This window comes from Gadus chalcogrammus, chromosome 2 (genome assembly GCF_026213295.1).
Source record: "Gadus chalcogrammus isolate NIFS_2021 chromosome 2, NIFS_Gcha_1.0, whole genome shotgun sequence".
Taxonomy (NCBI): domain Eukaryota; kingdom Metazoa; phylum Chordata; class Actinopteri; order Gadiformes; family Gadidae; genus Gadus; species Gadus chalcogrammus.
The window spans coordinates 11,012,374-11,132,621 of NC_079413.1; the positions used below are offsets into that span (position 1 = coordinate 11,012,374).

The 120,248-nt window shown below is 42.7% G+C and overlaps 6 protein-coding genes across 8 annotated transcripts; 4 read left to right on the top strand and 2 right to left on the bottom strand.

Annotated features, from left to right (window-relative positions):
- The first annotated feature begins 678 nt into the window (after positions 1-678).
- gjc1 (gap junction protein gamma 1) lies at positions 679-30,425 on the top strand. The gene is made up of 2 exons (XM_056580519.1): positions 679-1,335; positions 28,056-30,425. The coding sequence occupies exon 2, from the start codon at positions 28,110-28,112 to the stop codon at positions 29,574-29,576; it is 1,467 nt and encodes a 488-aa protein (XP_056436494.1). The 5' UTR covers positions 679-1,335; positions 28,056-28,109; the 3' UTR covers positions 29,577-30,425.
- A 20,765-nt stretch (positions 30,426-51,190) lies between these two features.
- Positions 51,191-54,170, bottom strand: LOC130402998 (zona pellucida sperm-binding protein 3-like). The gene is made up of 10 exons (XM_056607094.1): positions 53,736-54,170; positions 53,539-53,654; positions 53,346-53,449; positions 52,908-53,085; positions 52,705-52,822; positions 52,524-52,618; positions 52,286-52,437; positions 52,029-52,202; positions 51,842-51,943; positions 51,191-51,757 (listed from the first exon to the last, which is right to left on the bottom strand). The coding sequence occupies exons 1-10, from the start codon at positions 54,072-54,074 to the stop codon at positions 51,546-51,548; spliced, it is 1,590 nt and encodes a 529-aa protein (XP_056463069.1). The 5' UTR covers positions 54,075-54,170; the 3' UTR covers positions 51,191-51,545.
- A 3,287-nt stretch (positions 54,171-57,457) lies between these two features.
- On the top strand, positions 57,458-65,412 carry c2h17orf75 (chromosome 2 C17orf75 homolog). 2 transcript variants are annotated; one of them, XM_056580530.1, is made up of 10 exons: positions 57,458-57,811; positions 58,101-58,175; positions 58,774-58,899; positions 59,619-59,747; positions 59,908-59,968; positions 60,093-60,212; positions 60,595-60,656; positions 61,690-61,826; positions 62,187-62,290; positions 63,880-65,412. In XM_056580530.1, the coding sequence occupies exons 1-10, from the start codon at positions 57,669-57,671 to the stop codon at positions 64,093-64,095; spliced, it is 1,173 nt and encodes a 390-aa protein (XP_056436505.1). In that variant the 5' UTR covers positions 57,458-57,668; the 3' UTR covers positions 64,096-65,412. The 2 variants fall into 2 exon arrangements, with proteins under 2 accessions (XP_056436505.1, XP_056436512.1); XM_056580537.1 differs by lacking the exon at positions 58,101-58,175.
- Positions 65,413-66,637: 1,225 nt separating this feature from the next.
- rhot1a (ras homolog family member T1a) lies at positions 66,638-92,927 on the bottom strand. 2 transcript variants are annotated; one of them, XM_056580556.1, is made up of 20 exons: positions 92,504-92,882; positions 91,816-91,874; positions 91,405-91,486; positions 91,095-91,138; positions 90,940-90,993; positions 90,777-90,829; positions 89,962-90,070; positions 87,613-87,714; positions 86,997-87,095; positions 86,618-86,726; positions 82,723-82,843; positions 82,438-82,522; positions 82,128-82,273; positions 79,457-79,557; positions 78,949-79,079; positions 78,424-78,507; positions 77,808-77,936; positions 74,403-74,605; positions 72,530-72,652; positions 66,644-67,623 (listed from the first exon to the last, which is right to left on the bottom strand). In XM_056580556.1, the coding sequence occupies exons 1-20, from the start codon at positions 92,538-92,540 to the stop codon at positions 67,506-67,508; spliced, it is 1,989 nt and encodes a 662-aa protein (XP_056436531.1). In that variant the 5' UTR covers positions 92,541-92,882; the 3' UTR covers positions 66,644-67,505. The 2 variants fall into 2 exon arrangements, with proteins under 2 accessions (XP_056436523.1, XP_056436531.1); XM_056580548.1 differs by lacking the exon at positions 72,530-72,652 and having other exon boundaries at positions 66,638-67,623; positions 92,504-92,927.
- A 7,000-nt stretch (positions 92,928-99,927) lies between these two features.
- On the top strand, positions 99,928-101,686 carry LOC130403705 (myeloid-associated differentiation marker homolog). The gene has a single exon (XM_056608133.1). It carries the CDS (start codon positions 100,228-100,230, stop codon positions 101,071-101,073), a length of 846 nt encoding a protein of 281 aa, XP_056464108.1. The 5' UTR covers positions 99,928-100,227; the 3' UTR covers positions 101,074-101,686.
- Positions 101,687-109,142: 7,456 nt separating this feature from the next.
- LOC130374107 (somatostatin receptor type 5-like) lies at positions 109,143-117,474 on the top strand. The gene is made up of 4 exons (XM_056580695.1): positions 109,143-109,371; positions 112,745-113,496; positions 113,855-114,265; positions 115,280-117,474. The coding sequence occupies exons 2-4, from the start codon at positions 112,753-112,755 to the stop codon at positions 115,352-115,354; spliced, it is 1,230 nt and encodes a 409-aa protein (XP_056436670.1). The 5' UTR covers positions 109,143-109,371; positions 112,745-112,752; the 3' UTR covers positions 115,355-117,474.
- The last annotated feature ends 2,774 nt before the right edge of the window (positions 117,475-120,248 follow it).

Genomic DNA, 120,248 nt, shown 5'->3' on the forward strand with positions numbered 1-120,248 from the left:
ATTGTTTCCTTGGAAAAGGTTTGAGGCACTTTGAAATCACTTGGTTATGGGCCGTCTAACTGTGTCACTTGGCTTTCCATCCAACAGCTTGAGCTCATCAAAGTTGCATGGGGATCATAGCTTCTCCCCGGGTGCACAGTAAGTGAAACCCAGTGTGATCCATGTTCCCCCTCATATTTGGGCGTCCTTGCTACCCAGAGATGCAGCAGACCTGACTGCTCATGTCAGATGCATCCTGATGTGACAGCTGCATTCTCAAAGGCAGGGTGCCCAGAGACTAGTCATCTCGAGAGCCGGTTCTTATCGGTGGCCATGCCATTGAGACATAATTATTTAACCGTAACATCCAAACCCGTACAGAGAACCACATTTATGCCGTCAACGCAGCAAAAACGAACCATCACCAAAGAGCCATCAAACTAAGGTAAGAAAAGAGATGTCAGTGGGATCGATAGATAAATATATTCCATAAATCCAGCATATGTATGTTTCTAATCATCTGCGTATATAGTTAATGATAGATTAAATATGAGCAGGGGGCTGGCTGCGTTCTGTGAAATGTTTCGACCGCGTGGTCGCTTACTACTACGAGTTGTAGCCTAACCGCCAGAATCCAGAATCGGTCACCTGTCGGGCACGCGCACAAACAGGAAAATACGCGTACGCGCGAACATTTGCGCTGCTTTCAGTCAGAGGTTTCTGTTGTCATAGGGATTCGCTTACCATGAGCTGCTTCGATCGGTCAGTTCGTCAGACGACGACGAATTGTTCGCAAGTGTTGATACATAGGATGTACGTAGACACAGCTGTATAGCCTACCAGCGGAATCAAATAATCAACTAAAATGTAACTCGAAAACGGAAGGCTGCTCCGAAGATGCTAAACCAAAGGGACATTATCGACGACAAGTGACTAACTTATTTTCATAATTTTTAGAAACAAACAAGTCAGGATAACGACATATACACGAACTTATATGAGAAGATAATTCATTTGTGACGTATGACAGTTCTTTCCAAAATGACAATCCCATTGTGTTGCGTCGCTCTGCTGGAATGGACGCATAGGGATTTTGGCACCGATTTTACGCAGCAGACAACATAGTTGAATCGGCATCCTTTTTTTTTTAATGAGAGAATAGCAAGATGTCGATGTTGGATTTAAAGGCTCAACAACCGTGGTAATGCGATGAGATACATGCAGTGACACACCTTCGATTTCACCGAGTGGAGCAGAAAGCAACGGAATTCAAGTTTGGACCCCAATAAGTCCACAACCACAATATTCACCAGGAACACCCCATATCGTTAATCATCTTCACAGGCTCGCATAGCGGTAAGATTTGTATTACCAAAATGGATTTGTCTATATCTGTTGCTCACGATTTGATAGTAAACGCCTGCCTCAGTATCATACAGCATTTAGCCTACACACCTCACTGCAATAATCAATTCATTTTATTCGCTATTTTTTATTTCATATATACATTATAGGCATTCGAGTATGTTTTTCTCTAAACCATGCCCCGTCAAAACGTCCAATGCTTGCATCTCGCATCTTTGCAAGTGAATATCGGTTTGCCTATCGTGACTAATTGGAAATATGGTTAATTAGTGGCCCATGTGTTCGCCTGAATGCCGATATCTCAATAGCCTTCATTCATTGTTCAAGTAATTGAACAGTGTAAGTAATTGACATTGATTTTTGAAATGCTTTTAAATTAAGTCACAGAATTTCAGCATTGTCTTTTGTTCTCATGGCTGTGATGACGGCTGGGTGTTAGATTATGGTAAACCTAAAACAGCTGCACTTACAACAGTCTGATTGTGGCATTGTTTCATTCATTGATGGCCCGAAAACAGTTTTATTTATCATTTCTGTATATTTATTGGACATAATTTAACATACGCGATGATCAACCGGTGCAATGCCAATAATTTAGGTTTTGATGAATACATTATGTTCAAATAAATTAGCCTATGTTGAAAGGTGGTGTCATATTGCATAATCTTGGAATTATATACCTAATCGAGTGTCATTAGAATGATAAATATTTCAAATATAGGCTCTAAATCTATTTACACTATAGCTTTATTGATTGATTGGCTATATGAGGTTTCTCATATGAGGTTTCTCATATAGCCAATAAACCTGAACCCTGATGGTATCAACCGACGGTGGTTTAGGGGGCATCCTAGAGATTTCTTATTTCGGTTTTTTTTATTCAACGACTTCCATCTTCATTTCAATGCACCTTCCATTGATATCTTAAGGTCAATGCATGCATGATGCATCGTATTTAGGAAATGTTTAACATGCCTAGTGGTTATCCTTGGAAATATCCTGGACTCCCATTCTTCATTCAAAACAGAGACCGTTGTGCTGTTTTTCCGGTATTTGAAACAATCTCGCGGATGTCTCTGTCATCCACGGTCCATGTTAGTACAGGAATGAGGGTTCTCAGAATCAATGAAACACCGGCCCAGCCACCTTGATTTTTTGTAGGTAAAGTAACGGCGGATTAAACTGCAAGTACATTGTAGCTCCATGTATTGTTTTTGATGTACAGCTTCTATATGCCGAATTTAGCATTTTTTTTTTTAGGAATAAGCTAAATCAACGTTATTTTTGCTTGGTGAATATGATGGATCTTCTGCTTATTTCCTGCCGCATTCAATGAAATTAATCTCAAATGAGATTTCAGCTGCCCACTACCCCTTTAAAACACACACACACACACACACACACACACACACACACACACACACACACACACACACACACACACACACACACACACACGCACACAGACACACACACACACACACACACACACACACACACACACACACACACACACACACACACACACACACACACACACACACACACACACACACACACACACCACACAGTTCATTTCCCTTCACCTGCTCCTTGGCAGCACTTTGAGATTGATTATCAGCAGATTCTGTGTGGCAGCAAAGTATTGCTTCATAAAACATTCTATTCAAAGGGCCCGGCATTCCTAGAACTGGTTATCATCAGACTCCAACAACCCCCCATACATATGTCCAATAACGGCAGATAAAAGTAGAAACACAAATTGGAATGCATGCTTTTTGGAGAACCACATTGATGTCTATAGAATGCAGTCTTCTAGGAAAGCCTAGTTTTCTGTATAGATTTCTGTGGCGGATTTGTGTTTTGTGATAGATGAATTTCTTGGGACAGTCAGTATGTTTTCATGCACCACTCAATCCGATTACAGCCATAGTTTGACTATGCTCCTCAATTGGACAACTGCAATTGTCCAAGTATACATGACGAACTAAACATCCAGGGTTTTGGCCGTGGACTCAAAGTTGGTGGATATGGCAGAGTTTTACAGAATCTATTTTTTTTAAGATTTTAGCATATGAAAGCTCTCTGACAAATGGACATCAGAAAGATACTTTTGTGGATAAGAGTCTGATTGGAAGTTACATAACGTAAACATAGTTGGGCTGTATATGATATGACCAATAGAAACATTAGGAATATAACCATATATAATATATATGGAATGGTAAAGGGAATGAAACTTTAGTCAGATTTTCCACTCGGGTTTATGAAACAAACACAATGTATTAATTATGTATATTGATGAAGGCTGTGCTTGCTTACAGCAGCCTTAATCCTAACAATGTATATAGGGACAAAATGTCTTTCTTCCTGCCAACTCTTCTGGGTTCACTGTCCTTGCGACATCCTGTACTAGGGTGTTCTGTCCGTACTCTTTTACTGTTTAATTAAACCACACTATATTAGACTAGTAGCTTGCATAACAATTTCATTATTGGGTTGAGTTACCTGTATTGTTCAAGGTGTATGATATCTTTGTTATGACAAAGATGGAATCTTGGGCAGTAACGCAACAACGCAGTAACTTCAACTTTTCAACCTTTATAATGTTTGGCTCTTTCCAAGAGAAGGGAAATATAAATTTCCCTAAGAGTCTGCAGAATCGCAATTGATGCACAACTCATAACTGGAACTGTGTTTGATTAAACCTTGAGAAGCAGCCTCACCTAGTTGTATTGTGTGGTATGTGTTGGCACGAGTCAGTATATTTGTATCTTAGTAAGAAAGACTCGAGTTGATGGGGAGGAGACCCCAGGCCAGGAGCAAAGGAGGATTATGTCCTCCCCGTGACTCAGAGGGACCCTTGCAGACTGCTTCCAAATAACGTCCCTCATGAGAAATGCCTGAAAAAGGAGTAAATCCCGGTTTTGTGGTTTTGCCATTTTCACCTTTAATTATTTAACCATGTTAGTCTTTTTAGATGAAAGCCCTCCCTTTCAAGAGGGACCTGGCCAAGAAGGGTGTGACATCATTATATTTAGATAAAATATGGGTTTTGTCGAAGCTTCATATTATTATTATTAGACCTTTATTTATCAGGGAAAGGCCATTGAGAGCTCTTTTTCAAAGATTCCCTGATTACAACATATAAAATAAAAACTGAAATCCAAATGCACAACAGATATGAACAGTCGGTCAAACAACCAGAACAAAACAGCAATACATAAAGTAAATAAAACAATACAATGGGATAAGTAAAAAAATACATAAAAAACGCGAGCAATCCTCTTCAAATGCGATTGCAATCATCCCCTTGAACTTCTCAATTGAGACCAATTTCTCCAGTTATAGTTAATCCTGAAGTTTATTCCATCTGTCAGGAGCATAAATGTAAAAAGCAATCTTTCCTGAGTTGCTATTGGTGCGTGGAATGATAAGTCGAATGTGTGAGTGAGAGCGAGTTTGATCTGATTGATTTGTGAAATTAAGCATTGAAGATTGGTACATTGGGATCTGTCCACATACGGCCTTGTAAATAAATAAAAGACAGTGTGGCTCTCTTCTGATTGCGAGAGAGGGCCAGCCCACTTTTTTCTTTAAAACGCAGCGATGGGTAAGATAACCAGCACAGGTGATAAAATGCACAGCGCTGTGATAAGCCGCATCAAGCGTTTTACGGTTGAAGATGAAGCATGCATGTATACCACATCACCATAATCAAAAACATCCAAAATGAATGATTGAACTAAATCTTCCGGATCAAGATTGAAAGAAAATAACTTGTTTCTGTATAGAAATTAAAATTTCTCCTTAAGGATATGGTTAGGTGTTCCACATGTGCCTGAAATGTGAGTTTAGAGTCAATGCAGATGCCGAGATAATTATAAGCGTTAACCATTTGAATTTATTTATGTTTTGAGCGGGGTCAAGGCTAGGTGACCTAGAAAAAACAACATCCACATATTATCTGGGTTCAAGACAAGCTTATGGCTTACAAGATACCGCTGAAATTCATTAAAGGCAGTCTGCAGGCTTGTAGTGGCCCAAGCAGGAGTGGGGCCGAAACTGCACAAAATTGTGTCATCCGTATAGTAAGTGAAATCACAATGTTGAGACGTGTGAAAAATATAGGGCTGGTATTCACATGTGTCTATCTCTGTATGTGTGTGTTTTCATAGAAAAGTGGAAGGAAAGAAACCTGCATGTGCATAAGATTGAATGTGAAATTCAGCCAGCATATCAGCGATCCTGAATGAAGAGAGCGGATTCTAGCTAAATATTGCGTCTCTGAGAAACACGCACGCACAAACACACACACAAAGGCACACACACACACACATATTATATGTATGCATGCAACAGATTTACTGACTCGCAGTGCTACACACACTGCTGGCTTCTGAAACGCTCCTTGGCTGCATATTTGCATACAGGCAAGCATTTGTTGTTGCAGGCCGTAATGCATGCGGACAGGGTCTCCACTCCCTTAGGTCACTGAATGATAGGCATAATGTGACAGGAAGGGGGCACTCACACATATCCACATGCATGCATTCACTCACACAAAAAATAAACGCACTTTGCAAGCACGCATAAGGCTGATCTCCATTATTGGAAGCTGTCTTCGCTTTCTTGCATGTCGTTTATTCTGGTTTGGGCTTTTTTGTTGTCTTTTTCCTGTTTTTAGTTGCTGTTATCCCATGTTGGGTTCTTCAAACTCAGGTTATTGCAGGGGTGCAATAACAGGGGTGTCACATTTGCAGTGTTTTGCCTTTTGTCACTTCCAGTCTGTGTCAGACTTCCCCAAACTCCTCTTGTTAGGTGTATTGGTGTTTTCAAGATGACCAATGCAAACACACATACACACACAACCATTGGCATTCCTGTCCACACTCACTCACTCTCACACAGAGTGGCTCCAGAGAGTGTATCGGACTCCATAAGGTGATCTGTGCCACAGCACTGCACAGGGCACAAGGCAGACGCTGAGCGCTCCAACAGCACTCACGCCTGATTGGCTGAGGCAGTGCGAGCTTGGCTTAGTTTTGTATCTGTATGTTTATGTGTGTGTGGGTTTGTGTGTGTCAGTGCCCACCGCTGCCTGTCACAGGAGAAGCTGTACAACTGCCAGGTTAAGGGGATGTGACGGACAACCTGTCACTGCTGAAGACACGCCCGCACGCACACACACACACAAACAAACGCACACACACACAGAGGCAAATACACACTGGCATATCCTCACATCCACATGAGAAAACATACACACGCATGCACATACATGCACAAACACAGTCACGCACACATGCACATACATACAAACAAACCCACATGTGCACTTACACACTTATACACACACATGCAAATATACACGCATACACACAGCAAAACACAAAAGTGTGTGCATTCAATATTGTTTGCAGGGATGGTTATGATGCTAAGAATGTATGTCTGTAGGAAGGTGACGTTGGTTGGATCCGGCTTGTGGGGATCTTCTGTTAGATAAGCAGGGCTGTTTTATACGATTTGTTTTCCGACCACGTTAGACGTCATAACAACCAGAAAATGTGCATAACGTAATGTCATCAGTGCTGTGTCAGCGGTTGCAGACCACGGTTCGTTCCTGTCGCATTTCAAAAGGCTACAGCTCCATAGCTGGACCGAGTCTTTATGAAACAAGTGCTAAAAGTTGAGCTTGTGATGTGTGTTATTACAAATTTATTATTAAAGAATAGATCGTAGTGTGCTTCAGATTGTGTTTAATTCAAATGATTAACTTCAAATGAGGAACAAGTTGGAAATTTCCAATTTATTTGTAGCATATTGTAGCATACGCTTCTAACAATTTTCTGCCGCCTTCCTTTATTTTTTCTAGCCCTAACCCTAGTAATTGAATTGAATGCAATACTTTCCATTTGCTGTATTTTCCCTCCATGTTTCTAAAGCATGCTTTCCAATATATTTTGGTAATAATTTGTATACTTACAAACTACTAGCAATAGGCCAATTTATGCATAATATATTGACGATGATTTCAATAATAGATGCATATTTTTCTTATGTTGCATGAAAATGTTAAATAAAGGTTTCACTATTTAATAAAACCATCTGCTCAATGTCAATGTCAATTCTCGGGAAAGTAGATTCTCAATGCTCGTGCTAGGTTTGCTTTTGTAAAGAACCCTTGTAAACGTCTAATCGCTGAGACGGGCTCTTCTTCCTACCACCCCCGTTAACTGGTAAATAAATGTGTACACCACCACTTCCTATAATTTTAAACCATATATTTTTAACATTTAACAAATGTGTACAACACCACATTCTTTAAGTTTGAAGGCATCACTTTGGCAATAGAGAAAAAAACAACGGAAAAAAAGAAGCATCGATACAAATTGTTATTTTTAGCTCGAGTTACATATAAACAAGTTACATAGAAACAAATTTGAGCTCGAGTTACGTAGAAACAAATTTGAAACAACAAGTTGCCTCATGCAGACTTGTAGGAGAAGCTGCCCTTTTTTTCTTTTGTCTCTTGGTGTCCATGTAGCAGTGTCTGCAGACCTTGGATGTTATGTAGGGGTATCTCACAAGTACGTGTTTAATTCACACGTGTTTATGACGGTATGTATTCATGTATTTCAGTTGGTAACGCAAAGGAGAATGAAGTGAGAAGCACCAAAGTAACCCTAAAAGTAATGCATTAGAAAAGTCCCCTTTTTTTATTGTAGCATGGTTTACCTAATTAAATACACCTCTTCTCCTGTACATCTCTTAACAATCCTTATCCCATTTTCTGCCTTCCATTTATTTCGGGAGTAATTGCAAATATACAAATGTTCACACAGACTAATGCTAAAGGTTTAGTTCAGTGTTGACGCAGTCTCTCATGGCAACCACATACCTGATATCACATCTGACCAAAGCCCACGGGCCTGAACTAGAAAAACTTAGCTTGTAAAAGACAATACGGTAAAACATACAGAAATGATGGGGTTTAATCTAAAATGAGAGGAAATGGAGGTGACGGAACACTAGTTCAGGTATTACTCCCATCCTAGACCCTCACACTTCTGTCTAAGAAAACTCTACCTACAGATAATATTTAATTCATCATTCCACAATTATTAACCGGTATATTGGGACCAGGCAGTGCAGTGGTGGTTTGATTCTCAGTCAAAAGATACTGGGTTCAACCCTGATTCCTTTTCCTGAGCTGTAGGCATCCTCCAAGCAGAGGCCCAACCTGTACCTGCTCCTCAATGAGCAGATTGGATCTCAGTTTACTTAAAGTGACTTTGGATGAAATATATATGACAGAAAAATAAAACCAGGAACATACCTTCTGCAGAATTTCTTAACTGTAATATAACACCACCCAGGTTAACCCTATACAATTCTCTCCTTCTACTTTCTCTGACTCCCCGTCCTCCATCTTTAAACCGAGTGACGTTCATACATGAGTGGCCCCCATTGCCACGAGGCCTTCCATGCGATTGGACAAGAGAGAGAGAGAGAGAGAGCCGGGGGGTGGGCGAGCACAGATGCTCTCGTGCTACGAGTGAAGCCCGCCCGATAGCCTTCTTGTGTAAAGTGCACCGAGACTCCCAAGACTTCCACAACAACAACAACAGAACCAAGGCTAAAAATTAGATTTATTTGACAGAAATGCTTTGGGCCCCATACTCAGAATATCTCTGGTTATGTCGTTGTACTACTGCCATGTGTATCAATGGTTTTGGGAACTCTTGTGGACTTGCTACCTGGCATTATGCTGAATAATGTCATTAGGAGCTGGGGTAAGCCAGTGATATCTGAGCTGATGGTCTTCATGGAGCAGAGATGAGGAGTGTGTTTGTAGGGGCCGTGATAATGGCTAGTGCCGGAATGTGCGGGCCCCCGTAGGCTAGGCTACAGCAGTGTGTGTGTGTGTGTGTGTGTGTGTGTGTGTGTGTGTGTGTGTGTGTGTGTGTGTGTGTGTGTGTGTGTGTGTGTGTGTGTGTGTGTGCCTGTGCGTGTGCGTGTATGTGGTTGTGTGTGTGTTGGAGTCTGGCTCTCCTCAGCGCTCCTGTCCCAGAGTTGGCATGACGGTACAGGAGCAGTCCGACCCCCACAGCCTCACTCCTCCGCCTCTGTTGGGACTGCTAACCCTCACCCTGCCAGGCTGTCTGAATGTCAGCTGGTCTACCTGTGTGTGTCCAGTGGTGTCTCTGGGTCTGTCCTGCCATGAGCACACTGTCAGCAAAGCTGTCGCACAAAGCCAAAGGTGTGTGTGTTTGTGTGTGTGTGTGTGTGTGTGTGTGTGTGTGTGTGTGTGTGTGTGTGTGTGTGTGTGTGTGTGTGTGTGTGTGTGTGTGTGTGTGTGTGTGTGTGTGTGTGTGTGTTTGTTCGTGTGTGTGTGTGTGTGTGTGTGTGTGTGTGTGTGTGTGTGTGTGTGTGTGTGTGTGTGTGTGTGTGGGTGGGTGGGTGGGGGTGTGTGTGTGTGTGTGTGTGTGTGTGTGTGTGTGTGTGTGTGTGTGTGTGTGTGTGTGTGTGTGTGTGTGTGTGTGTGTGTGTGTGTGTGTGTGTGTGTGTGTGTGTGTGAGAGAAACGAACAGCCCAATGGACAACCCCAATGAAATAAAGAAATAGAATTGAATTGACTGAGCCATCATTACACACTCCTGTGACTCCACGGCTATTTTGGTCCGCAGTGTGTCAAAAAACTAATTTGAAACAACAAGTCGCCTCATGCAGCCTTGGAGGAGAAGCTGCCCTTTTTTTCTTTTGTCTCTTGGAGTCCATGTAGCAGTGTGTGCAGACCTGGGATGTTATGTAGGGGTAAACTCACAAGTACGGTGTTTAATTCACACGTGTTTATGACGGTATGTATTCATGTATTTCAGTTGGTAACGCAAAGGAGAATGAAGTGAGAAGCACCAAAGTAACCCTAAAAGTAATGCATTAGAAAAGTCCCCTTTTTTCTTATCCCATTTTCTGCCTTCCATTTATTTCGGGAGTACGGTAATTGGATTAACTGCAACACTTGCTGTCTGCTGTATTTGGCTGAACTGTTCTTAATCAGATCTCAATAGTGATCAGTGATCATTGACCTTCTCTCCACGTTGTTCTGTGTTGCCATTTGATTTCAATACTCCATCTAGCTTATAGTTACACATTAACACAATTAACTAGAAAAGATTTACAGCACCAATAATGAATTGCCGGTTAAGAACTGACCCTTATTACAAATTAATATTTTAAAATACATGCAACCTCAATTTAACATTGAAATGTGAAATTAAATTCTGGTAAGCACTAATTGTTATAAAAAACCATGGCCCCAAAAAGTTATATATGTAATTTAAAGCAAAAATGTAAAGGATTCATAACAACACATTTTTTGTAATTACGGCTATCCATTAACTGCCTCCAAATCAGTTTGAACTTGGCGCCTTTGTTACAGCAAGCTAGCAAGAAGCTGTGCGATATTTGTGTCATTAATTTAGCTTGTGTGAGTATTACTGGAAGCAGAATGTTCAAAGGAGTAAGAAAACCAGACCGGTCACTGGTTCCTCTGGGTTATGTTCTTTAGGGACCGCCTTCTGACAGCAAGTGCTTTGTAAAAGTCCCATCGACAGCATTTAAAATCATAGACCCAAAAACATATCGCTTTTATCGCAGTGCAAGGGAAACATGAACAGTAAACCCATGCATAGATTAAGCACTGCCTTAAGGGATGAAGACTGGCACCATCAACAACCCCCCCCCGCCTCCCCCCCCGCCTCCACCCCCTTTTCCCTCTGAACAATTTATTCTTTGCTGGCTATGACTTGATACGTCATTTCCAGGCAGTTTCTTGTGCGTGGTGCTCTAATAGATTCAGTCCGCCGTGTGCGTGTGCCTCATCTCTCTCTCTCCTGGTGTTTATGGTTTTATCAACCTTGGCCCCTTCAGAAGACCCTTTGTGAGAGGCCTTGGTCGGCCTCACCGTCATCTTAGCACTGGTGATTGACATGGAAATGAGAGTGAGGGCCTTCTTGGTGTGATGGATGGGTGGATGGGTGGATGGGTGGATGGGTGGATGGGTGGATGGGTGGATGGGTTGATGGGTGGATGGCTGGATGGGTGGATGGATGGATGGATGGATGGATGGGTGGATGGATGGATGGATGGAAGGTTGGGTGGATGTCAGACCACGAGGTGGTGGTCATAAATTCCAAGCAGCTCTTTAGGGCATTATGGTGTCCACAGATCTTTGTTCCCCCTTGACACCTATTGATTAGTCATGGTCAAGATATTAATATGACTTATTCCCCCATTGGGGTACTTTTATTTATTTAAAATAAACAGGGTCAGGGTCAGAAGATGCTAAAACAAATGGGACATTTTGAGCGAGAAAGACTGAACATAGCGGGTCCTTCGTCATACACCTTGTTGGATTGGGATTGTTACTCATTCTGACCATTCTAGCTGGAGGGATGATATTTGTGTGTATACACACTTATATTGTGTACTACAACGTATACACACACACTGTATACACATGGTTTGCGTGTGTGCGTGTGAACATACGTGTGCACGATTTAGGAGCGTGTGACCATGAAGCACCAGGGCGAAGCTACCGTTTGCGCCTGCCTCCCACACACAAAGCCCCCTCCTGATCATCCACTGGGATGTTGGGGACTTCCGTGTGTGTGTGTGTGTGTGTGTGTGTGTGTGTGTGTGTGTGTGTGTGTGTGTGTGTGTGTGTGTGTGTGTGTGTGTGTTTGTGTGTGTGTGTGTGTGTGTGTGTGTGTGTGTGTGTGTGTGTGTGTGTGTGTGTGTGTGTGTGTGTGTGTGTGTGTGTGTGTGTGTGTGTGTGTGTGTTTGTATGTGTGTGTGCCACCAAGGCTAAACATCAGCCTCCTATCTCTGGACGGCAGTGGAGCGTGTGCTCCATCCCCCTGCCAACTCCCATCTGCACGACCACGGCGCCCGCCACGGGAAGACTGGCTGCATGGACCTCTGCAAGCTCCACGCCAACTGTTTGCAGTCAAAAGATGTCAGGTCTGACGGCCTGCGGCCAGAGGGAGTGACTGGACTCATTAAATTAGGCTAATTAATTCCTGTCGGAAGTCATGCGTGTAGCTAGCTGAATTGACTATGTTTCCTTCCTGATGTATCCAATTTGTTTTGCACTGGCTGAAGAGGTTTCAGCCTTGTTGACTGGTTCTGTGCAAAGTGGCAGGTGCTAAAAACGAGGATCTGTGAGAGACTCTCTGTTAATCTCTGCCGCATTAGTGTAGCCGAACCGTATTTTACCCTGCAGAGTTGAACATGATTCCTGATCCATAGCCTTGTGGTTTTAATTAGATCGTCTTTTTTTTTGGGGGACTATTTGAAATGCCCGAGAGATGAAGAAGTTGGAGATTTGGTGAGCTGTTACTATTTTATATAATGAGGATAAAGCGAAAACGTTGAAAGCTGAGCAAAACCAAAAGAGTTGAACCGATGTGGCGTGCAGCCGGTCTGCCCCGGCCCAGAAGATAACCTTGACAATAGGAACGGTCCTCGGCCCAAGACGCCTTCTAATCCTCTTATCCTCGCTCATCTTTGTCTGTCGTTTCTCTTCTCGCACTCTCTTATTTATCTGCTTATATTTAATCTCTGTCCTTCGGTTTGTCTCGATCTTCTATGTTGCCATGTCAACCTATCGTTGTTGTGGTCCCCCCAGCCACATCTTCCTCTTCCTCCCTCGGCGAGGGGGGGGGGGGGGGGGGACAACATATTGTCACGCGGTGGTCGTTGCTCCAAGCTAGTCATAGATCACTGTTCTCTTCAGCTCCTCTACTTCCCCATAGCTCCTACCAAATTAATCCAGAGGGCTTGTAAGTCAATTTAATCAATAAAAGCCGATATATTCTGTGTGGCTGTGTAAGTGTGTGTGTGCCATTGTGGGTGTGTGTGTGTGGGTGGGTGCTTTCATTTATTTTTCGATCCATAGGGTGTGAATGAATCATGGAGTGTAAATCTTATCCTGTTTGCCTGTTTGCCTGTGTGTGTGTGTGTGTGTGTTTGTGTGTGTGTGTGTGTGTGTGTGTGTGTGTGTGTGTGTGTGTGTGTGTGTGTGTGTGTGTGTGTGTGTGTGTGTGTGTGTGTGTGTGTGTGTGTGTGTGTGTGTGTGTGTGTGTGTGTGTGGGGGGGGGCATTTATCAACTGCATCTGTCTATTGTGAACCTCCACAAATGCAAACCAAATCTCAGCTCTGGGAAAACTTGATTTATAGTCGTTCCTGTTTTTAATTTATGAAACAGGCATGTTTGTTTGTATTCATAAGAATAAGAGTATAAACATGAAAAGACAAACTTTAAATATCAGCAGTCTTAACATTCTGGTGAGGTACACCATTCCTTGTCATCAACGTAAACAGAGGAAGTGCCCATTGTTACGAGTGTTTGTCGTGTATGAATAAATAAAGTTACCGTTGTTTAGTCTGAACTGCGACGGCTCTATCTGTTGTATGTCCTCCCAGAGAACAATTGCTTGCCAAAGGTAGCAGAGCATCAGTTGGCTATTTATTCATTCATCGCACGCTCATATCCCAAGCCACGGCATGTTATATAGTTGTCTAGATACATGTCATTCAGGAGCAGGTAGAGCTGAGGCATCTTGCCCCTCACTAGACAGGGAGCCGTCGGTTTTGAACCAAGAAACTTTTGGCTTGGAGAACATATTCTGCCCTACCCCCCTCAGTCTCTGTCCCTTTCATAGGTTTAATATTGTTCACCCGCGAGGAAGGGGGAGGGGGTATCAAGACGGTGTGTGCATGTTCGCGTGCATGAGTCGTATTTTCCAAAAATGCAATGTTGGGTTCACTGGCACTTTAAATGGACCTCTAAAACAGATGAACATGTCAGGCAATTTAAACAGCGATACAGCAATGCATCTCTTACACAAACATGTTGTGATCTGGGACAAATGCCCCAAAAAAATAATGGATGTATGTTGGTCCAAATAGGAGGTTGGTGTACATTGTTCATACTCTATTAAACCTTCTCCATGGATACTGCACACGTTGAACCACAGCTGTACATAGAAAGAGAACATTCATAAGCAGCTGGACGCTGGGTGGATGTGGGGGTGTGGGGGTGGGTGTTGGGGTGTGTCTGTGTGTGTGCCAGAGTGCGCAAGTGTACCCGTGTGTGTGTGACTTGGGAAGGGGGAGGAGGAAGGTCAATGTCTTGGGGTTCTTGAAGGGTGATGATGATGAGGATGCTGGTCGTGATGCTGGGGGGTAGCAACGCGGGCGAAGGGAGCCGAGAGGTTCCAGGGAGGGTGAGTGGTGCTCTGCTATGTGGGGGTGGGGAGCTGGAGAAATAAATACAAGGCCCAGAGGTGGAGATGGGGGAGGGGATGGGAGAGGAACGAGTGGGTTAACCTCCCTCTCTCTCTCGCTCTCTCTCTCTCTCTCTCTCTCTCTCTCTCTCTCTCTCTCTCTCTCTCTCTCTCTCTCGCTCCCTCTCTCTCTCTCTCTCTCTCTCTCTCTCTAGCTCCCTCTCTCTCTCTCTCTCTCTCTCTCTCTCTCTCTCTCTCTCTCTCTCTCTCTCTCTCTCTCTCTGTCTCTGTCTATGTCTCTATCTCTGTCTCTGTCTCTCTCTCAATCTGTCTCTGCCTCTGTCTCTGTGTCTGTGTCCTTCTCTATCTATATAAACCCAGTGTCCTCTGAGGCGCCCCCCAGTAGGTCTGGGTGCTCCCTGCCTCAGTGTGTACAGATGACCACATAGCAGCATTGTATTGGCTTAACGCTGGGTGCCATGGGTTGGGACAGGGGACTCCATTCATACCCTGCCTCCCGATATTACACTAGACACTGTGTGTGTGGGACCATCTCTGTGTATATATTTTACATGTTGTATGTGTTACTGCAGATACTGGATATATATATATATATATATATATATGTATAATGTGTGTGTTTATATGTGCACTGTGTAAGTATTTGTGTGTGTGTGTGTGTGTGTGTGTGTGTGTGTGTGTGTGTGTGTGTGTGTGTGTGTGTGTGTGTGTGTGTGTGTGTGTGTGTGTGTGTGTGTGTGTGTGTGTGTGTGTGTGCGTGTGGCCATGCATTTATGGATCCATTGGGGCGGATCTGCCTTTCTACAGGGAACTGATTGCGTGTCTTGCAGGGTCAGCCTTTGTTCGAATGTGCATCGCTCATCTGTGGCGTCGGCATTGTGGGCCAACATCAGCCCGTGCGTGGGTCTATGACTAGAAGGGGGGCTGGGGTATGAATGGATCAACGTATTGTCATTTATATCAGGGCATGGGTGGAACCCAGGTGGGTTTTGACAAGCAAAGAAGCCTATTTTATTGTTTAATATAAATAAAAAATCAATGGAAAATGGTTGTCAGGATGGCCCTATTGAACCATTTATTATATACACAAATAATATCAAAGTCGATGTGTCCTCCAGACGACAGAGCGGTATAAGATAAGCTGTGGTTGGGAGGCTGCAGCTGCTGCTCATGCTGTGAAGAGTCAAGGGACACACACACACTCACACACACACACACACACACACACACACACACACACACACACACACACACACACACACACACACACACACACACACACACACACACACACACACACACACACACACACACAAACAGTCACATGCTACACATACACGCAGGCATGTATAAACACCCGTATGCACACACCCATGCGCACACACACACATGCAATACAAATGCATATACATGCATATACAAATACATGCACACAAATACTACATATCCACATACACACTCACACCCATACACACACTATATGCAGTGGGGAGGACACGCACTGTCACCCACACACTAATGCGCTGCTGCTGTTTGCTTTGCCTTAGCAGAACCGCTGATGCCATTTAAATCTCTCGCTTGGATTCACCCTATGAAAACTCTGTTTGGTAACTGGGTTAGCGAGGCCCTCAGACTGAAACATGGCAGGAAGACATTGAAGTCGGTCAGACTGTAGAGTCAACCCCACATTATCCATCACAGTCCTCCCGGAGGGCAGGTTTACCAACACAACAATGTAGTAAGGGTGCCTGGAGGGGACATTGCAAGGATTCTGTTTGTTTTGTTTCAAAAGGGATTTGGTTTATTTTTATTCTTTTTTTTCATATGTGATGAATTTGAAATTTACAGGGCATGAATTATGCCCTGTAAATTATTATTTTTTCCAGATCCTTTTGTCAGGAATTAAATTCATTGTTTAGGTTTTCTCCCTTTTGTTATGATTTCTCTGGATTTATTATGTTTTAAACAATGTTCCCATAAATAAATATACACGTAATAGTAGTATAATAATATTATATTATTTATAATATTATAACATATTATACAAAACATCACGCCGAATTAGGTGCAAATCTAAATGCAAATGTACAAAGCAAGTATGGCGGCATTACAGTAATGAATAATATTCATAACAAGCAACACAACATGCAAACAGAACTGATGCACACTCACAATTACACACACAAAAAAACATCTCACAACCACTACACACAAACACACACACACACACGTCACACACACACACACACACACACATACACACACACGCGCAGAGGACACCTCATCATTCCTAAGCTCCCTGGCTGTGTTGCTCTCCGCCATAATTGCATGAGTGTGTTTTCTTAGCTTCCCAGTGTTTACCTTCTCTCTGGCTGTGCCTCCCTCCCTGCTCTTTATCTTCCCTGCATTGCCTCGCCGGCTTTATGAGGCGTCGCTCGGATATTTATGGGAATTTTGCACCAAACAAATTCAACGTTAATCCTCAAATGTGCAGGAACCAAAGCAGCATGTTGTCAAAGCATCCGCTTAGCACAGTGACGCGACACGGCGGCGGCGGTTCTGTGCTAAGATATTATTAGCATTGTACCATGGCTCTTGGAGGAGCCCAGGGGGAGCTAGGAGGAGTGGGACATGCTGCACATCCAGGTGTGTTCTGTTAGGCAGCGGCCGACGCCTCAGGACGGGATCTGACACGCAAACACCCCATAAGGAAAGACGCTTCCCTGGAGAAAGTGAATCGTTTTAATAGGATAGGAATCACACACAAAAACACACGCACACACACGTACAGTAGCTCACGCGGACTCGTGGACACGCAAGCAGATACGCATTCTCTCCCCATTGACCCCTGCTCGCCAAAAGCACAGGGTTGCAGTGTGCATGCACCCCAAAGCGCATGCATAAACACGATCGCAGACGCACAAAAAACACACGCTCACTCCATGTGCAGACGAGCGCACACGCACGCACACATGTCTCATACACTCTATGCGTGCCTCAAGACACAACCAGAAACATCAAATCCTGAGTCACCTCCAGCCTGACTCTCACAAACACATTTTCCCTTGATGGCACATGGCTTCCCCCGTGGTCCTGTGTGGTTAGACTGAGAGGGCTTCCATCTCATGCTTCATTTTCAGGAACATAAGCAGTGCTTTAGTCACAGCCTCTAACCCACTTGACTTTCACCCTTATCTCCTCCTCCGTTACCATTTATCCTCCACCTTCCTCCCCATCCGTTCCCCTCCTCAACCCTCCCCCTCCCAGTCTCTTCCCCTCCTGCACCCCCCCCCACCCCATCCTTATTTTACTCCATCTGTCTCCTCCTCACACCTACTAATGAGCTCCAAGGTAATCAGAGGGGCTGCAGAAGTAGTGTGTGTGTGTGTGTGTGTGTGTGTGTGTGTGTGTGTGTGTGTGTGTGTGTGTGTGTGTGTGTGAGAGAGCAATAAGTGAACCTTGTGTGAGCATATTCTTCTCCCTACTTTGTCGATATGAAGGTCATGTACACACATACACACACACGCACACACTGTGTGTAAGTATGAATGTTAGACTTAACAACTCTGTACGTCACGCACACTTCTGCATATTTTCTGTGTGTACTGTCTGAACATCTGGACGGAAGGTGGAGGAAAATGGGTGATTATTACCCAAGCTGAACTCATTGCTTCCACGGTAATTACAGACAAGAATCTCCAAATGCACTTTAGTAGTGAAGGTTTAGGCAAATATAATGGAAGTCGATGTGACCAGACACCTATGTGACCAGACACCACCTACATTCCATGATGCGTCATGCTGGTGAAGAACAGCAGTTTGGCCAGAGCCAAGCCGAAGTCAATCAGAGTAGTACAGGGGGCGTGGCACCCAGAATCAAACCATCGAGATTTGGATCTGCAGGTGAAGGCCCTCCTCGTGACCTACGTACAACATGTATTTAAGGAAGTCTGTGTCCATGTGTGATTTATATAGCATAGTTACGGAATGAGATACATTTTCAATGTAAATTGCAGGATTTCGGTGTGTCGATGCTTCATTTTACAGAATTCTTTCATTTTGCCAAAATAAAAGGTAGTAGTCATTTTATCATCATCACACTTCATAAAGAAGTTTAAATTAACATGACAGCAATTCAAATGACGGTCAAATAAAATCCATATCCCAACCAGCAGTTGGTGTGCTTGAAATGATTTGAATATAAATAGGATTTACATCCCTTGACTCCTTGGCAGAGCGATAGCAATCCGTTTGCCCAACAGCCGGATAAGAAGAGAGCGGAGATAGCAGCCCCAGCCCTCGTCTCAGCTGCCGTTGACGCCGGGTGGATTTACATCATTTGAACTTCTCCTTCACTTCCTCAGCTTTGCATGTCACTGTGCTATGGGGCAGGACCAGGGTAATGCGGGGTTAAAGAGATGAGAAGCAAGTTTTGTGGCCAAACTATATTAGCATATTCTAAAACAAAAAAGAGCATTATTAGTTGGACTCATTAAAGTCTAACATTGTAACGTGTTTGCCCTCGCTCCTAAGAAGTGAAGCTTATTTGACCCCAAAAACACAACCACTCCTCCTCTTCGTCCTACCCTATCACTGGCTGCCCCCCCCCCCCCCCCCCGCTTCCTTGATACACCTCAGCAGGTGTATTACCCCCAACTCATACTCTCATGCAAACACTCATCCCCACCCCCAACCATCATGACCCAGTTTGTCAGGGGATGAGGGGTGAGAGAGAGAGAGAGAGAGAGAGAGAGAGAGAGAGAGAGAGAGAGATCCTCACGCTTGAATAAACAAACCCACACATACTGCACATGAGTGTGTGTGTGTGGTCGAGTGTTTTCTTGTTTAAATGCTGCGGGTAGTTTTAGGTCAAGGCTCTTTAAAGTTATAGGAGGTTAAGGCCCCGTCCACACGGGCGAAAACTGTCCTTTCCCCTCGGCTTTCCTTTGAGGCGTTTCAGGAATATCTCGGTAAAGACAGACTCATTGCGAAAACGCATCGAGCTGTAGAAACGCTGTAGTACATATTCAAGGCGCTGGTTCTCCACAAAAAAAAGTGGAGCGCATCAAGCCTACGCGCATCAAGCCTACGCGCATCTAGCCTACGCGCATCCAGCCTGCGAGCTGTATCCAAACATTCAGTCGAGTCAACTTTGTCATAAAATCCTCCCCATGCATCCTTGCAACTGTTGTAATACTTATAGAGAAAGTGACCCCACAATTTCAGCTGGAATTTGAAACTATAGCCGTTTTCACACGTCCTCTGTCTTTTCTCCGCATTTGTACATCAGGAGGTTCGACCGTGAGGGTCATTCACACTTATTCACACTTCATGCCCGATATGCGGACATCGGTGTCGCTCAGACATCATTAGAATCAACGTGGGGTGGCTAGGGTGGTTAGGGTTAGGGTTAGGGTTAGGGCCGTGTGTTAGGGTTAGGGTTGTGTGTTAGGGTTAGGGCCGTGTGTTATGGTTAGGGTTAGGGCCGTGTGTTAGGGTTAGGGCCGTGTGTTAGGGTTAGGGTCGTGTGTTAGGGTTAGGGTCGTGTGTTAGGGTTAGGGTCGTGTGTTAGGGTTAGGGCCGTGTGTTAGGGTTAGGGTCGTGTGTTAGGGTTAGGGTCGTGTGTTAGGGTTAGGGCCGTGTGTTATGGTTAGGGTTAGGGCCGTGTGTTAGGGTTAGGGTCGTTTTGGGTCTTTCTTTTCATAGTGATGTATGAGGTCACCAAGTTCCGTTCAGTCTTCTAAAATCCAACTAAATTCAGTTTTGTGACGGATAGTGTTTTGTCAAAACTTAACTGCTCCATGAAATCCTTTTTGACAAAGCTGTAGTATCAGAGTCAGAACAAGACAAGAAGAGACGTCCCTCATTCAGATTTTTGCGCATCTCAAATATATCTGCTAAGTTCTAAACCAAGAGGCTTACACAGCCCCAAGGCAAAGCAGAGATTGGGAAATGCACTTTGAAAACCGTTTCACTCTGGTTTGTCTTCGCTCAACGAGTTCCCTTTCTGTCTAGTGGGAGATGCTGGCACTGCACTAGCACCCAAATCCCAATCGTCATCGTCAAGGTATGAGCTGACAGCTTCAGAAGCCCCTCCATGCTCAGTGCCATGCTTGTTTTTGCCATATTCGCAGAAGGTAAAAAATACTTTAAATATATAACCAAGCTTCAGGGAAGGGGGGAAGGGTGACTTTCCCTGTCTGATTACTGGGAGTTTCAACTGCCTGCTCTCTAACCACTGCCGTACAGTTGAAGTCAAGTTCAAGTTAGCATCAGTGACCCTAGAACTTAGGTCCCCCCAGCCAAGGCAAAGGCCAATAAGCTTTGTGGAGCTCTTCAGGTACTGTGTGTGTGTGTGTGTGTGTGTGTGTGTGTGTGTGTGTGTGTGTGTGTGTGTGTGTGTGTGTGTGTGTGTGTGTGTGTGTGTGTGTGTGTGTGTGTGTGTGTGTGTGTGTGTGTGTGTGTGTGTGTGTGTGTGTGTGTGTGTGTACTTGTGCATATTTCTTTAGTCTGAACTGGGGGACTGATGGAGTATACCATTGGAATATCTGTTATAGTTTTACTTGAGAACAATAGCTGGCCAAGTCCAAAGTGTCATTATTTAGTAGGGCTGGCCCCATTACTTAGTTTCAAGCTTCGGATATTCTTTTTCGAACGCATTCTCCTTCGAAAAAAAGAAAGAAAAAGTTTGTTCATAGTGAGTATTGCGTATGCAATCAAGATCCACAAATACACCTTTTTTACTTTCAACTAAAATACATCCACAGCACTTACTTACAGTTGAAGAACAGAACAGTTCACACGACATGTGAACTCGTCTACACGCATCTGTGGATCTCTTTGAGTTTTGTCCAATGTGTACTGCAGCAGATCCGTTCAATAAAAAGGTCTGCAAAATCTGGACGCATACATAGCATAAACCTGTTGATGGTGACATGCATGTTAAAGGAAGTGAGGTGTAACTCGCAGAAGACAATTCATATTACGTGAATTGACATGATCATTTTGAAAGTGGCTCGCAAGCCGAAAAAGTGTGGGCACCCCTGGTTTAGATGTCGTGGCAACACGCACCCAGGGGGTATATATATATTTATGCATCGTGACATATTCGTGTAGATTTCCACTTGAATATGTCACGATGCATAAATATCTATAGTTTACTTGTGTTTTGTAAAATGCTATCCACACTCACTTTCAGAACAGCTTACGAGATGTGAAATTTTCTGTACGCATTTGTGGATCATTGAGTCTTTGTCCAATGTGTACCATAGCCGAGCTGCAAAATCTGGCCCAAAAAATAATACTTTGAAGCCACAAGTAAAAAATGTGGATCCTGATTACAAAGCAAGAGTGAATATTTTTTGTGGATTGCGGTACACGCAAGGTGCATCGTCTTCTGTAGGTTATGCATATTAAAGTCTTGCGCATTCACATTTTACAGCTCTACAGTGGAACATATTGGACAAATAGCCACAAAGAAAATGACAAGAGCCAATGCATCCACAAATGAGTCAGATTTAGTGTGGATTTAAATTTACAAGACACAGGTGGGCATTATGCATTTGTGGATCATGTAATATCCGTGTGAATAACATTTTACGACTCACAAGCAAAAAATGCACTTGTGGATCGCTATATCCGTGTGGATATGATTTTACGAGGCACAACTTGCAAATATTTGTGGATCGTGGTACATAAAAGGCAGGGAAAGTAGGAAAACTCTCTGAAAAGTTTAACCATTGACATAATTGGTCCGAAAGCAATATCCCTGACCGAGGAGATCAATGGTTGAACTTTTTTGTTTTAGACTGAGATTTCATAGCACCAGTAAGAAGCGTTACTCTAATATTAGAAATAAAGAACCAAGCTTGACGATTCCCCTATTCACAGTTCTATCGGGCAACGTGGTATACTTTATATGTCATAGGTGTGGCTGGATTTGTGTTGCTCACCAAGCCTTCTACTGAGCAGTCATCTGTGGATACTAGTTATATCATTTTTATTTAAAAATGTTTTTTAAAAAAAAGCTTTTTACTTGAGGAGACATCCCCTGCAAGCAAATTAGGCTAATTATCACTTATACAGCCCGGTTTGTATCCATTTGTATGCTCATTATCTATTATATTATATATTATTATGTGTGTGTTTGTGTGTGTGTGTGTGTGTGTGTGTGTGTGTGTGTGTGTGTGTGTGTGTGTGTGTGTGTGTGTGTGTGTGTGTGCGCGCGCGCGCGTGCGTGCGTGCGTGCGTGCGTGCGTGCGTGCGTGTGTGTGTGTGTGTGCTTTTTTGTTTGTGCAAGTGTGTGTTTACCTACACAAAGACACTCCAGAATAAATTTGTAGATACAACTTGTCTTTTGTTCGCTTTGAACTCATAAAGTGGTAAAAATCCAAACCGAACACAAGCAGGGAGCCAGCTGGGGATGTGGAGGGAGACCGGGAGGCAGCTTTTATTTTTTTATTCATCTCATTATCTTATAGTCTGAATTAATTGCAGGGTTATGTAATGTTTTGAATGTAGTTGTTTTTCAATCTTCTTTTTCAAAAATCCCTTTTTTTATTATTTTTTTCAACCGGACAAAGATGATTTTGGATGATTAATACGAACAGGTCATGAACGGATTTCAAAAGTGTGCTTTATAAGGAGTTCTTGGTTTTCCATGGTCAGCATAATTTTGACATTAGTAGCTAACACATTCTTTCTGGGGTTTATGGCTGGGGTTTATGGTTAGTGTTAGGGGGATTGTAAAAATTGATTAATGTATTGTGATGTATCGAGGGTAAACTGACCATTGAACTCCATTTGGAATTGAGCTGAAGGTGCTTGGTGCATTGGTTCTATTGTATAAATTCAAATAGAATAAAAAAGAAAATCGAATTAATATGATTTTTTCCCATCCTTTGGTATTGATGGATTCAAACCTATCTGAATTAACTATTTATTACATTATAAATATATTCAACTATTCGTCATTCATAGGGTTAGGTTTGTTTGTGTGTGTGTGTGTGTGTGTGTGTGTGTGTGTGTGTGTGTGTGTGTGTGTGTGTGTGTGTGTGTGTGTGTGTGTGTGTGTTTGTGTGTGTGTGTGTGTGTGTGTGTGTGTGTGTGTGTGTGTGTGTGTGTGTGTGTGTGTGTGTGTGTGTGTGTGTGTGTGTGTGTGTGTGTGTGTGTGTGTGTCTGTGTGTGTGTGTGTGTGGTTGAGGAGGGATGCTAGCTGTTGATGGGAGAAGGGGATCCCTCCAGTGATGCAGCATAGAGTTGTGATTACTGTCTGTTAGTGTTAGCGTTAGCTTTCGCCCCTTGGATCCAGCCCGGGTGACTCTGTGTCCTTGTCTCTTGGTTCTCCTGGGGTCTGGTTTGGCCCGTGAGTTAAGCTTGCCAGCCAGACCCATCATATGTGACGATAACAATCAAACAGCGACAGTGGCCACCGTTAGCTCATGCTAAACCAATCGCTAATCTCCAAAATGCTTCCTGAGCCACGTTCTGTAGCCTGTCTCCTGTTGTGTAACACAGACAATCACACTGTCTCTGTCTAACTGATGTTGTGTAACACTGACCACCACACTGTCTTATTGATGTTGTGTAACACTGACCACCACACTGTCGTATTGATGTTGTGTAATACCAGCCACAACACTGTCTGTCTTATTGATGTTGTGTAATACCAGCCACAACACTGTCTGTCTTATTGATGTTGTGTAACACTGACCACCACACTGTCGTATTGATGTTGTGTAATACCAGCCACAACACTGTCTGTCTTATTGATGTTGTGTAACACTGACCACCACACTGTCGTATTGATGTTGTGTAATACCAGCCACAACACTGTCTGTCTTATTGATGTTGTGTAACACTGACCACCACACTGTCGTATTGATGTTGTGTAATACCAGCCACAACACTGTCTGTCTTATTGATGTTGTGTAACACTGACCACCACACTGTCTTATTGATTTTGTGTAATACCAGCCACAACACTGTCTGTCTTAGTGATGGTGAAAAATATTCTGCTAATCTTACGTTCTTGCTTAATATTTGGATTATATGTTGGTGTGTGTGTGTGTTTCAATGTGTGTGTTTGAAGGTGTGTGTTTAATTTTGTGTATGTGTGTGCATGTGTAAATGTGTATTTACACATGCATGTGTATGTATTTGTGTTTAAATCTGTGTGTTTGTGTGTGTGTGTGTGTGTGTGTGTGTGTGTGTGTGTGTGTGTGTGTGTGTGTGTGTGTGTGTGTGTGTGTGTGTGTGTGTGTGTGTGTGTGTGTGTGTGTGTGTGTGTGTGTGTGTGTGTGTGTGTTGAGGCAGGGTGACTCAGCCAGTTAACTTTAATTCACTGAGTCAGCTCCTTACCTCTAACCTCCCCACCGGGTCCCACTGACATCGCTCGGACCAGAAAGCTAGATTTCAGGTTAGAGTGAGTGACCACAGGTAGTGGCTCCCGCTGCAGCGCAGGAAGCCAGGCCTCTAGGAGCCCTCTGATTGGAGGAGCCAAAGACATGGCTAATGCTGCCTTCAAGTCTCGATCAGGATGGATGAATGGATGTAGCAGAGAGCATTGCATGACCCTTTGAATATACCCAGAACAGTTTTTTTGTAATTATTTAAGGAATTGTACAAGTAATTGTTTGCACGCAAATATATTGGTTATTATTGATTAATATATTTATATTATTATTACTATTATTATTATAAGTTATTATCAGTGAGTCTTATGGGAAAGTATTAATAAATGGAAAAGAAAACAGAAATAATAGAAAACGGTTACACAAAGTGAAGTAACTGTACCGAAACAAGATAACTGCAGTGTTTCCCAAACTTTCTATCTGGGGCACCATTTTTTTTGAATGACAAACCATCGCGACCCAATTCATAATAGGCCTTATCAATAACTCGTGAGAAGAACGAATTTGTGCATAATTTAACATTGCTGACCATTTTTACTGCCATTTCCGCATCACCTTATACATGATCTTTGTTTTGTGAACCTGTTATTTAAAACATAATGCACGTTTCAAATACTCATTGTTGTTATTTCCCCTCATTAGTAAAACAAACACTATGTACGCTAGCCTTTCAAACTATTTTCAATATATAAGTATAATTATTAAAACAATACGAACATTCAGTACTATCAAAAACATACTTCTTGTTGAATGTTTTTTAAATGCTCATGCCAAACATGTAGGATTGTGTTTAAGTGCAGCTATTGTTATCAAACCGGCCTTGTTGTTATCAACAATCAACTCCCATACCTCCCTGTCTTACTCTACATTAAAAATTAAAAACCTTTGTTCATGAGATGACGCTGGACTGGCCAGAGAGGGCAACAAAACACTGTCCTCCACTGTTTTCTGTGATGTGAACGTACACGGCATGTTCCTAAGCACACTGTATTACACACAATGGTGCACACACGCTCACTCGCACATGCACTTGCACACTCACTCATTCACAAAAGCACACACACACACAAACACATGCTTACACAGAGACACCCACAAACCTGCACAGATTAAACAAAGAAGACTTGAGATCTCTTCATCCTCCGAGCCGAGGGATGTCATGTCCTAATACGGTCAGAAACTTCCTTACTAGACATGTTTTATGGCAAGCAGCGTAGCATTCCTTGTCCTTCCTCCTTGTCCTCCTTCTGTCTGGGACAAAGAGCAGGAGGGGCGAAGGCCCCTTGCTTCTACTTCTACGAGCCCCCCCTCTCCGTCTGAAATAAGCCTTTAACCACTGCAGCTAGGGGAGGAGGAAGGCAACACACACACACACACACACACACACACACACACGCATACATACACACAAACTATCAAATGCATTTGAGAACAAATTACACTATGCATGTACATATATTTTAAATCTACACACATGCATACACACGCACATTTGCGCACACATACTAGCACAAGTACAAGCAAACATAACATACCCACGTGCACATATAATCACACCAACACACATATCCTATGATAAGGTCCACAATGAAGGCCCCTTCCATCCATGTATCCAACATTTTGGCTGGGTGAGGAAGGAAAGTTTGGAGTCATCTTAGTATCTCCAATGACTATCTCCTGGTTCGGCTCTGCTGTGACTTCTGGCTCCAGCGGTCCGTGCACAGCCACCTGTTGTTCCTTCTGGTGGAACTGGACCGCCCAGCGCTGGCCCACATAGTCATGTTCCATCCTCAGATACACTTGTGAGCATACATGCATTGACACCGACAGGCAAGAGCACACGCAGACACACACACATTTCCATGTATGCGAGTCACACAAGCATGGACACACACCGACACACAGCCGCCCACATACATACACAAACACAAACACACACACGTGTTTATTCACATACATGTGCACAGATATGTAAGCACACACAAAAGGCATACAGTATAGTGTGCTATACAGTCACCTTCCACCCATAGAACATCCACAAAACTTTACTTAATACAATCCTGAAAAAGGCATCGCATCCAGAAGAAGGCTCAGTAAGAGGATTTATTTCTTCCCAAGAAAAAGAAAGAGGGTGTGAAATAAAACTGGGTGCGTGTTTGATGATAGCTCACTTCCTTGCGGGATTATGTCGCTCTTCTGTGCCGTGTGATGGCATTTTTACACTGATCCTCATCCCTTCATGCCCTAATGCCTAAACCTTAAAGCTGTTGGATGGGTTTAGACAAAGTTACACTTTTATGGAGTCATGGGGGAATGAAGGCACAAATGTTCAGGATAAATGAAAAATGTATGCTATTGGAGAGCCCAAATACCGATGAATCTACTTGCTTGTTTTATATCCCCATTGCTGACTTTACCCATGTTCATGACCAAACTGCGATTTATTCCATCTCAGGTTGAAAACCAAGGAAAAGCTATTTTTGCCTTTATGTATGTAAGATATTCTGGAGTTCTCATTAACCTTTTCTTTCTTTCTCTCTCTCTCTCCTCCCCCCCCCTCTCTCTCTCTCTCCCCCCCCCCCCCCCTCTCTCTCTCTCTCTCTCTCTCTCCCCCCCCCCCCCCCTCTCTCTCTCTCTCTCTCTCTCTCTCTCTCTCCTCCCCCCCCCCCCCCTCTCTCTCTCTCTCTCTCTCTCCTCCCCCCCCCCCTCTCTCTCTCTCTCTCTCCTCCCCCCCCCCCCCTCTCTCTCTCTCTCTCTCTCTCTCTCTCCTCCCCCCCCCTCTCTCTCTCTCTCTCTCTCTCTCTCTCTCTCTCTCTCTCCTCCCCCCCCCTCTCTCTCTCTCTCCCCCCCCCCCCCCCTCTCTCTCTCTCTCTCTCCTCTCCCCCCCCCCCCCTCTCTCTCTCTCTCTCTCTCTCTCTCTCTCTCTCTCTCTCTCTCTCTCTCCATCTCCCTCTCTCCCTCCATCTCCCTTCTCCCTGTGGGCAGAGTCTGTGAGCAGGCCAGAGAGGGACCCTGTCTGCCCCACTGTCCAGCGACACCATGAGCTGGAGCTTCCTCACGCGGCTGCTGGAGGAGATCCACAACCACTCCACCTTCGTGGGGAAGCTGTGGCTCACCGTGCTCATCGTCTTCCGCATTGTGCTCACGGCCGTCGGAGGCGAGTCCATCTACTACGACGAGCAGAGCAAGTTCATCTGCAACTCGGGCCAGCCGGGCTGCGAGAACGTCTGCTACGACGCCTTTGCCCCGCTCTCTCATGTGCGCTTCTGGGTCTTCCAGATCATCCTGGTGGCCATGCCCTCCCTCATGTACATGGGCTACGCCGTCAACAAGATCGCCCGCGCGGACGAGGCCAAGGGAGGCACCGGCGCCGCGGCTGTCAGGACCGCCGTCGGGGCGTCCGGGGGCTACACCCACCGGAAGCCCCGCAAGATCTGTTTCGGGGCACGGCAGCACCGGGGCATTGAAGAGGCAGAGGAGGACCACGAGGACGACCCCATGATCTACGAGGTTCCCGAAATTGAGCCGCCACATCGGCCGCGGGACCCTTTGCAGCCCACTCCCAGGCCCAAGATCCGCCACGACGGCCGCACACGCATCCGGGACGAGGGGCTGATGCGCATCTATGTGTTGCAGCTGGTGACCCGTACCGTCCTGGAGGCAGGCTTCCTGGCGGGGCAGTACCTGCTGTACGGGTTTCGCGTGGCGCCCGTGTTTGTGTGCTCGGGCGAGCCCTGCCCCCATAGCGTGGACTGCTTTGTGTCGCGTCCGACCGAGAAAACCATCTTCCTGCGCATCATGTACGGCGTCACCGTGCTCTGCCTCACGCTCAACATCTGGGAAATGCTGCACCTCGGCGTCGGATCCATCTGCGACATCCTGCGACGCCGGCGCTGCCCGCCCCCGGAGGACGAGTACCAGCTGGGTCTGCTCGGCACCATTGGAGCCAGCGAGGGGTCTGTGGGCGTCTCGGGTCCCGAGGCCGGCGAGGGCGAAGGACCGGTTGGGGAGGGCGGTGCGGACTACATCGGATACCCATTCTCCTGGAACACCCCGTCGGCACCCCCGGGATATAACATCGTAGTGAAGCCGGAGCAGATCCCGTACACGGATCTCAGCAACGCTAAGATGGCGTGCAAGCAGAACCGGGAGAACATCGCCCAGGAGGAGCAGCAGCAGTTCGGCAGCAACGAGGACAACTTCCCCACCGGAGGGGAGGCTCGCGTGGCGCTGAACAAGGACATGATCCAGCAGGCTCACGATCAGCTGGAGGCCGCCATCCAGGCCTACAGTCAGCAGCACTGTGTGGAGGATCTGCCTGGAGAACACAGGGACGATAAGCCTCGCAGTAACATTATTCAGACCCAGCCCCCGCCCCCGATGCAGCCCCAGAAGGAGCGGAAACAACGGTCCAAACACGGCAAGGGAGGCAGCACCGGCGGATGTAGCAGCAGCAACAGTAGCAGCAGTAAGTCAGCAGAGGGGAAGCCCTCTGTGTGGATTTAAGGCTAGAATACTCGATACACATTAACAGAACTAGAACTAGCAATGTCTGTACTGGATGGGATGCCGAATGAGTTTAAGACTTCTTTGGATAGTAAAATGCTGTAGTGCCTTAGAGAATCCTGCCAGCTGGAGAATCTTTGTCCTGCCACTTACTAACTTGAAACATTGCACCAAACACAAACTATCTGTTGTTTACATGTCTCTTGTTCTTCTGGTGTTAGTACAGATTCTGGGCATCTGTTCAGTTGTTGTCCCTGTGTTCTTGGGAACTTACCCTTATATGTGCAATTTGGATAAAGGCTTTGGCTCAGCCCAATTCCTGGCTGGCTCGTCTTGGGCCTAAATGACACATTTAGAATCTCACCGCATTATAACTTGGGTATATCATCATAATCATCCAAATACATTGAAATGCTATATCATTGCAATGCCCTGGTTTGATGAATTGCCGGTGATAGTGCATCGACTTGAAATTGGAACCTTATTACAGTGCAAAGGCAATAAAGGGCAGTGTGAACACAATGCAATGAGAAGGCCCAAAGCGAAGACCTCATGATAGAAGGGTTGTCACGCCCCCTGAAGGCTCTTCCGTCCTTCTTCTGTCACTCTCTTGCTCCAATGTCCAGTCTGCAATGATATTATTATGTGGTCACTTTGATTTTGATTGTGTTTTTGTGAATGTTAAGTGCATATTTACACAAAACTTTGCTATACCAGCCTGCCACTCAGGATCAGTTGAGTTGGTGGAGCGAGACAGAAATACTAGCTTCTGTTTTCTTTTCAGAGAACATGGTGCAATCCCTGTTAAATGATTTAAAGAAGTTCAACTTCACTGTATTTGTAATTGTGTTTCTGGATTTATATAAAAATACAAATCCAAATACAGTGAAGTTGAACTTCTTTAAATCAGAAGTTCAACTTCACTGTATTTGTAAATGTGTTTTACAAATAGAGTGAAGTTGAACTTCCCTCAATATATATATATATATATATATATATATATATATATATATTTTTTTTATTTTATTTTTTTTGGCTCTATGCTGAATTATGCAAGGTTTCTCATGCTCGACCAGTGTTTCATCTGCCTTGTACTTCACTGTCCCCTGCTGGCGCATTTTATAGAGTATCCACTCCAAGAGAAGCCAGTTGCAAATATTTAGACTACCTGAATCCAACTACATATTCGCAGTTTGAGCATTACTTTGAATTGACGAGCCTTATGTCTTTCAAGGTCTCCAAAGTGACGTTAGTGCTCATTGTACATGACAGCAAAAGTAAAACATTTGTATTTTGTTCTTAAAGCCATGGCAACAATATCAGTGAGACGAAACAGTCAGTGCCAAGATATTGCTCTGGGTTACTCTGTAGCCTGGTTGGGTGTAGCTTTGGAATATTGTGGCCATACGTATCCACTTGTGAAAAGTAATGCCTATATGAAAGACCTTTAATTTTAAAGCAACCGAATGGTTTTCGTGCAATGTGTTGTCATTTGTATTGGAATTTTGTAAGAAAAAAATATTTGGGATTCAAATTTCCTTCCCGAATTTCTTTACAGGTTTGTGTTCGACTGGCATCTAGTGGGGATATGCAGATTGCCACCAGCTGAATACCCCCCACTCACTTTTCCAAAAGACCTCTGAAGAATAGGCCTAAGTGCCGCCTCTGAGGCACCCAGTTCCCTCGGTCAAATGTCTATGGGAAATAACACAGGGTTTTTGAATGATCGTACATAACAAACTCTGTAGGTAGCAAAGAAGAAAAAGCTGCATCACGTTTTGAACTTCATACTTTTACCATCTCGTTTTCCACCAGGGTTTTTGGTTTGTCCGTGCCATTAAAGTAGTAAACGATTATTAATGCTACTTTAATTGCACCAACAATCTAAAAACGCAGTCGAAACTAGATGGAAAAAGTGTGTAGTTCAAAACGTGACGCAGCTTATACTTCTTCGCCACGTACAGAGTTTGTTGTTGATGTACGATCATTCGAAAAACCCATGTTATTTCCCATAGACATTTGACAGAGGGAACCGCAGCCTCGGAGGCAGGACTTATTCTTCAGAGGTCTAAAGACTAGAGCACCAATTATTTCGGAAAGAATGTGCAGTGTACGGTAGTCAATGGCAAGGGAAAAATCGTATTTTGATTGTTTGAATTGTGCCGCGAACTATAACCTAGGTTATTGACTTAAAAAATGATATTGCCGTTCAAGAAAGTCGCACTTCGTCATAACACTATTGCGTTATATTTTTTGACGTCATTAGAAAGACTACACACCCAAAGTCGCATAAATGCAGTCATAACTTTCTGAAGCTAAAGTTTTTTCTGCTGAATTTAGGCGTTTGGGGAAGCCTGTACTGTACTAGTTTCTAAGGAGCCGGTAGGTATTAAATAATGATCGTCTACAACAATATCGAGTAGCATAGTGTCAAGCGATGAGGTTCCTTGATCGATTCATTATTTGTATTTAGTTATTAAGTAAAACTATAGGTCATATATCGATTTTGAAAACGAGAAGACTAAAAACCGACTCCTGTGTATGGGTTTCTCTGTTCTTGGCTACTGTAGAAACAATGCGGTGCAACATGGCTGGCTCTGTGGGGGGCCGCTTCCTAGGTAGCTATAAAGGGCTCATTCAGAGGTCATGTAAACGCAACGATTATTAATTTCATGGGATTATACGCTAACTTAAAACCTACTTATGAATATTATATTTAATTTCTCTCCGAGTCCGTTCCACTAGATGCCACTACATTCTACACACCGCACCTCCAAGTAAACAAAAAAAATAATTATTGAAAGCATTTCTTTAAAAGGTAATTTGGGTATTGAGTATTGTGTTTTCAATTGCCTTTTGATTGTATAAAATATGACATATTATATTTTTCTAATCAGTAGTCTACATGAAATTAATGATATCCACGTTACTTGCTGAACTTTCCTCCCAGTGTGTTTTAACAGTATTTACCTGCCTGGGGCTGTCCTTCTGTAAACCCTGTACAATGTTTCTAACTATTTTATGTGGGGACAAATACATAATAAAATAGTTTGTAGAAATGATGGGAATATTACAAAATAAAGCCATTTAAACCCATTTTAACGTATATGCGGGGAGAGGTTTCAGAATGCTGAACAGTGTCAAATCGAAGGAGAAAGAAGGTATTTACCATTTCACATTGAAGAGTTAAAAACGTCTTCAGCTAAGGGCTGCCAATTCTGCAATCTACTCTTGCTCAAAGCAGTCATTGATGACATTGACTCACTGTACTTTAAACTCAATCCAAGAGATTTCTTGACACAGAACCGCCCCCACTTTGTGGGGTATTACTACCTTTGGAATATGATGGGGGTGTTACTACCTTTGGAATAAACTCTGCATCCGGCTGGCAAGAGACAGCTGGGCGATACGAGGAGGGCAAGCTGTTTCTGTGGTGATACCAGGGATGCATACTTAGGTGAAGGGCCAATTGAGGAGGATAACTCAAAGTCCAATCTGCTCTCCACCTCTTATGGGTACAAAACAGTGTGGTCTATATGGACCGCATTATAGCCAACACCATTATAGGTTGTGAAGTTTGGGTGGCTGGATGGATGGTGGGGGATGGTAGGTCAGTTTAACCGAGTCAGCCTTGTTTTTCTGTTGTGTGAAGTTGTTGTGTAATTCTCCTATTTTTCTCCCCCCTGAGTGACAGTGCTAAAACTGAAGAGCAAGTCAACTATTGACTATGCACACACCCAATTAGGGGTAAGTGGAATAGTGGGAAAGTTTATCCTGAAATAAAATGCATGTCTTTCACCAGTACGGATCTAGAGGCAAGATCTATCTGATTTTGAATATCAGGGATTAGACTTTACCCATAACCAGCATGTGTTGTCAGTGTCAATGTAAATATTATTCAAAAGGAGAGATACTCGTTCTGGTGTAGGCCTATGCTCTCAACTTTCCAGATGTCATTTATCAGCGATGTAAAAAATCAATAAACTGTATAATACGTGCTTAGGTGTTTTTATATGACATTATTTTTTACTATTTAAGATTAATTTCGGTTCTGAGAATACCGCTGAAATGTTGCAAAAATAGCTTACGTTTAGTGTTTTCATATTTGTATACATTATGTGCCAATTATGTTGCTGAATTTTGGATGCATGCTAAAGAACAACTTTCCTATGAAAAATAATAAATTGATAAAAAAAAAACGATTGACCTATTTATATTTTGTCGGTTCTTGGTACTTAGCCTGGAGAATGAGGAGTGTAAATGGAACTCGTTATGCCTCACACACGACCAGACGGCAACGTTGCCTATAAGTCGCCATTTGGACATGGCAAAATTACCTTCTGGCAACATTGCCGCGACGCAGTGGCTTGGTAATTTTGCTAACATTGCCACTTGGGAGAGTGAGTGGCGTTGCCACAACCTAGCCTTTAGGAAGTTGCCATCAAGTGAAATAAATACGTTGCTGCAAAGTAGTGGTGAGTCATTTCCATAAACTCTGACACAGTTGAAAAATAGCAATGAAATATATTCAGATACTGAATTGATGAATCATTGATTTTAGATGCATATACAGGGACAATTTGAAGTAAAATTCATGCCTTTCACGGATTCAAGTGAACAAACCACATTGAAGGTATACATTGGTCAACCAGGAGAGAGCATAAAGGCCTTGGAGAAGCTGAGGTGGAGAGTATAGCTAAAACAGTGACTGCTAATCAGAATCCAATCCAAACTAATATTAATGCTGTCTAGTGCAATTTTAAGTTACAAGAAAATAACAGCAGTGCACATGACCCACAGGATAAGACTGATAACTGACAATCAACCTGAGTTAATCTTAATATTCGGTAACCAAGGCTGAAATAAGGTCAAGCAATTTGAACTTGTGGGAGTGGGGTTGGGCAATGATATAATCACGGGTGTTTTGTTGAGGCTGCAACCTTGAGGTTCTGAGGTCGAGTGGCACAGTTAGCAAACCCACGATCACAAGTGCTGTGTTGCTTTGATACATTTATTTCACGTCTTGATACATGACCGCCGACTAATAAACCTTAAAACACCAGATTATCCTATTATCTTCCATTATTATATTCTTGTCCAATCACAAAACAATAATTCCACAGAACAAAAATGTTGCATGGAATTACATGAGAAAATAACCATACATTACAACACCAGCTTAGATTTTATAATTCAATTATTATTGTATTTAACAAATTATTTAATCAGAAAGTCATTAAGTGGTGCCCAAGCCATCAGTTCATGTGTCAATTAAGTGTTGCAGGGAAAATCCTCAAACATCAAGAGTAATGTCCATCACAATTTGAATGCCGTAAATTAGATATGCAACTGTCTGAACTTCCATGTGCTGGCTGCACCCAAACACAATACAGCCAAATGAGAATATGACTAGTTTACCTCAGGAATACATTGATCCCCTGGTCAAAGCACAATTACAGTGAAAACACAGCTTTCAATTAAGTTGAAACAAGAGTCAAGCAATTTAACATGAACCAATTGTCTTCACACAGACAAAAAACAAGCACGATAACCCCTTGAGATTGCTTCAAGCCCGCCAACAATAGCCAGCATTAGCCAAAATGCCTACCCCCTCACAAACATGCTTATATCAAGCCACACCAAATAGCTATTCAAGGGCTGCTTGACCTTCCTAGGCCAAACAAATTATTTCACAAAGGACCAAGAACACCAAAAGAAGATGAATACACAGCATAAACTCACATGCACACCCTAAAACTCTCCAAGGTCCAAACTCGCCTACCGTCCTTGATCAAGACCTACCACCAAAACACACAGAGAAATACTACGTAGAAAGTAAGTTAACCTATCCGAATGATTCCACTTGTACAGGTAGGCAAAGGAATAAATGCCATGACAGGAGATACGTTGAAACAACTTGGTGGCCGTATGTACAAGGCTTAAGGTGCAGCACAAATTAAATAGATTGGATTGTATACTGGTATACCATTTACTAATCTCTATCCCACTATTGACATTTTGCCTCATTAGAAGAACTATGTAAGGGGCTATTTCAAAAAATTCAAACGACAAACAAAGACTAGTCGTCATCTCCCATTTAAAACAGTGATTCACAAGGTATACAATGGACAGGGAAACACAAGTAGACCCTAAAGGTAATTGCCCCCCAGTTTTTGATCAAGCTGAAGTTGTCCTTAAGCTGCAGAGGCTGGCTCAACTGCCGCTGCTGAGTCAGGGTTGTGAAGATGTCCTGTTGCTTCAGGATGTCTCCTAAATGCTAGATCCCAGCGTCTTCAGTTTGGTCCCTTGAAAAAGAAAAAAGGTATGAATTTAATACTTTCTGTTCACACACACATATCTTATGCTGAGGAACAGTTGAATAACATATCAAGCGAAACGTAAAAGTGTGCGAGGACAGCTATACAAGAACAACTGAGTTTGACCAAATCTGTCTTGATTTTATGCCTGTAGCTCACAGCTGCACCAGATGTGAGGAGGGACCAATTAATCTCCATGCTGCCCTCTGCAGCCTGCGCAATACTTGGCAAAGAGGAGACCTAACATTGGTAATGCAGGCTTTCCTTTTTGATATAACATTTGATTAAGAGTCGATTGTCTATGCTCACCTAAATCTTATTTGGTTTTAAAGAATGCACGTGCATGGACAAACAAAGTCGATGGCACCATTTCCACAATTTGTTTTACAGTTTGTTGTTTTGTTGTAATTATATTGTTATAATTTATGACACCATTAAAAACACATGAAAAAATAATATCCCTAAAACGTGAACTGTGGTAATCGAAAATTACAGAAAGCTGCCTTTAATATTATTTTTATACAGTACGACACATGAAATAAGAATCTCAATGTCAACGTTTTATTTTATTTTAATATTTGTATTTACGCATGGTCTATTCTGTGTGGTTGAATGGAACGAAAATGAAATAGAATAACAGAAAGCTTTTTCTTACCCTTTTTTACAACCAATTAATCAACAGATGGGCACATGTTGGTAGGGCTGTGCGATGTGGGGAAAAAAACAATTTCACAATATATCATATATCTCTCGATACTTTTAAATCTCATCTGAAGGACCCCATTGAATCTCACGTTCACCCCTGGCCTTTATCGTTACAATCCCTGCAGATAGGCCTAGTATTCTTGGTGATTTCCATCAAAACATTTTACATTGTCATGCAATTGATACCCAGTACTTCCAAAGTTAGAGGTCTCGTGCAATAAAGACGGTTAAATACCCAGTACTTCCAAATTTGCCTTTGTGGGTTTTGAGACAGGAGAGAAAAGAGAGAATATACAGAAGAATTTTGAAAAAATATTATTACTAGAATAATTAGTTATAAGGTATGGTAGGTTAATTTTAATTAGCTATTTATTTTCAATGTTTGTATTTTTAATTTAAGTAGTATAGACTATTCTGATAATGATAACATTCGTGAAATCTTAAATTAGCTATAGTAGCCTACTACCATGACAACGATATCCTGGCGTTAGCTCATGTGCTAATAGCTAATGAACTAGCTAGTTAAACACTAATGTTACTCAAATGATATGTGCTTATAAGAGGACAATTACACATAATACTCAAGTCTAGTAATTGATTAAGTCAACACGAAGTATGATGAAGACAGCAAGAATAGTGTAAACTTTAGCAGGCTACTTGGCTAACTCGCCGATGGGGCTATCGGCATTGCTATAAAATGCCATTGTGAGCCAGCTGTAGCCTCTGTAACGTGATGTCACATTCATCCTGTCATCCAGAGTGAATTATGATTTAATGGGCTCCAACAGTTTTAAGATGGCATTCATTTCGCTTGCCTTTTGGATGTGCAATGACCGCAACTGTCTAATATCTACGAAATCGGACGGGAATCAACAAAGATTCCCGCCTCTGTCGCGTGCAGTCTAACGTTGCATGTATTTGTTTTAACTATAATGCTGTTGCACAAGCTTGCAATCGTAGTGCTATCACTATAAGACACGAAAAAACAACTTTGTCTAAGCAAAGGATGGCTACATACCGTAGTTTTCCGTTCCTTGCCATGTCTTCTTTTACTCCGTCAAGCAGAGTGAGTAGTGGTGTACAATAATGTGATTCTGTAATGGGAGCATCGTTTGATAGAGACAGTTGGTCTATAGATTAAATTCGCTATCTGACACACAAGAATATGGGGAGCATAATTTGATGCTTTATTATAACGTCTTTATTGGAGATCTCAGGGGTACAGAATGTGTATTTACACATGTCATCATGCGAATGCACAGAAGCACTAGGTAGCTAAATCTGATAGCAGTTGGAAGAAGGTGTTGTACCAAACTGCAAGAAGTTCATAAGCATTTGGTTAGCTATCTGTCCCTCTGTCTGCAGACAAAATTCCATTAACGGTAATCTTAACTTACCTTATTGAGGATTTCAAGCGAAAACGACCACGTATCAGTAGGTCTGGGTCTCCACCGTGAATTTGCGGGAATGGGAGTAAATAGCCTAGCTATTGGCAGCTCAATCGTAGATTGCACCTTGGTCTGGGGAGGCTGCTGTCAAGGCGTGATCAACTGCCGTAGTTAAAATGACTGTACGCAATTGGACAGTCCTTCAACCAATCAGACCAACGATGGTCTGATTGCCGTCTGCTTTCCGTCACTTCCCTGTCCTTATTGGGTTAAACCAGCCAATAGCGCAGCATGGGAAAAAGCCAGCTTGGTGATTGGCTCCAGTAAAACTGCATCGAAATCTGAAAGAAATGTATTGCTCCTCATGTATTGCTCCTCTCCATCCCCTGCTGCAGTGCAGACTGAGAATTCAATTCGACGGCAGAACGGTACCCAGTGTGAGTCTGCGATTTCTTTTTTCGTAGGATAATATTCTCGCCTCTGGTTGGAATGGCTCTCCTCCGATTGGTTATGGTTAAGGTTTGGGTTTGGGTTAACCCTAGTCTTGCAAAGCCAGACCAAACTACAGCAAGTAGACTGGAACCACGCTACCTCGAGACGTCTATCCGTGGGGAAAACTGGGCGGGCCTGTTTTTATTTCTTTGAACCAATCACAATCGTCTAGGGCGGGGCTAAGCCCGGGAAGCAGCAGCGGTGTCCATGCAAAATAGTGCCGGGGGAAATGCCAGCAACCGGAAGGGGAGGAGTAGCGGTGAAATCTAGGCAATAGACGCTGTCCACTTCCGTTCAGCCAGACTAGGTTGACCCTAACGCCTCGTGCCCACTACCTCCGTCCGTTGACTGATCCCCATTGACTTTGAATGGGGACGGACGCGCAATGCATTGTGAATCCGTGCGCTGAAGGCTCCGTCATAAAGTTGAAAAATTAAACTTTTTCGGCAGTGATGGATCCGTCATCCAATCAGATCACGTATGCAAATTAAAACACTGCGACACTACTCGGGCTGTTTCCCAATGTCAAGGAAGCATGCTCAACGGCCACCTTTTTAAGGACGCTACGTCATAGAACGCCGACAAGCACTGTTCCAATGTTGAGGACACTCGAAATTCGCGCCATTTTCACGTCTTATGTTTTTGAGAATTCAGAGATTTTTCAAGGATGCATCGCTGGATCCGAGACGAGCCAAAACTACCCACAATCCTCTGCGTTCACACGCTGCACGGGATATAAAAAATGGCAGAGGGAAAGCAGGGCATGTTCAAATGTAAGTGAAGTTATATCAAAGTTTTCAGACATATTTTGGGCCGTATCGGTTTTTATAGATTCATCATGTTAATGCAAACGATCAAGCTTAAAGACCTGTGCCACTTTTCAAACGTTTTTGCAACTTAATGATACGTTGCTATATTTTGCATGGACGTAGCTGGTGTTAAACACCACTGTCACCAATGTAAATTTACTCGCTCACAAGATTACATTATTTATGTATAGGCCTACCTATTTATGTTTGTGTTTAATCTTTTCTTTTAGGGTCAGCTCAGCAAACGGAGGCTTTTATGCACCTTAAGGTGCCCCACACCAGACGCGTATCTCGCGTACTTCGCGTATAAAATCGCAATTTTTTCCATAGGGAACCATTGGTTTACGCGCGTATTACGCGTTTCACGCGTTTCAAGCGTATAAGCAACATTTTACGCGCGTAACGCGCGTATGAGGCACGTATATTTACGCGCTATACGCGCGTATATCGCGTACATTTCAAGGGTTCAAAAAATTGAACTTTTTACGCTCATACGCATGACGATTAGCCGCGTTGCCCAATCAGCGTTGAGCTTGACCCGACGTCACTGGCAGAGAGTAGTGAGCTTGGACAGAAGCATACGGCCGACAACTTTCTTTATTCTGGGTGGAAATAGTAACATAGTTACGCCATTAACTGCATTTATGGAAACATTTTTAGCGAGAAATGTGCATTTTACTTTCCTAATGTTCGCGCGGTGAATGTGAAGGATGTTTGGTTTGATAGTTATGACGAAGAGGGAACGCTCCGTTCACTTGCATGGACATGGACTCATCTAGGCGAGTGACGTAGGCGCGTATGGCGCGTATGGCGCGTATGCAACCATTTTTGACACAAAATGGTCAAGCAACATTTTACGCGCGTATCTCGCGTAAAAATTACGCGAGATACGCGTCTGGTGTGGCCGCACCTTTAGGGTGGCGCACAAACATGTTGTCAAATAAATGCACCACCAATCATTTGCAATGTCTGAAATTTGTAAAGAACGTATAGAATTGTATTTTATATAATATACTTATGTGTTCAAAGCACTGGTAGATTGTAGGTATATATGAATGAATGAATCAGATCAGTTAAATAATATATCCAAATAAATACTTGTTTATCATCACTTTCTTTGTCTTTTTCCCCCTGCATAATAGTAATCAACCATACTGTAAATGTGATGCATGAATTAAGTTCTCAGACAATTTTACTTAAAATTGAATGGATTTTTTTTTTAATAAAGACGATTCGATCAACCGTAACAAAGCTTTTGTGACTTACTCAAACAGGCTCCATGCGAAGGAGACATGACCGCATTCATAACAGACAAAAGGCAAATAAATATCGATCAGCTTGATTGCTGCCATGTTTTATTCATAAGCGCACATGTATTTACAAGCGGAAACGCAGTATTAAAAAGTGGTAGCATAACCTTGGCATAACATCTAGGCTATTTAAGTTTTGGCTAAATGTAAAATGAATATAAATGAACTCACATGTTCTCTTTTATTTGTTCTTCACAGGGTCAGATGGAACGGCAGGCGTAAGAACGCCAAAATTAAATTCAAAATGATTTGAAAAAATATACATCATAAATTGATATTTGTTAGCGTACAGCTTTCTTGTCTTTTGAATGGGCTTGGGGTCAACATTAGCAACAGCCACCAGCCAAAATGAAGGTAAAATATGAATGTGGCTTGTAGATTTCAGACTAGATTTTGTGGGTTCTATAAAGGGCAAATGAGGACTGCACCATGCAGAATCGACCTAACGTCCTTGCAACGCTAGCATTTTTTTTGAAGAAGGTTGCTACAATGTGGCCAGTATGTCTTTGGGTTGCCACGACTTCGCCAGCACGTGGTGGTCGAGCAACGTCGCCAAGATATTTTGCGGCAACGTGATCGCGTCTTTCAGCCGCACGTATCGGCAACGATAAAAATTACGTGGGGGCAACGTATGTTTGGTCACAAAGTAACGTAACAACTACGTAGCGGCGACGTAACTGCGTTAGCTGGGTTGATTCTCCAAGTAGGAGGAAGATTGGCCAATTGGGACACCGTAAAGTGATGCAGCTGGCCTGGGACCACTTCAACAATGTGGATATCTGACATGTGCCTCTTGAGCTTTTGTTTTGCAAGAGGAACTGGTCGGGCAGTCTTCCCAGAAAGACACAGAAATGCCATTAATGGCCTTATTGGCCATAGTTCACTGACACACAACCAGCGCATAGACATTTAACAAACATTAGGAATTAATCATTCAAAATAATACGTAGGCCTACATCAATGTAGCAATAATACGTACGTCAATGTAGTGCTGTTTGACACTGAATGTAGCAGCCTTGCAAAAAGGTATCTTCTGTTTGGCTTGGTAACACTGACTCCCAGTGGTATATACTGGCAGTTGCTAGAATAGATCCATTTAGCTAAATGCTAAATATTGTTTAAATATTGCCTTACAGAAATCTTTAATGTATTTGTGGAGTAAAAAAAGTAGGCTACTCAATAGCTTTTTCTTTTTATCTTACATGTCTGGAAAAATGTGGTTCATAATCATTGACACTCTGTTAAGGTTGGCAAAGCAAACATCTTCGTATCACTATTAAAATCAGTTTTTGACTCACCCAAAACCCAATTTGAGCAAATCTTTAAAAAATAACATACCCGGATTGTTTCAGGACATTTTATATTATGATGATATAATATAATATATTTAGGCTTACTGTATATGGTCAAGTCAAGTCGGTTTCAGGGTAGCATACATTTGAAAAGACACAACACAGTGTAGCAACACTGTGAGGCACACAGATAACAAATAAACTATTTTCCCACGTATACAACAGATAAACCCTCTTCACACATATACCACAGAAAATCATGTAGACAGAAATAAACGTAGAAATAGAATAGACGTAGACAATATATAGTGATGAAAGATCTACATATTTTTGTTCAGTGCTATGATAGCTGAGGGGACATATCCAGTCTAGTACCCTCAGTCTAGTACCAGTCTAGTACCCTATATCTGTATGCAAACTGCTGAGGGTCCAGTTGTGGTCCGACGGTTGGCGGGATGAGGTGAAGCATTATCTTTTCAATGCATTTCATTATTATGGGCGTGAGTGCAACGGGGCGGAGGTTGTTGGGCTCTGACGGGCGAGTTTTTGGGGTATTGGTGCAATGGTTGAGGTATTTCATAGAGTGGGAACTTTAGCTGTTCTGAATTAATCCCAGAAGATGGAGTGGAAGACTGGGGAGAGCTCCATGGAACAGAGCTTTAGCACCCTTGCCAGGATGCCATCCGGCCCCGGTGCCTTGCCAATTTTGCACCAGGCCAGCTGTTGCCTACATCCTCCTGAGTGAAGGGTGGGTGCTGGGGTTCTTCCAGGGGGAGCACCTTGGGTAGCTCTTCACAGGAGGCGGTGTAGTCCTGGGTGTCTATTGAAGAACCTGTTCAGGGAGTCTACAAAAAAAGATATATATCAGGCTGATCATTTCCCTAACACCAAAAAGGAGGACATTATGCGCCATATCGTGAGGCAAGAATAACGACATAGGGCTCTGGTCTGCTCCCATCTACAATACAATTTTGTGTGGTTTATAGATGATGTTTGTGTAACTGAATAGGAAAAAATATGAAAAGTCAAAAAGCGTGTGTTCACTGTATTTGTATTAATTTTGTTCAATATATTGTGGTGTTCAAAAACTGTCCGCTGAGATTTATCTGTGTGGACCACAAAAGTGCCACAAGCACGTGGACTTAAATGTAAAATACCACAGGTAACATAAATAATAAATAATAAACCAATAAAGTTTTTGTAGCATAAATAACGTTTTTTGTAAACAACAAAGGAGATTGTAAATAGAAAACGTGGTTAAGATTCAACTGCTCAAAAAGTAAAGCATTTCTAAAGTGATACAGTCTATTGGGGACTTGTCTTCAGTGTCTTCATCTGATTGTGTGTGTGTGTGTGTGACTTGTCTTCAGTGTCTTCATCTGATTGTGTGTGTGTGTGTGTGTGTGTGTGTGTGTGTGTGTGTGTGTGTGTGTGTGTGTGTGTGTGTGTGTGTGTGTGTGTGTGTGTGTGTGTGTGTGTGTGTGTGTGTGTGTGTGTGTGTGTGTGTGTCTTTGTGTGCATGTGTGTGTGTGTGTGTGTGTGTGTGTGTGTGTGTGTGTGTGTGTGTGTGTGTGTGTGTGTGTGTGTGTGTGTGTGTGTGTGTGTGTGTGTGTGTGTGTGTGTGTGTGTGTGTGTGTGTGTGTGTGTATGCGCGCAGCAGTCCACCTGTAGCAAACTCCCCCTTCGCCCTCTGCAGCAGCTCAGTGATCATGGCTTCCAAGCAACTGCGCCTGGGCCTCTTCGTCTACTTCAGTGAGTTCTTCAAATAACACTGCAGCAACAATACTGCATTAACATCCAGCAGAAATCGTATGGTTTTCAACCCAATAAATATAAGTACTTCATGTAGCCCATCTGTAAAATCAAAATGCTGCATTACATATCAATTTAGCTGAAGAGCTTCCTACAGTAAATTTGTAGCCTATATTTGCTCAATTAAAAACACAAACATCATATCAAGTGGATGCCAGAGACACAACCTTATATGTATTTCTGATATGTGAAATAACACATAAGACTATACCAAAATAGATTTTTGTTTCCAATGAACTTCTTGTACACCTCTGTATAGGGATAAGTGACATTGGCACACACTTGCAGCTCAGCCTTGACACTGTCCACATCCAGACGATTCCTCTCGTTTCTCCATGCAGTTGTAATCATTGAAAAGACACGTTCTTGTGTGTGCTTTACTGCAAGGGATGGAGAAAATATAAGTGCTGACCTTCCTGAGATTCAGAAGTGGTACATGTTCTTTGGAAGACAGATTAAAATATCGTTCATCACTGTGGTGACCTTCCATTTCTAGCGAACTGAAGGAACCTTCCACCATGGCATTTTCCTCCTACAGTCCATCCATATCATTGTCCAGATTGCAGGCATGGACAGCATCACTGTAGTCGTAAAATGGCACAGCAGTTGTGAGGCCAAGCTAGATAAATTTGTTATGAAAGCTTGTGTCAGAGAAGTCATGTCTTGAGGAGGGTGATCATCAAGCTTCCAAGATGGACAAGTGCTAGCTCTTTGTTTGTGACTGGTAATGTCCCCACCTTTCATGCTGTGTTAAGGAATTTTATGTACAAATTTATGTGTCGACTTCTAGATTCAAAAAACAAACTAATAATTGCACTCGCTGACACTAAACAGAGTGATACAAGGTACTCCTCTGGGTTGTGGAAATATTGGAATCGTATATGTATTTTAATCTGTGTGACCTCGTATTTGTATTGTCATGTAATTTGTAAATGGAACTTCGAGTCCGGAATAAAGTATTCATTCATTCATTCATACATCAAGGAGAACAGCATCTTCTTGTGGTTCTCTTTCTTCTCTATTCTTCTGGGAGTTACAACTCTCCCCTGCTCTTCAACATGATTTTCCGTCTCTCTCTTTCTCCCCTGAGTCCAGCGAATATCCCCGTCAGTTCTTAACCCATATGCTCAGATAGTAACCCTTCTCTGTTCTTATTTTTACTCAAATAAAATGTACAGATTGCCTGTTTCTCTATTAAATGAAGTATGTGTAAAGGTAGCAACATTACTTCACCATGAACTGTAACATATTGCTTATAATAGGCCACAACCTTAACTTGCCCAAAAAATTACTTAGTGTCTGTGCCTCATTTTTTTATTCAGTACAAGGATACATAGAAGATGATCTAGAAGAGACGGCCTCAACGGTTCTTGGAGTTGTTGAGGTGCTAACAGTGCTGATTTTCGGTTGACCTAGTTGGTCATACGTGTATATACGCCTGGGCTGTTTGGCTCTAATTGGTCTTTCAGTCCATGTTTCAGTATCTGCCTGTTCGTCCTCAGATCCAGCAGGAGAAGTTTCTGCCTGTTCTTCCATCTGGTTTTCGTCTTGTCCTTGCTCCTCTTCAGTGTTTACCTCAGGTATGAGCAGCTCCACGGCTCTCTCTCCCGGTGTCGCTCTCTGAGGGCAGAATTGCTGTGCCTCTGGATTAACTGGAAGTTCAGTTAATTTTGCTGCAGCCCAAACATTATATTCCTCCTCATCAGAGCTGTCTGTTTCTGATGGGTAACAGTCATATTTGGCTTTCTTATATTTCTTAACCTTTTGCTTTCCTCTGTTCTCCCTCTCTTTCTCCTTTGGGTTGGGGTCACTGACCTTTTGCTCTTCAACCAAGGAGGGACACGGCAAGATTAGGTTACGATGCAACACTCGTTTTCTCCCTGTTCCTTGTAATGGCTCGACTGAATATACAGGGCTGTCAGGGCCCTTCTTCCCACTGACCACATGGATCGCATCCTCCTAGTTACTATGCAGCTTTCCTGCCCCCCCCCCCCCCCCCCCCCATATGTATAGTATGATATTATTTAGATATAGAGCTACAAGACTCCCGCCGGAGCACCCGGAGTGTTCTAGAATATTTACAGAATACGGCTGTGTAGTGTGTACAAAGGCTGTGCGCTCCTCGCCATTGCGATACATCCACTGTAAACAGAGCACATGGTACCGTGGCAGAGCACATGGTACCGTGGCTTTAAGCTGCTCAGGGCAACACCCCCACCCTCCACCTTGACCCGCATCTCTCCTCCTCATTTGCATCAAAGCTAGAGACACCTAAACAGCACGTTTGGGGAAAGCTCAATGTGCGACTGGCTCGTAGTGGCTGTAATTCTGCACCACGGCTGAATTTCGGTAATGTCTTCAAATACTGTGTTAAGGGGCCCTCTAATGTCTATATTAAAGCATCCATAAAGTAGCATGCCATGGGACCTTTAAGGTTTTAAAGAAAAATATCAAAATAATAAATTTTTCTACGTTTAAAAAAGTACTTGGTGACATTATGGTGATTTGCCAACATTTAAAATAGCACATATGAGTTCCAGAAAACATGTTTCTGAAGCTGTTTGCTGGAAATATCTTTTAGGAAAAATCTTGCCTACCGCTAATCTCCTCTGTTTAAGACCCTTCAGAATGTGCTGTTTCTGTCTGTTGCTTTAATGCAAATGAGCTGCTGCCCATTGCATACAAATGAGCTGTCAGAGTGAACCGCAGCATGATTGAGGAAAAGTGATTGTTCCAGTTTGCGGACTCCCGGAGCTCTATATCTATATAATATAGTATATAATACCATATAATAATAATAATAATAATAATAATAATAATAATATAATATACAATATTAGATAATATATAGGTATCTATATATTATAATATCTAATATCATGGCCAAAAGCTATGTGCGCCTCCGGAGGACATAATGAATCATAAAGACTGCGTCTGACGTCTCTGGTACTTCCACAACAAGTAAAGACTCGTAGTGGGAGTTATCTCGGGCATGGTTGAGAAGAATTGGGGGAAGGAACTTTGGCTTTGACTCTCTGAAGTCCATATTGACTGCCAGTCCGGCAGCTCCGGCGGGGGAGCTCTATGGAGCCAGAACAGTCTCATTATTAATGAATGCACAGAGAAGGATTCACAAATGTATTTTGTGATTTATATATAAATTACTCTCTTCTCACAAATACATTTCAATGCACACACAAATGGATATCGGCATGTATAAATGTAAAATAAATCCATAAACAAAAATAAGTTTCACAAACATATTTCTGATCCACACACAAATATGTCTTGTTTTAAATAAAGGTAATATAAATCCATAAATATATTAATTTAAAAAAGATTTGCAATTTTCATCAAAAATGTATTTGGATGTTGTTACATTTATGTACAAACTGTTAAACTTGAATTTACAAGACGCTTTTCATTTGTGAGCTTGTTTGCATTTGTGTGTGAAACTGTCTGCATTTATGTGTGGATTTTTGAGACTCTCCTGACGTCGCTAGATTCACAAATGCATTTTTTTCAACAAGGAACTCTCTGTAGCCAATCAGATGCCTCCCTCGTTTTCAGCCAATCACATGGCTGCAGTTCCGACCTCTGAGTCCAGCCTTTTGAATGATCGTACATAACAATCTCTAGGTGGTGAAGAAGTAAATGCTGCGTCACGACACTTTTTCCATCTAATTTCGACTGGGTTTTGGGATTATCGGTGCCGTTAAAGTAGTAAACGGCACCGACGTAAAAACCCAGTCACAGCAGTCATGTGGTTAACTTTTTTGATGCATGTAGATCTGGAAAAAGAGGTGGAGGGGTTGCTGCTATATTTAAAAATGTATTTCAGGGGAAACAGATGTTATTTGGTGATTTTCCATCGTTCGAATACCTTAGTGCAGTATTGAAATGCTCCCCCAGAGTTCTCCTATTAATTATTTACAGGCCACCCACATATTCTGCAAATTTTTTCGATGACTTCACAGAATTATTGTCTAGCATCTCCACAGAATTTGACTGTCTAGTTATAACTGGTGACTTCAATTTTCATACTGATGATTTGAATGACAAGTGTGCAAAAAAACTTTTTACCATTTTGGACACATTTGAACTGTCTCAACATGTGAAAGAGGCTACTCATTGTAAGGGGCACACTCTAGACCTGGTTATCACAAAGGGCCTCAATGTTTCTGATCTCTTTGCATTGCACCTTATAAGGTTAAAACGATTTCTGGAAAAGCAAAAGGCACCCTGGAGAAAAGCTGCTTCTGTAACAGCACAGAAAAAAGAATGCAGGAAGGTTGAACGCATCTGGCGTAAAACAAAACTTCATATTCACCATGATATATATAAAGAGAGCCTCCGTGCCTACAATTTAGACTTAAAAAATGCTAGAGAAACATTTTTCTCCAATATCATTAAAACCAACACTAATAATGCAAAAACCCTATTTGCAACTGTTGACAGACTGACCAACCCCCCAACAGAAATTCCACCTGATCTCCATTCCACGCAGAAATGCAATGAGTTTGCAGCTTTTTATATTGATAAAATTGAAGGTATCAGACGCGCCATCAATATCTCCACGTCAAACAAAAATGTTGGACTACCACCCTGTTCAGGCAAAAATTACGTGGCAAGGATGGCATGCTTTGATGTTATAGACTCTCAAAATCTTGTGGAAACTGTGACACAACTAAAGCCATCCACCTGTTGCCTTGATACTATACCTACCAACCTCTTTAAGAATGTTTTCGACTGCCTAGCAGTAGACATATTGCAGATAGTTAACAACTCTCTCCAGTCAGGCAAGTTCCCAAAAGCTTTGAAAACTGCAGTTATTAAACCCCTTTTAAAAAAGCGGAGCCTAGATGCCTCTATTATTAACAACTACAGACCAATATCAAATCTACCCTTCATAAGTAAAATCATTGAGAAAGTTGTCCTCCAGCAACTAAATCAATTCCTGGCATCAACTGGTTGCTATGACACCTTCCAATCAGAAAATTGGTTCAGGTCCTACCTACAAAATAGGAACTACTTTGTTTCCATTGGCGACTTTGTATCAGAATCAACCAACGTGACATGTGGAGTCCCACAAGGTTCGATCTTAGGACCCTCTTTATTCAACATCTACATGCTCCCACTAGGGCAAATCATGCAAAATAACAATATTGACCATCATTGCTATGCTGATGACACGCAAATCTATGTATCGCTATCACCAAATGACTATCGGCCCATAGATCTGCTGTGCCAGTGCATTGAGCAAGTGAAGGAATGGATGTGCCGAAATTTCCTTCAACTAAATGAGGACAAAACAGAGATAATTGTATTTGGTTCTAAAACGGAAAGGCTTAAAGTAACCCAACACCTTCACTCTCTGTCCCTGAAAACCTCAATCAAAGCCAGAAATCTAGGGGTTATCATGGATTCAGATTTACATTTTGACAGTCACATCAAATCAGTTACAAAATCGGCATATTATCACCTTAAAAATGTAGCAAGACTTAGAGGGCTCATGTCCACCGAAGACTTACAAAAACTTGTACATGCCTTTATCACTAGTAAGCTTGATTACTGCAATGGTCTCCTCACAGGTCTCCCAAAACAAACTCTGAGGAAGCTTCAGCTTGTTCAGAATGCTGCTGCTAGAGTTCTAACAAAGACCAAAAAATTTGATCATATTACACCAATTCTGAAATCGTTACATTGGCTTCCTGTAGGTCAGAGAATTGATTTTAAAATCATGTTGCTAACCTATAAATCCCTACATGGTTTAGGCCCAAAATATTTAACTGATATGCTTCCACTACATTAGCCTTCTAGACCACTAAGATCCTCTGAGACCAATTTGTTAATTATCCCCAGAGTAAACACAAAACATGGGAAAGCAGGATTTAGTTACTATGCAACAAATAGCTGGAATAAACTCCCAGAGGATTTAAGACTTGCCCCAACTCTGAGCACCTTTAAAACAAGACTGAAGACTTTTATGTTTGCTATAGCCTTCTGCTAAAATCTTAAATACAATGCACTTTCTAAAAAGCTTTTTAACTTTGCCTCTATTTTCTATTTTAATACTAAAATGCCTTTTTCTATTTTACCCATTTCTTTGCATATGTTTTTCTTTTACTTATCTATTATTTTATTTTATTGTATGACAATGTTTATATGTGAAGCACTTTGAGTCTGCCTTGTGTATGAAAAGTGCTATATAAATAAAGTTGCCTTGCCTTAGTCGCGAACTGATTTGAATGGTGAACCGTTGAGATTATGTACTTTGATTTTTATGAATTACAAGTAATGTTAAATAATTTGTCTTAAAAGTCTTTCAGAGCCAACCTTGAAATGTTGTCAATGATTATGAACCACCTTTTCCCAAACATTTTTGATACGATTAAAGAGCTATTGAGTGCATTGCTTATGTTATTAAGCTGCTACTGCCCCACCAGCAGAACCTGGTGGGGGCCCCGATGGAGGTGGTCCCTGCCCCACCCCCAGGGCTCGGACTGACTCCGGGGTTTGGCAGAGGAGAGCCTATGCCGCCCGCTGAATCTGCGCTGCAACGGGTGCCGTAGCATCATTGCATCTGCCCAGTTTAACTCCACCTCGGTGACGGTTGAGGTGGAGAGCTTTTAACGTCATTGAAACGTTCATGTTGATGGTTTATCGATGTTGTGATTTCGAATGAAGGATTCGATGTCCGCTCTGGCAGACATCTGAACATCATAACATGGGCTGTCAAGTTGTTTATATAGTAAGCTTCTTTCCATCTGACTCAATGCCAACTTTGGCCTTTAGAGAATCTAATGATCCTCCACACCTACAGGTGTGCCTTCATACCAATAACTCTTACGTTTTATTTTAAACCAATTTTCCACAACCATCATCTTTTAATGAACATGTTTACTGCTCACTTTTCAACTAATTGTTAGACTGTACCGAGATACATAACGATTAATCTTCATCCGTATGTCAGTTTGATTTTATCACATTAAGAAAGACAAGTGTTAAGGTTCTGTAGTTGAAAGCTTTAAAAACCACGAAGTTTAAATACTAGCCAATGACATGCACTGTGCTACCTTGTTTCAAAAGCAGTCTAAAAACATGAAGCCACCAAGAACCGGTAGTGAATTATTATTTTTTAAATGTAAATAGGGTGGTTGACTTTGTCAGGAGCACAATCATGATAAAGCCATTACAAATTGGGCAATCCTCATCTCCTGGGACTGTGGGCACCGTCCTGGGATTGAGGTACTCCTGGGGTAGTATTAGAGGAATCTGGACCCTGTTCTGGCCTCATTCTAGGTCTGTCGCCCATCAAAAGTAACCCTAGGCTCACATCTGGAGAGCTCTGACCAAAGGTGGCTCTTGGCTTGTATTGAGAATAAGGACCCCAAAAGTAAAAGGAGATCCTAACTCTAGAACCAAACTTTAGTGCAGTTTACGTCCAATTAGTTTAGTTCAGGATTAACATGAGCATTTAAATATAGTACCCAAGCATCCATTTTGTTTGTACACACTTTAGAGCCATTCCGAATACATTTTGGATTAAATGTCAATACACCTGCCGGTACTTTAAGGAGCAGCAGCAAAGGTACCACTCGGAGCAGTCAGGGCTCCTACCAACATCCATGACCGTAAAACCCACCTATAAATGACTCACTTGCAACAGTTGTCAAAATAGTCTGCAACCAACCAAACATAAAAGTGCCCTTAAAATGACCCATCTCGGCTTGTCTAGTTGACTGTAGTGATACAACAGAAATATATATAAAGACCTGGTGAAAGGCAAGTGCAGCAGAAACTGGACAGAAAAATATAAATCATGAATGGAGTCAATTTAATGTTTATTTTTTGGGTTTCTTTTCCTCTAGAAGTTTCTGCTCTTCGGTTTGCTGGGCCATCATTGTCATATTCTTGTACTCAGCCCGGCCTTCAGGCTGGGGGACTTGTGTTTCAGGCTTTGGCAGGTCCGAGGGCACGCTAGGTAGAGTAGTCGCCTTCTGTGCCACATCAGCTGTAGTCACAGCTTCATCATCACCACTGGTCTTATCCTCTTCTGCCATAAAGAAGAAGATTACAACTCATTATAGCAAAAATATTGCTAATTCCAAAACCTCAATCAGCCCTTTATTTACTGTACCTTGTTTAGTAGTGACATATTTCTCTGTTTTGTTCAACTCCTTGTGGACTCTCTGTTCAAATGACGGCAGCAAACGCTCAGGTACCAGTCCTTCGTCTAGATCTGCAACAGAAAAATAGATGCAAGGCAATTTGTAGGGCCGAGTTCAAGATACAACCTCTGTTCATTTGATCTTTCGGATTCTTACCCTTTTTAGACCCCATGCCCATCTTTGGGGCCATGCCACTCCTCCACTGGCTTCCGTGGAAAACAGAGCTTCCCATTTTGGAGATGATGGTAGGGACATCCTCTTTAGGGATGTAGCCACTTTTCTTGGTTGGCAACACCAGGATGGGACCCACACGTTCTTCATCGTCATACACTGGACAAATACCCCAATGAATAGTTTCAGAACCATATGTAAAGTTTAATCAGAAGCTTTTTGTAGAAAAGCATGTTTTATACCTTGTTCTTTCAAGCCACTCTTCCAGGAGCTGGACGCTGCAGAGTTTGCATGAATAAGAGGACGAAAAGCACCATAGCTCCGGGGTTGACCGATCTCATTCTGCCCACCACAAGCGCCGCATAAGTAGTCATTGCCATCAGCAGAGCGCCATCTTAAAAAAAAGCAAAACATTTTACAATCTTTTCACTTTTTTAAGTGCACAGTATACAGCGGGCAACGGGATCAGATTAGGCTTGCCTTCCGTTCATGTAAGTGCACGCCTTGGTTTGCAGCATTGGTTTCTCAGCATCAACAGTTACGGGTGTAGCAGTTAGCTGGCATGTAATGTAGAGCTGTGGAGAGTAGTCAATTACTGTAGAGATTAACATTTGCAAACTACCAAGACTTAATTTAGCATGCTAAATGTTTGACGTCTTACTTCTCCCTGTTCTTCCTGGTGAAATCTGAAGGCATCGATGACCATGCGAAGCTTGTTATCCTGGGTCCTGGGGAGGAACTGGGAGTGGGCACCCTGCAGCTGAGAGTCCATCAGGCACCTAAGACCGACCACGATCTCCAGTCACGAGTTGAATCTCTGGGTGTCGTTTTAAAGTTCAAGATTGAAAGTTCTCAGGCACTCACCCGTTGTTTTCAATGAAGTCGTATCGGGGAGTGGAGTCCCTGGCGGGGTACAGCGTGGCCACACAGCTGCTCATGAACACCCTGAGGTCCATGTGATTGCCCACCCTGATGGATGCCTCCAGGCAGATGGGCTCGCTGAGGTGGAACACGTTGGAGCTCCTCTCATGCAGCCAGTCACCTACAAACACAAGTAAACTTGCAAGGGCTGACAAAGACCAAGTGGGATAGGATAATGTAGGGGCTAGGCTGTTTGCCTCCTAATGAAATTAGTACTGGTGAGATATCCCCGAGCAATGGTACTTGAGGAAGCCTGAACTAACGACTAAAGCGTTCCTTAATGACATGGATCTCAAGTCAAGTCTTTTTGTAAAAGACTACAGAATAGTAAACAGCAGCCAACCATGACATTTATATAAAATGACACCCAAAAGAACACACTTGTCATGACCCTGAGGTTGAAGTCAAGGGTTTCCACAGCTGATTGAGTGGCGATGAACGGGATCCAGGTAGGTTGGAGAGGTGAACTGGACAAGCTGTACTTCCTGGGGAATCAGAACAAAGAAATGCCTTTACAGGGTAGGCCTACAACATGTTAGCTAATGAGTCATGGTAGAGGAGCAGAGATGTAGACCTTTTATAATGGCACTCAATTGGAATAACTGCCTCCTCCATTCGGATCAGACCGTCTTCAGACGTCGCAGGAGTGTAGATGAGAAGGTTTGTGTAGACCAGGGCACTCTCAGTCATCTGTGGAAAGCCAAGAAAGTTATTCATTGTATGTGCCCATTACAAAAACAAACACATACATACATTTAAGTTTATGCTAACCCAGTGCTTGGTTCCGCAGTCTGAAAGTCCAACGACAATTTTGTACTCTTCCTTGGATGACTCCAGAGCGCTGCAGGCATGGCCATAGACCACGCCGAGACGCAGCTCAGCCGGCTGAATTGGAGCTCCGATTTCAAACATGTCAGCTTTCACGGTGATTTCCATTAAGTCCGGATAGCACGACACTGCAACAGTTTCAACGTGTTCACCTTTTCCGTTGAACGTTTCTTGCTGGGTGAACGTTTGTTTGCCCTCCAGAGGATGAAGGGCAAGAGACGGTGGTATGCAGATTGCAGAGGACAGTAAAGTAAGGAGCAAGAAAGGTGTGGAGGTCTTCATCCTGTAAATCAAACTTAACACTTAAGTTAACAGTTAAGCTGCTTGAAGTTGGGGACCAGACACTCTTCTGCAACCTACTTGATTTAAGTATCCGCTGCTCAGGCTATTTATACTGAACAATCAGACAAGATGACAAGCAGGCTTTCAATTGCACACCTGAACTTACTTAGCATTAATCAGTCACACACACACACACACACACACACACACACACACACACACACACACACACACACACACACACACACACACACACACACACACACACACACACACACACACACACACACACACACACACACACACACACACACACACATTATGTAAAGCGCTTGGGCTGTCTTGGAAAGCGCAAAATTATTAATATTTGGCCTATATCAACCTAGAACCGTATAAATATTGTGCCACTGGCATGGAATATAAACGTTTACAAAGAAAGAAAATGAATGAATCAATGTTTATTTAATGTTTAATTCAGTAAATCAATGTTCAATAAAAACAATGGTTTCAATCAATTGGAATATAAACATTGGAAGTGCAATCAACAGCCTCTGAAGAGCACCCCTACAAGCTGACCAACGGTTGATTGCTGGATCCTACGTTACTCTAGACTTGGTAGCCCGGCACATTCGGCCGGCGATTTGAGTTCGCCCTACAGAAGGGTCTGGAGAAGAGCAATACATTTCTTTCTGCTTCTGATACGTTTTTGACGCAGCCAATCACCAAGCTGGCTTTTCCCCCTGGCGCGGTATTGGCTTGTTTAACAAAATGACGACAGGGAAGACATTTCCCTTAAATAGAACCTGTAGAAAAGCTGTAACTTATTGAGAAAACTAATATATTCACATCCAGTGTTGGGAACGTTACTTTAAAAAACTAATTAGTTATAGTTACTCACTACTTGTTCCAAAAAGTAACTGAGTTAGTAACTATATTGCTATATAAATAAAGTAACTAGTTACCAGGGAAAGTAACTATTTGCGTTACTGTAAAAAGAAAAGTTGCTATATATAGCAACTTTTTTTTTACACAAATTCTTTGACATATATGTCAAAGAATTTGTGGTGGTAGGTATCGGTGTTTTTGGCCACTAGCTTTGTAGATGCGTGTGTCATTGTGAGATGCTTCATTAAATTAGAGTTGTTTACATCCACGTTCTTGCCTTTGACCTCAATGAATTTGAAGTAGTGCTTATATCTCCACCTTGAAAATGCCAACTTTTCGTCAGACTCGCCATTTCTGCTGCTTCATCGAAGCGTGTGTGTGTGTGTGTGTGTGTGTGTGTGTGTGTGTGTGTGTGTGTGTGTGTGTGTGTGTGTGTGTGTGTGTGTGTGTGTGTGTGTGTGTGTGTGTGTGTGTGTGTGTTTGAAGCGCGCGTGTCCTGGCTTGTGTGTAAAAACACTGGCTCCGATAATTGGACAATCATAATTGCTTATCTCGTGTGCGGAGCCAGGGTTGGTGTTTTTATTCAATCAATTCATAGTAATGCACCGCATTAACATTCAGTAACGGTAACGGCGTTGTGATGACGGAAACAGTAATTTGTTAGATTACCCGTTACTGAAAAAATAACAGCGTTACCTAACGCTGTTCTTTTAAACAGCGTTATTACAAACACTGTCTATATCAGATCACAAGGCGTCAAAAGGATACCAGCACCAAGGCTTAATTTACTTCTTGTTCTTTCATTTTCGTGACATCGGAAAGTTCTCGTGAACGACACCTCATGACGCTGTTATGATTCTACTACCGTTCTGCAACTGGGGCCAGATTTTGATAACAGAGTTGCCCAGTTGGTGACGTGTGGTTTACTAGTGACGCGCATGAACATGGTGATGAAAAACTATATTGAACCTTTGTGGTATGGTCTCGGGCAAGGCATGACTCGGAGAGTGGTAAATGTTAAAAACGTGGTTTATTCTAACAGAGACACAAGGTAAACAAGCTTGCCTTCTGGACGTGGTTCATGAAGCATCTCTCGAACACAGGTAAACAAACTGTTTATATCGGGAGTGGGCGGAATGCTAAATAATAATAATAATAATAATACATTTAATTTAGAGGCGCCTTTCAAGACACCCAAGGTCACCTTACAGAGCATATAGTCATCATTCAAAACTATGTAAAACAGACTAGGAATAAAAGGAAAACAGAGGTTAAACATGAAAAATAATAATAATTAATAACACTCAAAGACGCCTAAAGTGAAGGGGGGACCTCACTAACCACCACCAATATGTAGCCCCCAGTTGGGTGATGCACGGCAGCCAATTGGCGCCAGAACGCTCACTACACACCAGCTTGAGGTGGAGAGTTAGGGATGAGGTGGAGAGTGAGGGAAAAGAACATTTAAACACTATCTACCATATTTAAACACTGTCGATCACATTTAAGCAATATCGACCACATGTAAACACTATCGACCACGTTTAAACACTATGGACCATATTTAAACACTATGGACCACATGTAAACACTATCGACCACATGTAAACACTATCGACCACATGTAAACACTATCGCCCACATTTAAACACTATCGCCCACATTTAAACACTATGGACCACATTTAAACACTATGGACCACATTTAAACATGTAAACCCTATCGACCACATTTAAACACTATCAACCACAATTAAACACTATCGACCACATTTAAACATGTAAACCCTATCGACCACATTTAAACACTATCGACCACATTTAAACACTATCGACCACATTTAAACACTCTCGCCCACATTTACACACTCTCGACCACATTTAAACACTATCGATCCACCCCCTATCAAATAAGCCCCACCTACATGTTCTAATTTACCAAGGTTAACCTATTGTCTTGGCTTTAGCGAAAATTGCAAAGTGGCCATGTTTGTAGTCTTCAACTTATCTACAAAATCATAAAACCTTATATGGTGTTGTTCATTATGTGGAGAAGAAACCATTCATAACTGTGAAACATGTCATCAGAAATAGCATAGACTAAAATAATTAACATCAATGGCGGAACATGAAAGTTTTACTTAATATAAAAGAATCAACCATCATATAACATACTTTACTATTGATTGACGTTGTAACCGTTTGCATATATTCCCAAAGCAGTGCACATGAACGGTCGCTGTCGGGAACAAGCGTGAGCGTCATCACTGACGAGGCGTCTCGTTATCACCAGGACCATGAACGCGCCTTTACTGAAGACTGAAATTGAAATATTGCATGAGATAAGAACCAGACAATAATTATCTATACTTTTCTGCACATCTTGGAGTTGATAAGAATTAAAAGAGCATATTTAAGTGTATTTCAATTCCTAAAACATTGCGCTTCACGAATGTAAATTATCCATGCAAATGTTTGTGGTGGAACCAATGACTACAGTCAATATTACAGTCGGACACTGTGATCGAGACATTAAGACGCATGCGCGGACCGCATCTTCTGCAAAACATCACAGTCTATTTACTAAGAGATGCACTAGTGTCGTAATTATATCTACAAAACTCACGTAGACAGCTCATTCATAATTGAGCACGTTTCACCTGTCAGTTAACACGTAATTTAACAGCGTACCTGTTAGCCAAATCCAGCCATGTTTACGTCTCAGACCTCTTCCTTCCAAGATTCAATTGATGTAGAGGAGCGAGATGACTTTGACAGCGATGACATTGCAGGCTATAACCAGAAGACACAGCTGAACTGTTACTATGCCATCTATCTATATCAAGGCACCAGGTAACCGTTAAAATTCAAGATTTTTTTTTACATAAGCATAATGCAGATTTTGTGCTCGAATGCATTCCAACAACATAGTGGATGTCTTTGATCACGTCGTTTAGCTGTACAATACTATCCAAGGCAGTGTTTGCCTTGCTTTTCTGCTTGCTGTTAGTGAGGAGCACATGTGCACACACGTTTTACATGTTTTGGGCCTACATTTCAACATATTTGACCCACAGAACAATCCACACATTGCAATCTCCAATGTTATTCCATCGACTGTGAAATAACTGAATTGTCTTAGATCTGAGACATCTGAGGAAAGTGTTGCATGGAACAAGAGAAGAGCAGACTCCACCACCAGTCAGGACGACTTTAGGTAACCAAGGAAACCGCCGACCGGTTTTCCTCGCTGTCCATGGTCGTTCCGTGGTCTATACATGCTGCTACCACAGGAAACCAATCAAGATTGGAATCATCCATTCTGTTTGTCAAGCTGATTGTTTTGCCTCCTAATTTGACGTCATGGCTGTGCTTGTTGTTTTTTCTACACTACTATGCTACCACGCTCTCATAATATTTCCAAGAGCTCGTCCAGTCTGTGTGACTTCTCCATTAGATTCCATAATGTGTGACTTGTGAAAACGATGCCTTTGTGTCTGTGCCTTGCAGCAAAAATGAACATCCAATCACACACACATCTTAATGATGATGTCATAATTAGGAACACATTGGGGACACAAGGGCTGTGCGGGTCTCAGTCATCACATGTGTTATCGTTCCGTGTGTAATCGTTCCGTGTTATGGTATCGTGACCTTGGTGTGCTTGTGAATTGGTCTTCCATTCTCGTCCGCCTCGTCGTTTGACTTGACTGGCTGCGAAAATTCCTCATACTGCTCCCGGTTCGTCACCAAGCGCTGGCTTGCCGTAACCATAGTAACATAATACCGTCTTGTGTCCCTCCCCAAACACACAGCTTGAGCCTGGTGGACAGCAGCCTGCCGCCGGAGGCGGAGCCTGAGCTCCGCTGCTACATCTCCAGGAGGCTGAGCAAGGGGGCCCTGCTGGAGGGCATGGGCAACATAGCCACTGTGGATATCAGGTGACCTCGATTGCTTTCTTGGTTTGTTTATTAGAGGATCCCCATTGGCTGAAAATGCTCTTGAGGGCTAATCCCATTTATACCCCTTTCCCCTTCCCCTTCCCCTTCCCCTTACCCCTCCCCCTTACCCCTTCAAAACAAGGGGGAGGGGTAAGGGTAAGGGGTTAGGGGTTGAAATGGGATTGGGCCTTAGTCTTTCTGCCCGGGATCCACATGTAACAGAAGAAGAAAAGATTGTTCACTGAATTCAATATCATCCAATGAAAGGAAGTGCGCACAAAGGCGAAATAGAATAGGTTGCGCAATAAAAAAAGATGAGCATGGTTTGAATGGCGTCACATAACACAGGACAAAGGCCAACAATCCCAGCCTTAATTATTTCATTCCACAGTCCTCTCATATCATCTCTTTTACTTAAAAGTGTAAGAACTGGGCTTACTATCTAGTCGAATATAGTTAGCTATTTGGTCCGATAGAGTCTGAAGGAGGAAAAATTCCATTCCACATTCAGATCTTAGATCAGAACAAAGATTACATCTGAATGCGATCGAAATTATGAAATTGTTTTGAGTGCTGAAAATAAATACCCTGTGCACAATCTACAGACTGTGGACTCTGCTGTTCAATCATGTTTTATTGCCTCACTTGCCTCACACCGGCCCCTGCGTAACACTAGATGTGTGTGTAATATCTCCTTCTTTCTCTGTTTTTATGGCCAGCGTCCCAGAGCAGAACGTGGGCTGCTATTGCTGTCTCCTGGAGCAGGAGCACTCCCCAGATCAGCCTGACGCCGAAGGCAATGGCTATGTCATCTGCTTCATGGGGGGCTCGGAGAAGGGGCTCAATCTATATCCTTGCCCCATTGTTGTGTGTCTGCTCGTGCATGATCCCGTGTAATATTAGCGTTCACATGCTTGTAACTACTGTGAGACGTCTTGTCTTGCCTTGCATGTATTAAGTATTGACTTGTCAAACACACGTACGCTTCCTTTTCTTGACTTAACACACATTTAGACAAGAGCTGGATAAGTATGTCCAAGGCCTACAAAGCTGCCTACAAACCCCTGAGGTATGGAAACGCATCAGATTGGTAAAAAAAAGGCTGCACGGCGCACTGTAAATAATCTGAACCTCCCAAGTGACGATTTATGGTTGATGATTGTTATTTCTCCTTATTTCTCTGCTGGGAACAGCTCACTAACCTGGAGACAGAGATCCGTCCGTATCTCAGTAAGTGGTACGAAGAGTCGGTGCTGCACATCCATCGTGTGGTCCAGCTGGTCCAGAGCAGTATCAGCTTCCTGCTTCACGCTGTGAGTCCCCAGGCCTCCCTCTACAATATTCCATCACGACCCACAACCACGGTCTTTTCTTTCTCGCTATTCCAATTGGGTTCCCAGAATGTAACTGTCAATCATGGATAGCCGCATCACTCTGACTCGTGTAGAGAAGGTCAGAATGTTGGCCGTTGCTTTGGATGGGATTAAAACAATCGATTCTCATTGACGGTTTTTAGGGGATACCTCAGAGTTGGGCCCCGTAACGTCGAAAAGATACAACTTTTAGAATGTATCACAGTAAGAGGGATTTCTGAGATTATCACGGGAATGCATTTTATATTGTACCATACCTTCGCCCACTCCTACTTATCATTGCATAATATTCGTTGCATTCAAATGTTCCTGCTGTATTCAGGCTTTGAGTCACACCCATGTTGAGGTCAAATCAGATGAAAGGACGAAGAAGGACATCGCCAGGTGAGTTAGTTGACACTTAACACTTTAAATTATTATACATTCAGTTATATTTATGTGAGTTTCTGAGTATTATAATATATTCAATAACCATACAGGGTAAGCTATATCAGGTGAAGTTAGAAAAGTTAATTCATTTTGTTAGTTACAGTAATAGTCAAAGAAACTAAATCACCATTGCAAAATATCAAAAAACAAAGGATAACAACATTATAATGATAAACCAAGCAGTAAAATAGTACTACTATACTAGAGTAATAACTACAACCAGAATGTTAATGGGAGGCATAAGGGGTCCAGTAGTGATGTCATCTTAAATATTTAATGAACAAATAAGTGTTCCTAGTCAATTATGAAGGACCAATATCAAACATTTGCTGCTTATATTATAACACTTATTATTAATTGATTTTTTGGCGGCCAGTCGTATAAAGCAAGCACATTTAAGACATAAAGTTTTCAGACCTTCGAAAAATACCAGTCAATTCTTCGTTCAACAGACTCCTAACACGTACCCAAAATAATCACGATAATCAAGAGTCCTTCCCTTTTCTCTTTCTGCGTTTTAAACCTGCGTGCTCTCAAATTATTCTCCCATGATGGGCCCCCGACCTGTTGGTCTGTGGTGGATCTGTTGTTGGGCCGTAAGACAGAAGAAGGGACATTTGAGGTTGGAGACAGAGGTCTGGCAGGGACGAGGATGAGAACAGGATGAAGTGCACATAAATTGTTCGATGAACTCCTCGTGAGCAGTGGATAGATAGAGACCTATGTTTGGCAGGGAGGGGTTGATAACAGGATGAATGTGAATACACATAATCAACTAAAAGGGGGGGTCAGAGACAGGGCTCTGGCAGGGTAACAGCATGAGGCGAAAACATATCTAACTGTTTGACAATTTATGCAATTTTTATTAATGCTATTTATTTTGGGGGGGGGGTTAATGTGGAAAAAAAAGAATGGTTGTATATAATCAACTATGAAGATAATGGTTAGTGGCAGTCCAACCTTGGTTCCTCTCTGCCTTCCCCCTCAGGTTCATTAAGGCGGCCAGCTTGCAGGGGCTCTCCCAGCAAGAGGCCACAACGTCCCTGTGTAAGGCCATGTCTGAGGAGCCCCCGGCCGACCTGGTCATCGACTGCTCCACCACCCCCCCCACACTATCCAACACGGGTAGGCAGCAGCAGCCCTCAGATCACCTCCACAAGCATCCTCATCCATTGCTCTGACTCAGAGGGAAATAGCCTTTTGTTCCTTTGTTGAAAAGCATTCAAAGCAGATTTTGTGTAGTGATAATTATTAATGCTGGAAGTATTGTTTGAACTATTTTGGTATTTTTTGATCAATGTATCAAAACTGTACCATGACAGAATCATACTGTGAACTGTTTCACACCTAGCACCTACCACACATTTTGCATACATCTATTCCAATCACAACGATATATATTTTACTGTTTGAGTGCACTATGAATAATTGTAACTATTTTTAATGTCCAGGATTTATATCTCAGATTGTTGCTCTCTTCTCCAGTTAGTAACCGCTTCTGTGATGACTGGATCCAGGCATTCCTTAACGCTGCGGAGACTTGTAATCCCTTCCTTCTCAGACAGATACTTGAGAACTTCAAACTCAAGGTGGGATCACTTTAATTTTGAGTTCATTTTTGTGAATTATAAAGTTAAAAAAGTTACTTCATAAATGTTTCACTTAAATACATTTCTTAATAATAACTTCTAACATTATCGTGCCAAATCTTCTGCAAGGTATCAGAGCTAACGGGGAGGGTTGGTTTGAATCCTTCTGGTTGATGTCCTTAGACCTTCAGCTCTGTTGAGGCTAGCCAGTCCAGTGTCCTATGATCAAGGAAAATTAGACCACATTCGCCGTTCGGGCACGGTGTTTAGAGAACTTTTTTTAATATGTTCCACAGTTTGTTGTTGGTCTCCGGACTGGTATTTGGCGCTGTCCGCGATACCCCACTTCAGCATTGCTTCCCCGAAGCGTCCCACATCTGGCCTCAGGCGGTATACTGCTTTCGGGGCAGGTGCTGGCCAGAAACGTCTGTGAGGGGAGATGGTTCCGCTGCCTTCCAATGGTCCCTCCATTTCGCCTTGACCCGGGCAGCCTTGGAGGTGTCGGCTGGTGTTGTGCGGAGCAGTTCTTGGGCGTGTGAAGGAAAGGGGTGCCGGGACTTGAGGCGCATGTGCCAAAATCTCTGTTGCGATTTTGTGTGGGAGCTTGGATTCACTCGCCTGCGCTTTCGAGCGAGGGCCAGCATTGCTCCTTCTCGCCTGACCTCTGCAGGAGCGATTCCTCAGAGAAGGGCAGTTGGTTGGTTGGAGTGGCTCGTAGGCATCTGGAGACAGTCTGTAGGGCGGTGTTAAGGGCAGTTTCCAGCTTGTTGACGTGACGGCTACAGCACCAGACCGGAGCACAGTATTCAACGCACGGGAGGTTGTCTATGCCTCGGCCGTATCCAGGTATCCAGGTTTTGTCTGAATGACTGTGTTCTGTCAAGCTTTATGCCAAGTATTGTGAGGAAGGGCTGGTACTGTAGCGGGGTTTTGTCAACCATGATGTTCATTTTGCTGGTAGGTCGTGGATGTAGATGTTGAACCGCATAGATGCCAGCATTGAGCCTTGTGGGACACCGTTCTTGAGCTTTCTCACCCTCCTGCTTAGGCCATTGCAGGTGTGTAGCTGAAAGCTGCGGTTACTCAGCATCTCCATTAGGAAGCTCACAATGTGCTTGTCTGGGATGGTTTCAAGCTTCATATGTAGTCCGCGCAGCCAGACAGTTATGCCGCGTTTCCACTGCAGGGTGCGGCAAGGTTCGGTTCGCCTCAGTCCGGTAGGGAGGTATAGCCCAGCTCAGTTCCGAGGTCGCGTTTCCACCGCCGACAGTACCCTTTATGGTAGGCCGGATGTCGATCGCCGCGGCAGCTACGTAAACATCGTGACATCATAGAATGCAGAGGAACGTCTCCACCTCATTGTTTGCCCAAGCAAGCGTTGTTGCTTGCTTGGGCGTTCATTAGTAGAAAGTTCCAGAGTAGAAGGCTCCTTCGGATCTCATAGGACTGTTGGAGCTCTTACATACTTGTAGGGGAGGCCACATAGACGCTGAATCCTTCGACGTGGATCTACATTCAACTGTTCAGACTGAGCACAAGGTCCCTGTGTAAAGCTGTACTCCCCCCCCCCCCCCTTTACACCTCTGCAGGCCATTCAAGACATGAACAGCCTGAAGCGCTTCATCCGGCAAGCAGAGATGAGCCATTATGCCCTTTTCCGTTGCTGCCAGTTCCTCCAGGGCTGCGGCAACGGTGACGTGCTGCTGCAGAACGCCAAGGCGGAACACAGCGACCTGCCTGAAGCCTGCAGGATCATCGCTGTCCTGGAGGAGTTCCTCATGGAACCGTCCCAGGCCCACACCTAGTTTCCTCCCAGTGCAGGTGGAGACAGCTGCAGACAAAATGGGCAGTGTACGATGATACATTTTGAATATGAAGATAGAGTCCACTCTGTTGGCAAAGCCATCATCTTTTACATTTTACACTAATAAGCTAACATGTATGTTAATTTTTTGTAAGGATTTGAGTATTATATGGATGAAAAACTATATTGTTCTGGTGAAATGAGCACTCTGTCATTATATACTTCATATTATGACCAAAATTGTATATATGTTATGTATGTATGTATGGTAAATATTAGAGTTCCTTCCTGGATCTTGCACAATCCCAATTCCCCTCCCTCCTCAATGCTAATGTTTTGATGTTGACAGAATTTTGTTAATTTTTTTCAGATTTTATTAATTACTTACACTACAAACCAAAAAGCTGTTATTCTTCAACTATTAGGTTGCTAAACTGACCAAGCTTTAAGTTATCGCAATGATTAATTAAATCTAAACACAAGAAATGAAATTGTAAAATGTTATGCATTTTAGTTTTTTTGTTATTTAATTGGGAATGCACAATTACGTTTTTGCTCATTTGTTATGCATTTTAGTTATTTTTTTTGTTTAATTGGGAATGCACAATTACATTTTTGCTAATTTCAAATATCACTACAGATATGTGGACTATATGTGTAAATTTTTTTTTCTAATTCTAATGGCAATATTGTGTAAGTGAAGTGTCTAGAAAGTATTCTAAGTTTCACCATTCCAGTAGCTCTCTGTTGTGACATGAGAAACATTTTGCATAGCGTCTGTGCTAGGATATATTTAATAACATGGGTGAGGATCTGTTAACTGTTATAATTGTAAATATGTTTAAACCACAAGATGACAAGATGACCATTGCCACGATCCCCCAATAGCCATCTTGGTTCTTATTATTGGGAACTGCATTCAGGTCCCCGAACACAGCTGCTGTTTGGAACCAAGTTGGCCACTAGCAGGATTAAGGCCCATGATGTCTAGGGTCATCTGTTTCAAGTATCCAACGCTGAAGAGGGACAGTACAAGATTTCCTACCAAGCCTTGTTCAAGACTTGGTGGCAGCAATTTTGCCCTTTTAACCAGTCGTAATGGTGTGTAGTCTATTTCAGATCTGTGACATGTGAGCTAAGTATAATATGTGTGTTAGTATGTGCTTGTGTGAATCATAATATTTCACATATGGACACACAAAGTATGTGATATTCCCCTTCTCTATATGATGTGCAAGTGGTAATTGTTGGTCTTATGCATTGTGGTTGAATAAATAAAGAACTTATTACAGCCATTACAGCAACAGATATTTTTGTGAAATACGATAGGAAGATTGAGATTGTCATGGCCACACACAAACACCCCCCACCCAATGGTCTGTGAATCTGGTGAGAATGATGTAAACATAAAAAGTAGCCGTACCCTGGTGCATAAAAGTAGTAGAACCATAATTGATGTAATGAGTCTGGGTTTGTCCTAGAATGACAACTCTTTGAAATGTATCTATTCTTACTATGTACCAAGCCATTCCACCCTTAAAACATCTGTCTCTGCCGCCTACAGGGGGAGATAAAGTGACAACAAGAAAGCAAATGACTGCTGCAACAAGGCACAGATTGGTCCGTTGGGGGCCCGTGGTTGGGTGTTGAATCCGACCAGCACATACTGTAGATGACTATAGTTGGGCTCATCATTCCCGTTGGGCATGATGAGCTCAAATATCAAGCGATGGGCGTCATCTCTCCATACCTCTCTCACGGAATGCAGCTCATCCCGGTACAGGAGTTATTAGAATGATACGAGTATGATCATATGGGTATTTAAGGTATAACGTTTTTTGTCTTTCCTTTTCTTAAGAAAGCTCTCAAAAAATCACTTTTTTGTCAACATAATCCAATTCAAAGACAAGCACTGCTGCCTGTTCAGTTTCGATAAATCAGTGTTGGGGGAACTTTGTTTGAGATTTTTGAACATTTATTAAAAATATAAAGAGAACAATCACTTGCAAGTAATCATAGCCTTTGCGATCAAGGTCAAAATGGAGCTCAAATACATTCTGTTTCCACTGATAAGCCTTGAGTTGTCTCTGCTCCAAAGCACTCTTGACCTCAGACTGGGGCGACAGTTCATCTTTCATGCGACGACCCTAAGAATACCACCAAGATATTGAAGGAGTGGCTTCGGGACAACTCTGAATGTCCTAGAGTGGCCCAGCCAGAGCCCAGACTTCAATCCCATTGAAAATCTTTGGAGGGATCTGAAAATTGCTGTGCACCGACACTCCCCTCCAGCCTGATGGAGCTCGAGAGGTTCTGTAAAGAGGAATGGGCAAAACTGGCCATAGATAGATGTGCCAGGCTTGTGGCTTCAAATCCCAAAATAATTGAGGCTGTAATTGCTGCCAAAGGTGCCACAAAAAGTTTTGAGCAAAGGCTGTGAATACCTGTGTACATATTATATTCTTTATTTCTATTAGTAAACTTAAGGTTTATCAATCAGCACCCATTTTAAGACTCAGAATAAAATACACAAGGCAGTATCAGATCAAACTCACATATTTATTGTACCTATATTGTAAGTGCTGGAAAAGTCCATACGAATAAACAGTTCCATAGCTCTATGGGAGGGGGGGGGGGGTATTAGATCATTGTGTAGAATAAAATAATTTTAGTTAAGTTAATGAGAACAGAACAGAAAAAAGTTGTATTTTAGAAGCAGAAAAGGCGCACGAGATTCTCAATATAAACAATCATTGATAATACTTAACATACACCGAAATGTAATTCCCTCCATCTTTTCCATGTGGCACTGAGCAAAACACTCTTTACAGACCCCAAATAAACGGAACCAAAAATAAAGTAAATGGAAAGAAAATAATTTAATATAAACAAGAAAGGTGCATTACACAATTTTCTGAAGATAGAAATTGCTTTGTTTGGATGACAGTCACATCAACCTTGCCATTTTCTTCTGGGTTAAATTCTCTGGGGAGGTGCTCAATCCTAAAATGTATATGTTGATATGCGTGCATGTGTAATTAAAAGTTTAAAACATGACTACCTTATGTATAGCCTGGAATAGAATAGGATGATCCTAGATTGGCTGCAGCTAAACTGCGCACAAATCTCTAAAGATTTCTAAAATAAACCATTTCCAATTCCACTCAACAAAATAAGAAAAAAAACACCCTTTATTTTCAAATATATATATTTATAAAATGCATCAATCTGGCCATCCACTTGTTCTTCTTGAGACACGTACACAGGGTTGGTGATGATGATGCAGCGAGGCCCGGGTGGTTTGGCGGGAGTAGTCTTTAGTCTGTCAGGAATAAGGCGGCCATTATGGCATGAGAAGGAGCAGGGGGACGGGGGATTTGATGTCTCATGCATGCACCCGGTGACGGTGAATCATCGCTGCTTCAGCAGTGCTCTGTACATGGCGAAGCCCAGCACGGCGAATACGGTGGCCCCCAGACTCGCCCGGAGCCAGAACGTGGAGTTCTTTGAGTCCACCTGCGCCAGGTGCCTGGAAGAGGAAAAACAAGGGAGCTTAGATGGCAATGTGGAGGGTATGAGTCGGGTTGCGTGTGTGTGGGTGTTTGTGTGGGTGTGTTTGTGTGGGTGTGTGGGTGGTTGATTCTGGTCCACCAACATCTATATCCTCTGGCCAAATGACGAAACAAAGGATCTCTTTTCCTGGGAACTTCTTGTACTTATCGTTTATGTGTAGGTTTATATTTGCACAAACCACATTCGTTTTCCTCATGCAAAAATGTACCTCTTGAGATTTTTGTCGTTTTGATATTTGTCGGAACACCAACTGGGACCCAGAAAATGTACCTAGAAGAAGACTTACAGCAAGCCTGGATAAATACAGTTAATCTAATAAATTTGTTTTTTCTGGTTTCTATCCCATGGATATTGAGCTGGTATCAAAATCAAACAATGTACTGTTCACAACAGACAGGCTTCATTTCGTCATTTGGCTCCAGAGAGGGACTGAAAGACAGTAATGGAGAAAGATAGAGTACTAGTTTTAAGAGTTATTTTAGAAAACGAAACAGCTAGGTTAGGACACCAACATTGCTGCTGACACTGAAAAAGGTAGAATGAGGAATAAATCAAGTACTGCTTGTGGAAAATACTTCCTGCCATGTAGTGGCAAAACATACAAACAGCTGCTTTAGCGTGAGGCAAAAGCATTCTAGACTATACCTGGAGGCTCATTAAGGGAGCATTGATGGGAAGCTGAGGGGGAAAAAAAGGAATTAAGAGGGTTAAACGCTCAGACCAAAGTAACCAAATCAACCTATAGACACACACCTCCACCATTCAATCTCCAGTGAACGCCAGTCACCAAAATACCCCCAAAACCTTCTACCCCTCTATAGCATTGGCCCCGGGCCGAGCTATAGACCCTCCTCCTGGCAGCAGGAAGTTAAAGGAAAGACTCGTTCAGTTGGAATGCATTGGAGTCATAATATAAACGAATAAAACCGAAAACTGCAAGGGTTGTGGTTGTGGAACTCATCCCCATGCATGGAACAGAACCATTTTACCTTCCTCCCCTGATGCGACCATCGAGTGTTTCCATGAAACGTGAGGAGGCGAGTGTGTGTACAACGGTGACTCACGAAGAAGAGCGCATACGCCCGCACGCACCTTTCTGGCTGCAGTCTCCAGCCTTTGCACGTCTGTGTAGATTTCAACAGTGGGGTCCTCCACGGTGAAGAGGGATCACATGACTGCCCTCTTCATTACAAGCACACATACACACACCGACACACCCAACCAGAACCACAACCTTAACTCCACCTACACAAAGTGCAAGCAAAACCCCAAAGTTTTACGCAGAGTGCAATCAACACACACAATGCATGAGTTTACACACACACACACATACCACATGAAAGCCGGGTTTGGTAGTTTAGTGTAAAGGTGGAGTGAATACACATTTGCACAACCTATTGACCGGATACTATTATATAATATTTATATAGCAATATTATCAATTTACGTCAAATGTAGAGACCTTAAATCACAGTTAAAATATCAAAGGGCTTCACAAGACCACATTATACTACATCCCCTGACCCAAATAGGATAAACAAATTCAACAAAACAAACGTATTACTATCTGTTGCTCACTATTTCAGATAGGATCTTACACAACAGCAAAAAAGGTTTGTCCTTAAAGTAAACTTGATAGCCAAAAGTCTTGGTAGGACTTTTAAGCATGAGATATAAACAACCAAGCCCAGGTTGCAGGGAATATACAGCTGAAAATCTAAAGATTAGAATATCGTGCATAAGTTAATTTATTTCAGTAATTCAACTTAAAAAGGTGAAACTAATATATTATATAGACTCAATACATGGAAAGTGAGATATTTCAAGCCTTTATTTGTTATCATTTTGATGATTATACCTTACAGCTTATTAAAACCCCAAATTCAAAATCTCAGATAATTAGAATATTGTGAAAGGGCTTAATGTTGCAGGCTCAAAGTGTCACATTCTAATCAGCTAATTAATCCAAAACACCGGCAAAGGGTTCCTAAGCCTTTTAATGGTCTATCAAAAGAAAGATTGTCCTCCCCCCGTTTTCCTTGGCATGTGGCAGGAATTTTCCGTAATGATGGACTCGTATCTAAACGCATCTAGCTGTATAAAACGCTGTAGTACATATGCCAGGTCGTAGTAGAATTCACAACCTTTTTCTTTTATTGATTTCATGTGTTATTCAAATTTTGCAGAGATTTTGAATTTGGGGTTTTCGTAAGCTGTAATTCATAATCATATAAATTATAACAAATAAAGGCTTGAAATATCTCACTATCCATGTAATGAGTCAATATAATATATTAGTTTCACCTAGAATTACTGAAATAAATGAACTTTTGCACGATATTCAAGTTCACCTGTACTGTACTCCAATACCTTTAATAATTTGGTATGCTCAATTCCATATAGTCCATGAAGTATAGGCACATAAACTGAGTGCCAGGGTACACAAATTACATTTAAGCAGGCAATCTAGCCAAGTCCTCTGATGGGGTCCAACAAAACGCCATTCCACTCTTTCAGCATCCGAATTCAGCCAACACAAACCCTGTAACATGCTTTTAACAACAAATGTGCAGTGCAACAGAGACCCCTTAAAACCATACGGTATTAACTAACCATACAGGAGCGAACCACATGGGCATTATGACAACCGAATGTGCTAGATGCAGTAATTGTTCCCTGCCACCACTAGAGGGAGATGTTGTGCTTATTGACCAGGGCAGGCATTAGCAGCTCAGGGCAGATAAAGGCAGGGTAGGGTTATTAGGGTTAGGGCAAATAAATCAGCAAAGAGTGAAGACGTGCAAGAGGAAGAGGAACAACGGGAGCCAGAGATATGTAGATAAAGACCTAGAGGATGTGGAAGAGAGAGAGATAGAGGGGCCAGAGGGAGAGGACAGGACAGTAGCATGAAATAATAAACTACATTGGTAGTAATCACTTGACAAACTGAAAATAATTTCATTTGATTAGATCCCCTCAGCATACTGTTTGGTATTAGTGAATAACAAAAATATAGAAAACCAATACATTAAAAAATCTGTTTCAATCTTCCACACTTCATTAGGTTATCAATCGAGGGTATATGGGTGACATGAACATGGGTTACATCCGTCACACTCATGCAAATAACAAACAACCAAACCAACTCTACGTTCCACTTTGCATATCCACTACATGAGAACAAATATAGGAGGGCATGCTATGGTTAAATCCTTAAATCCTAAATCAAGAATTTCAGCCGTGTAGAATCTAGAATCTCAACTGCTCAGTTTCCGGCAAAAGTTGATCATTATGAAATAATTACGAATCAATTATTATAACAATGGAGGCATAAATCACTTATCTGCCACTACTTAGTCTGCTATGTCATATGTATACTATATTAAAAAAAAATCACCAGAGATGTAGCAATATGTTAAGGATGAAGAGATATGCATTCAATTTAACGCTTTAGCATATCTAGACTGACTTTGCTATACCACCGGAATTAGTCACACCTCCATCCTATTTCAGCTACAGTACACACCCTGGTTATACCTTATATCTTCGCATCGCAGTGGGGAACAAATGCAATGTTAAAGGTTGGGTATGGAATTCTCTTTTTTGGCCATTTTTGCAAAATTACTTGAAATCCTTATCATAACCCACAAGACACTGAGTTAGAAGTACTGACATGGAAATTAAACAAGTCAATCATCTCTGAAACAGGCAGGGCTTGAATAACTCGAGCCAATGATTTCCAGAACCACCGAGTAGCATTGGACAGTAAATACGTCAATCAAACGGTCGTACTGCACTCCCCCTTCCCCTGCGCGTGACCCCTTCATGCACGTACTCAAAGCTCGTGACCCAGAGCAAGCTTCTGTTTGTTGTTATCCTGCGGTAGCTACTGGAGCTAGCTATCTAGCTAATGGCTATCTCTCGCGCATTTGTGTTCGCACTCGTGCATGATTGCGCGTCCATGTACTTGGAATGGGTGGAGTCAGAGTCAGCGTTGAAGGAGAGGGGGTAGGACCATTTGAGTTGTGCATTTTCAAAATCTGCTGGCGTTTCGCAAATCCCATACCCAACCTTTAAATAGAAATGCCCCCAAAAGATGCAAATTCATGCTAATGAATTGTGTCCCTGTTTTTAATCTTATGTGGAAAGTCATGCAGGTCCGACTGGTATCCAACACAAGAGGAACCTCCAACTTGCTCCACTTTACAACACGTCATTCAAGCAGCCATGGTAGGCAGCATCACCCACAGTGGTGCTAGGTCCCTGGCCTGGCTGCTGGACGCTAGCTGGCCCAGCAGGCCAGAGAGAGAGAGTCCAAGCAGCGGCCACTGAGGCCGGCCAGGGAACTAGAGGTTATGATGTGGCTAGAGCACATACATGCCAACACGGTAACCACCACCATAGCTCAACTGTGTGAGCTATCCTTCCAACTGTAAACCCGGTTGGAAGGACCACAGTGCTTTATTTCCGGGTCATGAGCGGGTGTGACAGGACATTAACTCGTGGTACTCGACACCTTTAAAAGTTTCTCTGCACATGCAATACATAGTTCTATGCTGGCCATTGTAAACTGTTAAAATAAGTTATGACAGATTACAAACAGTGCTACATATACAGGGAACTTTAACTCGTATCACCCACACACACACCTACATTTGCTCTCCTTGCGGTGAATATGCAAGGTTGATTGGGTAGCTGGGAAATGGGAAAAGGTCACTATAGACAGTACTTGAGGGTTAGTGTTAAAGAGGGTTTCCCCTGCCCACCCTACCACATACTAGCTAGTGAGGAGGAGGATATTGGAGGTAAAGGAGCGGACGATAATGTTAATAGCCACCAGAGTTGATCTACTGTTTATGGACCTGTGGAGCGCCACCCGGCGGAGCTGAGCCTTAACACTGCGCAGGAGTCCCAGCGTCAAGAGCTTCTGACACAGGCAATACGCGCACCTTTTGCTGGCACACGTGCAGCGGAGACGGGCGTGGCTGCGGAGAGATACACAACAGTGTGGAGGGAGACACAAATGGAAAATGTTGCTCACAACACATACACTGAGGCCCCGCCAACATAGCTGCACTACACATGGGGCGGTGGGAAGGATGGTGTAGAGGTAGCTTTGGTGGAGGGTTTGACTCCCAGTCAGATAGATATGGAAAGTATTTGGCTCGGGTACACACGGACACACAGAGAGAGGGAGACACACACACACAGGGTTTGCAAAATAAGACCTGTGTATTGATTCCTAGGCCATGTTGGAAAAGGAATTGGGGAAGAAACGTTGGCTTTGACTCTCTGAAGTCCAGATTGAACTGCAACTTCAGATTGATGTGGAAGGACCAGAGACATCGGAGAACCCGACGCAGTCGTTTATTCATAAAATCATCCAGACTCGCACACAGCTTTTGGCAGTGATATTATATATTAGTATATGCTAGACGTGAACCTCCTAAGATGGCGCAATTGGATTGGTTCGCTATCTCGGGATATAGGGCAATATCCCGAGATTGAGATCTCAAACTCGGGATATTGTTTAATCCAAAACGTAGTCTCGTCACGCATTAAAAACAAATAAATCCCAGCAAAAAGTATCATCCTGTTTATTTTATGAGTCAAATGGGTGAAGTGTCCCTTTAAGATAAGTCCCTAACACTGGCAAGAGAAGAGCTTCATTGGTCCACTCTATTAAATAGCAAAACACTAGCCTGATTCAGACTTTCTTTTGTATCTTAAGATCTATATTGTGCTTCCCCCATCATCTAAATCCTTGAAGCCACAATTTTTATAAGTACCTCTTGAGGGCTAAAACCAATTGTTTCAGTCACGGACTAAAGGATCTTCTTAAATGGAGATTTAGCAGTGAAGGGGATTACTAGGATTTTTATCTTCTTGAAAGGCTTATCTGAATACTGAAAGATCCACTTTACATTAACAGGTCAATTAAGTTGCAGAAAGTAAAGTCCCTTAAATTCAGATCAGAGATTTTCGATGAAACTGAGCAAGCCGAAACATAAGCCGTCTTTTGCTTCTAAATCAGCAAAGACAGGCTGCTCACGCCAATGTTATGCCAGGTGGGGGAAGTTGGCGAGGCACTGGTTCATCCAAAAAGACAACACAAACTTCAGCGACTGAAGACATGGATGCTGCAGTTCTCGGCAACTGATGGGATACTTAATATCAGCCCGGTGATATTTCCACTAATTCCATTGTTATAATTTCCACTGTTAAAATAAGTCACTCTGATTTAAAGGTGCTAAACAGTCTACACCGCTTCAACTTTAAGACCAATGCAACTCTCTCTGCCGCGTTCTAGAAATCGCTCGTCACAAATCTTTGATCTGAACTTATTTTTTACAGACCAATAATAGGGTAGAGTACACGCTGTGATTGATCGATTACAATACTTGGACAACCCTAGTACAGTCAATTTACATTGTCGACAATGTTCAAAATAAGCAAAACATTTTTAATAAAAAGCTTAACTTCCTAAATTCATCCCCACATTACAATCCACACAAAGCAGCCCTATAGCCAGACAAACTCTGGAAGGGCAAAGGGATCTGAACAGTTTGGTATGAAGGCAAGGAGCATCAGCAGGAAAGAGGAGGTGAAGGCAAAGGGAAGATCTCTGGAGGTGGAGGAGGGGATGGGGGGGGGGGGGGGGGACACCGAGTCAAATACTCTGAGAGGAGCAGAAAGGAGGGTAGAGGAGAGGAAGGAGGCCAGAGTTGTACTCACGGGTACATAGCCATGGTGGTGAGTTTGGTGTAGAGGTCTTTGATGGGCACGTCACTGGTGTTGCAGGTGAAGGGCTGGGGCGGGTGGAGCTTGTGTCGGCGGCAGAACTCAAGCGGGGTTAGGCTGTAGTGCTGTCGGATCTCGTGCAGGTCCGACTTGGCTGCAATCAGCATGCAGGGCGTCTTGCTGTCCATGAAGTGTTTCTGCCAGAAGAAAATGTTGCAGTTGCTCACCAAGCTATTTCTTTTTACAATGGAAGACAATGGGGAGCTGACTTCATCCGTTACAAAGGCAAACAACTGAGGGTCGTTAAAGTTGGTACACGTATAGAAGCAGTCCACCGAAAAGTAAAGGACCTCTTTTGCAACAGGGGGCGCCATAACTCACATCCAATCAAAAAACTTTTTTTTTTTTTCTTCCTCCAGTGTACACAATGTAGTGCATGTCAACTCACTCATTTAGGCCAGCAGATATTTTAGATTTAATAAGAAAAAAAAAGTACAGAAAAGTCGATTAAGGAAATCGTACATTTCAGTCAAGATGAGAAGCAGAGTATCTGTAGATGGAATTCACAGGCAAACTCATGTGTCTAGTTTGCTAAGAAACAATATCAGTCATGAAAGATTTAAACTTAACTCGGCACTTCAACTACGTTTAACAGGAGTATAATCATGGAATGCAATGGAAAATTTGAAATTAATGTATATATATATATATATATATATATATATATATATATATATATATATATACTTTGTTCTTATATGCAATTATTTTGTAGCTCCTCTCATATCTGATTAGTTGCACGTAAGAAAAATAGCTTCCCGTCTTCCACTTAATAGTTGAAACAATGGCATTGGTTGCTAAACATGATTTCTGATTTAGACCTGATGAGAGTGGACAGCCAAGGGACACGACTGACGATGTGTGCAAGATCTGCTCATGTGTGATCCGCGCACCAGATGGCCAGACGACAAATATTCATAACCACTTGTGTGTGCACCATCCAGCAGAATATGCCACCTTGCCTGCCCGTGCTGGGTCAGTAAAAAAGCTAGCCAGGGTCAACAGACGATAACTGTGGCTTTTTCTAAAGACACTAAATGTAAAACTGACAGTGAAAGATGGAAGCAGTTGACAGATGTGGTAACTCGCTACCTTGCCAAAGAAATGGTAAATACAGTGGCGAAGCCTGCGTTCAAGGTCATGCTGCATACCTTTGATAAACAATACGAGCTGCCAGGTCGGAAATATTTCTCCAAGACGGCTATCCAAAATCTTTTCAACAAGGTCAGAAGTAACATCTCGATAGAGCTGGGTGATATAGAATATTTGGACAAGTGGTCCAGCTGTAATATGATGCCGTACATGTAAGTTAACATGTAAGTGCATTATCTGAATAAAGAGTGGATACTGCAGTCCAAATGCTTACAAACTAGCCTCATGCCCTAAAGACATACAGCAGATCATTTAGAAGAAGCACTGCACAATAAAATGAATGACTGGAAACTACAGGAGAAAAAAATTGCCTGTATAACTTCCGACAATGGGGCGAATATTGTTTCAGCCATCCGGCAGTAGAAATGGCCATGGTTAAGTTGCTTTGGGCACAACTTGAACCTGGCAATGAACAACTCGCTTGCGCAACAGAGGGCCAGCACAGACCGAGCTTTCGGGCTTTAACGCACAGTCAACACTGCGTTTTCGCACAGCTGGCTAAAGCAACATGAGCTGCGGAAAGTGGAAAGGAGGGGGAAGTTTAAACTCCCTGAGCACTCATTGATCATGGTAAGTTTGCGAAACACACAACTTGAATAACTTATTTTTTCCAGTTTAGGCTACGGGCTTCATTATCTAGGCAACAACTTAAAGGTCATAATTAATAGCCCCGTCTCTCACAGGACTGTGCAACACGATGGGGTTCATAACAGCACATGGTGGAGAGAATTCTGGAGCAGGCGCAAGCCATCAAACATGTGTTTGCTAAAGACAAAAGCCGCCGACACCCCCAGCTGACATGCTAGGACATAAGTGTTCAAGAATCTGTGAACAATGCGCTAAAACCAGTATTGGACTTCACAGCCATTCTCTCTGGAGAAAACTACGTAATGGTGTCCTCCATGCTGCCCATGTTGGCCCATTTAGAAGGTGTGCTGGAGGAGTCAGATGATGATTCCGAAATGAAAGCCCAACTGAAGCGTGTCATCCTGGAGCAGATGGCAGCAGGAAGATATGGTGAGGACACCATCCAGAGGATGACGTGTTGAGCGATGTTTTCTTTCCCATGCAAGTTTTGTACTTTATTAATGCATATTAATTCATTAAAAAAAAAATATATATATATATATATATATATATCTTTTCTTTTTTTCAATACATTGGTATTCAAGGCGGGGCCCTATTGTTGTTAAGGCCTTAACCATACAGTGCTGGGGAAGCACTGTTTTTTTAATTAGGATATTGATGCTCTGCGCCTCCTCGTTGCAACAGAATTAGTTTAAGATATAAAACCATTTAATTTAACATACAAACTAAAACAGATATTTTAGTTTTTAAATAAGTATTTGGAAACAAAAGTTCATGTTTTCCACAGTGTGCCTCGCTGGTATTGAGCAGGTATGCAGGATCGCACCCTGCACAACCCAGTCCGTAAAAAAGTAAACGTCAGGGTCACATTTACGACTCCGTAGTCGTGGCATCACGACAAGCAATTAATCATCCGATAGTATGACCAACACAACATTAGAAACAGTCAACATATAAACTGCTCTTTCCTTTAGGCCAGGCCTATGTGTTGAGATGAATTGATGCATGAATTGATATAAGATCTTTATTTAACTATTGAATTGTAAACTAAAAATAGAGTTAGGGTTAGCTAACCCTTTACTAAAAATAATAAACAGTCTTGGCGATTTGCAACTCGTGTTCCATTATATCGCGATGTCGGTTTGAATTTGATTAATCGATCACCCCTAGCAAATACCCTGCTCTTTCGGACAACACTTTGTGCTTTCTCCTGCGACCATATACATGCGAGAAAGGCTTCTCTTTACTTAATAAAAATAATAAGTAATAAAAATCAAAAACAGAAGCAGGATGGATGATGAGCCGCACCCGAGACTGAAGCTGACCTTGATTGATCCAGACATCGCAGGACTGTGTTTGTAGAGGCAGGCGCACCCTTCTCATTAGGCTTATGGAAGTTCAGTTATCAACACGCTGGCCAACTTTTAATATTATTTGCATTTAGCCTTCCATTTTCCAACAGGTTGTTGGTATATATTTTTATTTTTAATGTCACTTGCTGTGTGTATGTGTGAGCCTAAAGTAATAAAATCAAGTGAAATTACACACACACACACACACACACACACACACACACACACACACACACACACAACACACCTTGTAGACCTTGGCACAGTATTCAAATGACTGTGGATTGTTGACATCGTACACCAGGCAGACAACGTCGCATGATAGGTCGGCCTCATCGGGACCGAGGAAGTCAAACTCTGGCATCACCTCATGCAGCTGAGAGGATTAGAGGCAAAGAAGACACATTAGAAATCATCACCGTCCATCAATAGTGACAAATAGTACAATAGCTAGTTAGGAACTAAATTAAACGCTAAATGTGGGATTGTCTTATTTTGTTGAAGAGGTTTTTCGAGGCCATGAGAATTTGTAACGGTGACCTATGTAACAAGTTTGCCCTCAGTTGTGTAGGGGGTGAGCTAGGTCATGTCTTGTGGATAGATCTTTACTTTCAATGGGAAAAGTCGTACTCTATGAATTGATAGGATGACTAATCCTGCTGGCTAACAATAGTTTAATGTCATTGCAATAACAGACAACATTTACATAAATAAAGAGAGCAAGATATTTAGAGAGGGAGAAATAACAGACACAGATGGAATAAGGATGAGTGGTACCCATATTTTATAACGGGGAGATTACGTAACACTAATCCAGACTACACGCGACCTGGTTCCCGTGGAACCAGGAAAGCCATGCTTACCAGAAGGTATTTCTCCTGTCCATAGACGTACGTAGTGCTGATGGCATACAGGGACTTGTGGTCCTCCCTGATCGTCCTCTGTCGCTGAGATGGAACGACAACACCATCATATAAATGCAGTGATGCCTAGCCATGCCAGGCAGTCAATTTGCATCAAGACTGTACATTTCTCATGAATTTGAATTTAAATTTAAATGAACCAAGTGAAAACGCATAATAACTTATTTCAATGTCATTTTTGCCCAATTATATTTTTGTGAAAGGTTGATGCAGCATGTGTATCAGCGCCTTGAGGCACAGCAACACAATGGTCATGTGTAGCATCACTGATTGGCAAATCTCTTGTACTAACCCTAGGAAATGACCCTTAATTGGACATTAGGTGTAATGGTATGTTGTGTAGATTGTGTAGGCATGTACAACTTTATGCAACATTGTGGCTTTGCGTGTGTGCGAAGGATAAGCCAGGCAGAGACATGTTAAGGTGAAAGAGGCTGCTTATGGGAGTGGGTATCCTCAACTCACCTGCAGACTGCGGCCCAGGAAGGCCTGCAGGAAGCCGCTCTTGCCGCTCCCCTGCGACCCAACCACGTTGCAGCGGAAAACGCTGCGCTGCGTCTGCTTCTTCTGCAGGTCGATGCGCTTGTTCCGCGTCACTGAGGAGATGACATGCATTTTCAGATTAAATGCTACCTCATTAACATTGATTGTCATTTTGCAGATATTTGTATCAAGAGATGAGATAGAGATAGAGATATATCTATATATCTCTCTATCTATATCTATATCTATATCTATATATATATATGCGAAGTCGGGAACGATCAAAGCATATCATCGAAACCTTGGACAGTGGAAAGTGCAAAGTATAAATAGTATATAAATAGAGGACAAGATAAGTAGAATTATATTACAATGTCTGTGTATTGTTTCTAGTGCAAAAAGTTGCATTTTCTTAATGATTATGTTATCATGTCCTTTCATGTAAACGGTAATGGGAAAAGTGTCATTTCCGGAGCACTTGTCCTCTCACCTGTCATGGCGGCAGCTTGAGACTCCTGCTCGTAGATGATGGAGTAGCCCAGGTATCCCAGGTACTCCAGACTGCGTTGCACGTCCAGGTACGTTGTTAACCTGACAGCAAGAGCAGCCATGAGCAACGTAAAGAGTGACATGTGGGAGTGGAACAACCGGTTTCTATTTAGTCATCTAGCAGATGTTTTAATCCAATGCAATTAACAGTAAAACATTTTAATACATATCCTTAATTAGGTGGTGGTTTGTTGATCAAATTATACGTACAGATAGACTGCGGATATTCGGGTCTATGTTTGTCGTGGAACTATTATTCATAAATATGATAGACAATTATATAAATATATGAACCTTGTCTAAACCTAACTAGTACATTTAAAAGGAACTGTTTACATTCTCCTTGGACCTAGAGACGCCTCCCTTCCTCTCTCGGACTAAGAGGTGTTCAGAGAGTTGACATTTGCATTCCCGCTGGAGCCACGCAGTCTGATGCTAAGGCCCTGTCCACATGGCTCAGAGTTGTGTGTAAAAACACGTAAATCGTGCACGTTTGGGCCGATTTCTGCGGGCCATTTTCGGTACCTGCAGACGCACTCTTTCGAAACCAGGTCCCAGGGTGAAAAAGAGAAAAACTCCCCCCTTCTTTCTTTTAGGATTCACGAGAACCCCAGATACGCAAATAACGTATATGCACCACCCACCAGCAATGTTAGATTTCCGTCAATTTTTTTTTTTTTGGGATTTGTTTGGCATAATTTCTGTAGCTATATACAGTCCCTTGGTAAATATAAAAACTAATTGTACAGTCAAGTCATTGTACAGACTTGCAGACATACCCACTTCCCCCATAGTGACCCCCCACACGAGTTGCAAAGTGGGAAATATCCCAGCTTTCTTGCGACATTACACCAAGTCCACCGAGTTTAGGGAGGATAACTGTACAACACGACAAACATAATGTGGTGTATTTTCTTTTTTATTTGTACTACGTTGGTCATTTAAATGTCGATTTCAAATGCTCTTACACACATGAATACATTGCTGCCTTAAACCGGTCACCAATTTATGAATTGCATGGTCTTTCTGTGCGTGCAATACAATGTTAAGTTTGGTTGTTTGTTTCCGAGCTGCTTTGCTAAAGTGGCAAATGTAGCTGACAATAACAATGACTAGCCAATAACATACTCCTCATGTAGCGATGCCCACATAGACAAACGGGAATGCTATAAGTGCTACAAGCCAGGAAATAACGTCACAAGAGCAACTTGTGCGGGTGGTTTACGATGCATCTCGAACACACCATGTATTCCAGTTTAACTTGGCCTCTATCGCCATGGCTAACTTCAGCCATGACCAATCATATACTCTCCACGATGGCCACTCCCACTAACCTTTGTTACCTTTGCATTAACTACCCAAAATTAGGGCTGCACGATTATGGCAAAAATAATTATCACGATTATTTTGATCAATTTTGATATCTTGATTATTTACCACGATTATTCAATTGATTGACGAATATATTTTTATTGAACGGTCACGTAAACATAACCGTGCTTTAACATCCGTGATCCATTATGCTACATTCCTGCTAATGTACAAATCTTTGCATTCATAAGACCAACTTAAATCAACAGGGGACAGATTTTACAATGTTTAAATCGTAAAAGATTTGTTAAACTTGTAAATTTGATGTTTATAATAAAATAAAGGATTAAAAAAATAAATATGCCATAACAGAATGCAACTGATTCAGAACAATTCAATGCAGGACTGCAGAAAAGGCATCTCCTTGGTGCCCAAGTCCCAGACGTTTTACATACAGCACAGGTAATGCCAATATGGAAAATAATTGTGCGAGTGGATAACATACTTTTTGTCAAGTAGGCTTTGTTAACCCTTTCCTTGAAGCCTTCATTACTGACAGTGTTTATTGGACACATATCTTTGGCCAAATGGAATGTGATTGCATTGGTGATTTCGGGGTGTCTTTGTGACCTGGATGGATACGGTGCCGCAATGTACGGGCTTGCTTTTATGGATGTCTGAGTTGACGTGAGACAACTCGCGTCAATAGCCGATGCAACACTTTTAGCCTTCATGCATTCCTCATACTCCATTTGTGTTGTGTTTTCAGGTGACTAAATAAGTTGTGTTGCGGCGCTGACACCTCTCTATGGCACTATTTGCATATTGTTTGTTGCTGGTTAATATTGCTTGAGCTAAATCCAAAGTAATTCCACATAACAGACGATGATCCGTGACGAACACGCACACACAGAGACAAGCATGCATTCATTCAAGTGTTGCGCGGGTACAGTTATAAACAGCAGATTCGCCCGCTCCTCCTCTCAACGCGCCTATCAAAGGAAAACCCGAAGCAGCGGTATTTTTGGCACAGAGAAGACGGTCGGCGACCGTTTTACCAGAGTCGAGCATGATAAACTGTGCTGAAAAGCACCTTGCCAAAATTATTGTTGATTCAGAAAAAAATAGGATGCGCACCCACACACACACACACGCCCCGTCAGGACTACTCGTCACAACACTGTCTACCGGTCACACCGGTCTCACGCTAACGTCAAAATCCATACTGTAGCGCAAATTCCCACCGTTGTACTTTCTATACCGTACACCCCTATGAGAGAGTGAGTGAGTTTTTAACGTACGTCCACTGAGAGAGGTATCCCTGGTAGGTGATCCAGCCCTTGTCGTTGGTGCAGACAGTGTTGTTGACATCAGGGCCCCAGGGCATGTAGGGGAACACCTTGAACAGGTCCTTAACCTCTTCTGGCGACAGGGCACAGTCTCTGTCCTGGGGATACAATGGGACCAATCAACAATAATCCTAATCCTATTTTTTTTTTTTTCTTTGGAAGCGACACAAACGGCAAGACCAATCAAGACCACTTCCTTAACCACAAGACTATTTAAGCCTTTGTTTGAAAGAAATATAGATTTTTTATCCATTCCACTCACTTTGTCGTGCTTGTCGAAGACGCTCTGGAGGAACAGGTAAGCGTTGTGGTTCAGCTCGGTGGTGCAGTCTGGGGGGATCTTTATCCTGGACAGACAAATAAAAGGTTTTAAAATAACAGCAGAAGAACAGCCTTAGTGGGGTAAACATTAACACAGCTGCGGACAAGAGTTTGTGATTAACTACAGAGCCAAGAAAAGTGAATTAAATACAATATGCTTCCAGACTTCGCTATAGTTCCCATTCTCCTCGTTCTGTGTGTTAAATAGCAGCAGGCGAGCACTCACAAGGGGAACAGGTACTCCTGAGTGAGCTCCAAATCGTCGTCATAGCCGAACCTCCGGAGAACCGTCCAGGTGGTCTCGTGCCGCCCCCTCTGGATGAAGAGTGTGTGCAGGAACAGGAAGCCTGCAGCCATGGACAAATCAGAGTTGAGTCAAGTAAGCAGGTGAGAGAGCTGCTATAGCCAATATTTATACGTTTGTGGATATAGAAATAGTTGATACTCCAAATTAACGTGGTTGTAAAGCAACCAAACTTTTATTCTTCAGCCTGATTTTCAGGAATTATCACCTACAGTTTGAGGGATCAACACAAAACCAATACCAGTACCTTATTTTATTTAAAAAAAGACTGTTTTCCAAGTCTGTACCTTACCGGTAGGTCCATGTTTCCAGGAATTCAGCATAAGTCGGTTACCGGCTACCGTAAATAATATAAGAGGCGACAACCAATTGAAAACAGCCAAGTATCAAGAGGGGTGATTTTTTTAGTTCAATTAGTTGGCGCTTCTATTATATTATTTACGGTAGCCAGTAATCGACTTGTTTTTAATAAACTCCCGGTACGCTAACTAAGTTGTTGAGGATTTGTTTTATGTGTAGGGACCCTAATCATGCTACTGCCGAGGTTTGGTGCTATTTTGGGCAATATTAGTGGTTAAAAAATGCCGATTGAAAGCGTTCCCTGTGAAAAAAAGTGTCTGGAGGGCTTATTTTATGTGTTTTCATGCCGAAAAAGACCCTGGGTTCAATTTTCGCCGGAATTACACTTTAAGATTTTTAATTTAAAAAGTTGATTGAGTAAAAACATTTTTTTTCCTCAGTTACCGTTTCATTTACAAAATGCCAAATAAAAACACGACAGGAATGGTACTTCGCTACGATACTTGATTAGGTACATCACCGAACACCACTAACCACTCGATGAGTTTCACATTTCTGAAAACAAAAGTTTAGGGGTGTTTTTGAATACACATACCCAGCCATTGTGAAGCAGGCAGGGGCGATTAGAAATGAATTAAATACTCGAGACAGGAACAATACTAAAATATTTAAAATGTCGGTGTTAACCACTGTATATCATCCTAAACAAACCAGAAAGGGGACTCAATGTTCAGAATACCAGAATTGTCCTTTATTGCTAGCAATGCTCATAAGCTAAATTACGACCTGGGCTAAGGAGGTCCTTTAAAGGTCCCATGACATGCTATTTTATGTATTCTTTAATATAGGTATTAGTGGGCAACTAACACAGTATTCAAAGACGTTCCCGAAATTCAGCCGTGGTGCAGAGTTACAGCCACTCCGAGCCAGTCGCACATTGAGCTTCCCCCAAATGCGCTGTTTTGGTGTCTGTAGCTATAATGCAAATGAGGAGGAGCGAGGTGGGTCAAGGAGGAGGGTGGGGGTGTGGCCCTGAGCAGCTTGCAGCCACGGTACCATGCGCTCTGTTTACAGTGGATGTATCGCAATGGCGAGGCGCACACAGCCTTTAGCCGTGTTCTGTAAATATTCTAGAACACACGGGAGTCCTGGAGCTCTACATCTAAATATTATCATATAGCGTACATAGATATATATCATATAATATATATTATAACGGCCAAAAGCTGTGTGAGCCGATATTATGAATCTCAAACGACCGCGTTGGGTTCTCCGACGTTCCTGGTTCTTCAACGTCCTCATCAATGTGAAGTAGACTGAACCGCGACAAGGAGGAGAAAGGGATCGTTGCCGGGCAGCGCATAGGCTTCTCCGCCTCCGGCAGTGGTCCCTCAGCGGGTCTCAAGCGGGAGACATTCGCCGCCAACAATCCCTTTCTCCTCCATGTCGTGGTTCATGTTCTTGAGGGAGTCAAAGCCAAAGTTCCTTCCCCCCAATTCATTCTCAACCTTGGCTGAGATAACCCCCAATACGAGTCTCGTTGTAGAAATACCAGAGACGAGAGTCCGACAGAACGGTTATCCAAATAACAAGGAAGTGTACAACACTTGCATTACAGTCCTGGAGCTCTATATCTAAATAATATCATATAATACATAGAAATCTATATAATTTGATACATATTATCACGGCCAAAAGCTGTGTGCACCTCCAGACGATATGATGAATCACAAACGACTTTGTCGGGTTCTGCAACGTCTCTGGTTCTTCCACTTTCACATCAACCTGAAGTCGACTGAACCGCGCGCTGCCTGCTGCCGGCTGCCGGCTGCCCGCTGCCGGGCGATGGTGCCTCGCGGCAACCGGCGGCATGACGCAGTTCATGTACTTCAGCCAGTCAAAGCCAAAGTTCCTTTCCCCCAATTCCTTCTCAACCATGGCTGAGATTAGGGCTGAACGATTTTAAGAAAAAATTGAAATTGCGATTTTTCTGGTAGAGATTGCGGTTTCGATTTCAACCACGATTTATTTTCTTTAAATCAAGTTTCAGTATAAATTAATATAACCAATGAATTCCATTAAGGTAATGCAATAATGAAAACTGCTGGCAACAGATTTCAAATGCAAGACTGTTTATTCAAGTACCTAAGAAACAACAACCAAAAGTCAAATAAAAAGGGAGCCCTCTTTCTTAAGTAAACTTGCTTCAATGGCTCATCAGCATCAAAATAATTGCACTTTTGTAAAAAAAAAATTATATAAAAAAAAAAAAAAAAACGCAGCTTTGACGATCCCAAAAAGTAATGCTTGAGATCGCGATTTTCGGTCGAAAACGATAGATCGTTCAGCCCTAGCTGAGATAACCCCCAATACGAGTCTCGTTGTAGAAATACCAGAGACGAGAGTCCGACGTGTTATGCGCCATAACACCAAAAGCAGAACGGTTATCCAAATAATAAGGAAGTGTACAACACTTGCGTTACAGTCCTGGAGCTCTATATCTAAATAATATCATATAATACATAGAAATCTATATCATTTAATACATATTATCACGGCCAAAAGCTGTGTGCGCCTCCAGACGATATTATGAATCACAAACGACTTTGTCGGGTTCTGCGACGTCTCTGGTTCTTCCACTTTCACATCAACCTGAAGTCGACTGAACCGCGCGCTGCCTGCTGCCGGCTGCCCGCTGCCGGGCGATGGTGCCTCACGGCAACCGGCGGCATGACGCAGTTCATGTACTTCAGCGAGTCAAAGCCAAAGTTCCTTTCCCCCAATTCCTTCTCAACCATGGCTCAGATAACCCCCACAACAGTCTCGTTGTGGAAATACAAGACACGTCAAAGAACCGACAAGAAACACTTGCGTTAAAGTGTGTGTATTCACACACACACACACACACACACACACACACACACACACACACACGTGTGGCGCTCGCACGGTCGAGTCTCATTGGCGGGCCAACGTCTCTGGGCGGGCCAGTCAGAGTAAGGGGAGGAGCTGAGATTCCTGATGACGTCATGAATACAGACATTCCAAATCAGCGCGCTTGAGCCTCTGTTTTTTCAAAGGCGAGCAGAACAGCTAGTGCTCGTTTTAAACCAAACGCAAGTTTTAGCCCCTGGGGGACCATAGGCAGGCTAGGGGAACTCATATTTATGTTAGAAAACCTCATAAAGTGAGATTTTCATGTCATGGGACCTTTAAGCATCGCTCAAGGAAAAATGGTCGAATAATCGATGGGTGGTAGGAACGAATAATCGATTATTCGATGTGTGAATGGTCTTCATTTACTTTCTATGGCAAGTGACCATGGTATAAGCGGGATAATGCCCTTGGACACCTGTCCAACATTAGTTCATTCCGTTAATTCTTGTTTATTTGAATGGGAAAAAATGTTAACTGTCCAAATGTTAAAAATCAACTTTGACCCTCGGAAACGAATAATCTAATAATCTAATATTCTGTCTCATCCCTAGAGAGAACCGGAGGGAAAAGGTTGACTGACCTTTCAGTGTCAGTCCGTTGTCCTGGACGCCATCTGTCATGTTCCTCCTCACAACGTTCTTCACGTCCTCCAATGCCTGGGGCGCCAGCGGTGTGTTGAAGCATGTCCTCTACAAAAACACACACACACACACACACACGTTACATCTGAGGCAACATAAAATAAAGTATAATACAGATCAAATACATTACTTCTAAAGCGAGTTTGTGATCGGCAAACAACCTTGGATTCGTTAGGCTCTTAACAAAAGCAATTAACCCTATTATTTACCAATAGCGAAACGTTACGTCGCAGAAACTCGCTAAATAATGTTTTTATTTCAGACATACTATTGATTCATGTTTCAAATTTAATTTGTGAGAAATGTAGAACGGAGTACCTGAAAGAAATTGAGTTCATTGTCGTTGAGGATGCCGTCGTTGTCCAGGTCAGACACTTTAAATATACGTGTTAAGGCCTTTACACAGGAAGGCTTCATCTGAAACAAAGGAAGGCATTTGTTTAGTCAAACAGAGAAACCTTAAATGTTCTGATGTAAAAGTGAAGCAACTAGAAGGAAAGGTAAAACATTTTTAAGAAACTTATGTTAATGTACACCTAAGTGTACATTAAATAATCTGACACATGTTTAATCAAGTATCTCTCCCGTTTCTAGATATACCAATGTTATATGGCCAGTATCTGAACAACTTCTGAGTGTTCCTATGCCAAATGTCAAAGTAACCGTAATTACCAACTTCTAAGTGGAAGAAGGTGTTCATGTCACCCTCCGAGTTCTATTTCTGTGTCCGATTTTATGGAACTTTCAGAACGATCTGATAACTGACTCCACAGAACTGATCGTAACAAGATGGTGTCAAATTAAAACATTTTACACAACAGGGTTAATGCGGAACCTGTTTGTTCCCGCACCAAGATAGTGTTAAAAACCAAGATGGCCACTACCCGGTGCATAAGGCCCATAGGTACACGCTGGATCCACCACCTCCTCTCACCTCCTTCTCCTCTGGACAGTAGAGGGGTCCGGTAGGGTGGAGCACAGCCTTCTGGGCGTAGTAGAATAGCTCAGAGATGTTCTTCAGGTTCTTAGCAGAACACTGACGGAAAGAGAAGCACAGGAAAGTGTAAATGCTGTGTATAAAGACAAAAAGATTATACACTTGTTATTAGTGTTCACTGTGTCAATAATCTGCAATAAACCTCAGCAAAATATGGAAAACTCTGTGTGTGTGTGTGTGTGTGTGTGTGTGTGTGTGTGTGTGTGTGTGTGTGTGTGTGTGTGTGTGTGTGTGTGTGTGTGTGTGTGTGTGTGTGTGTGTGTGTGTGTGTGTGAGAGAGAGATATACCACTTGGAAACTGATCCGGCTGGCTAGTGGTCGGGACCGCTTTGAACAGAACAAATGTTGGACCTTATAGTGGGTCAGGTGGTGTACTGCTGGGACAGTCCATTAACTACTCTGATGGGTCAGTCCACGCAGCAGACCACTGAAGTGGGCCCAGATTAGGGCTTTGACTCCATACTTCTTTATTCGAATATCATTTGAATATCAAAAAATAAATCAAAATTCGAACTAATGTGCAGCCCTTAATATTCAAACCTGTTATGGGCAGGCCAAGAGGGAGAGACGTCGGAAAACCCGACGCAGTCTATTCATAATATTGTAATGACCACGGAAGAGGCAGTGAATGAAGTATTGATTAGACAGCGATTTATTAGAAACCTAATAAACCATTGGAACTCGCAATCCGGTAACCATAGCAACGACGGTAAACAAACCTCGCGAAGCCCAATCCAGGTCTTACTGAAGGCATTTAATGGTCAAAATATTTTTAATAAATATTCGAATATATTCAAATATTAATAAACAAACGAACTTCGAAGATGATTTTTGGGCAAAAGTCAAAGCCCTAGCCCAGACCCAAGAACAACCTTGACTTGCCAGTTAAACGTTCACTAATGCCATTTCAGACATATCACAGATCTATATTTTAAGTGATAAGTTGGATATCATAGATCTATAATCAAAGTGATCATCTTGACCATTTGACCCATTGATCATTGATGAGATGTCAAGCCATACAAATATAATAGTCATCAAAACGGTTACATTACTAATGGTGGATGTTTCTAGGGTTGGTCAAAGTCTGCTCTCATATTTATGAGACTTATACAGAACATGTTCATCCTAGATGTTTGAATGAGATGAAATAATAGAAAATTCAGCCTTGCTTTTTGACTTTCTTTGAGCATGTACTGTACATTATGGATGAAGACGCATAGAGACGCATCTAGTCTGATTGGTGCAACTCTTACATGACTAATATTTGTAGCGTCATGGACTGGCAATGACACTAGAAATCTTTCAGCACAGGCTAAGGGAGGGAAACCCTCCCTTCTTTGGCTATCTTTAAATGCTAATGAGGAGGAGAGAGGCCAGTAAAGGAGGAGGGTGGGGGTATGGCCCTGGGCAGCTTGCAGCCATGGAGGAGAAAGGGATTGTTGCCCGGGATTGTCTCCTGCCGGAGCACCGGTGTGGGGGCACCGGCGCAGGCGCACCACGTCCACCGGGGTCTGAGACAATCACGGGCAACAACCCCAGGCAATAGCAATCGTGATTCAGCCTCGACTTCAGGGAGTCAAAGCCAAAGTTCCTTTCCCCCCCAATTCCTTCTCAACCTTGGCCGAGATGACCCCCACTACGAGTCTCGTTGTTGAAGCACCCGAGACGTCAGAGAACCCGACGCACTCTAGACCTTTCACCAAATGGGAGCATTACGCAAGTTTGTGTTATTGTGTTGCGTGTTATGCGCCATAACAACAACAGCAGAACGGTTCTCCAAATAACAAAGAAGTGTAGAACACTTGCGTTATAGTTGGTGTATTCACACACACATTTGACACTCGCATGTTCGTAGCTCTCGGTTCGGGCAAAGCAGAGGAAGGGGAGGTAACCTGGCCCGTCTGAGCTTTCGTTTTTTCAAAGGCGGAGCAGGATACAGAGTTCTCATTTTACACCTAACGCCATTTCTAGCTACTGGGGGACCATAGGCAGCCTAGGGGGACTCATATTATTGTTAGAAAACCTCATAAAGTGCAATTTCCTTTAATATAACACAGCAGTCCCCCAATGAATTGACTCTGAGGCAACTATGGCATGTAGATGGATGTCTACATTGCTGGAAAGTGTGTGTGTGCGTGTGGATAGACTCCTTTCAAGCAACTAGACTCCTTTCATATTTGGTACCACATAATTGAATGAGCTGTTGGGCTCCATAGTGCTTTGATCTCAATATAACCTCCAAGGATAAATTCGAATACATATATAATAATATAAATGCATCACCTCGACACAGGTCTCGATGTCCTGGTACTGGTTCATGATGGGCAGGATGGTCTCCATACTGCTGTGTTCCACCAGGTCAGACTTGTTGCCAACCAGGATCAATGGAACCCTGATCAATAAAAAAACAATGAGCACATTGGTATTACCAAGTCAAAAAAGTGATTTATATTGTTCATCAATACAGAATTGCTATTTTTCTCTTCTATCCTCGTTTTGTATGTTTAAAAAAAGAAAAGTATAAATGAATATTGTTTGTGTTCATCCCCTTCAACCCGATACACAATATTGTGTTTGAAGATTCGATATTATAATGATATTTTGAACAAAACTTGGATGAAGAAAAAGTATGACTGAAAAAATATTGTTTATTTTAAAGACACAATATTTGCAAACAATGCCATTTGCCCTATATATTTCCAATGTTATGAAATTGTAAAAAAAAAAAAAGTATCTACACATTATATCGCAAACCATTTTTTCGTCTTAACAACGCATTTCGTCACGTTACATCGTGGCACAAAATATCGTCACACCCCTAGTCACATACATTCCTAGCCCGGAGGGTCTAATATACGCAAACTGATAAAATGTCTTTGGCGGATATTACATTGGTACAAATTATATCCCATATTAGTTCAGCTCAGGGATTGAGTGCTAGCTACTATGCTTGACCAGTTAACAGGACAGACTGGAAGACTGAAGAACGATTATATAATTTGGAATATGCCACTACTGACCCTTAGTATGCTGGTTCCAAATAGGTAACACTATCGGTTGGGAGGGAGGCTCTCACACAGACACACTATAAAACACACCTGCTGTCCTTGTCTGTTCTGTCATTTATGAGGGGAATCCAATGGCTCGTCACCTAGGCAGGGGGGACATATATAACAAAAATCAAACGAAACAGCCAGGAACATACGTGCATGTCACCCCAAACCGACAGAACACAGTGAAAGGCCTTCTCAAAACACTCACCTTCTCTATGGACTTCTTGTTGTTGACGGAATACACTATGCAGATAACATTTGCCTAAAAAGACAAATTATTAAAGTTTGCCGGACAAGTTAAATACTAGGTGTAGTAATAAGAACCATGAAGAGGGAATTTAATTTTAGTCGTAACAATCAAACCTTTGATATTTCTTGATAGAGCTGTTCATCTGACTGCTCAGCCTCTAAAGGATTAAACATGTATGCAAGGAGTGAGAGGTTGCAGTATCATAATTTATTGTTTTATTCACCAATATTGTATTAAACAGTTTAGAAGCGATGTGGATCCTATTTAAATTACAATACGTGTATTCATTATTACACAAAATTATACAATGACGCCTGATGCGGATATTATGGAACTTTCAACGATTTTGAAAAATGTGTACATAATCAAGACAACTTGTCAATCTGTTAAAAGCACTGCCGGGAAGTCAGAATCAAGGCTTACCTGAGTAGTCCACTATGTGTGTGGGGACCCTCTCCGGCGTGACGTCGGCTGGAATGGTTATCTCCTCGGCTCGAAGGGGAACCTGGACCATGATGGACAATAAGAGTGATCCACCAATTCCAGAGCAGTTAGTCCTTGCTAGGGCCAGGTGTTGCATTGTATGTTTTTTAGCTAGCCACATACAGATCTGATGCACAATTGATTTGTATGGCATCACATAAGGTTAACAAGTGCTATATTAGATGATGATTTTGAGAAACGACAACGTGCGGTTATATAATATAATAGTTTGCATGTGAATGATTCAGCAAAACTTTTTGGCCGTATCTTCATTCAATAGGCTTCAGTTAAGTCATTCATGATGAAAGTGGGTCTTTTATTATGCATTTGTCATGGTCTGGAGATGCATACCTCATCAGGAAACTCCTCGCTGACCAGGGACATAATCAGCGACGTCTTCCCTACCTTGGCTGTATGGACACATGGAAGAAAATAAAGGTGTAGGATATTGGATTATGACCTCGACTTGGTGTCACAATGTTGGTCTGCTGAACAACAGGGCAAAGATAAGGGTGGCAACAGCCATGTAGGAATATCAAGTGTTGGAATTCCTGCACTTTATTAAGGCCACAACAGTACAGAGCCGCAGAAAAGGGCTTTCCTTTAACATTGTAGACACAACATAACCAATAGGCCAGACAGTGTAAATCACCTTTGCCCCTTATAACATTGGTTTCTTATATATGAACACCACCAAAAGAAACGAGAAAAACAACCAAAATCACGACAAATTATATTCACAACATTGATTCAATATGCATAACATTAACTATATATATATATATATATATATATATATATATATATATATATATATATATATATATATATATATATATATATATATATATATATAAGGCATTCAGTACATATCAAATGGGTGATTTGCAAAAGATGCAATGTAAATTATCCAACATGTCAAATCACTGTTTCCTTTTCTGCAGTGGTATAAACCTGCTAGGCAGGACTGTTAGCATCTTGCTAGCAAGCTAGGATATCAGTCCAACAACCTAGGGATTTGGGAAGATTTGCCACTTACGTTCCCCGACGAGTAGTATCCGCACGTCCTTCCTCATATTCGAGTTGTCTTTATTTGACGAGCGAGAAAAGAAGAGTCTTAATTTGTCATAGATTGTTTAAGATGCAAGTGATTTGCCTAACGTCAGGCCTGCGAAGTGCACTCCTATCGCTGTCAAACTATCCGCGCCTTTGTAGGACAAAACGGTCGTACAAATTATGTATTCAGTTTTGTTCTCTATGTCGTTTATTTTGGCTTCGGCGAATTATCTGCCCATTAGCCAGACCGTTTTTGAACCTAGTCATGGGACTTCATCCTATTTTACCCGGTTATTTACTCTTCTTGTAACATTTCTCTATAATGTTACGAACACGCCTGACCTCCGATACCCGGCAAATACAGCAAGCCCTGGAGGACAAACTTCAATTCAAATATAAAACGCACTCCAGCACTCTCTGGAGTCAGAATCAGTTACTGCAGGTTGAAAAAATGTGCTATGAACTGCCTATTGAAAAATATAAACCATAATAATCGGTATAATATATAATGAATTAATCAGGCATAAGACATATATCTTCATTTAAAAAATAACTTTTATAATTGTAATTGCATACTAATTCTACTCAAATACGCTGGTATTAAACATGAAATAACAAGACAGTTGCATAGTATTATTGGGCATCAGCAATTGAGACAGAAAGCCATTTTAATTGAGAGGTTTCCTGATATAGCCATTGTCACTTAGAGGTAGTGCAGTCTAAACTTGCCTACAATGTAGTTGGATTCTTTTGGAGGGTTTTTGTGTCTGTTCATTGACTATACGGCTTTCATTGGGTGTCATTGTCGCTCCCCAACATTTTGGCCAACCATTTGCCATTTCATTGCCAGCCTCTTTAAAATATGCTTTTGCCGTAGAGTTCCATATTTTGCTTTGTCTTATTACCAGCACCATGTTTCGATGTGGTAACACAACTAAACCACAGCATGGAAAGCTTCAGCAGTGTGTTGTTGTTTCTGTTGTTGTTGTGTGTTAAGTAGGTCAACTTTCATGGAAATCCTGAGCATGAGCTGTTATCACTTCTGCACACTCCAGAGAATTGATGACAGTAGAGCCAGGTACATTTGCAGTGATGCAGTCAGCAGCTAAATGTCTGCCAGCTGTCACTTAACTGTGGCTTAGACCTCGTACAGCTCATCTTTGCCTTCTTTGAATGTTCACAACTAAAACAAGAATTGCACTATCACACGTTTAACATTTGACATCATACCAGCATTAACAATTTACAAAATCAACAACAGAATGTCATTCTTTTTTATAGTTTAATTGTATATAGGCTATAATATAGTCCTTAGTCATTATTAAACCTTTTACCCACGTAAGTAACTTGACTCAGTAAAATAAAACCCTTTGCTCTTTATAAATCATTTCTTGATACACCTGCCCGCGACACGCTCATTTTAGTCACTGATACGGATGTGGAAACCCATTTCAAAATATTCCTTGATGTTTTGCAAACCCATAGAAGTGTATATTCTGTACATATTTAAACTAGGAGTTGGGGAGAAAAAAAGGTCCCCGCCCCTACATTCCAATTAAACCATCAGCTGCACAACTCAACTGAACTCTATAAAATACAGCTCATCTCTTGTGGTTTACCGGTGTAATCCTGGGGGTCCATGGGCCTGGATTATACCTCTCTGAAGGCCTCCAGCCACTGCTTTTGCTTCCGCTCCCGCTCACACATGAACAAAAACACCCTCTGAGGCGTCTCCGGCAGAATACTGCACTTCCACTTATACCCACAAGGGCTCTTCGGAGTGATCTCCTTTGCAGTGTAGCCATTCCTTGCTATTCCAATGAAAATGTTGCCTTGTTCCTCTGAGTTCTGCCATCAGATTAAAATGGAAAGCACAACAGGGATGGATGAGAATGAAGGGGTGGAGCAAGGTGTGTATGTGGGTTTCTGGGGGTCGGTCCTCACCAAGCGGCCTATGTAGTAAAGCTGCTTCGTGTCCTGGGTGTCCAAGCAGAACCACCTCTTCTTGAACGGTTCCAGTTGCTGTTCAGAATAGATGTGTTGGGTTTTGTGTTTTTTTTTGTGTAGGCCTATTTTCAACATTAGGGACATAACGTTTATGGCTATAGGCCAATTGTTCATATTTTGACATTTGGGCAGGCTTCTTTCTTTTTACAGAATTTCTCAATTATACCTGTTTCATGAAGTAGAAATTTCAGTTTTGTCTATTCTCAACTAATGGCCAGGGACGAATATTACACCACTACAAAGGGAGCCATGGGCATTATCGAAGCAGTGCAGGCCTCATCTGTATTCACAAAGATTATTTTGAAAACTTTTCAAACCCAAGCAGAATCCTCTGAAAGAACATTTAAAAGAACATTTAAAGTTCAATAGTTGTGACCATAAAACATTTGATTCAAGGCAAAAAATAATATGGAAAACAGAAGAAAAGGCAAAGGTACAAGACTGTGTACATTATATTTCATCCCATACTACAACCCAATAGTTTAGCCCATTTCTTGCAATATCCTTTGTCGTTATTATATTGTTTATTGATAAAAGTTGTGTCATATATTATGTGTGTGTGTGTGTGTGTGTGTGTGTGTGTGTGTGTGTGTGTGTGTGTGTGTGTGTGTGTGTGTGTGTGTGTGTGTGTGTGTGTGTGTGTGTGTGTGTGTGTGTGTGTGTGTGTGTGTGTGTGTGTGTGTGTGTGTGTGTGCTTGTGTAAGGTTTATAGCATTGTCATCAACATGACTGCCATCACCGCATAATAACGTTACTTGTTTATAATACCTGTGAATTCAGTCTCGTATTCCAGTTACGTATTCATTCAACATTTTGTATTCCTAGCTTTAATACCACCAAAATTACTCAAAAGTGTGCTATACTTTTATAGCACTACTGCTAGTGCTATATCTTATATTTTTACTTTTATTTTTTATCATATATTCTATGTCAACATATTTTCAACATGCACAGCTAATTAGTTGAGTGCTGCATGCAGCGCTCATCTATTGTTCTTCTTAAAGGAGAAATCCGGTGTAAAATGGATTTGGGATATGTTTGGTATGATAACGAGTTGGAATGTTCGTTTTGGAGCAAAAAAGCACAGATTGACGCATTCTTAAGTTGGCGGTTTTTAGGCAATTCTATCAAAACGCTATAAACTTGGAACGATAGGGGCATGTCTCGTGGTTAAAACTAAATCACTATTTTAAACCACTTACAAGGCTAGAAGTAGACCGACACTTATTTGGTGGTATAATAAGGGTCTTAACATATAAAACAAGGCATTGATAACTTTGTAAGTGTACAGATTGTTTATTAAAAAGGACATTTCATACACACGATACCATCAGTAGTTCACCCGTCGAAGCCATCTTGTTTTTAATACTCGATAGGTAGATTGACGAACACAGAGATTGTGACATCCGTCAACAACACGCAAGCTCTGTGTACTGATGTTATGGCTTGCATCGAGAAATCAGGGCATGTGTCGAGTATGTCGGCTCCTCCCACAGCCAAGCTCCGCTTCGAGTAGGATTCCCATTGGCGAAATAACGTAGCATGTGTCGTTCGAGGCTTTGCCTCGGACTACTGCTTCGAAATATGGGTTCAGTATCGGCGGGACATTTAGACTATAAAGATGTCCCGTATACGAATACAAACTCATTGCATTTGCGGTTGTATCAAGCAACATATCAAGTTCATAAGTCATCATGGAGTTTGCTAAAAAAATAAGGTTTTCCCCTGTTTCGGAGCACTTTGATCTAATTTCTCCCAATATGGTTTGCCTATTCATACTGCTATTCATTTTGAAGCATGGTTTGGCAAGTAGCAGCATAATGTTCTTTAATGTTGTCTTTTGCATTGGTTGTTTTCATTTTTATAGGTGAAATGCCTTAACTGCAACAAGCTTCTTGGTTATAATAACAATAACAATACATCTTCCATGTTGAGGCATTACCGTGCCCTTCATGAGAAAGCGGAGACACCCACAGCACCTGCTGGGACATGCACAGGTGCGGTGCGTTTTTTTTATGGATGATGCATTATAAGAGGGCTATAGCATTAGGTTACTGCTTGTTCACTTGTTTTGTCTCTTTTGCCCAGCTTCCAGGAACGGGGTACTGGACGAGGCCTTGGTGGACATGGTGGTGAAGGATTGCCAGCCTTTTACTGTGGTCAAAGACCAGGGATTCAGAGGGCTGGTAAAATTACTTGACACTTCATATGTCCTGCCCACCAGACAGGTATATAATATATTATTATGTTATCGTTCATTAACCTACATCATATATATCTTTAAAAGTCATGCTCAAAAGCGTTCTTGTTTTCTCCGGTTTTAAAGGCCACGGTGGAGGACCGCTATACCACCAAGGCAAAAGGGAGGCCAAGGCCCTTGTTCGGCAGGCTACTGCATTCAGTCTTACATCTGATATGTGGACATCCATGAAAATGGAGGCCTATCTTGCTGTCACCTGCCACTTTTTTGCAGATGGTGTGCTGAAGACCACACTGCTTGGGGTTCAGCATTTCCCCCCTACAGCCCATAACTTGGCTGAAGCTAAGGGTACCATTATGGAGAAGTGGGGCATCAGGGACAAGGTGACTTGTCCTGTTACTGATACAACTTCGTACATGCTTGCATGTGGCAGGGAGCTGCATTTAAAACAAGCTGTCTGCATTGCTCATGCCATCAACCTGATGGTAAAGAAATCCTTGGATGACACCCCTGGACTTGAGCATCTGCATACAAGTGCCAGAAGAATTGTAAGACTCTTTCGGTCCATATTCTTTGTTTGGAACATCACTTCTCTTTACTATATCATTATCCTGCCGTGACTGTTCTAGCGCTGTCCAACTAATACGTTATTTTCTGTGTAAAGGAAAGTCTAGCCCAGGATCAGCAACGCATGGGAAGACCAATGCGTAAGCTGCTGAAGGAGGTTGAGACGAGGTGGAACAGCACCTACATAATGTTGGAGAGGCTGCATTCAGAGAGAGAAGCTGTAAGTGCAGCTAAGGCTTCTCACCCTTCTGAAGTCGACATGTTGACGCCAATGGAGTTTACCATAATTAAGGAGTGACTTGGTGTGCTTGGCCAATTTAATGAGGCTACAATTGAATTGTCAGAGGAAAAGAGGGTGTCAGCCTCTAAGATTCATCAATTATTGAAAATGGTCTCAATAACCCTCGGTGAACTGCTTGGGTCCATCCACACTGACATGGCCAAACGTCTCAACAAATCAACACAACTGAAGTTAATGGAATCCCTTAAACACTGGCAAAAGACCAGTATCCTGACCCTCCCTACTCTCCTGGACCCACGTTTTAAAACTCTCGGCTTCCTCACTCCATCCAAGGCTGATGAAGCTGTGAAAAGGCTCACCACTGAGTGTGGTCAAGTGATAAGTGATATACAGGTACAATCATCTCCACTTGCATCAGCAGCGATCCATGAAGATGAAGTCCCTTCCACCTCCTGTTGTGTTTATTTTGTTATGATATTTAATCAAGTTTCTGTCTATTGGGCCCCCCTAAGCCTGTCCACCTTACACCCCCAATCCGTCTGCCCTGATTATTAGTACTGTAGCTGATAAGACATTCTCTTTTGCCAAATGATTTATTTTCTAGCAGGAGCTCTGGAGATATTTATGAATGGCACACCCACACACATGTATCACGGAAATGACTTCAATTCTCAAATGGTTTATGTTGTATTGGCACATTAATCAAAAATCACATTTTGGGTATGGAATGACTGGAAACGCGTTCATCATAATTTCTTCCACCACTAGGTGTCCCTAGAGTGCTCCGCTGCGCGTCGGGGCCGGACAACGCCCCTTAACAGTGGTATAATGAGCACATACCACAGCCTGGCGTGATCTATTGCTTAACTCAGTCACCTAATTCCGTCTAGGTTCCATACAATCACTGAATCGAATTCAATGCTAACCACTCAGCTCTCTGTATATATTAGGTGCTGGCTGCCTCAATCATCTGCTCTTACTTCTTCGCCTGCTCTTTGTGCAGTAGGCAGATCAGTGACACCGTCACCTCCTGCCTGGCCTTCATCCTGTCATCCTGTACACCACGAGGTGGGCCTTACCCGCACCAAGCCCGGCCAGATCAGTGGCTTCCTGTCCACCGTGCCAGACCTCTTTAAGGTTTTTCGTGGCAAGCATCAACCTCATATCCCTTGTGACGATCCAGTCGGGTCTTTGACCCCGGCCCTGCTGTGTGTATGCCCTTGTTTCTCTCCCTCCTAATTAGGAGATTGTGGGCAGGTGTGGGATTGATTGACCTGTACTGCAGTGTATAGAGCTCGTATGTCCGCCCCTTCCCCCCATGGGAGAGCAGCAAAGAGCTTATAGTTCACAAAGCAGCCTCGCACAAAAACTAACATTATCAAACTTCTTCACGGAAATGTTTAGTTTTCTTTGCATGAAAAATTATCATTTGAATCCACAAACAAGATATGTGTAATCCAGGGCATATAAAGACTGGGACCAGAAAATAATTACTTTCTCTCCATTGAAACCCATTCATATTTTTCCCATGGGCTCTACCGGAATGGGCTGACTTCGCCACTCTATAGAGCCTGCCGAGACAACAAACAGGGCTTCTCCCTCCCAGCATTTGATTGCCTCCGTTCCTTTGTTTGTAACACATGGACTGATATTCACATGACCTTTGTGGCACATACAATGAAGATATGCCGATGACATGATGATCTGATATTGAATTTTTAATAAGGTGTGCTCAGTGTGGCTTGTACAATAAAAATGGCTTCTTTACGCACCTATTTCCTTATAGACTGACTCAACCTGATTCGCGCTCCGTTTTCTCTGCATTGTTTACCAATGTGTGTTTAGGTGCAGAAACCCTGAAGGGTGGAATGCATGTTCTCAGGTTCTCCTGTCTAACCCGTTATAAATATGGGTTAATTAAAGCAATACTGTGTCGAGTTATGCATTGATAGCAAACCCAACGAAAGCAAAAGCAAAAAGAGATTTTACTACATCTTGAGTATATCAAATGCAGCTATAAACTTTAGTCAATCATTTGTGTAAATCATTCTGTGTATTTGTGTTTCTGAGGGAGAAACACAAATACATTCACATCCTCCTCATCTTTATCGTCCATTTTTTCCTTCTCCCTTCCACCATCAACCCGGCACTCTCCAATCCTTCATACCTAATCCAGAAAAGCACTACAAGTAATACTGAACAGTAGGGATGCACTGGCGTTATTTTTATTTAGTTAGGTTTATTTGGCGACTGTGCCTTAGCTACTATGCAGATAAGCATCTCAACATGTCTAAAGCTCGGGGACCAGAGTCCATCATGTACTGTTACGTAGCCATAAAAGGAGGGGCGACCATAAATGACACAGATAAGAACACACAGAGGCTATCTTTGTTCGGGATGAGTACACGCCATCAGGTTTCCATTCCGGCACACCTTTCCTCAACACGACGAGTCTTAAGAAAGAACTAAGAAAAGTAATCGATGTTTTAAGGCAATTCCCAAGAAAGAAGAAGAGGACAGGACAGGAGCTGGATGAGTACCCGCAGGGATATGAGGAGTTTGGAGTTCCATGTGGAATGAAGATATGTTAGAAGACACCTGAGGGAGAGACTAGATCTACAGAGACAGTGTAGAGGGGAGAGCTCAATACAAGGTCAGCGCATTCGCTTGGGACATCAACGAGCAGCTGACGATGAACGTGTCGGTGCGGTCGCTCACTGATCCGGTGGGTATTTTGCGCATTGTGGCGCTCGTCCTGACCTGCATGTCCTTTGGACTCGTGGCATCAGTTGGGGTCACTGCGTCGGAGTCTTCCTACTGGGCCTGGTGCATGTTTACCTGGTCCTTTTGTTGCTTTTTCACCCTCGCCATCCTCATCTTAGAGTTCACTACGCTCAGTGACAAGGTGCCGGTGTCCTGGGAGGACTTCACCACCGCCTTCGCCATGCTGGCCGCCCTGATGTGCCTGGCAGCGTCTGCCATCTACCCCGCCTTCTTCACCTGCAGCACCTGCCCCCGGCAGATAGGCGCCACAGTCACCTCGTGGTTCTGTTTCTTAACATACGGCGCCGAGGTGGTGCTGACCCGCTTGCGGCCCCGCGGGCAGATCAGCGGCTTCCTGTCCACCGTTTCAGGTCTCCTGAAGATCCTGGAGACCTTTGTGGCCTGCATAATCTTCACCTCTCTGGACCCCGCAAAGTTCTCCGGGTCTCCGGGCCTGCAGTGGTGCGTGGCGGTCTACTGTATGTGCTTCATATGGTCTCTGCTCATCATCCTGCTGACGATTGGACGGCTGCTCTCGTACTTCCCGGTGTCCTTCGAGATGGTGGTGACTGTGTCCAACGTGCTGGCGGCGATGATGTACATGACTGCCATGGTGATCTGGCCCTTGTACGGCTTTCAAGGGAATCTCAACGACAGTGCCCTGTGGAACAAGCTGCTCGTGGTCACCTTTATGTCCATTTTTAACTTCATTGTCTACACCGTCGACAGTGTTTTCTCCATACGCATGGTGTTCTGGCCTCAAGCCTCAAGTTAGGACGGAATACACCATTCATCAAACACATGGGGGACACCTGACATGGTACACAACCTTTGAAGGTAGTCCTCGGGCCATGGACATTTCTCGTTATTTATTCCTAATACTATAATTCAAAATACTACACAAAAATATTAGATTCCTTTAGCTATTTTATGAAGTTGGAGCACTTTTATTTTGAAATGATGCAGACAATAGAGACACTTCGACAATGATTCTTTCTGCGAATTTATTATCAATATACCAATTAACCTTTGAATTGATGCAGACGACATACCGACCGATGAAGGTGTATCCCAAGAACGCTGAGTGCATTGTTATGTTAGAACCTGATACACCAGAACTGTTCCATTCTGATGCCTTGATTTAGTTAATACAGCTCGTCCTAATCCAGGGTGACCAAATCATATGAATTACTTCCTGTGTGTCTTGAAAAGGATCCATTTAAAACCCATTTAGTATCAAATATTAACATTTGTATAGAAATAGCTTGCTTGTAAAAGTTGGTAGCTATCTACATGCCGGTATTCTATTCGTTCCTTTAATCATAGCTTGTCTCAGTGCTTTTCAAACACTGTGATTGAATACATTTGACCAATAAATAAATAATGAATTGAACGCATTCCATCCCTCATTTTATTTGGCCAGGGCAGCAGATTATAGAATGGTGACAAGCATTAAAACTGTACCGTGTGAGAGAAAAACCTAAATAAAAAAATTTAAAAAACGAAATAATGAAGGGGGGGGGGGGGGGGGACACCCTCTGCTGCCATAGATCAGAGTTTTAATGTCACAAAAATGGGAGTGTATGACAGTGTGCTCGAAATGAAAAGGCTTCAATATCTTTTGTCTGTCAAAATTATTTATAAATTCATTCGATGTAAAATTATAATTAACCATCGCAATTTCTTTCTCTGCAACGTTGCCAAAAGTGGCAAAATTGCATTTGAATAATTTGTATTTGTATGAAAAGTGATTGCACACATCCAAGATAAGCACTGATGAACCCTGGTTACTTGTCCTGACAGAAGTATGTTAAAGGCACCCAGTGCAACTTTCGAGGCTTAAAAATAAACATTACATTTCTAGTCTTTTTTACACGTAGTAAGTTTCAATAACTCCATACCATTACATACCGACATTCAAGCAGCAAAGATGAGACGTCGTTGTGTGGTGAGAACTGATAGAAAATCGATAACAACAACAATATCGCCATTTTCTTTATTTTTTGTAACCTACAATAAATAAAGCAGGCTTCCAGTCAATGGAAAAATGGCTTCTCCCCACCGGCGATTGTTGTTGTTTACGATTTTCTATAAGTTCTCACCACACAGCGACGCCTCATCTTTGCTCCTTGAATGTCGATATGTAATGGTATGGAGTTATTGAAACTTACTACGTGTAAAAAAGACTAGAAATTGAATGTTTATTTTTCATTATATGTTTACATAAAGTTGCACTGGGTGCCTTTAAAGGTGAAACCAAGCACCTCCAAGTGGAGGATTTAATTTAATTTGCGTTGTTGTTGGTGGCCGAAGAGGGAAACAAATTCCACAAACCTTGCAACATCATGGTCGTTGGTAGATGTAAAAAGCTCTTCTCATCTCGCTCTGTACACCTCATCATGACAAATATTGTCAAACCATGGATACAGTTGGATAAGACAGCTGTGGCTTGTAACATTAACTACCTACCACAATGCAGTATTGTAAAACCGGATGGATGTGATGGCTCAATAAACTGATGGATGGATGATGGATGGCTGGATGAATGGTAAGCCAGGAAAATACATGGATGGTTTAAAGATTATAGGATGGATGGGTGGATGGATGAAGTGATAGATGGAGGAATGGATCGATGGAAGGAAGAACGGATGGATGAACTAATGGAAGGATGGATGGATGGATGGATGGATGGTGAGACAGGTAGACAGATTGATGGAAGGATGAATGGAACCATTGATTGGTGGTAGGATGGATGGATGAATGGTGAGACAGTTAGACAGAAAGATGAATGGATGATATATGAAAGTCTTGTTCAATTTATGAATTAATTGATGGATGGGTGAAGATAAATGTCCCACGGTGACACAAAGTCTTGAGGACTTTGTGTCACTGGGCCCCCAGATAATTTAATCTGCCGGCTTTTACAATAAACTGTAACACACTAATTGCCAAAACGACATTACAGGTGACAGCTAAGCTGCCGTCAATTGTTTTGTTTTTGGTGTAAACTTTGGTCTGCTAGCTAGGAAATAGACACTTATTCTAAGGTGAGCCAGACAGAACAGTGCCTCACCAAGTACCGCCGAGGCAATAAACCCCTCATGTGTGAGGTTATTCCTAATGCCCAGTGTGTATTGACTATTGACTTCTGTTGTTGAGTGCAATGATCATGACAAGTTGCATATTTATAGGAATCAGGAATAGAGAACCAGATTATTAGTTTTAAATTCCAGTTACCACGGCCCACAGCCAGGTCACCCGTTTTGGTCGAGTGGGGCCTGTTGTACTTAGCCTTGTCCTGCCAGACTCTCGTACTTCATTTCATTTGCACAGAGAGTCTGGACCCACTCAATTGACAAACGTTAACTCACTTGAAGGCGGGTGTCTGTTGAAGTTTAAAACTATTGGATCTGCTCAGTGCCACTCTGGATCTGCCATTACCAATCGCTATCGTTTGGCCGGGAATCATGTTACGCACAGGCTGTAAACAAAGAAAACACTGTGCGTGAAGATGTCCGTCAACGAGAGAGTCAAAAATCGGTCAAAATTTGGATGGAGAAAACCCAATAATATACCGCAGACCCAGACGTAGTACTGAAGGGAAATTAAAATTGAGCGGAAGTAGTTAGGCGGGCGGAGCCAGGCTATGTTGTACTCCTATTTATCACTTTTATATGAATGAGGGGATTCAAATCTACTAGAATGATATTGTGGGGGGACGTGCGGCGTCTGGCCTGCAGGGGGAGTATGGGCAGGTTGGGAGCACACCGGATCGGCTGGGGGTATTGGGCCTGATTGCGGGCACCTGCTCGCAATCAGGCCAATCAGGGAGTGTGTATTTATGTGCCTGCTTTATTTTGTTGGGAGGAACCGGGAGCAGAGAGAGAGAGGGAGAGATCCAACGCGATCCCCAGCAGAGATTGCAGATCGCGGAGCGCTGAACGCGAAGACTCTCCCGGACATTGTTGATTTATAGTTTCAAGCCTCTGTTCTGTTTTGCTTTTCATTTAAATAAACAAGCTCCCAGTGAGGGACGACGAACTTGGTCTCCGCACGCTCACTGATCCTGCTACAGTGGAGCCCAATGTGGGGCGAGCGCAGACATGGACCAGTCACCGCTGGGAAGCGTGCTCGGGCATCTGGCCCAGATGGCGGAACGGCAGGGCCAGCTCCAGCAGGCCCAGAGCGAGGTGCTCACAGAGCTGGCCCAGTCCTTGGCGGCCGATCGGGCCGTCTTACGGGAGCTCCTCGCCTCCGGGGGACGCGGCAAGGGACCCAGGGGAGCGGGGTCCGTGGCCATCATCCACGTCCCAAAGTTTGGGGAGGCGGACGATGCGGAGGCCTTCCTGGAGACTTTTCAGGGGGTGGCCAAGGTCTCCGGGTGGCCTCGTCAGGAGTGGGCTCACCGTCTCCTGCTGCTCCTGACGGGGGAGGCCCAGCTTGCGGCCCACAGTCTGCCGGCCGGGGCCCAGCGGGACTATACCCGGAAGAACATCGGCCCCGGTTCCGGACGCTGGCTTTCACCGAGGGGGACCGTCTCTTCGCCTTTGCCCAGCAACTGCGGGACCAGGCGAGGAGGTGGCTGGTTCCGGACCAGAACTCGGCGGAAGACGTGGTGGAGCAGGTGGCCCTGGAGAGGTTCGATGAGGGGCTTCCGGCCAGGGCCTCCGCCTGGGTCAGGTACCACCAGCGCGAGAGCCTCTCTGCTGTGGTCGACCTGGCGGAGAGCCACCTGCAGCCCCCACCGATGGCCCAACACCGGTCCCACGCACCTGTGCAGCTGCCCTACGGCGGGATAGGCCAAGTCCGGCGCCGAGGGCGAGAGGGGGGTTCCCCGTTCCGGAGCGGGCACATGAATCACCTCCAACCCCCACTCTGCAGACGGGCGCTCAGACGGCAGGGGAGGGATGTTGGCGGTGCGGGCGGCCTGGTCACTTCCGGCGGGATTGCCCTCTAATGAAGGTGGGCCAGGTCGTCCGCGTCACCGGTGCCCCGTCTCCTCCCCACGGTCCCAGTGAGGCGTACTCTATCCCGGTGAGGATACAGCGGGGTACGTACCAGGCACTTTTGGACTCGGGCTGCATACAGACCATGATCCTTCAGCGCCTGGTGCGGTCCGAGGCATTGGTGGTGGCGTCAAGCGTTTCGGTGAGGTGTATACACGGCGATGTGCACGAGTATCCTTTTGTCCCCATCGAAATTCGTTATGGGGGGAGAAAATCTAGTGTCAAGGCGGCGGTTAGCTCGAGCCTCACGCATCCCCTGATTCTTGGGTTAGATTGGGCAGGGTTTCCACAGGCTGTTAGGGGGACTACGGGGATGCAGAAACGACAGGTAGGGACATGTAAGGCGTTTGCTGTGTTCTGCGCCAAGGCGGGGGCGTCCGACGCTGCTCAGAGATCGGGGGAGGCGGGGGATCCTCAACCCGAGGTCCCAGCACCGAGGTTCCCACCTGTGGAGGATTTCCCCCTCGAGCAGTCTCGTGATGCTACCCTAAGCTCAGCCTACGACCAGGTGATAGTAATTGATGGGAGTCGGGTCCGGCCAGACGCATTGCTGACTTACCCACACTTTATGGTGGTTAGGGATAGGCTTTATCGGGTGAGTCGTGACACCCAGAGTGAGGAGGTTATCACCCAGAGGCTGGTACCCAGGAGCAGCCGGGAAATAGTTTTCCAGGTGGCGCATTATAACCCAATGGCGGGCCATTTGGGGTACGATAAATCACTTAACCGGATAATGGCCCGGTTCCATTGGCCAGGGATTCGGGCGGAGGTGCGCAGGTGGTGCGCATCCTGCCCCGAGTACCAGTTGGTGAATCCCCCGGCCGTCCCCAGGGCTCCCTTGCGGCCCCTTCCCCTGGTGAAAGCACCCTTCGACCGCATTGGCATGGACATTATCAGGCCATTAGAACGTTCCGCACACGGGTATCGATTTGTGTTAGTCCTGATCGACGCAACCCGATACCCGGAAGCAATTCCGTTGCACAACATCTCCGCGAAGAGTGTTGCGCAGGCGTTGTTTCATGCCATATCGGCCTCGGCGGCACTCTGGGAGGTGCTGCTTTATTTACGGCAACAACACAATTTACGACAGCTCAACTGCCACAAAGCTATAGAGCGTAGCAGTGTCCACCTTTTTTAACAGCTCTGGTTTCGGAATTAAATTTCCCCATAATTTTCAGCGTTTACTTTTTCGTAAAATCGTTATATAAAGAGTTTTAAGCCTGGAACCAAGCCTTCGTCATGGTAGTCGTGACAATTAAAAGTTTGATTCAGGGCAAACAATTATTTGGGAAACTGAAGAAAAGGCAAAGATACAAAACTGTGTATTCATGTGAATTCAGGCTCATTAATTAATTTAAATGCATTATGTATTCCTAGCATCTTTTTTTCAATCATATATTATATATCAACATATTTTTCAACATGTAGAGCTCATTTCCTCTACAGCTTTTAGAACCAACTCTCTAACTTCAAAATCAAAACCTGTATGGTGAAAATGAATGGAATTTTTACTCTTGTGCTCTTTTGTTTGGAGTAAATGCCGGCTAAATCATTTATATTTAAATTAGAAATGACTGAAGTGCACTATATAGGTAATACTTCTTCTTCTAGATTTGTGTAAATTACACTTCACAAGGAACTCATAAACTCGTTTGCATTGTGCACTGTGCTTAGACTCAATTTTTCTAAATTTTGACTCCCACCATGATCAAAGCATGTCGCCCAGTGTCAATCGGGCCGCTGATCAACTGGTTTTTATTGATTTTATGTTTTTTACGACGGTATGCTTCGGCCAACCAGGAAAATGCCCGGTATGCCCGATGGCCAGTCCGTCCCTGGGCCCCAGACTTCCCTTTCCTGGGCGGCATTGATCAGCTCTGACGGGGGGATCCCGAGGCGCTCTCAGGCCAGTGTTGAGATATAATCACTCCATCTAGTGCTGGGTATTCCCGGAGGCCTCCTTCCTGCTGGACGTGCCTGGAACACCTCCCTAGGGAAGCACCCACTGGGCATTCCAAGCAGATGCTGGAACCATCTCAACCTACTCCTTTCTAAACAGAGGAGCAGCGGCTCTACCCCAAGTTCCTCACGGATGGCTGAGGTTCTCACCCTATCTATAAGGGAGACGCCAGCCACCCTCCTGAGAAAACCCGCTACTCGTTCTTTCGACCTTCACCCATCCTTCAAGACCATAGGTGAGGATAGGAGCGACAATCGATCAGTAGATCGAGAGCTTTGTCTTCCGGCTCAGCTCTCTTTTCATCACAACGGTGCGACAAAGCGAATGCAATACCACCCCCGCTTCTCAGATTCTCTGGCCAATCTCTCGCTCCATCGTCCCCTCACTAGTGAACAAGACCCTTAGGTACTTGAACTCCTTAATTTGGGGTAAGGACTCATTCCCTACCCGGAGTAGGTAATCCACCGGTTTCCTGCTGAGAGTCATGGCCTTAGATTCAGCGGTGCTGATCCTTATCCCAGCCGATCCAGTGAGTGCTGAAGGTCACAGGCCAATGATGCCATCAGGACCCTATCATCGGCAAAAAGCAGTGATGAGATCCCCAGCCCACCGAACCAAAGAACCTCCAGAACCAAAAAACACATGTAGACCGGAAGGGCATACTCCCATCCTTTCAAGAGTGGAGAGCAGGTTCGTGGTTCCACATCCGGGGCTGAAACCTTATTGTTCCTGTTCAATCTGAGGTTCTACAATGGGCCAAACCCTCCTTTCCAGCACCTTAGAGTAGACTTTTCCAGGGAGGCTGAAGAGTGTGATTGTAATTTATTGTAATTGGCACACATTCTCTGGTCCCCCTTTTGGAACAGGGGAACCACCATCCCGTTTTTTTACTCCTTTGGCACTGTCCCAGACTCAAATGCAATGTTGAATAGGTGTGTCAGCCAAGATAGCCCCTTCACACCCAGAGTTTTCAGCATTTCTGGCCGAATCTCATCAATCCCTGGGGCTTTGCCACTTTGAAGTTGTTTGACTACCTCAGTGACTTCCACAAGGGAAATTGACATAGAACCCCCATCGGCCTCAAGCTCTGCCTCCCCCATAGAGGGCATGTTAGTCGGATTCAGGAGTTCCTCAAAGTGCTCATTCCACCGACGACTACCACCTAATTTGAGGTCAACAAAGTCCAATTCTTAATGTACACAGCTTGTACGGTTCCCCGTTTCCCCCTCCTGTGGGGGCCTGACAGTTGTATCGGTCAATTTATTTGATGAAAATCTTTGTTAAAATTATGAATAATGTAGATCAGACACTACATTGAAGGTGTACTTGTAAACAGTTTAGATCACTGTGATGGACCATCTTTTAGTTTTATGAAGGCTGTGTGTGTGTGTGTGTGTGTGTGTGTGTGTGTGTGTGTGTGTGTGTGTGTGTGTGTGTGTGTGTGTGTGTGTGTGTGTGTGTGTGTGTGTGTGTGTGTGTGTGTGTGTGTGTGTGTGTGTGTTTGTGTGTGGTATTATCAAACGAACTGAATCGAGGAGCAAGACTAATAAAGTAATACTGCCATAAATCGTTGCTTATTCTTTTCATATATTTATTGTTGTTTACATGTCTATCTAACTCAGATATTTTCCCCAATTGAATGTTTTGTTGTTTGATGCTTCAAAGGAATGCAATTAGTCTGAATAACTATTTGCGTCCCTATTATTGTTAGAAAAATAAACATCCCAATTTAAATAACGAGGATGGTTTTTTCTTCCTACCTACGTATTCTGATGGCAATCATGCAACAATAGGAAACTGGAAATAATGGGAGTGTCTCGTTGGTCCAAAGGAGTGGTAACGTGTTTTTTGCCCCAAATACATAAATAGCCTACCAGCAGACCACTGTGGTCGACAGCATCAGACTTCGCCAGAGTTCAACCATAACTAAAAAAACTGCTGTTTGGGGCATCGTCGTTTGTTTTAGTTGGGCTATTTTATGTTTGCATAACATGGTCGGGATTTTAGATGTAATCCATAATGTCAGTTCAGGCGACAGGATATTTTGTCTTGTGGATTTTTGGGAAGGAATACATAGAAAAAAGACGCAGAACACAGAGATCTTCATGTAAGTATGAAAGAGAGGATTTTGTTAAAATATTTTTCTAAGTATTCGCTGAAATAACAAACAGCCTGCTACCAAAGCCAAACGTGGAGTGAGTTGCGTGCCATAGATAGTGAATGAGACAGACAGTATCTTACAGTTACACCCCTCATGCTGTGAAATTGCTGTTTCAGTTATTTTCATGCTAAAAATTAAAACAGTTTTAGTTATTGTTGCCAATGTCATGCAGGAATAACCTCTTATTTATTTTTAAATAATGTGTTTTATGATCTCAATTACTTTAATGTTAGGATATGATTCTAGAATACGCGCATTCATGAGGCCTATTCGGGAGAAACTAGCAAATGAAAAACTGAATGTCGTAAGTCACACGATATCTTTATGTCGCATAATTTGTTATTATACTTCGCATCCTTTTCAACAACCGTTGTCATATCAGAATAAAACAAAGGAAGTGTTCATTTCGTCGTTTGGGCCTATGCCTATAATTTATTATGGTCTAATTAAACTTGAGTTAATATTAGGCCAACATCGAGCATGTCTCTGGCTTATTATGAAGCACTTGTTGATAGAAATGTGTCAACAAGCGATCGGAGTCGCACGGGGACCAACTTTTGTGTTCGTCAACACACATCGCTGCGGGACGCGCGTCATCCCTGTGTTTTGTAGAGCGGTTCAATGCATCTGGACGTCATGTCAATATTATTTGTGGAACAAGCAGGCCTCCACCAACTACCATAAGGTCACCCTTTCGTAACAAACTGACTACTCCATTGTCCTAAATGAACTGGGCTCTGAGTTAATACTATTAACTCCAAAAACATTTTGTAGTTTACTTTAGTTTTAGTTGTAATTTATTTATGCGCACAATGAAAGAATACTCTAAAAGAAGACTTACATATTTAAAAATAGCATTCACATACAAGTGCAGGAGAATGTCAAAACCCCCAGCGCAAACCCCTAACGCAACTACCTACGATCTAGATTAAAAGAAAATATAAACGATTAATTTCTACTTAAGTGCCACAAAGGTGCATTACGATAGGTAGTAGTGTGTGTGTGTGTGTGTGTGTGTGTGTGTGTGTGTGTGTGTGTGTGTGTGTGTGTGTGTGTGTGTGTGTGCGTGCGAGCGTGTGCGCGCGCGCGTGTGCGTGTGTGTGTGCGTGCGAGCGTGTGCGCGCGCGCGTGTGCGTGTGTGTGTGTGTGCTTGCGCTTGCGTGCGTGCCTGCATAATTGCCCGTGTGTTTTGTGAGGGGCTTGGTGGATTAGGCTGGTCTTCAATCTTTTTAATTTATTAATTAAGGAATAGTTGATTTTTGTGAGTGGTTAATCAAATTGAACTAAGTTCCCTGAAGTTCAAAAAGTCAGTGTGAGGACCACAGTTGGTGATTGTTGACTCACCTGACAAGCCTCTATCGTCACCAAAAGAACTCACCGTAATAAGTCATTCAAATAAACAATCATGACAGACAACAAATAAGAAAGACACAATTGAGGCTCAACAAAAGTAGTGAGTTTGAAAGAAGGCCAAAGCAAAAAAGTTAAACTTGTTGTGTCAGTTTGACTAGAAACAGAGAGGGCGGGGGTGTTGAGGTCATTCTCCCCTATTGTGGAGCTGGCCACATCCCAAGCGAATGCACTTTACAGGACAAATTTCTCTTTGTCGGACAATAAAGTTGATCTTATCTTATCTTATCTTATCTTAGTCTGACCTTAACCACACCAGACCATTGAGCAATACGTCAAGCCAAAACGGCTTTGGATTAGAATTTTAAATGGTCTGTAACCTCCGTCATTTGGAGGAACTGCTATGCAGAATTTCTTAATTTCTTAGGGTTCAAGAAGTTAAGGGGTTTTAATCAAAAGGTTGTGGGTCCAAACCCCAATGTCTACTATCTACCTGTAGGAATACCAGAGTAGGATCCCTAACCCCTACCTGCTAAATGAAATGTTAAAAGAAAATTGCATTGGATAAGATTGTTTGCATAACAATTAAATCTATGTTGTTTATGTTTGTCCCAAAGATATCCTTGCACAGGATAGGATTGCCACTTCAATAAAGTTGTCAATCTTAGTCTTTTTCTTGCTGGTGCTGTCGTTACCCCATGGCCAGGTTTCTGAGAAATGTTGAACTGGTTCTCCTTGATTGTTCCAATGTTTGTTGTCAACAAGGAGTAAATTAGGAGAAACGGCAGGTTGGCTGAATGCCCAGAGCCTTCAATGGAATCATTTTCTCTTAGAAGATATATAGGGAGCTTGTTGCCCATGCCAGTAGATTCATTCATACTTAGGGATGGGAATTGATAAGAATTTCACGATTCCGATTCCGATTCCGATTCTGCTTATCGATCCGATTCCTTATCGATTCTCTTATCGATTCTCATTGGGTGAGAAAATAAGTATTAGTATTATTATTATATATAAGTATTATATTTGTATTATATATTGTATTATATATTGTATATATATATTGTATTATATATAAGTATTATTATTGATTAGACAGAGATTTATTAGATGGGCCTACCTAATAAACCGTTGTAACACACAAGATCGGAAACTATAGCAACGCCGGTAAACAAACCCCGAGAAGCCCAATCCCTATGAGAGCTCCCCACGCTACGGCCATCCGGAGGGACACAGAGCTGTTGGCCGTGATATCATACAAATATATTATATTATATATAGAGCTCCGGGAGTCGCAAACGGCAACAATCACTTTCTCCTCCATGCTGCAGTTCACCCCGGACTGCACTGCACTGAGTTCGACAGTTGAACGCTGATTGGCTCTTACGTTACACATGGCACTCAGTTGTCAGGCTGATTGGCTGTCATCATGCGAAATTTGCGTCAAAGTTGAAATATTTCAACTTCAGCGAATTTGTCGCGGCACAAATCCTCGTGAACGCGCTTGCCTGTGCACGGCGAAAGTGTGGCACGACAAATTAAAACTTGTCGCCGGTTTTCTCTCGTGAAAAATTCGCCCGATCTCTACGTTCACTTTGTATGGGATCTCATCGCTCCGTCTTGTTTGGTGTGAAAGCACAATACGCTTCTTCCTCGGCAGCGGCATGTTTGCTGCGTTCTTAAGCAAAACAAAGCAGCGTGTTTGTGACTTCATAACGCATTTGCCATGACCGGAACCGATAAGCGGAATCGTTAAGCAGGCTTGCTAATGATTCCAAGGAATCGGTTGACTCGGCACCGGTTCTCAATTCCCATCCCTATTCATACTGTGAATGCCTCAAATTACACTTGTACACTCACATAAGATCCTACAGAATTGCATTTAAGTTTCGGCCATCCATGCAAAGCCCCAAACAAAATTGAAGAAAGCAAAGTTAATCATTCCTTGCATCTTTCCTGTGTTTCAAAGGTCCCTGAATGGAAACCTTCACAATGAATGAATACAGTTGGATGTCAGAGGCCGAGGACATGACATACAGGTCTCCGTCCTCCACGCCTCAATTGGACTACTTCTCCAACTCCAACGCCATGAACACTTCTTATCTCCCCACCAACGACACCAATGATAAAGCCTCACCCTTCTTCGGCAGCTGGTCGGTGGCCACAGCCATAATCTACATCACTGTCTTCATTGTGGGACTGCTGGGCAACACACTGGTAATCTACGTGGTGGTGCGCTATGCCAAGATGAAAACAGTGACTAACATGTATATTCTCAACTTGGCTGTGGCCGATGAACTCTACATCCTAGGCATCCCCATCCTTGGCACCCAAAGTGTACTGTCCTATTGGCTGTACGGGGAGTTCCTCTGCAAAGTGTACATGACTGCCGATGCCATGAGCCAGTTTACGTCCATCTTCTGTCTGACGGCGATGAGCATTGACCGCTATCTGGCAGTGGTGCACCCTATTCGTAGTGCCAAGTGGCGAAGGCCACAGGTGGCCAAGGTCTTCATGTGTTTGGTGTGGGTAATGTCCTTCCTGGTTGTGCTGCCAGTCACCATATACTCAGATGTCCAGGACCGGTTCAACTCCTGCAACATGAGCTGGCCTGAACCCCAAGACCTGTGGTCCACAGTCTTCATTCTCTACACGGCCATTCTGGGCTTCTTTGCTCCCCTGCTGGTCATATGTCTCTGTTACCTGCTCATTGTAATTAAGGTACGCCGTTAAATTGTATTGTGATGCTCCTCTTTCATACTACTGGCATTTATCTGTTAATACAATATGATCTTAAATGTAAAGTGTTTCTATTAAATTTTTAGCTTTTCGTTTAACAGATTGACGCCAAACTCAGAACCACTTGGCTGAGCATTGAACACCCTAGCCTATCCTGTTGAGCTGCATTATTTTGGATGAACTGTTTAAAATACTATAAAAATCCTGGTTAATCTAAAGGGGGGCATGGTCGAAGAGAGACAGTCATATGAGGGCAGTCTATCGTAGTTCCTGCTCTACAGATTTTCTCTTTTGCCAATGTATGAAGATAATCCATTCCCACTTAAATTTCTAAATTCAGGTGAGGTCGTCAAGCATGCGGGCAGGCTTGACCACACGGCGCCAGTCAGAGCGCAAGGTGACACGCATGGTGGTGATCATCGTGGTGGTGTTTGTGATGTGCTGGCTGCCGTTCTTCATCACCAACATTGTCAACCTGGTACACATCATCCCCGAGAATAGCGTCAGCGCTGTCTTCTACTTCTTCAGTGTGATCCTCACCTATGTCAACTCCTGCGCAAATCCCTTCCTCTACGGCTTCCTGTCCGACAACTTCAAGCAGAGCTTCCGGAAGGTGCTGTGTCTCCAAAAGGGGAACGGGTTGGACACCACCATTCAATCAGGGGGCACTCAGGCAGCGATCAAGAAGAATCCATCTGGAAAGCCTGGTGGTCGTCATAGCACGAATGGAAACAACATGCTAAACACAGAGGTAATATGAAGCTAGGGGCATGTAGCTCATGTCACCTAACTATTCAAAGTCAGGTCCCTTTATCACAATCACATGCCCCTTTTCCACCGACAGTACCAGCTGAACTCGCCTTGGCACAGCTTGGTTTGGTTCCAGGCATGTCGTTTTTCTATCTAGAAAGGACCACGCGACACATAGACAGACAGGGTTACGTACATGAGCGTCTGCACCTCTGTCCCGGTCCACGTGAGTTCTTGCGCGCGGATCATGCATGTTCAATAATCAATCACTATTGTTGACTGAACGCTGATGATAGCATTTAAAGATGCCGGGTATCGGGTGCTGGGTGTTGGGTGTCAGGCTTCGACATTGCGCTAATCATTATTCGTCCAGTGGCGTCACTCTGGCCAATCAGTGGCCAGAAGCCTATTAACGTCACACAAAAGTATCAGTTCAGCTCTCGGAACCGCGACGGAGGTGAGACTAAAAAAGTACCAGGTACCAGATAGGCTACCTAATTTTGGCGATCAAAACACAAAAAAAGGCGGGCAGAGTCGAAGCGTGTTGAGTTGGTACTGTCGCTTGCAAAAGGTTTTGCAAGACCAAATTCCAATTAAACGATACCCCATTTCCATACATTGTGAAGCCCTCGAATAGGCAAAACATTTAACAAAAACCTGATTGGAAAGGACTCTTTGAAATTCGCTCTATTAGAAGATCATCACTTGAATAGAATATCACCTTGCTATAAGAGCTAGGGTATAAAGCTAGAGAATAAAGCAAGCAAAGTTGTGTGCTATCCACACAATACCAGCCTCCTCAATTCTATAACAGCTAAACAGACAATTGTCTTTCATATCATATTGTAAATGATACAATATGATTGTGTACAGTCAGTGAGTGAAAAGCAGATGTTATTACTGCAGTCTCTGTCTATCTAGCACTGCTTACCCATCCCTTCTTCATTTAGTCATATTGCTTACATTTACTATTGTTGCCCTAAACCTAACCCTGTCTTTGTCATTGTCCTACCAGGCAGACGTAAGTGCAACCGTCAAGGACGAGCTTTTGCCGCAGCATGAAGCAGTGGTTGATCAGACAACGTTATGAGCACGCAATCTTCAATGTTGATGGTCCTGCTATTCTGAGGTCCAAAGCCCAAGTTCAATTTTAAATTACTCCAATAACCCTAGTTCTTCCCAGCAAATCCCAAAAGTTGAAATGGGAAGCTGAAATCATGTCGAAGATTTTTCCATGGTAATTGCAAATATTATATTGAAATACTAACCTTCTCTTAAAAGGTTCCTGATGCAATTGTGTAAACGCAAAAAATAATTGTTGAACATTGTTGAACATTTTTAAACAATCAAATTCAGTTCATATTTGAATTAGGCTATTCAACCTGCAATTAAGTGATTGTTTAGCTTTAAGAATGTTTCAAATAAGCATACATGTTTTTTGAATTTGTGTTAAAGTTCTTATTTGGCCAGTAAATGTGTTCACTAAGGCACTTATTTAAAGTGTATTTTCTTCTTTTTTTCAGGCAAGAATTTTTCCATAATTAGTTAACGTTTCACAGAAAAATTTCAAGATATGTTAATTATATGCTAAATTTCATTTTCAATCTCAATCTCAGGTATTTAATAATAATGCCCTTAATATACAGTATATTCCTAAAATTAAGAAATGTATTATAAGATTTATATGTTAAGGGCATTTAGGATTAAAATTATAATGGAGATTTTAAATATATTAAAAAATCTGATTTCATATTTAAGATTTAAGACACAGGTGTTGCTATACAATGATTAGGTCTACATATAAAATATGAAAAATATTTCCTGTGAAAAGGTTATTTAAAGATTGTAATTTTAAAACAGGGAGTATTATAGAACGTCAAAATTAAATTCAAGACCAAGCAGTGGCAACTTTAATGTTTCACGTCCATAATCCTTTTGTTTGTTTCAGTTTAGTAGTTTCTGGGGGGGGGGAGGGAAATCAACTTTCAATAAATGAATATTAAAAATAATATTAAGAAATTTTAGGTTGTATCAATGCTGCGCTACAAACAATGAAAGTACTATACACACCTGTTTTTGATACTACCAATAACATTATCCCTTCTTGATTTAACAGATTGCTTGTTACACGGGTTAAATCTTAAAGCATCGTCTTACATTAAATCATAACAAAATATTTCCTCTGGTTAGTTCCCTTTATTATATATTTTTTTTCTTTTTTCCTCATGTTAACTGCTCAGGAGTTGACAGCGTGTTTTTTTGACAGCCAATTTTTTGGATCTTTGCCACACTCTTTTTGCTAAAAATGACTCAACAGTGTGGATAACATGATGCTGAAAAACGCTGCTTTAGATGTGTCCCTAGCTCAGTGAGAAGAATGCATACGTTATGTTGTGGGAAACCACAGTTTGATCTGACAACACCTCTCTCTCTCTTTCTCTCTCTCTGGTCCTCTGCCCCCTATCCACGCTTTATTTACTGACAACCTGGTTATATGGCAGCCTGTTGCGGGGACAAACAGGCCAACTGCAACCCCTGCTCAAAACATTTATCCCCTCCATTATTTGTGGCCAACTTATTTTTCTTTGCATGTGCAGGAAAAAAAGTTATGATGTAGGTGAGTTATGACAGTAAGACCTGCTTCCTGTTCCTGTAACACAAACATTTTGCCTATTTGTTCGTGCCTCAGAAGGTTGTATTTTTCTCAGAGCTGTGATTGAGCTATGGATTGTCAGGGTGGGCAAATTAATCTGTCATATTTGTAAGGATGAAACAAATCAACAGCTGAACCCAAACTAATTATAGTGAACATATTTGTTAAATTTCCAATCCGATTGTACTTTATTTGCTTGATATCATTCATGGATGTCGGTTCTTCTGCATTTTACATTTGCATTTCCTGTATCACCTCCTAGATACTTGTACGTACCACAAGGCTTCTCACAACTAGTCATATGTACCATGTGATGTTCTCCTGAGGAAAAATGTGTCTACCAATGGTAGATGTCATTTGGGGTAATTTTTTTTCCAGAAACCTCTTAGAGTAACATTGTGGCGCAAGCATTGGAACATTTGGGTTCAATATGCTATGGATATATGTGTGTATTTGTATGGATGTTGAAATATATATATATATACATATATATATATATATATATATATAATAAATGTTTGGTAAATAAAATACATACAAACATAATTCTCCCCGTTGATAAAAAAACAACAACACAAGAAACCCATGGAGCGGGGCCAAATCATCGGTCAAGAAAAGCAGCGTGATTTGCTCCAAAACCTCTATAAGTGAGGTTGTAGACTTACATTGTACAGGAGACATCGTTCTACAGCTGGAGTCATAATTCTAGTTGAGAGGCTTGGTTCACGATTTGGGAACGAAAAACTAATCTTGAATCGTTTAGCCATGCTGAAAATATGCTTTTTCTTTTTTTGGTAAAAATGGGTCCAAGTCACTATGCTAAGGATGGATTGTTCCACCTGTACAATTTAATTGTATTGCCTTATTGACCTTGCTAGATAGCATCTATCATTAAATCAATAAGCTTGAGCAGCATCAACCATGTGACAAGAGGTAAACAAAGACATGCAAGATAACAGCATAGCACTCCACAAAGTGCTATTTTGATCCTCCAGACAAAGTCCATTTATCTCGCTAATTGTTTTTTTCAAAAAAGAATTAACATGGTATGATCGATTACAACAACCACCAAGCAAACAAACAGGATTATCTGTTATCAAAAAAAGTAGTTCAGTGAATATCCATTGTTTTCAATGTCATCAAAAACAGCTAAACAACAAAACTCTGTGTAACCTTGTCAATCTCTTCCAAATAATCATCTAAGTCACCAGGTCTACTGTTTAGATGTCTGGAAACATAAATCGAATCCACCTCAAACATTAAAGGGGACATATTATGAACACTTTTTCCTGGGGTTTGGGATGTTGTTTTGGGTCTCTGGTGCTTCCACACTCATCCAAACTTTAAAATAAGTACGTACATGATTTTTTGAGTGAGATATTTCTGAAAGTACAGTTACCGAACTAGCGAGTAAGTTTCATTGCCCCCTCCTATGTAGGAAGGGGGCACATTTGAATATTACCTCCCACTTCCCCAGCCGGCGGCAGCCCGGCAGCTCCGGCGGGAGGAGCTCGGCGGTAGTCCGTCCGCTCAGCTCCTGGAGTGCAATCCCTTTCTCCTCCATGTCGCAGTTCAATCTGGACTTCAGAGAGTCAAAGCCAAAGTTCCTTTCCCTCAATTCTTCTCAACCATGGCCGGGATAACCCCCACTACGTGTCTTTCTTATTTTGGAAGTACCAGAGACGTCAGACTCAGTCTTTATGATTCATAATATCATCCGAGGCGCACATAGCATTTTGTGATATTAGATATTAGATTAAATAGATACCTATATATTACATTAATATATAATAATATAGTATAATACTTTATTTCACGATAACTTCTCAATGCCGTGAAACACTCCGTTCACTTGCATGGGCCCTTCACAACTTCCGGCGGTGAATTATATTTGATAATTCACCGTTGCTAAGTATAATTGACCGCTGTTAAGGAAAACAAAGGATTTTTGCCTCTAATGACATCTTTGGTATCTCTCTGCAAGAAGTCCGGTAACTTGTCAAGCCCAGCGTCTTTGGTTGCTAAGCGACGTCAAAGTCTTTGGCGGACTATTTCTCTGCTGATCAGCACTACGAATGCTGGTAACAAAAAGGCACACCATGTGAAGTTATTTTTTCGTTTTGGCAAGTAGCTGTGTAATAAGCGGGATAATGTATAGAACGTCGCCGGTCATTATCGAAAATAAGCCCCTTCAGGGATGTATTGCATGGAATTCCGTCTGCACCTTTCATTGAAACGAACACTGATTATTGATTTTTGTGTATTAGTAAGTGTGGAAGATGTAATGTGCCCCCTTCATTCGCTGAGCAGTTTAAATCTTTGAGGGCCCATCATTTTGCTGTGACAAGACATTCATTCCTTCTATTCTCTGGAAACAAGTGAGGCGTATCAATATTTCACTGATGAGACGAAACTTTCAGCTGACGGAGGGGATTTTTCTTTTTTATGAGCTATTATTTTATGAAGTACTACCAAGCATTATCAACGAACCGATTTAGCATGTCAAATTAAACTAATAAGCCCCAATCAGTTTGCTAGCTCGTTTACCAGAACCCCAATATATACTGCGTGTGTGTGTGTGTGTGTGTGTGTGTGTGTGTGTGCGTGTGTGTGGTGTGTGTGTGTGTGTGTGTGTGTGTGTGTGTGTGTGTGTGTGTGTGTGTGTGTGTGTGTGTGTGTGTGTGTGTGTGTGTGTGTGTGTGTGTGTGTGTGCGTGGGCAAGATGCTATCCTTCAGGCAATTACGGATCTAAGGATTGAACTACTCATCAGAGCCGAGGCACAGGCCATCGAAATTCGCAATCAGTTCGACCAGCTCAGAACAGAACTTAAAGGTGTCATTCCCCGAGAAACCGTTTAATCTTATTCCTTTTGAAATACGATAGGTCACTCTGAGTTGCATATGCATGATGAAAGTGAAAATGTTCTTCTACCTCGATTGCCTGCATTAGCAAATGAAAGAAAATAGACGCATAAACGAGCGAATCTGAAAAGCCTCACCAACTGACGTAATTTGGTGAATTAGTATTCATGGCCTGGCCCACCTTGGCTTGCGCGGCCCACGGGAAGACAGGATTGACTTTGCAGCCAGGTGACACAGCAATGTGCTTACATTGCGGAACAAGTTTGTACCTGTGCTATTTGTGGCGACAACAATTCAACGATGCATCTCTTGGCCAAGAAAGAAGACTTGAGGGAAGTCCCGGGCACTCCCACAACTCCTGCCGCTGTGCCCCGGCTCGGGCATCGTGGCCTTGGCACCACCATCGGGGTACTACGGCCGGGGCACGGGGGTAGTCGTGGCAGCCGGGAGTCGCGGGAGTGCCCGGGCC

Coding starts and splice junctions, on each gene's coding strand:
- gjc1 (XM_056580519.1), top strand. CDS start 28,110: ATGAGCTGGAGCTTCCTCACGCGGCTGCTGGAGGAGATCCACAACCAC.
- LOC130402998 (XM_056607094.1), bottom strand. CDS start 54,074: ATGAAGACCTCCACACCTTTCTTGCTCCTTACTTTACTGTCCTCTGCA. Junction 53,086..53,345: donor CAACCTCAGGGTCATGACAA/GTGTGTTCTTTT, acceptor TTGTGTTTGTAG/GTGACTGGCTGCATGAGAGG. Junction 52,203..52,285: donor GAGTGGCTTGAAAGAACAAG/GTATAAAACATG, acceptor GTATTTGTCCAG/TGTATGACGATGAAGAACGT.
- c2h17orf75 (XM_056580530.1), top strand. CDS start 57,669: ATGTTTACGTCTCAGACCTCTTCCTTCCAAGATTCAATTGATGTAGAG. Junction 59,748..59,907: donor TCGGAGAAGGGGCTCAATCT/ATATCCTTGCCC, acceptor GACTTAACACAC/ATTTAGACAAGAGCTGGATA. Junction 62,291..63,879: donor TTGAGAACTTCAAACTCAAG/GTGGGATCACTT, acceptor ACACCTCTGCAG/GCCATTCAAGACATGAACAG.
- rhot1a (XM_056580556.1), bottom strand. CDS start 92,540: ATGAGGAAGGACGTGCGGATACTACTCGTCGGGGAAC. Junction 90,994..91,094: donor TCTATCAAGAAATATCAAAG/GTTTGATTGTTA, acceptor TTGTCTTTTTAG/GCAAATGTTATCTGCATAGT. Junction 90,830..90,939: donor ACAAGAAGTCCATAGAGAAG/GTGAGTGTTTTG, acceptor CCCCCTGCCTAG/GTGACGAGCCATTGGATTCC.
- LOC130403705 (XM_056608133.1), top strand. CDS start 100,228: ATGAACGTGTCGGTGCGGTCGCTCACTGATCCGGTGGGTATTTTGCGC.
- LOC130374107 (XM_056580695.1), top strand. CDS start 112,753: ATGGAAACCTTCACAATGAATGAATACAGTTGGATGTCAGAGGCCGAG. Junction 113,497..113,854: donor ACCTGCTCATTGTAATTAAG/GTACGCCGTTAA, acceptor TTCTAAATTCAG/GTGAGGTCGTCAAGCATGCG. Junction 114,266..115,279: donor ACAACATGCTAAACACAGAG/GTAATATGAAGC, acceptor TTGTCCTACCAG/GCAGACGTAAGTGCAACCGT.